At 37.0% G+C, this 144,179-nt stretch overlaps 2 protein-coding genes and 1 pseudogene across 2 annotated transcripts; all 3 read left to right on the plus strand.

The window, feature by feature from the left end:
- The first annotated feature begins 3,633 nt into the window (after nucleotides 1-3,633).
- Nucleotides 3,634-106,777, plus strand: PSMD14 (proteasome 26S subunit, non-ATPase 14). Its single transcript, XM_047772738.1, has 12 exons — nucleotides 3,634-3,761; nucleotides 10,800-10,925; nucleotides 13,502-13,554; nucleotides 60,653-60,724; nucleotides 60,944-61,063; nucleotides 63,736-63,806; nucleotides 64,788-64,938; nucleotides 79,721-79,828; nucleotides 86,037-86,111; nucleotides 92,013-92,138; nucleotides 103,836-103,898; nucleotides 106,361-106,777. Exons 3-12 carry the CDS (start codon nucleotides 13,507-13,509, stop codon nucleotides 106,457-106,459), a joined length of 933 nt encoding a protein of 310 aa, XP_047628694.1. The 5' UTR covers nucleotides 3,634-3,761; nucleotides 10,800-10,925; nucleotides 13,502-13,506; the 3' UTR covers nucleotides 106,460-106,777.
- Nucleotides 59,179-59,635, plus strand: LOC125123230 (60S ribosomal protein L26-like; annotated as a pseudogene).
- A 4,653-nt stretch (nucleotides 106,778-111,430) lies between the features above and the next one.
- TBR1 (T-box brain transcription factor 1) lies at nucleotides 111,431-120,909 on the plus strand. The gene is made up of 6 exons (XM_047770435.1): nucleotides 111,431-112,295; nucleotides 112,884-113,038; nucleotides 113,389-113,510; nucleotides 114,102-114,260; nucleotides 115,220-115,281; nucleotides 118,368-120,909. The coding sequence occupies exons 1-6, from the start codon at nucleotides 111,604-111,606 to the stop codon at nucleotides 119,224-119,226; spliced, it is 2,049 nt and encodes a 682-aa protein (XP_047626391.1). The 5' UTR covers nucleotides 111,431-111,603; the 3' UTR covers nucleotides 119,227-120,909.
- Nucleotides 120,910-144,179: the final 23,270 nt, after the last annotated feature.

Below are 144,179 nucleotides of genomic sequence, written 5' to 3' on the forward strand. Positions count from 1 at the left end.
TCAACCTAAAAGACTCCCTTTAGAATTTCTTATATGGCAAGTTTCCTGATGTTAAATTCTATTCTTTTTTGTTTTTACATACATTTCAGGAATGTATTAATTTCTCCTTCATTTTAAAAGGATAGTTTTCCTGGCTATAGAATTCTTGGTTGACAGTCTTTTTCTTTCAGCATTTTGAATATATCATTCCACTGCTTTTTTTGCTCCATAGTTTTTGTGGTAAATCTTACTGAGGATTATGTAATGATACATAATACACTTATGGATTATGTAGTGATACATAATATACCTTCAGGATTCTCTCCTTTACTTTGGCTTTCAATAGATTAATTACAATGTGTCTGGGCCTGGGTTTCTTTGAGTTTATACCCCTTAGAGTTTATTAAGCTTCTTGGATGTGTAGATTAATGTTTTTCATCAAATTTGAAAGTTCTTGACCATTATCCCTTCAAATATCATTTCTTCCCTTTTTAATTTCTCACTTCCTAGGGCTACAATTACATATGGTACACCTGATTGTGTCCAATAGCCCTCTGAGGCTCTGTTCATATACCTTCATTCTCTTTTCTATTTGTTACCCAGAATAGATAATCTCAGCTGGGCTATATTCCAATTTGCTGAGTCTTTCTTCCATTAGCTCAAATCCGCTGTTGAGACCTTCTAGTTTTCTACTTCAGTTTTTATACTTTTCAACTCTAGAATTTTTAAAAACAATTTTGTTACTATTATTTATTTTTATGAAACATATTTCTCATTCTTTCTTTTAGTTTTTTTTTTTTTTTTTTTGGCTGCAGCTGAGGCAGAAGCTCCCAGGCCAGGGATGGAACTCATGCCACAGCTGTAATCAGAGCCACAGCAGTGACAATGCTGGATCCCTAACCTGCTGAGCCACAAGATAACTCCTCTTCTAGTTCTTTTTTTTTCTCTTCTAGTTCTTTAGACATGGTTTCCTTTAGCTTTGTGAACATATTTAAAATATCTTAAAGTCTATGTAATAAGTCCAACATATGGGCTTCCTCAGAAATACTTTCTGTTGACTGCTTTTTCCTCCATATATGGGCCATAGATTCTTTGGCATGTGTAAGTTCTTGGGTCAGGATGGAACCCATGCCACAGCAGCAACCCAAGCCACTCCAGTGACAGCACTGGATCCTTAACCTGCTGTGCCATAAAGGAACTTTGAGCCATATATTCTTATTTCTTTGCATATATCATCCAAGTTTTTTATTTTGAAAAAGAGACATTTTGAATACTATAATATGACTCCTCTGGAAACTGGGTTCAACACCATCCCCAGGGTTTATGCTCTTTTTGTTTATTGTAGTAGTTGTTGTTTTTGTGACTTTTCGGAATTCTTTTTTTTTTTTTCAGGGCCACACCTGAGGCATATGGAAACTCCCAAGCTATGTGTCAAATCAGAGCTGCAGTTGCCAGCCACCGCCACAGCCACATGGGATCTGAGCTGAGTCTGCCACCTACACCACAGCTCATGGCAATGCCAGATCCTTAACCCACTGAGCAAGGCCAGGACTGAACCCACATCCTTATGGATACTTAGTCAGGTTCATAACCTGCTGAGCCACAACAGGAATTCCCTAAATTCATTCTTCAGAGGGTTTTGTATGTGTGTTGGGGCATGACCTTGACAGTCATCCAGGGAGTTTGCAACTCTTTCTTTATATTCACTTATTTCTAGTTTAGAGCTTCAAGGTTAGCTAGAGGTAAGAGCTTAGTGCTTTCTCAGGTCTTTGCTGAGCATTCACACAGCCCTAGCACTCACACAATCCTAAGCCTGTATGTTATCTTCTGGGTTTCCAGAAATATGTCAGAGTTTTTCAAAGACCTTATGGACATCTCCCTTTAGTATGGCTGGAGCAAGGGTGCTTCAAAATTGAGGGATTTTTGAATTTTGAATTGGGTGTGGTGGGGAGCCACTGATGAAATTTTAAACATAGAAGGGGCATGACTTTTTTTTTTTTGTCTTTTTGTCTTTTTGCCTTTTCTTGAGCTGCTTCTGAGGCATATGGAGGTTCCCAGGCTAGGGGTCCAATCGGAGCTGTAGCCACCGGCCTACGCCAGAGCCACAGCAACATGGGATCCGAGCCTCATCTGCAACCTACACCACAGCTCACGGCAATGCTGGATCTTTAACCCACTGAGCAAGGGCAGGGATCGAACCCGCAACCACATGGTTCCTGGTCGGATTCGTTAACCACTGCACCACGACAGGAACTCCAGAAGGGGCATGACTTTATTTGTATAGCAGAAAGGACATTTGCCAGTGAAGTAGAGAGTGGATTAAGACAGAATGGAGGCAAGGAGATCAAGGAGATTACTGCAGTATTCTAGGAAAAGAATAATGCAGGCTTGAGTTAAGGAGTAGAGAGTTGGAGTAGAGAGAATGGAGAAAGGGGAGTGGTGGATTGAAAAACTATTTTATAGATTAGACCCTTCGTCATTTCCAGAGTTTTTAATTGGGAAGCCAGTGGGAATAGGTGAATAAGAGGTGTCTACTCTTGGGTCTGATTAGGGAAACTACATGGAGGACATCTGCAAAAAAAAAAAAAAAAGGCACGGGTTTGAGGGAAAAGATAAAGACATGGATCCATATATAATTAGTATTACCTATGATTAAAACAATGTATATACATTTTTAGGTGGAATTCTTTGAGGGGGAAATTGGGTGTTAATATGCCACACAAACCGCTTTGGTTTCATATGGTATAATCTTCTTTTCCCTCCATCCAGTAAATTCTTGATATAGGAATGCCTCAAAGATGTTAGTTATTTGTAATATATCTGACAAAGTGAGAGGGACTTGGTAAATGTGCTGCCCTAAAGAGAGCCTGTAGGGAAGTGAGATATAAACCTGTCAATAGTTATTTCTTGGGCAGTTTTGCTCTCTGAAAACCTAGCACAGAGCACATAATGGGCAAAACGTTACTGTTGATGGTAGTTTAGTTACCCGGAGACACGTGAGGAAATGATTTCTTAAACTTGTAAATTGCATTAAGCTTAAAATAGATGGTTTTACTATTTAGGAAATTTTAGTTTTCCTTGAAATTCAATCTCTGCAAAGCGGTAAAGACAAGAAGGTGGGTAGAATGTCGTATGGAAAAAAGTATTCCACTGTTTCCCACTCTTCACACCCCTCCCTTTTCAATTTTGCTTCTCAGGTGACCAAGTTAAGTTTAGTTCAAGGGAACCTTTTCGTCTTTAAGGGCCGCGGGTGGACACCAAAACGTAAAGAGTACTGGTCTTCGCATACCTGCAGTTCCATTTCCTAACCAGTCACCTCCCAGGCTGTGTAGGCCTGCGTCCCGGATCTCGGAGTTCGCAGAACGCGCAGAAGTGGGAAGGGAGAGGCGGGAGCAGAAAAGGGAGGATGTCGGAGGTGCAGGAGCGGTCTCGGCGCTAACTTCCGCTCCGCCCTCCCAGCTGGGACCGAGGAAGCGGGCGGCAGGCGTTGTGAGTCCGGGCAGCTCCTCCTGGGACGCTCTCCCGTCTCCAGAGTCGTCTCCAATTGGTCGTCGGGGGAACGGAAGCCGGAGCAGAGCAGTGAACCCGGAAGTGCTTCGCGGCGGAGGCCCGGGCGACTCTTTTGAATGGAATCGGGCTGATTCATCGCCGGTTCGCGGAGCCAGAACCCGGTTGAGCCTGAGCTGCTGCTGCCGCCGCTGTCACGGCCGCCGCCGCGGCTGTCACCGCCACCGCCGCGTCACAAGGGTCCAGACTTCGGCCTCTTCGCCAGCCCGCCAAAGGTGAGACGGGAAAGGCCGCCCCAGGAGGTCCGCGGAGGCATCCGTGTTAGGCCGCTGCCAGCCGGGTGCTTTCCTGAGTCACGTTGCCCAGCCGAGTTGCCACTGGGGGCCCAGGAAGTGAGGGTGGGTCCAGGTTCCTTCGTCCTCCTCGCCGGCTACTGTTGGTCTTGATTTGGATCTCCTTCCTCCAGGCAATTCTGCTCCGCTGAATTCAGCACATTTTGGACCTTCACCTTATACAGGGTAGAACCCTTGGTTTTTGCCTCTATTTGTATGTGCTCTATTGAAAGTTACCCCTGTGTTGAAAAACTTCCCGCCAGACAGAAAATAAGAGCGAGGGGATAAAATTAACTTTCCCGTTGAATGCATGTGTACTTTATCACTTGTCCTGAGCATAGGCCATGACCCTTTTTCTCTTGGTGTGAGGTTCTCAACTCCCTTCAAAAATAAACAAGAACCCCAGAGGTGCACTGGTTTTTAACCTTGAAACTCTTTAAAGTGTGGTTATTCCTGCTATGCCTTTTAACTTACTTTCAATTTGTCCAGTTGAGTAGTTGTTGATTGTAATGTATTGATTACATTTCCAGCTTTCAATAAAGTAGAAATCTGCTTCTGTGTTACCTCTTGGAACTTAATTTTCCTGTTGACGTTACTTTGTTAGTCAAAAGAAGAAAAATGTAGACATCGAAAGAATTTGAATATAAATCTAGTGACTGAAGAGAAAATTACAGAAATTTAAAAAAAAAAATAGTAACCAGAAGTTGGTAAAAAGATTTAATGGGAAATGCAGGGAGGCTTTGAAAATTAGCATAGAAATGCAGTTACTAGAGTGAAAATTACTTTCTTCATTGCTCATATAAGTATGTTTTTAGTGCTGCTGACTTAATATTTATGAGTAAACAATAAGACAAGTCACTGATAATGTTGAAATAAAAAAGAACTGAATACAGTTTTAGTGGGGATGATTAACATAAAGTGGCCCTCTTGTATTGTCATATAAAGCTAGCACTTGGCTCATTTAAAGTTTAAATTATGTATGTTTTAAACATATAAATTGAGCATTTGACCAGATTAAGATATGTAGTGCCTCAGAATTAACTACAGGATGCATTTAGTGAAGTAGTATTTAGTGAAAAGCCTGAATATTGTCTTAAATTTGTCCCGGAACAAAATTACACCTAGCCAACAGAGCAAAGTTTTGAAGTCATGGTCTTTCAATGAAGCCTCACCTGTTGAATTTGGAAACCTCCCCTCCCCACCCCATAAATACTATATTGCTGTTCTTATTGAAAAGCTGGGTTTTAATCTTTCTGGCATGGATTTATTTTGTTCTTGTTTGTAAACCTGTGTTTAGTTACACAATCCATGTTTGAAAATCAGTGAAAAGAAGCAATTGTGCTTTTATGAAATTGTTTTTAATTTTATAGCAGTGTTTGTTTCATAAGTCAGTATCCACTTGTGAAAGCCTGACCTGAATACTGGCGATTTATTACTCATGAACTTGCCCTATACCCAATTTGTTGCACTCATCTGACATTCATATTCTATTTTATGATGTTTTGGTGTCCCATCTGTAAAGTGAGAATTGGATTAAATAATCTTTTTTGCCTTTAAGATAGTAACAATAACAACAGCAGTTGGAAGTACCTGTGAATATTTCAGGCACTATGTTTTATTAGGTGCTCATTTTTTTTCTTTTCTTACAACAAACTTGCGAAGAAGATATTCTCCTCATTTTATAAATGAAGTCTAGACTATAGAAGATAACTTATATACAGCATAGCCAGGGTAGGTGATGAAGCCAGAATTCAAATCTAAATCTGATTGCCTCCAGTGACTTTCTAGCTCAATACTGCTGTCCTTTCATTTTATGTTTTTTTCCCATGGATTTATTTCATGCCTCCCCAGGTGGATTGTAAATTCTTTCAGTTAAATTCACTAAATTCCTTAATGACTCTATTTCTGTATTACGTTAAATACAGGGTGGTATTTAATAAATGCTTGAATGCTGTAATTAGGAGGTAAGACAAGAGCATATTTATGGTAATTCCATCCTCGCCATTCTAAACAGGGAGAAATCTTGTTTTCAAAATCTTATTTATATAATTAAGTTTAATGTTGACTCTGAACATTAAACTTAGTTTTTCCACCGAAGAAAGCCCTTAAGAAAAGTGAGAGAAATAAGTTCTTAATTACTTTCCACAAATCAGACAGTAGAGGAATTAGAAATACAGTGAGATCACAAATATGGAGTAGTTTAAAAAGGATTTATTGGAGTTCCTGTCGTGGCGCAGTGGTTAACGAATCCGACTAGGAACCATGAGGTTGCAGGTTCGGTCCCTGCCCTTGCTCAGTGGGTTAACGATCTGGCGTTGCCGTGAGCTGTGGTGTAGGTTGCAGACGAGGCTCGGATCCCGCGTTGCTGTGGCTCTGGCGTTAGGCCGGTGGCTACAGCTCCGATTCAACCCCTAGCCTGGGAACCTCCATATGCCGCGGGAGCGGCCCAAGAAATAGCAACAACAACAACAAAAAGACAAAAGACAAAAAAAATAATAAATAAATAAATAAAAAGGATTTATTGGAGTTCCCCTTGTGGTGCAGCAGAAACAAATCCTACTAGGAACCATGAGGTTGTGGGTTGGATCCCTGGGGCCGCTCAGTGGGTTAAGGATCTGGCATCGCCGTGAGCTGTGGTGTAGGTTTCAGATGTGGCTCGGATCTGGCGTTGCTGTGGCTCTGGCATAGGCCGGCAGCTGTGGCTCTGATTCGACCCCTAGCCTGGAAACCTCCATATGCTATGGGTGTGGCCCTAAAAAGACAAAAAAAAAAAAGGATTTATCATCCATCTGAGAAGTAATAGTATATAACTGCAGCATGGATTGAGGAGTAAAAACTGAAAAGTGAATTAGGAAACAGAGAATAAACCTAAACAGCTAAGGGCTTCCAGATTTTGTTAACTCAGTTGGGGGATGAAAAAGTGGAAAATTGTCAACCTTTTCAAACAGTTATTTTATGGACTTTTTTTTTTGTCTTTTTGCCATTTCTTGGGTCGCACCCGCACCATATGGAGATTCCCAGGCTAGGGGTCTAATCAGAGCTGTAGCCACCGGCCTACACCAGAGCCACAGCAACGCAGGATCCTACACCACAGCTCACGGCAACGCCAGATCGTTAACCCACTGAGCAAGGGCAGGGATCGAACCCACAACCTCATGGTTCCTAGTCAGATTCGTTAACCACTGTGCCACGACGGGAACTCCTGGACTTTTTTTTTTTTTTCCTGGCCATGCCTATGGCATGTTGAAAGTGCCCAGGCCAGAGATGGAACCCACACCACAGTTGTGACTTGCACCACAGCTGTTGGCAACACCAATCCTTAACCCACTGAGCCATAAAAGAATATCCCTGATACTTAATTTTATGCTATTTTTACCAATTAGGATTCTAAACATTATGTATGACTGTTAGGCAGAGTTAAACACTTTATTCATGTTATCTGATAATGTGTTTTAGTTAATCATACCGTCAATGAGCTTTTGAGTCCTCTGCTTTTTGGTAGATGTAAAAACTTGGTTTCAATCTATAGACCTTTTGCTTTCCTTATATTTCTAAGAAATGGAAGTATTTTATGTTCTACTATAACACCTTAAATTTATGAATGCCTTTGCTAAATGCAAGTCCTTTCTCCTCAGTGTAATTCATTTAGTGCCATGAAATATGCCCAGTGTTTTGAAGTTCACTAGATGGCAAATTATATGGAAAGAAGAATCTGTGTTAGGTGAATTGTAGCTATGCTCATAGGATGCTGGTGCTGATGACAGCAGCTAACATGCCTTGTGTACTTACAATATACTAAACATTATGTTGCATGTTTATGTTCATTGTCTTCTTTAATTTTCTAAAGAACTCTGAGGTGGATGCTACCAGTTCCCATTTTGCAGATGAAGAAACTGAGGTTAAGAGAGCTAACTGACCTGAGGACACAGAGCTAAAAAGTGTTAGAACTGGAATTCTAATCCTGGCACTTAGATTGTAGACTCATAGCTTTTAATCTCATATACGAAGAAGAACGATCCTCACCATCTACCATCAGGTCCAAGGAACCTTTAAAAATTTTTTACACCTTTAAGTCATTTTATGAATAATTTACAGAAGTAAAAATAAAGGAATAGTAAAAAAAAAACCAAACCTATATTAGAAATTTTAATAGAGTTTAAACTTAGCATATACACATTTTTATTCTGTATTTTCCTGGTTTTGAAGGTATATGTACCTGATGGACATCATTTGAATGTAATTAACTGCTCATCATCCATCATTTATGAATCTGGAACATACCCATATTATAAAGATGAGTACCACATTTTTTTTTTTGTCTTTTCTAGGGCCGATCCCATGGCATATGGAGGTTCCCAGGCTAGGAGTCCAATCGGAGCTGCAGCTGCTAGCCTACACCAGAGCCACAGCAACTCAGGATCCGAGTCACGTCTGTGACCTACACCACAGCTCACGGCAACGACAGATCCTCAACCCACTGAGCAAGGCCAGGGATCGAACTTGCAACCTCATGGTTCCTAGTTGGATTCGTTAACCACTGAGCCATGACGGGAACTCCCGAGTTCCACATTTTAAATATGTTTCTGTTTTATTCTCCCCTAGTCCCTAGCAACTACCAATCTACATTTTGTCTCTATGGATTTATATATTTTGGATATTTCATGTAAGTGGAATCATGCAATATGTGACTTTTCTGCATAGCTTCTTTCACATAGCATAATGTTTTCAGCTTCAACCATGTTATAACATGTATCAATGCATCATTCCTTTTTGTAGCTAAATAATATTCCATATGTTCCATTGTATGTGTATATAGAATTTCTTTATCCATTGATGGACATTTTGGCTGTTTGCACCTTTTGGCTGTTATCAGTAGTGATGCTATAAACATGCATGTATACATACTTGTTTTGAATACCTGTTTTCAGTTCTTTTGGACATATACCTAGGAGTGGAAATTTCTGGGTCATGTGGTAATTCTCTGTTGAACTTTTTGAAGAGCTCCCAAACTTTCCAACACTTTTTGATTTTTAAGTTCAAGAAAATTGATTGAGGATATTGTCAATGGTCTGAAATTTTGTTTATATCAGTGCTTCTGAACTGGGATGATTTTGCCCTTCCAGGGGACATTTGGCAATGTCTGGAGACATTTTTTTAAAATTTAAGTATAGTTGATTTACAGTATTGTGTTAGTTTCAGGTATACAGCAAAGTGATTCAGTTTGTGAATATATATATACACACACATATGTATACATATATATAATATATATATATATATATATATATATCTCCTGAATATATATATTCTGGTTATTTTCCATTATAGGTTATCATAAGATATCGAACATTGTTTCCTGTGTTAAACAGCAAATCCTTTTATCTATTTAATGTATAGTAGTTTGTACTGTTAATCCCATACTCCTAATTTATCTCTCCCCCACTCTCTTTCCTCTTTGGTAACTATGTTTGTTTTCTATGCCTTTGAGTCATTTTGTATATGAATTCATTTGTATTATTTTTTAGATTCTACCTATAAGTGATGTCAAGTAACTTTTGTCTTTGACCTACTTCCCTTATTGTGATAATCTCTAGGTCCACATATGTTACTATGAATGGCAATATTTCCTTCTTTTTATGGCTGAGTAATATTCTTTTTTATATATGTACACACACAAATACACACACATACATACCACATCTTCTTAAACCAGTTGTCTGTTGATAGGCACTTGGGTTGCTTTCATGTCTTGGCTATTGTTAATCGTGCTGCTCTGAACATTAGGTTGCATGTATCTTTTCAAATTAGAGTTTTCATCTTTTCCAGATATGTGCCCAGGAGTGGGATTGCTGGATCATATGTAGCTCTTTTTTTTAGTTTTTTAAGACACCTCCATACTGTTTTCTAAGGTGGCTGTACCAGTTCACATTCCCAGCAACAGTGTAGGAGGGTCTCCCTTCCTTTTTGGAGACATTTTTAATTATCACGACTTACTTAAATGGTAGGTCCTACTGGCATCTAGTGGGTAGAGGCCAGGGATGCTGCTAAACATCATATACATCCTACAGTGCACAAGACGGGCCCCTACCACAGAAGATTACTTGGTTCTGAATGTCAGTAGTGCCAAAGAAAACCTGGCTTATATCAATTTTATTATCATCATTAGAGAGTAGAGTGCTGTTACTTGTTTGTTTACGTTCTCCTTGTGATTCTCTAATAATTGTGAAACTTTTTTTCCTCAATTAGTTCTCTCTTTGCCGTTATGGGAAGAAAATGAAAAATTCTAATTTCTCAACTGTGTTCAATGAAAGCTAAAAAAAAGACTACAAAGATGATGTCATTAGTCTTTTATATCTTTTTGAAAGATGAAGTAATGCTTTGGGCAGCACAGTAAAACTGAAGGATGATGCAATGGCTATAATATATTTCACTGTTGTATCATTTGGGATGATTCTTACCATTCTTCCATTTTCTTATTATTTTAGTCTTTTTTGGCATAGCTGGGAATAATTAAGACATGACAAAGTAATTCCTAGGATAATGAAATAACAAACTTTCAAGATACAGAAAAAGTAAACTATGATTCCATGATATATTATAGATTTGTAATAATGTGCAGTGAACCTATATGGTAATTGCACAATAGGATGAGTTATTCAATTTTAAAATATTTTGTTCTGTTTAAAAATGAACATGTTTTCTTTGTTCCTTGAAACTCCTCTAGAAAGAGTAAGTCATGAAATGTCAATCCACACATATAATTAGAACTGCTCAAAAAAGAAACTTTAGAAACAAAATTTGGATACAGGGTTAATCACTGTGCTTTATCGCTCTCTGGAATGGTATTCATTCTTTACTCTCTGGAAATGGTGATTAAAAATTGATTTTGATTTTTTTTTTTTAGGAATTTTACTTCTTTTAAAGCTCTTGCATGTTTCCACCCTTAGTTCTCAAAATAACATTTTATTTACCTTTTTTTAGGAGAGAGAGGAAAAAAAAAGACTTGGGAAAAATTATACCTGCCAGTATTAGCAATCTCTTAAGAAGAAATTGGTCAAATTCAACAAATTGAAGCTTAACACTGCAAGAGTTATAGTTACTGACCAGGTGAGAATTAAGAATGTATTTTACCTATTCTTTCAGGATATGTTATAAAGATGTTAAGAAAATATATCATTTTTAACACACATCAGAAGCTCAAATTTAAGGACTCTTAAAAGTCATTTAGATAACTAGCATTTTTGTTTGCTTTCCATAAACTTTTTTTTTTTTTTTTGCTATTTCTTGGGCCGCTCCTGCAGCATATGGAGGTTCCCAGGCTAGGGATCCAATCGGAGCTGTAGCTACCGGCCTACGCCAGAGCCACAGCGAACGCGGGATCCGAGCCGCCCGAGCCGCGTCTGCAACCTACACCACAGCTCACGGCAATGCCGGATCGTTAACCCACTGAGCAAGGGCAGGGACTGAACCCGCAACCTCATGGTTCCTAGTTGGATTCATTAACCACTGCGCCACAACGGGAACTCCCATAAACTTTTTTTTAAGTAATGTGATTTAGAATATTTATTGATGTATTTCATTTCCAAATGTTAGTATTTTTATTAAACCTGATTATCTTATCTTAAATATTTTAGTTAAGTAATTTTTTTCCTGTTTGCTGAGACATCTAATTTTGCTAAAAACACAAGTTTGACCTGCCAGATTTTCTTTCCCTCTGCTCCCCACATTGCTCATGTATATTCACAGCATCTGGAGACTGTGTAAAGTCATCAGAAACAACACAGAGGGAATAGGTAAACTGAACACAGCTGGGAATTGACTTTGGGCTGGAATATGTATAATATCTAAATTTTTTTTTCATTTAATCTTTACATTTGTAAGCTCGGACTGTTCCAAAAGCTTTTTTTTTTTTTTTTTTTTTGAGAAGAGGACTTTTAAGGCATAGTAACAATTTTTAATATATTGTAGAGAAGTAAATGTCTTATGTATTTTAAAATACACAGGGTTTTGTTTTGTTTTCAGTCTGCAGCCTTTAAAAAGGGCTATGTATTGAATGCTGTATTTGAGTTGAGGAATTTTAATGAGAATTTGATGGAGATTTTATTTTGTAAATGTTGCTATTAGGGTGAGTTAAGGTTGTAAAATGGAAATTTTGTCTGGACTATCAGTTTTCTTTTTTGCCTTTTCATTTTTTAAAATGATTTTATCTGTGTCAGTTACACAAATTCGTGAAGTGAAACAAGCCAGACAGAAAAAGTAACTTTGTTTATATAAGATTCAAAAACAGCAGACATAGTTAAAAGTTGGAATTCTGCTTTTGTAGGGTAGTAGAGACTGGGAAGGGGGCATTAGAGGTTCTCAGATACTGATAGTTTTTTTCTTTCATGTAGGTGGTGGTTGTGGTGTGTGTTCACTTTGCGCAGATTCCATAGCTGTATCATTTCTACTTGTGGACCTAAAGTTTGCAACATTAACTAAATATGGACCTAAAGTCTGCAACATTAACGGTGTTAAATAGTCACAGGATTAAATTGTTAGCAGAATTCAACAAACATGATTAGGCAGTAATATAATGATCATAAGTATATTATTGTGTTTTTGTGTAGCAGTTCTAACTAGTAAAACAATATGGACAAATGACTAAACTGATCTGTTAGTATTTAATTTAGAATGTAATGTGTAGTAATATTATTTTCTAAAGCAAACACTTAGGAAGAAGAGGACTTTTAAGGCATAGTAGCAATTTTTAAGTAGAAAAAAATGCTTCCTTGTCTTAAGTGTTTAGTTGTACTAATATTCATCTTTATAATTTGATTACTCCTTTTTGTGTGTTTGAGGCCATATTAATACCCTTCGTATTTTTTCCTTTTGATTTCAGCTGAATTTTTCAAGCTTGTACGAATGTCTTCTATAGTTATTCCAGACATGAAAAACAAATTAGATCAATATTTCAGAATTCTCTTTGTATTGATTAACTCTAAAATTATAATTAAGAACAACCGCTGATTTTCCTTAGTGACAAAGGGGGTATATCTTCACAGTATCTGAAATAACCCAGAATATCTGTGTGGGTTCTAGAACACTATCTTAATGCATTTAATGTTTACTTTATAATATTTATTTTAGTATAATAAGTTCTTTTTTAAAAAGCCTTTGATGGTAATTCAGAGATCTATAATCTGCTCACAGTGTCTTTCACATGTACTTTTGATGATAACTGACAAGCTGTAAGTTAATTAGCACAGAACTTACTAATGAGGATGTTAAAATTTAATTTAAAAGTGAGGATTTTTATTTGTACACTCTGGACAAATTGAAGGAAATTCAATCATACATATGATAAGCATTTCAGGCACTTTTTCCTCATTCAGGTATTTTATTAGATAACAATAAGAAAATATAATTAACTTAATGATAGCAAAGTTTTGAAAGTATGCTAAGATTGCTTGTCTTTAAAACTGGGGATAACCCAAAACCAAAGCAGTAAAATAAGGTCTGTTAATTAGCATGGAAGACAGCTTCTTGAATTAATATGTGGTGTTAATTAACAGGAAGTCTGATGTTGTGTTGTAATTACCACCAATATTTTTGACATACTGAGTGACTGAAGGTGAATTATATAGATAGCAATTGAGTAAACACTTTTGTGCTTAGGAACATTTTCCTTTGTTTCTGTTTTCTAGAAAAAATGGACAGACTTCTTAGACTTGGAGGAGGTATGCCTGGACTGGGCCAGGTTAGTATATAGACTCTTAAGTATTTCTTTGTGTATAAACTACAAACCTTTCACTAGTTATTCAAAGAGAAAGAAATCACTCCCAAGAAAATCACCTCACAGATAACCTTATGGTAAGAAACTTCCCTTATTGCTGATTGCTGTATTCCAACGCTAAATAACTTGTGGAGAATATTTTCTATTAATCTTCATTTTCTCCTAGGAATAAGAATTATTTGTTTGCTTTGATTTAAACTTTTGGGATATATGAAATTATCAAACTTACCTTTTGGTTAAAAAAAAGACTCAAAATATCTTATTTCTGGGTTTACAATGTAGACTTTAAAAGTGACACATGAGAAAGTAAACATGGCACATTCTTGGCAAGATCCAGAAAACTAGCCCATAGGATGTTTGTATGTACAATCTTAACACTGATAAATTCCTTCTGGTACTTGTGGTATGTGGGATGAATTAGGAAGTAATACCTCTTTGTTCTTCAAATTGGTGTATATGGTTTCTTTTTATTTTTTTTAAATGATTTTTATTTTTTCCATTATAGTTGGTTTACAGTGTCAAATTTGATGTATATGGTTTCTTTTACATTCTTATTAAAATTAAATGAGTTTTCAGTTATTTTAATATCATTTTTCTAGTTCCATACTGTTGGGCAAATGGCCTCCAGATAGATTTCTATCTCAGGGTATTCTGTCTGCTTTCAGCTAAAGAAGAAATTTCTACCTCTTTTGAGTTCCATACTCAATTATCTTTCCAGTCTACCATTCACAAAAGAGTGTGACTCTGTGAGACTTTTTGTAGTATATTGTTTTATGTACAACTTTTGGGAATATTTTTGTTTGTTTGTTTTTGCTTTTTAGGACCGCCCCCATGGCAGATGGAAGTTCCCAGGCTAGGGGTCCAATTGGAGCTGTAGATGCTGGCCTACACCACAGCCACAGCAATGCGGGATCCAAGCTGTGTCTGTGACCTATACCACAGCTGAAGGCAGCACTGGATCCTTAACCCATTGAGTAAAGCCAGGAATCGAACCCACATCCTCGTGGATACTAGTCAGATTCATTTCCACTGAGTCACGATGGGAACTTCTAGGAATATTTTTATAACCCTTTTAATTGCCAGCTTTGCTCTATTTCCATATCACTATCAATGACTTTGTCTTCCTTTATTCATAGTCGTCTAATATTTTGTGTAAGAAATAGTTTTGTTTGAGATTTCATGACATTTTCAGTGATTTGTAGGCACTTTTATAAGAATTCTTTGATTAGGTCTACCATGGCTCATGACTAATAAACCTTTCCTTTTAGAAAGTTGGAATCATATGACTCTATATTGCATCCTTGCATAGATTTCAGTTATTTTTACTTTTGTTAGTTTTGAATATTTCTCATGTTCCATTACTGTAAGCATGTTTCTTCATGATTCTACATTTTTATAAGATCTATGTAATACATTCTCTTAAGAGGCCTAAGCCTCTCTAAACTTGACCCTTTTAAGGCTGCTTCCATATTTTTGTAAACATTCTAGATCACTTCCAGAATTTCCCTCATTTATTATGAAATTAGCAATAGCAATGTTTAAGCATATAAAAGTGTCAAAAGTAATGGAGGTGATATGTAGATACTACATATTTAACCTGAATATTATAGGTAAAGATGTTCCCTTAGTGGAATTCTTAAGGGAAGTTGTATCAAATTTAAATACCAAAATAACTTTCCTTAAGTATTAGATGCAATAAATTACATATCCATGCTTGTAAATCATTGGACGTAAAGTAATGGTTTGATTGACTGCACACTGAGTTATATCGTATCTCAATGACCACTGCAAACCTTTGCATTTAATGGAAAACTAAGTGTTGGTTCAATAACCTGTTAATTCTGATAAGTTAATCAGCTAATGTGTCCTCAGTTTGCATTCTTATTTGAACTTAAAAACATTGTGTGTTTCATCTTTCCGATTAGATTACAAACTTTCAAGAGATTAATTTAGGGGATTCTGTGATACCTCCTTTATCATTTAGTAGGTGCTCAGTAATTACATTTTTTTCTTAAAATTTCATTTTATTCTTGTTCTAGACTAGTTCGTCAAACATATACAGTGTTACTTCTATAATACGAAATGTTAAATGCACGAATTCTTAATAAACAGGAAGAAAATGTGTCTTTTTTATAAGTTAAATGTCTTTGAATTGAAGTAAATGTCTTTGAATTGGTAATAGCTACTCTTTCCACTAAATTCATACAGCTAGTAAAAATAGAAAAGGGGACATTAGTTGTTTATCCCTCCAAAAATCAGTGAGAAATGTTTCTTTCTTACTGTTTAATGGAAAAGACATAATTTCCTCATAAATAGGAGCAGATATCTTGCTCTTAAGTTGTTAAGTCTGCAGATGGCCCTTTTAAAACATGGAAATAGTAGTACAAAGGATTTTCCATCCATTCTAACACTCTTTCTTTGACTAGAAATAACTAATCCTACTTATTCTCCAATCGATCCCGTCCTCTCTTGAAACCTTATTCATCCACTGACCCCTTTCTCTACCTACAAAGATGTTTAAGTGTCCTATATCCAAAAAGCAAAAAAACAACACTGCATCCTGCCATTAAAGCTTTTCTTCCATTTATTTCCAGAAATGAAATAATAGCTTATACTCACATATTCTACTTCCATAGCTCCATTGACATTTATGAGGTTATGTTGTGGCCTTCTACTCCTTTACTTTACTGGAATTGCTCAACTTGCCAAGTCTGCTGGCCAACTTTTAGTTCTCATTTTACTAAACTTGAATATATCACACTGTTCATAATGTCTTTCTTAAATCTTTCACTTCCATTACCTCTGTCATGGTACTGTTCCATAGTTCATTATGGTATGCACATCAGTAAAATAACTTAAAGTTTTATTTTTTTAATATTACATTTTTAAATGCTAATACTTGAATAGTAGTAGGCTAAAATCATTAAATCTGTCCGCACTTCCCTACTTCAATATAACTTATCAGTAGTGAAGCAGAAACAGATGCTTTATTTGAACTATTTAAAAAACTTTGTAAACTAGCAGCTTTTACTTCAGATTTTTAAAATTTACTTTGCTAAAGGGCTTATTAACTTGAAATTACTGAAAAATGTGAGATGATTGTATTAAAAGCGTTTGCTACTATAGTTTGACTACTTAAATAAGACAGTCCCAACTTAGGTCTTGTTGATTAAACTATTTCCAAAAGCAGTCAAGACTAGACATAAGAGATGCACATAGCCAAAGCATAGTCTCTAGTCTCTAAAAGTTGTAGCTTAAGTCTCTAGGTCTATTTTGGTTTTAGAAAGAGTCAAGGTAAGCTTAAAAGTAAATGAAACTTGGAGTTCTCTGTGGCTCAGTGGGTTAAGGATCTGGCATTGTCACTGCTGTGGCTCAGGTCGCTGCTGTCATTCAGGTTTGATCCCTGGTCCTGGAATTTCTGCATGCTGCAGGTGTGGCCAAAAAAAAAAAAAAACTTAAATGAAGCTTAAGTAAAATGTCAGTGGTGTTTATTATCTCGTCTTGTATTTGAATTTCTTAGGCCAATATTTTGCATTTCTGTGTGTTGGCTGTTATGCTCTAGGGAATACCAAGGTAAAAAAGAAAATTATTGCTTAACTTAGGGGCCTTAACATTCTAGTAAACACACAGCAATTATGTTTTAAGTGCCTGGCACATATTAACTGCTTTGAATGAGTGAATACTAGTGCTTATTATAAATAATATGATTTGTAAGTATAGTGGATGTGAGTTTTCATTTTTTCCACAACAAAGTGAGACTGAATTGAGGAAACAATGTTGTAGCTAAATTTTGGGATATAGCCAAGACACATTTGGAAAGGCCAAAGAATAAGTGCTATGAGAGGAAATAACTGGGAAAGAAGCTGGTAAAGAAGTTTGGAGTAGATTATAAAAGGTGTTGAATGCCATTCTTAGTGATTTTTACTTTTTTTCCCTCGTATGTGTTGTACTTTCATGAAGGTCTGTCCACGTCATCCCTCCTCCCCGCCATAGATCTGTGAGATAATTCAGTCAGCGTTTTTGTGAAGTAATTTTAGTGGTAGTTTGGAGATTAGGTAGTAGGAAGGTGTTTGAAGGCAAAGTTATCAATTATGTGAAATATTTCTGATTTTAACCTTCTGAGCATATAGTAGGATTATACTTTTCCATCATTTTTGAAGTTAACCTGCTCATGATTTTGCTTTGTTCAATGAAATGTGAGTTGGAAATTAACAGGTCACTTTTGTGTGGAAACGTTAAGTATCAGTGTGTGATTTGCCTGCCCTGGTAATCAAGGAAGCATAGAAATGGCATCTCTCTTAACTGGGTGCCTGAAAGAGAGTGACATATAACCTGCAAGTCAGAAATCCTGTGATTTTTGTATGAAGTTTCGTAATTATTTTTGGTCTCTGGTTTTTAAGAGACATGATATAGGTCAAACTAAGCACAAACTAAAAACATACTTGTTGCCCTAAGTTCTCAGTTTGTATCTTTCTAACGCAGACCTTAATAATTTCCAGATGTAGAAATAAGGGAAAGTACCTTTGGTGAGTGAATCAGAGAAGGCTTTAGTGGTGAGATGTAAGGTACATCTTGAAGGATTATTTCAGGTAGCTAGACTTAAAAAATAAATAAATAAAAAAAACTTGATGAATTGGATATGATCAATTTCACTTGTTGTAATTCCTAAATTCACATAGTATATGGATTTTGTTTATGTAGTAACTATTTTTTTTGATTTCTGTTATGAGTCTTGGAGAAGAATGTTCTTTCAGTTATTTTTCAGGTTTCGGTCTTACGTTTTATAGAAAGGATTAATTTAACATAGTAATGGGGAAAAATGACTGGAATAAATGAAGAAATAATACCATTTTTATGCATGATGAATCTCAATATCATATGCCAATTCTTTCCAATTAATCATAAATTCAGTGCAGTTCCAATAAAAATACCAACCAGAATTTTCACAGAATTAGAAAACTGATTCTAAAATTCATATTGGAGAAAAAAATCCAAGAATAGCAAAGAAATTCTTAGAAAGGAAAAAGAAACTTTCCTTGCTCTACCAAATATCAAAATATATTTTAATGCTGTATGACTCAATGTCATATTGGTATCAAGAGAGTCAGATAGATCAGTATAATCAAATAGAATTCCTAGACATAGGCTCATGCATATTTTTGGAACTGATTTATAATAGAGATGAAATTAAAAATTAATGGGAAAGGAGAGGCCTGTTCATTAAATGATTCTGAAGCAAATGGCTTTCTATATGGGGGAAACCAATATTAGATTGCTACCTTATCCTGTAAACAACAATGTATACCAGATGGATTGAAGACCTAACTGTGAAAATTAAACTTTATAATTTTGGAAGACACACCTATCAGGATGTCTGTTATACCAAAAAAAAAACATAGGCAATAACAGCTAATGGTGAGGATGTAGAGAAACCTGGATACATTTCTGATAGGGATGTAAAATGTGTGACCTCTGTAGAAAATGATATAGTGGCCCCTTAAAAATTACCATGTAATCCAGCAGTTCCATATCTGGGTATATATACCAAAGGATTGAAAGTAGGGACTCAAGTAGATATTTATACATCATTTTCATGGCAGCATTATTTGAGATAGTCAAAAGGTAGGAGCAACTTATATTTATTGGTGGATGAATGGATAAACAAAATGTGGTGTGTTAATACTATGGAATATTATTTAGCCTTAGGAAATTCTGACGCATGCTACAATATGGATAAATCTTTTTTTTTTTTACTCAATGAATTTATTACATTTATAGTTGTACAATGATCATCACAATCTAATTTTATAGGATTTCCATCCCACACCCCCAGCGCATCCCCCCCATCCCCCAAACTGTCTCCTTTGGAAACCATAAGTTTTTCAAAGTCTGTGAGTCAGTATCTGTTCTGCAAAGAAGTTCATTGTGTCCTTTTTTCAGATTCCGCATGTCAGTGATAGCATTTGATGTTTGTGTCTAATGTCTGACTGATTTCACTTAGCATGATAATTTCTAGGTCCAACAACATGGATAAATCTTGAAGACATTATGCTAAGTGAAATGAGGAATCATAAAATTCCACTTAAATGAATTACTAAAGTAATTCATAGAGTAAGATTCATAGAGACAAAAAGTAGAATGGTGGTTGCCAAGAGTTGGGTGTTGTAATGGAATGGGGAGTTAGTGTTTAATGGTATAAGTTTCAGTTTGGGAAAATGAAAGTTCTGAAGATACATAGTGGTGATGATTGTATGACAGTGTGAATGTACTTAATGCTATAGAACTGTGCTTTTTTTGTTTTTGTTTTTGAGGATCTCACCTGAGGCAAGTGGAAGTTCCCAGGCCAGGGGTTGAATTGGAGCTACAGCTGCCAGCCTACACCACAGCAATGTGGGATCTGAGCTGTGTCTTCGACCTACACCACAGCTCAGGGCAATGCTGGATCCTTAACCCACTGAGTGAGGCCAGGGATCGAACCTGCATTCTCATGGATACTAGTCGTATTTGTTTTCACTGCATCACAATGGGAACTCCCAGAACTGTGCATTTAAACTGTGCATTTAAAAATGGTTAAAATTGGAGTTCTTGTTGTAGCTCAACGGGATCAGCAGTGTCTCTGAAGTGCAGGGATGTGGGTTGGATCCCCAGCCTGGCACAGTGGGTTAAGGATCCAGCATTACTGCTGCTGCAGTGTAGGTTGCACCTGCAGGTTGGAGCTGATCAACCATATGCTGTGGATGACCAAAAAAGAAAAAGTTAAAATGGTAAAATTTATATTATGTATATTTTACCACAATAAAGAATTCAACTACCATATCTTTAAAATGAGAGTAGGAGTTCCTGTCGTGGCGCAGTGGTTAACGAATCCAACTAGGAACCATGAGGTTGCAGGTTCCACCCCTGGCCTTGCTCAGTGGGTTAAGGATCGGGCGTTGCCATGAGCTGTGGTGTAGATTGCAGACGTGGCTCGGATCTCGCGTTGCTGTTGCTGTGGCTCTGGCGTAGGCCAGCGGCTATGGCCCCAATTCAACCCCTAGCGTGGGAACCTCCATATGCCGCGGGAGTGGCCCAAGAAATGGCAAAAAGACAAAAACAAAACAAAACAAAAAGTAAAAAAAATAAAATGAGAGTAATAATATTAACTTCACATGGTTCTTATAAGGATTAAATAAGTTAACACCTGACCATGTCAGATACACAGTAGATAGCTCCAACTTTTTTTTTCCCTTTTTTGGCCGCACCTATGACATTTGGATGTTCCTGGGCCAGGGATGGAATCTGAGTCACAGCTGCGACCTATTCTGCAGCTGCAGCAACACCAGATTGCTAACATCCTTGCCAAGCCACAGATAAAAAAACCTGCTGTGCCACAGAGGGAACCCCCCCTTTTTTTTTTCCTTTTTGCTTTTTAGGGCTACAGGTGTGGCATATGGAAGTTCCCACACTAGGGGTCGAATCGGAGCTGCAGCTGCTGGTTTACATCAGAGCCACAGCAACACGAGGTCCAAGCTGCATCTGTGACCTACACCATAGCTCATGGCAGTGCTCTATCCTTAACCCACAGAGCAAGGTCAGGGATTGAACCTGCATCCTCATGGATGCTAGTTGGGTTTGTTACTACTGAGCCATGACGGGAACTGCCCCCCCCCCCCTCCCGCCACCCAGTTTTTTTGGATGCTAGTTGGGTTTGTTACTACTGAGCCATGACGGGAACCCCCCCCCCCCCCGCCACCCAGTTTTTTTGGAGAAAAATTTAAACTTTGTGACCTCAAAATAGGAAGACATAACTCAAAAGAAAAGATTGGTAATTTGACTTCCACAATTTTTACCAACTCATGTCCCAAAAAAGAGGATACAAACAAATTTTTAAGTTTGTTTTTAAGACAAGCAGTAGAGTGAGAGGAGATATTTGCAGCACATTTATTCACAACACATTTAGCAGAACCATATATCAGTAAGACAAAAAAGACCTGATAGAAAAAAGATCATGGAAGTGATTATCTGTAGATCAAGAATTGCCACCAAGCATATGAAAAGATACTCATCCTCACTGTATATCAGGGAAGTGAAAGTTATCTATTACATTGGTTTTTTAAACAAAGTTTGCCATATTAAGTATTAATGAAGATTTAGGGAAGTAAAAATTATCATGTAAGCTTTTTTCCATAGAGTTGGTGTGGGTGTGGCAGTTTGATTATTGAAAAATTGCAAAGTCTCTATGTTCCAAAATGTGTTATGATGGAATATCATGCAGCAGTTAAAATGAACTAGATTCTATATCTCAATATGCATAGTAGACCTTACAAACATATTAAGAGCAAATTTCAGGTTGTAGATACATACATATAATATGAGAGCATTGATGCTAATTTTAAAAACATAGGATAAGAATTTTTTAAGGGTATATAATTTGACTAAAAGTATTACAAGTTCTGTAGCAGTACTGTCCAATAGAACTTTCTGAAGGAAATATTCTATATCTGTGCTAATACAATAGCTACTAACATGGGGCTGTTAAGCCTTTGAAGCGTGACTGAAGCAACTGAAGAACTGAATTTTAAATTTTATTTGATTTTAATCTTATAGCCACATGTAGATATTGAGTTCACGAGATATGCCTAATGTGACTAAAGAGCTGAATTAATTTTATTTAAAATTAAATAGTCACATGTAGCTAGAGGCTACTGTATTATATGACAGGCTGCATAACCCACACCAACTTCATGAAAAGGGAGGGAGACAAAAGGAACTTCCACTTTATATACATTGTTCTATTTTTAAAATGAACAAATTCACCACCAGATCTTCTGGGCAGAGTTTCTGTGCCTGCCCGCTTGCAGCTCTCACAAGCGTCCTATCTTAATAAATCTATTTCTTGACTAAAAAAAAATTAAATTAAAAAAATAAAATAAATTCAGAAAATAAAGCAAAAGAACAAGTCAACGAATGACATATTACATTTTGCCTTGGTAAAACTTTTTTTAAAAGCCACCAAATAAAGCAATCAGAAATTTGTTTTATTTTTCAGTACTTTCTTTCATGCCTCAGGCATTTTGTATTCTCCCCTAGTTTTGGAGTTGTAGAGGATAACATTATAGAGGTTGCCAGAGACTGGATCATGTGGGGCCTTGTAGAAAATTCTCTTCCAAGTGAGTTGGGAAGTTGTTAGAGATTTTTGAGCAAAGGAGAACTTGCTATTCAGACTCCCATTTTTAAAGAACCTGGTGATGTAACTTAAGGCAAGAGTGGAAGGAGAGATAAACTAATGCAATATTCTTTTAAGATAAATTACAGATTGTGATGTTTTGTTTTTATTGTGGTGTATGTATCTACTAGAGAGATTCTGGCGTGGCTTCAGCTAACATATATTAATGTGTACAATTAATCTTATACCTGTCATATTGAAATAAAACCTTTATTTACAGCTGGTACAGTAGCATGAAAATGAGCAGGTGTTTACAAAAGGCTTTTTTTGAGTTCTGTTTGTGTTCCTTAAGCTCTTTAACCTGTCTGTATTGACAGTTTTTACATACCGATGGATGCTTCTGGTTTCCTTTTCCTGCCTTTGATTCTTTGAGTATCTATCCTGGTGTGAGCCTCTGAACATTTACAAAGAGCCTTTCTAAACATTGGTAGATTAATTTGGCCATTTTTGTTCCTATTAGGAAGTAGGGAATGGTCAAGAAATTTTAATTGTTTTATTTCTTTGCTTAACTACAAATAGTGATTTTGCTTTTGAAACAAAGCAAAAATACAAAATGCTTTTAATTTTTTTCCATTGGCTGCTCTTGTCATGTAATAATTTTATTATTTATTATAATATTATTATAATAAATTATTCTATTTCATGTACTGGAGCTGATGGTTCCACTGTAGAAAATTAAGAAAGAGGTCAGGTCAAAAGCAAGCTAATTAGAGCACAGTGTAATTCTTTTGAATAGATATTAAACCCCATGAAAAATGTGGTGCTCCTGAGAAGTCTCAAATCTCTTCTTGAGAGTTCTCAAGTAAAAGGAAACATTACTGGCGGATGCATTATAGTTAATCTGTGTCATTTTGTTTGAACATCCTAGTTGTGACTGGTCTTTCAGGGGAAAGGTCTTCGACACTTGTGAATGTTAAATTTCTATTTTGATGTGAAATTACTATAACTGACTTTGCTTGAATTCTTTAGAACATAAGGGGAGCAGTGACATGTTTTCAGTTACAGTGAAATTATCTCCCCAAATTAATCACATGCTGATGAAACTGAAAATCAAAGTTATGAGGAAAAATGAAATGTTAAGATTTTAAAGTCAAGGATATGATGGATCCTGGACAGTTGCTACTGCTTTGGTAGATAGGGTATATGGGATAAGAAACAAGAAAAGATACTTCTGTTTAATCTAGGAAATTAAGATATTACAGTATAATTTTAGTATTCCAAATGTTTCGGATGTGCTGATCATAAAAATTCAATGTATAGCTTTTCCTTCCCTAACCTCAACATTGTTTTACAGTTTTGATTTACTGGTAACCTTGCTTATTTGGTACACTAATCTTTGGGTTTCTTATTTTTCGACTTGTATAACATAATTTTTAATTTTTCAGTTCTTATTATCATTTGGACAGTTCTCTAGGTATCATACTCACTTAAAATCTGGGCAGATATGGCCAGTGTTCTCACCCACAATACACATGCAAGGTGGTTTTTGTTGGATGTTATCTGGTTTGAGTGCCCTGGAAACATGACACCAGAGCAGAGCAGTGGTTTCTCCCAGGCAGCCTCCCATTGCTGCTTTTCAAAGTGTTGCCAGTGATTTCACAGGCTCTTCTCTCCAGGAGACTGAATGCCTGTGTTGGGCACAATGGGTGGGCTTAGGGACAGTAAAAGCGTAAAGTACTAACTGTGATAGTTACACTTTTCTCTTATTCATTATATGTGCATTTCCTCTCTGCTTGATTACATTCGTACCTGCTTATGGTATCTCTCTGTTAATTATTAATTCTTTATTACCCAGTGTTAAAAGAGCCTGAGTAATTGAAAGCAAAGTGTTTATCAAAAGTAAATAATAGAATGGCAAAAGCTAGTTTCGAAAAAGTTTCCCTTTCTATTTTATTGCAAAAGTGTTCTTTTACTTCATAGGAAACTACTTGCTTTATTACCTAGTAAAATATGTTTTTGTTACTATTATGTAGCTCTGGTGCTATTAGGAGATAATTTTGACCTTCCTCCCTTCTTCCTTTCCTCCCTCCCTTCCTTCTTTTCTTTCTCCCTTTCCTTCCTTCCTTCCTTCACCCCTTCTCTTCCCTTCCCTCTCCTTCTCTCCTTTTCCTCCCTTTCTTCCCTCCTTTCTTACTTTCCCCATGCCCATGGCATAGGGAAGTTCCTAGCCTAGGGGTCAAATCAGAGCTGCAGTTGCTGGCTTACATCACAGCCACGGCAACACCACGTTTGAGTCCCATCTGTGACCTACAGCAAAGCTTGTGGCAATGCCAGATCCTTAACCCCACTGAGCAAGGCCAGGTATTGAAAACATGTTCTCATGGACACTAGTTGGGTTCTTAACCTGCTAAGCCACAATGGGAACTCCCGATTTTAGTTTTTAGAAAATTTTTTGACCAGGATTCCTGGGCCAGGGATCAGATCTAAGTTGCAGTTGCAACCTACACCACAGCTGAGACAACGCCAGATCCTTTATCCCACTGTGCTGGGCCAGGGATTGTACCCATATGCTAGCACTGTAGACACACCTCTGATCCTGTTGCACCCTAGCAGGAACTCCTTGATTTTACTTTAGTTTACAGCTAGTTCCACTATTTCCTTTCCACTTGCAGTTCTGGTTACTATATATATTTCCCAATTTCTATTTTAGTTTACTTTTGCTTTTTAGGGCAGCACCTGTAGCATATGGAAGTTCCCAGGCTAGGGGTTGAATCACAGCTACAGCTGCTGGCCTACCTCATAGTCACAGCAACACGGGATCTGAGCCATGTCTTTGACCTGTACCACAGCTCCTGGCAATACTGGACCCTTAACCCACTGAGAGAGACCAAGGATTGAGCCTGTGTCCTCATGGATGGTAGTCGAGTTCGTTTCCACTGTGTCAAGTGGGAACTCCCCCAATTTCTATTTTATAGACTGTGATCTCACAATATTTTATAGCTCAGTCTTTTTATAAGGCTCTTCCTTGGGGGCTATGAAAATTGTACCAATATAGGGAGATAGCTAGGTACTCTAAATAGGGAATGTAAGTTTCAGGGGAATCTGGAGCAAATGTATGGTTTGGAGCAAATCTGGTTCTGTGTAGAGAACCCACATATTTTGATAATTATATCAGGATTCCCCCTAGAACTTATAAAAGTGGGGTGGAGAAAGGAATGAGAGCCAAATGGATGGCTGAGGGCTCTCATGTTTTAATTTGAGATGTTCTTGTCTTTAATCTCCATGTTTAATCCTCACAACAATCTTATATGGGTAGGGATAATTATTTCCATATTATAGGGTCCAGTCACAGAACTAACAAGAAGTGGAGTTAGAGTTGGAACACAGGTCTTTCTGATGCCAAAGCCTATTCTCCATCAACAGCATGTCCTCAGGTAGATAATATCTATAATGTTGTCACTGGCTACTTGCTTCATAAGTTAAAGAACCTTCAATAGTCTGGAGATTTTTATTGGAGAAATATAGGTGAAGAGAAGAGACTTACTGTAAAGTTTTTTAGGAAACCTAAAATGTTTGAGAGGATTTTCCTTTATTCTGACATGTAATACTTGGTCAGTGTTTTAAATATATTTAAGGAATGAGTAAATATTCATTTTATTCCTTATGATAATGTATATCTTGACATATTGATACAGAAGAAAGAAATAGTACAACTTTTTAAAGGTTTACATTTCTTACTCCTTTTAGTTTATAAAAATTTTCCTTGCTATTCAGAAACTGATTAGTGCATTAAACTAATTGCCAAAATATGTGGTTTCATTAAAAAATTTACTTTGGGAAGAGAGGCTTCTATTATTAAGCTAATTTGAATGACCAGTCTTGTTATACCTTGACTTGTAATAATGAAAGAAGAGGTACAGGGAGCTGTTTTATTTGAATAATAGTCTTGCCAATTAGCCATCAAGTGCTTCCATCTGTGAAATTGTTGATCAGATGGGTTAGCTGGGATGTTTCCAGACTAGGGCATCATAAATGGCACTTGAAAACTGTCACTTTGATGATGAGGTTTCAAGTATTACACTGCTTGATGCTGTAGAACCTTTTTTTCCTTTTGCAGTACCATGTTTTTTTAGAACACACTGATCCCACTTATGAATTCTGTGGCATCAAGAGAACTTGGGAGACCTGCCACTGATGTAAAGTTCTGCTTAATCTGCTGCTCTGGCCTGTGCTGAGATTAAAACAGAGTATTAACAGCTTTTATGGCCTTCACAGTAATGTTGGTTAGTGATCTGACTGGCACAGGCGGGCAGTGCTCATTGCCCATGGGCCATGGAGCTGGCACAAATTCACAAGTTTCTTTGCACTTTCCCATTAGTATAAACTCGTTTTCAAATGTCTCACTCCCTTAAATAAATGTATAGTAGTCTAAGGCTAGGTAAATGTTGAGGTTTCTACATAGCAGTTGTATGAAGTGAATTTAATATCTGTCCTATGTATTTTTTTTAAGGATTTGAGTTGCATATTGGTGATTATTACATTTAAAGATTTGTTTAACAATAACTTGGAAATATAGATTTCTGGAAATAATTGTCATATGTCCTTCACTATGCTGTATCTTCTTTGCTTGGTCTTATATTTCATAGGATGTTTTCTTTAGGAAGTTGACTTCCTTGAATGGTTGTGGGTATGATTAGCTATTGGAGTCTCTGAATGACATTCCTGTCTTTTAGGACCATATTATGCTTTTCTTCCCCCATAAAGCCAGATTCATGAAATTTGGACAGGCTTTTTGGTCACTGATCTATGTGGGGACAAATTCATGCCCTTGTTACTTTGTGGATACCACCTTGGTCGTCTCTCTGCCCTGACACAGATCTCTGACCTGCCTAAACTCACTGTGGAAGGCAGTATGTTTGGGGCAATGATAAAAGGCCACACTCTGGAGCTAGACTAGTTCTAAGCAGTCGGTGAGCTCCATGGAAGAGGAAGAAAATGAGTGTGCAGGAAAGTAGTTTGGAATCTTGTTCCTACTCATTTTCTTACAGGATAGACTTTCATATCTTAAAATCGTCCCCAGGTCCTTTAGCCTCCCTGAACTAACCAACTATTTCTCAATGAGAAAAAAAAGTTGTCAGTTCAAATGTTTTATTATTTGTTATTTGGGAGGATCTGACCACTGTGCCTTTTTTGTTCTCAAAGGTTTGTTGTTCCTTCACCCAGGCAAAAATATCTAATAGATAGTGAATGACATTGATTAGACAACAGGTTTCTGTTTTACAGGTGAGGAAATTGAGGCATGTATCAATTTACTCTTTCAGTGTACTATTTCTTTTGAAGAAATATGACATTGGGGAAAAAAAGTGACTTCAAAGCAAAACTGAAAAACTGTTGCTTTTAAGTGCTCCTCTGTAGAATATTAAATGGAGGTATGAGAGATGTTGACAGTGTGACCTGTGCCTTCCTATCCAAAAGAATAGAACTTTCCCCTATGCCTTTTGACATGGTTACTTTTTCATACTCTGTTCGCATTTTTCTTCTAATGTTTTTTTCTATCTCCTCAGCAGTAGCAATTCTAATCTTTTTCATGGTATCCAGAAGAGTGTGAATAGACAAATGCTTAATGAAGTTAGGGTAGTGATAAGGAGTATTTTTAGGAGGTTGTAGAGAGGTGATTTCTGTCCTCTAACCTCTAGCTGTTATGCTTTAGAACTCTGAGCCTTTTAATGCTTCTAAATAGTATAAATCAAGGAAGGTTTTTTTTGAGAACCAAACAAGGTATTTAAAAATAGGCAAATAGTTATTTTAAAATAGGTAATATATGACATGCTGCAGAGGTCAGAGGCTAGCTGTGCATATATTCAGTGTGTCCCTGATGTTTCTGTTCGCTTTCCTAGAAACAACCACTGTTACCAGTATCTTTCTGTTCTTCCACAGCAGTTTTCTCTCAGTGCTATCCAATAGAACATTCCTTGAGGGTAGAAATGTATTATATCTAGCTGTCTACTGTGGTAGCAGCTACTGAGCCCTTGAAGTGTGGGACTGAAGAACTTTAAATAATTTAAGTAGCTGCCTGTGGCCAATGGCTATTGTATTAGTGCAGTTTATGTCCTTAATAGTATATTCTGGAGATTGTCCCATCACATAGCTGTACATATAAAGCTGCCTCATTTTCTTTAAATGATTGTTTGCTTTTCCATTTTATGGATGAACCATGGTTTATTTAACAGGTCCTCTGTCAATAATATGCTTAGGTTATTTCCTCTCTTAATATTTTCAAAAGGATATTTTCTGCAGCCTTGGCAACTTTAAATTTAGGCTTCACTGCTTGCTTATCTTGGACACATTCATTGACTTTGAGCCTCAGCTTCTTCATTTATACACTAGGTGCAGTAATATTTACTTTGCAGGATTATGTGATTATTAGAAGTAATTAATGTAAAAGACTCAAGAATGGTGCTTGAAGCTCAAATTAGGTATAGTAGATAATAGCCTTACCGTTACTTATTATTTTAATACTGAGACCAAAACAACCTAGAGGGTGGTGTTTAATGTTCACAATTGTGGCATAACATTCAGAACACTTTGCTTAAGCCCATTTTAGGTCTGTAAGTATAGACAGTCTCACCTTTTATCACTTGACTTCCCTGAATTGTACATAGCCATCTGTAGATTACTTTTCATATGCTAATTTAGAACTTTTGTATATCAGCTGGCAAAATTGTACATTTCAAGCTCTTACATGATGCCTTGCCCATTAGCCATTGGTTAAATTTAAGCAAGATCACTGTCTCAACATTGCTTGTGTTTGACTGTTTTATGGTATATTGGAATATTGGTGGAAAACAGGAAAGTGAAAATGCTGATACTATTTAGAAGCAGCCATAGGCCCTAAAATTATATGGATTATGGAAGCATATTATGAATTTGGTCACAATTTTTTTCTTTAGTATTTTCAATGATATTGCTTATAAATAAAGCCTTTAGAATTATATTGAAAAAGCAAACTTTTTTGCAATGCAATTCCTTGACTACAGGTGATTTTTACATTCTTAGTGCAGTGGCAACTATTAATAAGCTCACTTCAGTTTTCCTTAACTTCAGTTTTCATAAATATTAAGGTCTTTGCACTGCCGTATGAGTGGTTTTCTTACTCAGAGTTATCTAAAGAACAATTATTTTTTAAAAAACACAGTAACCAAAATTTTCCTGAGTATACAGATTAAGGACCAATTTCAAGCATGTTCCATGAAATGTGTATGCTGTGAAGGAAATGTGCTGGTTTGTTGTTTATAATCTGTACCTAAACAGCATGTTTATGAGTGAAACTCAGTTAAAGGAAAAACAGAGTATTAGTCTTTTTTTTTTTTTTTTTGGCTGTGCCTGTAGCATGCATAAGTTTCTAGGCCAGGGATTGAACCCAAGCAACAGCTGTGACTGTGCCAAATGCTTAACCCACTAGGCCACCAGGGCACTCCATTATTGGCCTTTTTATATCTAAATTTATTTATGTATGTATGTATTTTTTAAGGCCTGCATGCCAGGTCCTTAACCCACTAAGCGGGGCCAGAGATCAAACCTGCATCCTCATGGATACTAGTCGGATTGTTACCACTGAGTCACAATGGGAACTCCCTTTATCGTCTTCCTCATGTACTGACATTATAGGAATTACCCAGTGCAAATAGTTACTCTTTGTTCATGGTGATGGTCTCAGAGCTGCCTCTGCAGGTGACTTTGAGCAGTAAGTAATAATATTTTTTAGGAGTTCCCGTCGTGGCGCAGTGGTTAACGAATCCGACTAGGAACCGTGAGGTTGCGGGTTCGGTCCCTGCCCTTGCTCAGTGGGTTAACGATCCGGCGTTGCCGTGAGCTGTGGTGTAGCGTGCAGACGCGGCTCGGATCCCGAGTTGCTGTGGCTCTGGCGTAGGCCGGTGGCTACAGCTCCGATTCAACCCCTAGCCTGGGAACCTCCATATGCCGCGGGAGCGGCCCAAGAAATAGCAACAACAACAACAAAGACAAAAAAATAAAAAATAAAAAAAATATTTTTTAGTGTGTAAATAGTAAAGTATTCTTGTAAGAATTGATATTATGTATTGTATCAAAGAGATTGGACTGTGGTTCAGGAGATTTGGTTCTCAGTTTAACTCTTGACAAGTAAATTGCACATTTATTTAAATTATCTATTTTTTATTTTTTATTACTCAATGAATTTATTACATTTATAGTTGTAAAATTATCTATTTTTCTATCTATATGTTCTTAGCTGTATGTTCAATAAAAATGTGATTATACCTCTCTGACTGCTTCATTGTTTTAAGGATCAGTAAAAAACAATGAGAAGATGTAAAAATGTTTTGTCAAATCATACAGCACTCAACAAGCACTTTAAAATTTTGCTTGTCTACAAGTACATAATGGTGTGATGATTTGTCAAGGCCTGATGAAGCATCCCTGAACTAGATTTGTCTTCTTAGGCCATAATTTCTTTTAGAACCATCTTTGGAACTACAAATTATGAGATGAGGTTTAGAAACTACAGTGTGAGTGTGTGTGTGTGTGTGTGCATGTGTGTGTGCGCGCGTGTGTAAGTAAACACAGGTGCCGTAATGCAGTTACATTGTAGGTAGAATTCAGATGATTTTTTTTTAGACATAGGGAAACTGCTCGTAAAAAGTTTTAATTGACCATATCTGAATCAATGCTGTTTTTTTTTTTTACCATGATGCCTGAATTTGCTGAGCTGCTGTAACAAATCATATTGCCTACCCTGTTTGTAAACCTTTTTTCAATTTTATGCTTACAGAAGAGTTTTATTTTGTAGTCACTATATTTGAGAATGCTCACAAAAAAGAGCATTAAAAAGCTTTCTTTAAATAGGAATATTAGTCTTTTATTTTTGTTTTGTTTTTAATAGCTTTATTGAGATATGATTGGCATACAATAAACTATACATATTTAAAGTATATAATTTTGGTTAAGTTTTGACAGGTATGCATACATTTGTGAAACCATCACTACAATCATGATGGTGACCACCCCCTCACTCCCAAATTTATTTATGCTGCTTCATGATCCTTCTCCTTTCACTCTTCCCCATACATTACTTTTCATTTTCTAGAATGTTAAATAAATGGATTAAATAGTACATATTCTTTTTTGCCTGGCTTTCATTACCATAAGTATTTTGAGTTTCTTCTCTGAATTGTTTATCAGTAGCTCATTCTCGTTTATTACTGGATGGTATTTCATTGGATGGATATACCACATTTTGTCAATCCACTCATCTGTTCATAAATATTTTGGTGTTTTATGGCTTTGAACTATTACAAATACTGCTGCTATGAACATTGTATACATGTTTCATTTCTCTTGGGTAAGTACCTAGGAGTGGAATGGCTGAATTTTATGGTAGGTGTGTGTTTAATTTATTAAAAAACTGGGAGTTCCCATCGTGGCACAGAGGAAATGAATCCGACTAGGAACCATGAGGTTGTGGGTTTGATCACTGGCTTCGCTCAGTGGGTTAAGGATCTGGCATTGCCATGAGCTGTGGCGTAGGTTGCAGATGCAGCTTGGATCTGGCGTTGCTGTGGCTGTGGCATAGGCTGGCAGCTGCAGCTCTGATTAGACCCCTAGCCTGGGAGCCTCCATATGCCATGGGTGCGGCCCTCAAAACACCAAAAAAAAAAAAAAAAACCTGCTAAACTTTTCCTAAGTAGTTTTTACTGTTTTACATTCCCACCAGCAGTGTGAGAGTTATAGTTCCTTTCTAACATCCTTGCTAATGCTTGGTACTTATCAGATATGGTTAATCTTTTTAATTTTAGCCATTCTAATAGGTAATATCTGATTATAGTTTTAGTTTGCATTTTTTTAATGACCAATGATCTTGAGCATCTTTTGATGTGCTTATTTACCATTTATATATCTTTTCAGTGAGGTCCTTATTCAGGTCTGTTGCCCAGTTTTTTCTAGGTGGTTTTACTAATGAGTTTCATGTATTCTTTATATATTCTATATATAAATCCTTTATCAAATGTGTGATTTGCAGATATTGTCTCCCTGTCTATGGCTTATTTCTTTTTGCTTTGTTAATGTTTTTCAAATTTTGAAGTCTAATTGATAAAGATTTTTTGTTACAAATTACACTTTGGTGTGATATCTAAATAAGAGACTCAATGCCACTCCAAGGTCACAAAGATACTTATAGAAGTTTTATAAAGTTTTACATTAGTTTTGTGATCTATTTTGAAATTTTTTTCTGTATGATGAAAAGTATTAATCATGTTCAGTTTTTAAAGCATTGTTTGCATGTGAATATCCAGTTGTTGTAGTACTACCTGTTGATTATTTTTTTCTCTTTGCGTTTGTACCTTTGTTGGAAAACAGTCGTCCCTGTATGTATGGCTCTGTTTATGGAATCTCTATTCTATTCCTTTATCTATTTGTTTATCTTTTGAAGCCAGTACTTCACTGTCTTGAATATGGTAGCTCTATAACATGTGTTGAAAATCAGGTTGTGTAATTTCTCAGGTTGTGTTATGTTGTTTTTTGGTCTGTGCCTTTGGCATGTGCAAGTTCGCAGGCCAGGGATTGAACTACCGCAGCAGCGACCCAAGGTGCTGCAGTGACAACATCAGATCCTTAACTTGCTGTGCCACAGAGAACTCCTCCAGTTTTTTTTTAACAGTATTTTTAGCCATTCTTGTATGTTCATATGTATTTTAAAATTAAGTGTGTAAATTTCAATAAATAAAAATGTATTGGAGTTTTGACTGATGGTGTATCAGGTTTACACACTGACATCTTAATCATATTGAGTCTTTCAACCCATGAACACAGTGTGTATCTCCATTTTTTAGATCTTTAATTTTTCTCAGTTTTAATGCTCAGTGTATAGAGTTTTTACTTCCTGTCATATTTATGCCCAAGTATTTCATATTTTTGATGCTATCATAACCAGTATTTTTATTTCATTGCTTTTGTTGTCTGAAAAAAGACAGTTTTACTTTTTCCTTTCCAATCTCTGTGCCTTTTATTTCTTGCCTTACTGAACTGACTGTATATGTCAGTAAAATGTTGAGTAGAGGTGGTTCAAGTGGACATTCCTGTCTTGTTCCTGATCGTAGGGGGAAAAGCATTTATTCTTATACCATTAAGTATGATATTAGCTGTAAGTTTTTTAACAGATATTCTTCCTCAGGTTACAGAAGTTCCTTACTATTTCTACTTTGTTCAGAGTGTTTGTCAGGAATGGATATTGGATTTTATCAAATTCTTTTTCTGCATCTTTGGAGGTGATCATATTGATCTTTTATCATTATAATGACCTTCTTTAGCCCTTGTAATATTCTTTGCTCTCAAATTGTTTGATATTAACATATGCATTCCAGCTTTTGTGTGTGTATATATTTTTAAATTTTATTTTATTGAAGTATAGTTGATTTACACTGTTTTGTTAATTTCTGCTGCGCAATAAAGTGATTCAGCCATACATACACACATATCCATTCTCATATAGGTTATCACAGCACATTGAGTAGGTTTCCCTGTACTATACAATAGGTCCCTGTTCACCATCTATTCAATATACAGTAGTGTGCATTTGCCAACCCCAAACCCCAGTCCATCCCTCCCCAACTCCAGCTTTCTTTTGATTACTGTTAAACCTGAATCCTCATAGATATTAGTCAGATTTTTAACCTGCTGAGCCACATTGGGAACTCCCCTGGCTGTATTTATTCTTATAAAATATTCATGATATTTGTTATGGGATGCAGTTAAATTGCTTGTTAAATTACTTGGAACCCATTTGATTCTTTCTTATTTTGCTTTAACATTTGTTAGGTGAGACTGGAGCAATGCTTAGTCAAGAGCTCATTATTTTCCACTGTTGAGGCAAGACCCTTTTATCTAATCAATGCTTTGTGCATTTTGAAGTTTTTCATTTTGGCTGATGGTAATAAGCACTATTTCCAGTGCTATGTGTGAGGTAGGTACTCGTCCCTCTAATCCTTTTGTATAGTCCTTTCTACAGCCTCAGGTAGTTTGCTCATACACATGTACTGATTAGTACTCAGATGAAAACTCAAAGGAGGATCCTCAGAAGGTCCCAAGGGTTTTCTCTCTTTGCAGCTATTTTCTCTCTGATACTCTGTCCCAATAACTCTGTACTTTGGTCTCCTAGTAATCGCTTTTTATATTTTTAATTCAGAGAGTTCAGTAGACTGCTTGGTTTCTTTCCCTGCTGCCCTGCAGCATGGAAGCTGTCTCAAGGCAATAAGCTACGCAAGCAGTAGTGTTCAATTTCTTTGTTTCCCACTTCTCAGACATTACTGGTTCAACAGTGCCTTACCAGCTGCGGTTTTATATAGTTTTATCTGTTTTTAGTTTCAGGTGGGAATATAAACTTAGTCTCTGTTATTCTCATCTTGGACATAGGCAGATATCTCTCTTTTTTTTTTTGTCTTTTTGCCATTTCTTGGGCTGCTCCCGCGGCATATGGAAGTTCCCGGGCTAGGGGTCCAATCGGAGCTGTGGGCACCGGCCTATGCCAGAACCACAGCAACATGGGATCTGAGCCGAGTCTGAGATCTACACAACAGCTCACAGAAACGCCGGATCCTTAACCCACTGAGGAAGGCCAGGGATCGAACCTGCAACCTCATGGTTCCTAGTTGGATTCATTAACCACTGCACCAGGATGGGAACTCCGCAGATATCTCTTTTATTTCCTTTTTAATAGGATTTGTGTTGTACTAGCTATTCTAGATGGAATTTTCTTTTCTACTGGAACTTTAGAGAGAACTGTATTAAAATTGTACTTAGATTTCAAGAAAATATGCTGAAGTGGAAGTTAATTGAAGCCAAATTAATAGAAAATCCTATTCTTTCTTAGCATTCAGAGGTAATAAATAGACAAGATAGTTGAGATCTGTATTGTTTTATGGACACATAAAATTGAATGTGTAGGGCAGGATTTCTTTCTTTGGTGGGGGGTGGGATGAGGCACCCTTGCTACGTGCAAAACTTCCCAGGCCAGGGAGTGAACCTGTGCCACAGCTACAACCCAAGCCACAGCACTGACAGTGCATAATCCTTAACCCACTGAGCCACTGGGGAATTCCAAGGGAGGATTTTTTTCTTTTATTTTTTTTTTGCTGCACCATTGGCTATGGAGTTCCATGGCCAGAGATCAGATCTGAGCTGCAGTTGCAATCTAAGCCACAGCTGTGGCAACACCAGATCCTTAACCTACTGTGCTGGCCTAGGGATTGAACCTGTGTCCCAGCTCTCCCAATATGCCACTGATCCCATTGTGCCACAGTGGGAACCCCCAAGGGCAAGATTTCTTAAACAAGGTAGATAGCACAAATACTAGAGGAACAGATTGATAAATTTACATTGAAATTTTAAATTTTGTTTTCCTTTTAAAAAAATCCATTGTGGGAGTTACTATCATGGCTCAGTGGTTAACGAATCTGACTAGGAACCCTGAGGTTGCGGGTTCGATCCCTGGCCTTGCTCAGTGGGTTAAGGATCTGACATTGCCATGAGCTGTGGTGTAGGTCGCAGACCTGGCTTGGATCTGGTGTTGCTGTGGCTCTGGTGTAGGCCGGCAGCTACAGCTCCGGTTAGACCCCTCACCTGGGACCCTCCATATGCCGCTGGAGCTGCTCCAGAAAAGACAAAAAAATAAAATAAAATAAAAAATAAAACAACCGCTATAAAATAAATAGTTAATATTTGCAGAGCATTTACATGTGCCAAGCACTGTTTGAAGAACCTAAAATATATTAATTTATGTAATCTTTTCAAAAACTTTATGAAGTTGGATTATTAACATCCTCATTTTTTTTTTTCAAATAAAACCAAGGCATGAAGAAATGTAAAAAGCAAAGTAGTGAGCCCCAGATTGGGGAAGATATATCTCAGACATATTATGGACAAAGCACTAGTCATCAATATATATATTTAGCTTCTACAAATCAGTGAGAAAAAGACATTCATTTTTAAATAGGTGAAAGATGGGAACATTAGAAGAAGAAATATAAATGGTTTATAAACCTATATAAACTAGTGGTAGTGTACAACAACCACCTTGTACGTTTTGGTAAAATCTAGTAATGATAAAGATTTTCTTACCTTACATCTTAGGAGATCTTTTCCTAATTATATTCCCTAGGGAAGGTCTCCCACATGGATACAGCAACATTTGTAACAGCATTGTTTATAATGCATTGGTACTCCTTTTTTAAAGGGCTGGATGGTAAATATTTTAGACTCATGGACCAAATGGCCTCTGTTGCAATCACTCAATTTCCCTCTGCCATTGTAGTGTTAAAACAGCCATACATAATACAGAATGAATGGGCCTGGCCCTGTTCCAGTAAAACTTCATTTTCAAAAACAGTCAGCTGGCTCTCCCACAGGCCCTAGTTTGCTGATCTCTAGTTTATAATATCAAAAAAATGAAAACAACCTAATCGTCCATTAGTAGGAGAATGTGTACATAACTTTGCTTCACAGTGGACTTTTGTAAAGTCGATGATCGTCACGTCAGCATGATTAATCCATTAACGTACTGGAGGAAAAAAGCCAGTGTAGGAATAATACATTCTAAGTTTTTATACATAATTTAAAAACATGCAAGTACTATAAAGTTATATATTACCTATAAAGAAATGCATGATACCACCAAAATAGGAATAGTAGCTACAACTGGGGGTATGGAGAGGAAGGATGCAGTCAGGCAGGGAGGATGACATAGAAGCTAAAGCCCAGTTGTTTGGTGAAGTTTTATTTCATAAGCTGTTTAGTGAGTGTATTGTATTATTTATTAGCTCTTTTAGTGTCTTTTAAATATTTTGTAATAAGTTTCAATGTTTAAAAGAAACTAACAGTGGTTAGAAAAATTAATTTTGACTCTGTGAATAGATGTTACTTTGCTTTCTTTTCTTAGTTGCTCACATACTTGCCTTATTGGCCTCTCTCACACCCAGGAAGGCAGCTTTCTCTTAGGCCTGAGACAAATCACTTCCCTAAATAATAACCCTCGTGTCCAGTCTGCTGCCTAAGTGGTTTACTATCTCAATCTCTTATTCCCTTTCTGAATATGCCTCAAGCATATTAGTTTCCTTTTCTCTAACCTCTCATTTATTCTTTTGTCTTTTTGCTATTTCTTGGGCCGCTCCTGCGGCATATGGAGGTTCCCAGGCTAGGGGTTGAATCGGAGCTGCAGCCCCCGGCCTACGCCAGAGCCACAGCAACGCGGGATCCGAGACGCGTCTGCGACTTACACTACACCTCACGGCAACGCTGGATCATTAACCCACTGAGCAAGGGCAGGGACCGAACCTGCAACCTCATGGTTCCTAGTCAGATTCATAAACCACTGCGCCACGACGGGAACTCCGTCATTTATTCTTATTTTTGGATATGCTTATCCTTCTGGGAGAATGGATCTAAAATTCTTAATGGAGACAACAGGAGCATAGGATTGCCTTTGGCATTTTCACGTATGCTTGGCTCACAGAGGTATCAGAATGCCTTGCTTGGCATGTTTGTGCATGAGATAGTGATCAAAAATAAAAGCTGAAACTGCATTTATTTATAAAGAGATCGAAGAGTTATTTATTGAACATCTGTTTTTGTATGAATTGGATAATCTTTCTCTAGTGTGGGATCCTTTCAATTATGTTAGTGTCCTTTTCTATTAAGATATTCCATCAGGAAGCAATAGTAGTATGCGGAGCTCTGACCCAGATGCCCCATGAAATTACAAAGAAGTGAATGCCAAGCCCGTACATAGTATTTTACTTACTGGGGACTTCATATCATGAAGAGAATAATGTGTAGCAGAGAAAATCTAGTGCAGCTGGAGAGCGCTGCTCAGGATATGCACAGCCAGTTCCCTGTCTGCTAGACTAGGGGCAGAGACCACCATGGCTATAGGTACAACGTGCTCTGAACTATGACTGTTTTCTTAGCCTGAAGTAAAAGACATTTTGCAGGTAATGAGTGATTTTTTTTTTAGCTTTTAGAGAGAGAAGGTATTTCAAAGTAGATGCTGATTTCTAACAAGAATAAAATATGATTTGTATATCATTAAGATGTAAATTTCCTTTGTGCTTTTTTTTAATACGAAGGAACTAAGTGACCATTTGGCAAGTGCACATTAGTCTTAAAATTATTACTTATAAAGACAAGGGAGTTCCCGTTGTGGTGCAGCAGAAATGAATCCGACTAGTATCCATGAGGATGTGGGTTCAATCCCTGGCTTTGCTCAGTGGGTCAGGGATCCGGCATTCCCAAGAGCTGTGGTGTAGGTTGTAGGTCGCAGCCTTGGCTTGGATTCCAAGTTGCTGTGGCTGTAGTGTAGGCCGCAGCTGTAGCTCTGATTTGACCCCTAGCCTGGGAACTTCCGTATGCCACAGGAGCAACCCCAAAAAGCAAAAAAAAAAAAAAAAAAAGAAGAAGAAGACAAAGAAGTAACAGGTTTTGAAAAGGCTATTGGTATGTGTAGTAATATAAAATTGCCTCTAGCTTAAGCTAGGCAGAACAAATAAAACGAGAACGAGACTTAGAATATGGACTTAGAATAGAAGGTACTTGTTATTTGGGAATAGCGTTGCCATATTTAGCAAATAAAAACACTAGATGCCCAGTTAAATTTGAATTTCAGATAAACAATGAATATTTTAAAAATATAAGTTTGTCCCCAGAATTGCATGGGATATACATGTTAAAAAAATACTCATTTATCTGAAATTCAAATTTAACTGAGTATCATTTATTTTCATCTTGCAACCCTACTTGGGGATGAAGAACTTCAGTGGTTTATATTGAGAAGGAAGAAATCTAGTCCTACTGAGATTAGATGTTGGTATATTTAATTTTTGGTGAATAACTGATTACTGTAATGGTTTTTGGTAGTCTTCCATTGTTACTCTTAGGACAGGGTGTAATCCTCCATTTAAACAGACTAGATATAATGTTATTACAGCTGTATTGGCTTAAATCTGAACTTTGTAATGTCAGGTCTTGATTAAACAAGGTAATAGGAAGGAAAGGAATCTCAGACCATTTCCACTAAGAGTTAAAAATAAAGTAAGTTAAAGTTAGAAATGGATTTCTTGACCATGTAATGTTTATAATTATTACCAGAATGCTATAATGTGGGTTAAAGTAAGATGCAGTCAGATTCTGGAGATTTGGAATATGGTCTGAAGTTATTTCCTATCTCGATTAATGATAATGACATTTGCCCAGCTGCACCAGGCAAAACATGCAACCATTTTATTCTTCTCCATTTCCTGCAATTATTAGTACCCAAGTATTATACTGTAGAGTCTGTTTCCTGAAAGTTTCTCAGATTTATTTCTTCTTTCCTGTCATTTCCTCTGCTTAATTCAGGCCTTCACCATAATCTTTATCTGTACCCCCGTTGTCACCAGTGTCTCATAGTAAATCTTCCTGCCACCACAAATGCCAGAGTTCTTTTTAATATTTGGAACTGATTTTTTTTATTCATTTGTTTAATCATCCTTCATAAGGCTTCAATCATCTTCACTGTAGAATACAAATTATAGTCCTGAGGCCAGAGTGTAGTGATTCTTGAGGGAATAGTGAACAGAGTACCATCTCCTAAAAGAACACAATCAGCATGAACTGGCAGCTTTCTACAAAGGTATCTGGAGTGGTTTACTATTATTATTGGTGAGAGTGGGTCTTATCACTTAGGTATACTAGGACAGAAAGAAGATTGAGGACCAGTATGTGAACCAGTCATGAAATGGTCCTTTTGGATCACAGGGGTCACAGGCCCTTCGATGAGTTGGTCTCCTGTCTAGATATTTTGTTTTTCATGGTTTGCCTCTTTCTAGCTTCATTTCCTACTCCAACCATCTCATATCCTAAACTAGCCATATTATATACTATTTTGTAATTCCTCAAGGGTCCCAGAGTATTCTGCTTATTCATTCATGACTTTGTTCAGGGAGTTCTTGCTAAATGAATGCCATTTGCCTCCATTGTTTTGCTGATGAATTACTACTTACTCTCCTTGCACACTGCTTAATCACTCCCCTTCCCCCAGAAGTTTTCTGTGGTGTGTCAGTCAAGAAGACTGTGTTTCGCTTTTGCAACAACCCTGAAACCTCAATGGCTTAAAAACCAAAGCTTTCTTTTTTGCTTATGCTGGATCAGCTGGGTACTCTTCTGTGGTGTCATCCTTACTCTGGGTAAGCTGACAGAACATCATCGTTGAGCACTGGCTTGTAAAAAGCTTTTGGCTGGAAATCACCTCTCCTTATATTTCATGGACTAAAGCAAGTCACATGTTCACATCTAAATTCAAGAAATCAAGAAAATGCAGTCTTTTTTATGTGCCAGAAAGAAGGGCTTTAAATATTTGGTGGATATCAGTACACATGATATCTCCAAACCTGACTAATCTCTCTTTATTTCATATTTCTATAACACTGTAAAACCTCTGTTTCACCTAGGTTGAAATTATAATAAAAGCCCATGGTAATATTGAATGTGATATGTTTGGCAATTGGCTCTAGACTTCTAAAATTCCTAGCCAGGTAGCTGGGCAAACTCACTGTAGTCATTTCATTAACCTTGCAATAATGAAATCTTCACTTTCTGAGTTTACATCAGTGGTCTCAACCTTGGCTGTACTTTAGAATCACTCATCCCAGAGCAATTTAAATCAGAATCTCAGAGGGTGGGCCTAGGCATCAGAATTTTTTAAGCTTGCCAGATGATTTTCAGGAATAAACAAGGTTAAGAACCACTGGCTTCCATGTTCATTGCTTGTTTGCTTGGGGGGGCAGGGGAGGGCGGAGCTCTTTGGAAGTAAGTCTTTGTTTTTATTATATTCTCAAGGCTTATTCTCTTTTTTTGGTACCAAAGCTGCATTACAGTTATATATTCATTTTTATGTTTATCTGTATAATTATCTGTCTCCTACATACACTTTGAGGACGAGCACCCACGTAATTGGTTTTTCATATACCTAGTACATGTCGTAGTGTGTAGCACACAGAGCTTTCCCAGGTCCTTTTTTTTCTTTTTCTCTCCTAGCCATGCCTGCATGTTTTTGTTTTTGTTTTTGTTTTTTTGGATTCCCTCTCCTCTATATGGTGCTTTTTCTTATATTTTGTTCCTTGGCTTTATTCTTCTTTCACAGGCGAGATAAGTAACATACTTGAAAAATACAAAGCAAGATACACCCAAACAGGCAAGGTTATTAGTATTCTGTGTTAATACCTTCAGGGCCTGGCTTTTATGGCTGCTTAGTGGCTCTAACAGCTGATCACAGTAGCATCCATTTAACCTTCAGCACCTCTGATCTGTGATCCAGCTAATCCCAGCCTTGAACTCTGTCTTCTCTTCCAGTGGTACCCATTGCTTAGATGTCAGATATAATATTTGTTGAAAAAATATTTTATTCTGACAGCTGCTTATTAAAGAGAAATAGCTCTTGGTCTCAAGACTGAGTCAGATGTAATATTTGTACAAATTCTATAAACCAAAGAGGAACTACATATAAGAGAGCATTTTGCATGGAAAGTATCTTGTCTGTTGTCCTAGAACTGTGTATTTATTTTAATTAAGCATGTCAGAGAACTCCACACTGTTTGATTTATATTCTGAAGTGCTGAGAATATACTCAAGTACCCACTGAAATAACCATTGAAATGGAAGCAGTATTAACTTCTGTTTGGCTTCTTAAGAATCCATGCTTCAGGAGTTCCCTTCGTGGCTCAGCAGTTAATGAATCCGACTAGACACCATGAGGTTTTGGTTTGATCCCTGGCTGGCCTTGCTCAGTGGGTTAAGGATCCGGCATTGCCATGAGCTGTGGTGTAGGTTGCAGATGTGGCTCGGATCTGGCATTGCCATGGCTCTGCTTTAGGCCAGTGGCTACAGCTCCGATTAGACCCCCTAGCCTGAGAACCTCCATATGCCACAGGAGAGGCCCTAGAAAAGGCAAAAAAAAAAAAAGAAAAAAAAAAGAATCCATGCTTCAGTTAGCACACTATTTTTTAAAAAGCTTCGAACATACAGGATGATTGCTACTTCATGTCTCTTGTGCCTTTAAATGTGTCATTTTCTTTTCCTGGGATGCCTTTCTTTGCTACTGTCCTCTCTCTCTCTGCCTTGAAAAGTTCTACATATTTTTCAATTCTTAGCATAAGGGACAATTATATCAAATACATTACTCTGACTTCTGTGCCTCCTGTACATGATTTTGTGGTGTTTTTATGGTTTTTCTTGTCTCCCTTCTAGTTTGTAAACATTTTAAGGTCAGGGGCCTGTGAACCTTTGTATAGCTAGTACCTGGCAAGTGGCCTCTTGAAGTCTGTGATTACTGAGTTAATAAAAACATGCATTCCATGTATGTGTGTGTGTGTGTAACATTTCATATATGACATTGCATACTGTAATTTAGAAGATGAGCTTAATGAATTATGAATGCTTCCCAAAATAACCAGTTCATTTGTGACTGACTATACTTTACATATTTTGTAAATTAAATAAACAAATAGTACAGTGTAAAAGGAAAAAGGGAGGTCCTATAGAAACTTAAAAGTCAAAGCCAGTTGTAGCGTTTATTGTAGAACAGTTCTGATACCTTAAGGTTCTGTTGTATAACTTTCAAGATTCTGCTTGATTCTAGGACTCTGTTTCCAACTATAAAAGTTAGGGAGTTTTTGGATTTCCCGTTGTGACACAGCAGAAATGAATCCGACTAGAATCCATGAAGATGGTGGTTCAGTCCCTGCTCAGTAGGTTAAGGATCCAGCATTGATGTGAGCTGTGGTGTAGATCGCAGATGGGGCTCGGATCCCATGTTGCTGTGGCTGTGGTGTAGGCCAGCAGCTGTAGCTCCGATTCAACCCCTAGCCTGGTAACTTCCATATGCTGCTAGTGCGGCCCTAAAATGCAAAAAAAAAAAAAAAAAATGGTTAGCACGTTTTAGCCACTACTAAACATTTATAGTATTCTTATATTTTGAAATCTGACTAGTTGATCCTCTGTGAATGTTGTTTCTTTATAACAGTGGTAGTTAAGCATTGTACTTGCTCCTTCCTCATAGCTGTGGGGCAGAATGAAAGTCACCCAAAGTGCGAGATGTCAGTCCCTGTTCTCATAAGACAGGTTTTGTAAATGTCTAAAGTGGTTGGTGCTTATGGCATATTTTACACACACACAAACACACATTTTTAAGTAGGTGAAAATTGTTTCAAAGTAAATATCAAGGATGGTCTTAAAGAGAGAGAAATGTCACAGTTGGGCTTAGCTCACTAGGCCACCAGCCTCTGTGTTACTTTGATCACATGTCTTTATAAGTAAGTAATGGTGTCACCTACCGTTCTCCCCCACTATTACTTTGCTTCACCCCACTGCCTCTTCCCCATGAAATTTTTATATTCTCAAAATATTGGCTCCAGGGTAGCCTCTTAGGTTTGCTGTATGGAGGAGCTCAGTTAGGCCTAGGGAGAAAAAAGTCACTTTTCAGAGAGGCAGGAACTGAGTTTGTCAAAAATATCAGAGGACTTAAAAGAAGGAGATGAGTGAAAGAAGGAGGGAAGGAGTATAGCACGTATAATTCCCATTTTTTGACATCCTTAAACCATTATATTGCCCATTATTATCGAAGCCCTTACTGATCAAATTTTTAATATGCATATTGTTGGTTACAGTTACTTGAAAGCCCATCTATATTATAACAGTGGAAGAAATTATGTCTCAATGCTGGTAATTTTTTATTGATTTTATCACAAGGCATAGTTTTAGGCATACATTTTCTGATGTTTTTACTCTGATAATGTTTTTATTAAAAAAATTTTTTATTAAAAATATTTTCAAGATTACTCAAAGATGAAAGATGTGTGTTAATTTTTTAATTGTAATATTTAGAATATATAATTGAGTTTTAAATGTCTATAGTGCTTATGTATGGGAATATTAGTATTGTAAATATGGCATTTCAAAAGCAGTGCATCATTATTTTAACATTTCTATTCTTTCCCTCTTTTTGTCTTTTTTTTTTTTTTTTTTTTTTAAGAATTAATGTGCCATCTGGAAACCTCTGAGATCATGCCATAAAAGGAATTTTGGCTTTTTGGCAACCAGTCATCAGGATATGCTGTGACTGTGCACCTTATCAGAATAATGAAACTTAATTAGAAAGGTGTTTAACTCATATATGTTTCAAAACATTTTCATAATGGGGATTCTTGTATGGACATTGTGGAAATAAAAAAAATTAATATACTTCTATCCCAAGGTTAAGGTGATTAAGTTATCATCATGAGATAGTCCTTGCATTCTTAAATAGAAATGTAAATAAAAACCCTATGTGACTAAATGGTTCTGGGCTATTTTTAAATGCTGTATCCTGTATCTTTTTTCAGTGTTAAAATAAGCAAATACAGTTAGTTTATATGTTTTTCAGAGGGGAGAGTTGCAATATTACAATGCAATTAACTTGCTCTGTTCTCTTCTGAATAATGTAGTCATTGGAACTGTCAGCCAAAGAATCTTTTTTTTTTTTTTTGGAACATTTTTTTTTAACTCTAAAAAGTAACAAGTTTTTAAAATTAATTGAGAGAAAACAGCTGAAAGCATGCATTGAAAGGGTTAAGTCGACATGAAAGAATTCATTTCCACTTTAATGACCTAGCCTTGCTGGGTTAGGACGATGGGGAACATGCTTCTGACTTGTACTCCTATTGCCAATTAACACCTCCTATAACAGGTTGCCTCAGCTAGTCATTGAAGCTCAGGCAATAGAAATAGTTTACATGCAGCTTGTTTTTCACACTAGTTGTTTAATACTCACAAAATTAAAGTATTAAAAGGTTGTTTCTTACCTTGCTGGGTAAGAGATAAACAATACAGTGGTAGTTATTTGTATATGTTTGAATTTGCTTATTTTCTGTTTTTTTTTTTAAGGGGTTATTAATTGGGGAAACTGAAGGTGATAGTTTCGTCAAATTTTTAGATTTTTTTGACAAAATTTGTCAATGGTTATATTGCATACCATAAATTAAAAAATATGTACTGTCAGTGATTCAGTATATTACATGTTTAGGTTTTATTTTGTTGTCAAAAATGTCACCTTCATTTGTTAATAGTTTGTTTTCTCTTTGTTAAAAAATATTTTAACAAACCTATAAAAATAATTCTGTAATGCAGGACCAAATGTACACCTTAAAACAGCTGTTACAAAAATAAATAAGTCCATGTAATATTTTAATTCTAGAAAAACTTTTTTATGAATTTTGAAATGGCTTGTTTCCCAAGATAACTTCAGATATTTTTGGAGTATTGTAGTTCAGTTATACTACTTATTTTACATTTCTTTTAAGTGACACTTGGTTCATGTTTAATCAGCAGGTATTTTAATAGCATTATAAAATTGGCTAAATAATTGATACCAGTTCACACTAAGAAGAAGGTGGAGTAATATAACTAATAGTGTTAACAAATTTGTTAAAAGGCCTGAGTAGGTAACACTTTGAGGTGTTAGTTTTTATCCTGTTATAACGGCAAATGTCTTTTTTTTTTTTTTTAACACTTAGTCAACAAGGGCTACCCAAGTAAAAGTCACAGCTTTTTATGCTGGATCAGATTTTAACCTTCTAAATAGGCGGGGAGGGGGGGAAATCCCACAAAACACACACACAAAAATCCCATGTCTCATTTAATTTAACCGCATTTAAAATTTGTGGACCCGAATGATTATTTCTGTTTTGCGACAGATCAAAACTCATTGTACAGAGGTAAGTTTGATGCCCTAGTGGGGTTCATAATAGATATTATATCACTGGTTGGGTATATTTTCACATATGTATAAAGGTCAGTCACACCACTTGTGCCTATGGCTCGTCTCTTTCACCCTCCAGTTCTGTTAGCTGACTGATACTCTTAGTCAATTTAAAGGTATGGATTTCCCCCCACCCCACCCCTGCCTAACTCCTTTTAAACAGACTTAAAGAGTCAGACTTAACTTTAATTGATTTCACAGTTGCCTGTAGAATTTGCGTATTGAGAATTTGTAGCAAAATTATTTCAATTTCTTGTTTGTATGAGAGGTATGTGTGTTTAGTTCCATGTTTTTTTACAGCTATATTTAAATTGTATTCTAATTTTCAAATTGTAACATTCATTTAAGTTAGTAGGCTATAAAGTTGTAGAACATTCAGGTGTTATGTGTTGTCAGTGGTCTGTGTGTTTCGTGTGTGAAATACAGACCAATTTTCTTTAGTTTTTCATTTTCTTTTTCTTTTGCTTAATACCACTTTAGTTATAACACTACCTTCAATTATTTCAATAGTTGTTTATAAAGAACCTTGGAGCTTAAGTTCCATGATGACTTTTTGTGTTCCATGATGACTTTTTGTTTGTTTATTATAGTGGTAAAGTAGTTGTTATAAGGTCAAAAGAGTTATTAACTTGAATAATTTATATACCATGTAAGTTGGTAATTTTAGAGCTAGGCTGTTGATTAAACACTAGAAAGAAACATTTTCTTCATTATTTATTTTTTATAATAATAGCCTAAGCCAGTGTTTAAAATTCAAAAAATATTTGGGCCAGGCTTTCATTTGATTTATATCATTGTGTAGTTTTTTAGTTTACTCAGCATTCAGCTTAGTTTCTTAAATGTAATAAATTCTCAATAAATGAAAAATAATTAAAGTATTTCAAATTCTGTATATTTATTCAGATTTTTTAATCCTATGAATGGAACATGTATAATTTGTCATTATATGTGATCACCATATATCCATTTTAGTTTAATATAAACATAGCCTCACAATAGTTGATTTAAATCTAAAGTTTGTGTTAGTTTCTACTTGTGAATTTTTTTTTTCTCATTGAAGTCATAGGATTGTAAATAAGAGACATGAGGGCAAGGGTAATTGAAGGAATTTTGGAGTTTTCTATGAGTGAGGAATGAAAACCCATCCTGTCTGTTTTCCTGGTAGCACCTCCTAACCCTGGGAATCCCTCCCTGGGCCCACTACTGATTCATTATCCTGACTGCTCTTACTCTGTGCATTTTTCCTCCTTGAATTCTGATCCACACTTTTTTCCCCCTTGAGTTATAGAGCTATATACCTCAGTATCTTTATTTGCCTAGGATATAGCCATCTAACACCTCAAGTATTGAAGCTTCTTACTTGATGGCTCTGCTTCTGTAATGAATTAGTGGTCCTCCTTTTGTTGTTGTGTGTGTTTATTTACTCACGTTTTTTAATTTTTATTTTATGGCTGCACCTGTGGTTCGTAGAAGTTCCCAGGCCACAGATGCAACCTATGCCACATCTGCAGCAATGCCAGATCCTTTAACTCACTGCACTGAGCCAGGGATGGAACTTGTACCTCTGCAGCAACCAGAGCCACTTCAGTTGGATTACTCAGTACTTTAAAATACATTAAAGAATACTCAAATAACTTTGTGTGCTTATGTATATACAACCACAATTTGAATAAGGTGGTATATTTGTGAACTGTACTTGCCTAATTATTTTTCTATCATTTTTATGTTGTGACTTTTTACAAAGCTGCAGCAGTTCCCACTGTGGCTCAGTGGAAATGAATCTGACTAGTATCCATGAAGATGCAGGTTCGATCCCTGGCCTTGCTCCGTGGGTTAAGGATCAGACATTGCTGTAAGCTGTGGTGTAGGTTGAAGATGCAGCTCGAATCCAGCGTTGCTGTGGCTGTGGTGTAGGCTGCCAGCTGTAGCTCTGATTGGACCGCTAGCCTGGGAACCTCCATATGCTGTGGGTACAGCCATAAAAAGACAAAATAAATAAATAAAAAGTTAATTTGAAAAGCCGTAAATGTTATGTGTGACTTAAATGTCCTACATTTTATTTTATTTTTTATGTTTATTTTTAAAATTTTTTATCTTTATTTTTCTTTCATTTTTATGGCTGCACCCACAGCTGGAAGTTCCTGGAAAAAGAGATGGAACCTGCACTTCTGTAGCAACCCGAGCTGCTGTAGTCAGATTCTTAACCCACTGTACCACAGTGGGAACTTCTCCTATGGTGTATTTTAATAAAAAGGCATATTTTTGTTTTCACAGTAGTGTACATACTATAAGTAAATTCAGTAGTGCCTTTCCTCTGCAAAGCCCCTGTGCCCATCTAGATTTCAGAAAATAAAGGGAGGTGCAGACATGTTCCCTGTTCTCAGTGGGCATACTAACTGCTTTGGGGTAGAAAGAACATCTCAAGTCATATTTCCATTTTCTTTAACAGGAAATGGCTTCAGGTGGCAGATGATGCTAAAATTATAAACAATGGAAAGGAACTAAGCTTTCTGAATAAAAGTAGATTTGGGCATTTGAAAATGGGATGCTATGCTGTAGTGGAAAGAGCACATTTCTAGAAGTCAGAAATTGTGTTTTGGTCCTGATGATCTATGCCAGTATATGTTTCATCTGTCTTTCTAACTACATTTTAAGCTTCTTGAAGCCTTCATTTAACCATATAGCTATAGTGCTGGGCACATGGTAGGTACTTAAGTATTATTTGGAGTGTGGGCTTGATCTTTGCCTTTATGTTTGAAAAAATGATAAATTTTTTCAGAGCCTGTAAAAGAAACTCCAGATTTTTCTCTGAGAAGACCATGTGGACCATGGAATGATTCGGAAAACTTCAGGTTAAACAAAAATAAACAGTTTTTTTTCTACTCCAGGATTTTTCCTAGAGCCTTTAATATTCTATCATGCAACAAATTTGGGAGGTAGAAAGAATATTCCGAAGTTCCTGTCATGGCTCAGTGGTTAACGAATCCAACTAGGAACCATGGGGTTGCGGGTTCGATCCCTGGACTTTGCTCAGTGGGTTAAGGATCTGGCATTGCCATGAGCTGTGGTGTAGGTCTCAGACGCAGCTCAGATCCCGCGTTGCTGGCTCAGATCCTTTGTTGCTCTGGCTCTGGCGTAGGCCAGCGGCTACAGCTCTGATTGGACCCCTAGCCTGGGAACCTCCATATGCTGTGGGAGCGGCCCTAGAAAAAAGGCAAAAAGACAAAAAAAAAAAAATACAGTATATGCAAACCTCCTTAAGTAGAAGTGAACTCTATAGATGGTATTTTCTTGAAATTTTTTCCCCCAAAATGAATACTTAAAAAAAAAATCTTTGTCCTAATGCAGAAAAAGAAGTAATTGATAAAACTTGCTGATGTATTAAATACAAAGACTGAAGGAGAGTCAACAAAAATTTTGCCTAGGTTTCTAGTTTGAGACCCAAGATAATTATAAGTTATTAAGTTTAGTTTGTAGAGAAACGTGAGTTTGATTTTCGAAGATACTGAATTTGAGATGTCTTCCTTGGGAAACAATATGATGATTGGTAATATTACTAAGTTTGTAGGAAACCCCAAAATACCACCTGATCTATATCAGTTATTAAATGTTTGAGCTCCTTCTGTAACATTTTTACCAATTTGAACCACTTTTACATTTGAATAACTCAAATTATAGGGAACTCATTAACTTAAACTCTTCTTTAGATAGCTTTGACCAATAAAAGGTTTTTCTTATATTGAACCCAAATTCAGTCTTCCCATAGCTTCATTCCATTAGTCCATAGTTCTGCAAACTATGTAGTCTAAATCAGTGGCTCACAGATTTTAGCAAGCATCAGAATTACCTGGAAGACTTTCTAAAAACCCAGATTTCTGGGCTCTTCCCCCAGAATTTCTGACTCAGTAGGACTGTGCATTTATAACAGATTCCCAGGTGATGCCGATGTGTCTGGTTTCAGGATTGCACTTTGAGAGCTATTAGCCTGAACTTTGTCTGACAGCTTTTCATGTATATGAAGATAGCTGTTTTGTACCTTAAGTCTTTTCCAAGCTTCATCAAGGTCTTTCGAACATTTCCTATATGTCATTTTAAGCAACTTTCCTGTACTGGTAGCTCAGATTCTGAGTGTGAAGAACTCTGAAGTGAAATCTGTTACATATAGTCAAGAGCCAACCAATAAAAGACTTTCAGTGTTCTGAAACACTTGCATTGGTAAATATTGAAGTTTATGTGGTTGTTTTAGAGGTTAGTTCCTAATTTACCTCTGTTTGTTAGCATAGCCTCCAGGAAAGGGGAGAAATCTACCTCCACGTGAGTGTACATGGCAACCAAACTCCTTTCTGTTAGCTTTTTTTTTAAATTAGGAGAGAGTTCCTTCAGTATTCAGTATAGCAGCTGGCTAGGGTACTTTTAAGGTAATATTGCTGATTAAGATGGCTAGAGCCATTGGAGATCTCTGAGACAGAAGCTTTCAATAGTATTTTTAAATTATTAGTTGTTCTTTTGTTTTTAGGTTTATCTGCATTATTAAAAGAACTATCATGAATGTTCTGGTTCATGCAAACATCTCTGTTTATTTACTTAATTTATAGGAGTGCAAAAGCAGGTTAAAAAGTTTGTGCAATTGTAAGGCTCTTGATATACATTTCTCAGTTGCTTTTCTGATAAATTATACTAATTCACATTTCCACCAACAGTGCTGAGAGTGTCTCTTTTATCATACCTACTCCAAAATTGGGCATTGTAAAGCTCGTTTGATAGGAAAACAACAACAACAACGTCTTAATGTGTTAATTGGCATTTCTTAATTAAAAGGGGTCAGCTAGTGAGGATGAACATTTTTCATATGTTATTTCATTATTTCTTACGTAATTAGTTGCATTATGTTCTTTGTCCATGTTTCCATTAAGACTTTAGTATCTGCTAACTTGTGTATTGACTTTTTGTCATTGATCAGGCAACAATTTTTTCAGGTTTTTAAAAACTTTTTTAGTACAGGTATACCTCGCTTTATTGAACTTCACTTTATTGTGCTTTGCAGATAATTGTGTTGTTGGTTTTGGGGTTTTTTTTTGTTTTTTTGTTTTTTTGGTCTTTTTTAGGGCTGCACCTGAGGCATATGGAGGCTCCCAGGCTAGGGGTTGAATTGGAGCTGTAGCCACTGGCCTATGCCACAGCCACAGCATTGCTGGATCCAAGTTGCGTCTGTGACCTACACCACAGCTCACAGCAGCGCCTGATCCTTAACCCACTGAATGAGGCTAGGGATCGAACCTGCGTCCTCATAAATGCAAGTCAAATTCATTTCCACTGAGCCACGACCGGGAACTCCATGTTTTGTTTTGTTTTTTTTAATTGAAGATTTGTGGCAACACTGCATTGAACAAGTCTATTGGTGCCCTTTTTCTAATAGCATCAGCTCAATGTCTCTGTCATGCTTTCGTAATTCTCAGTATTTCATACCCTCTACCAGCAAAAAGAATATTATTCACTGAAGGCTCAGATGATGGTTAGCTTTTTTTTTTTTTTTTTTTTGGCATAAACAAACTGTTTGTTTTTGTCCTTCAGGGCTGCACCGCAGCCTATGAAAGTTCCCAGGCTAGGGGTCGAATCAGAGCTGCAGCTGCAGGCCTTAACCACAGCCACAGCAACATGGAATCTAAGCCATGTCTGTGATCTATGCTGCAGCTCATGGCAATGCCAGATCCTTAACCCACTGAGTGAGGCCAGGGATCAAACCCGCATCCTCATGGATACTAGTCAGGTTCATTATCCCTGAGCCATGACCAGAACTCCAGCAATAAGTATTTTTTAATTAAGGTGTGTACATTTTTTTAGACATAATACTATTGCACACTTAATAGATTGTAGTGTACACGTATATGCACTAGGAAACCAAAAATTTCATATGACTTGCTATGTTGCAATATTCACTTTATTGCAGTGGTCTAGAATTGAACTCATGATATCTCCAAGGTATGCCTATATTCAGAAATTTTAGGTTATAATGTCAATTATATATATATATATATATATATTTTTCGTCCAGTTGGATTTGTGCCTTGAATGTTGCCTCACCCAGATCTGATTGATTGATTAATAAAAGGGTTGATTAGTTTTATTTTGCTTATTTTTTATTTTTTGTTTTTATCTCTCAGCATATGGAGATTCCCAGGCAAGGGGCTGAATTGGAAATGTAGCTGCTGGCCTACACCACACCCCCAGCAATGCCAGAACCGAGCCTCATCTTCAACTGACACCACAGCTCACAGCAACCCCTGATCCTTAGCCCACTGAGCAAGGCCAGGGATGGAACCTGCATCCTAATGTCCTAATGGATTCATTTCTGCTGAGCCACTGAGCCACGAGGGGAACTCCCATTTATTTATTTATATTTAAACTGAAGTATTATCCATCAACAAATAGTAGCTTTCTGTAATCCCCTTCTTGCAGTCCCTGGCAGTTATCATTATATTTTCTTCTTATGATTTTGACTGCTCTATGTGCCTCATCATATAAATGGAATCATACAGTATTTTTCTTTTTTGATTGACTTATTTCACATAGTATAATGTCTTCAAGGTTTATCCATGTTGTAGCATACTGCAGAATTCCCTTTCTTTTTAAGACTGAATAATAGTCCATATTTCTTTATGCCTTCTTTAATTTCTTGCAGCAATATTTTGTGGTGTTCTTTGTACAAATCTTTCGTCTCCTTGGTCAGTTTAATTCCTAAGTATTTTATTCCTTTTGATACTATTATAAATGAAATTGTTTTTGTAATTTTTTTTCAGGTCATTCATTATTTTTATATAGAAATGCATTGTTTTTTTGAGTTGACTTTGTATCATTCTACTTTACTAGATTCACTTATTAGATCTAATTTTTTTTTTTTTTTGGTGGAGTCTTTAGGATTTTCTATGTATAAGATCATGTCATCTGCAAATGGAGATAATTTTACTTTTTCCTTTCTAGTTGGGTGCCTTTTATTTCTTTTTGTTGCCTAATTTCTCTGGATAGAACTTCCAGTACTGTGTTGAATAGAAGTGGTGAAAGCAGGCATCCTTGCCTTGTTCCTCCTCTTAGAGGAAGTGCTTAGTCTTTCACCAATGGGGACATTATATTCACTGTGGGCTTTTCATATACGGCTTTTATGATATTGAAATATTGTCTTCTATACCTAGTTTATTGAGTACTTATCATGAAAGGGTGTTGAATTTTTTTAGAAGTTTTTTCTGCATCAGTTGAGATGCATCAGGGAGATGATTTTTCCTTTCATTTTGTTAATGTAGTGTATTACATTGGTCAGTTTTTGACAAGCTTTTTGGAGGTGGGGGCAGGGAGGCAGTGCCCACAGCATATAAACTTTCTCAGACCAGGAATCAAACCCATGCCACAGCAGTGACCCAAGCCGCTTCAGTGATATTTCAAGGTCGTTAACTTGCTGTGCCACAAGGTAACTCCCATGTTGGTCAGTTTTGTATGTTGAACCATCCCTGAATTGCAGGTTTTTATCCCACTTGGTCTTATGTATAGATAGCCTGTTGAATATGCTGCTGAGTTCTGTTTGATAATGTTTTGTAGAGGATATTTGTACCAATATTTATAGGAGATACTGGTCTGTAATTTTTTTCATTTTTAGTGTCTTTGGTTTGGGTATCAGGGTAATGCTGGCCTTATAGAATGAATTAGGAAGTGTTCCCTTCACCAGTATTTTTATCATGCTTTTGGTTATGGTTTGATTTTTTAAATTTTTTTTGTTTTAATTTTTTTTCTTTTTGTCTTTTTTTGCCTTTTCTAGGGCTGCTCCTGCAGCACATGGAAGTTCCCAGGCTAGGGGTCTAATCAGAGCTGTAGCCACCGGCCTATGCCAGAGCCGCAGCAATGCAGGATCCGAGCCACATCTCAACCTACACCACAGCTCACAGCAACGCCAGATCCTTAACCCACTGAGCAAGGCCAGGGATTGAACCTGCACCCTCACGGTTCCTAGTCTGATTCGTTAACCACTGAGCCACAACGGAAATTCCTGATTTTTTTAAAATGTAAATCATTAATCTGTCCAGGTAGTGATAATGTGATATGGAGAAATTTAGTTTTAAATGTTTTCTGTATTTAACAGTTAGAAAAGTTAAAATAGAATATGTTCAATTCTGTAGTGGTAACTAAAATAGAATATGTTTGATTCTATGTCTTCTATTCTACTGATTCCAAATAGTTTTCTAGAATTTTATTATTATGATACCTATTTTTAAATGACTTTCCTCTCTTTGAATGACCAGAATGTGTGCCAAAATGCAATGTACCTAAATTGTCCATGGCTCCACGTTTTTCTCAACTTGGGTCATCCTTGATTATAGCTATATAGGCTCTTACATAACTATCCTACCTCAGTTTCCAGGGCCTTTGTTGGGGTTTTCTTCACCTTCATTGCCTGGTTGTGTGCTGTTCTGAACAGATAAGCATGATGATAGAAAAATGATAACGTATTCACTGCTACCAGAGGTCATTAATATCTGTCCCATAGACAGTGTTTTACACGGATTACCTTTTCTCCCCCATCTTTGTGATGTAGTTCACTGCTATAAACCATTCTCTACTTCTTGCCAAGTTGTTTTTCTGGGGAATTTGTTCTGATTAGATCAAGAAACAGTAATGGAGTGAGTGGGACAACACGAAATATCACTGACTGCTGTCTCAAAAAACACCCATAGAGAAACCCATAGAGAAACCAGCTTCTTGGTTTTCTTTAGTATGTTTCTGAACCAAAACATAGTGAAAGAGGAGCTAAGGATCTTTATATATCCTTGTTCTCTCTCCCAGCTAACTAGTGGGTATTTTTTTGTTCTGTTCCTTTGCCCTGTACTACCTCAACTTGTTCATTCTTTTTTTTTTTTTCAACCAATACGTAATGAGTTCTTACTATGTGCCAGCATTTTGACAAGTACAAGATATCTGTATATCTATCTATCTATATATATATGTTTCTTCTTCTTCTTCTTTTCCTTCCTTCCTTCCTTCCTCCCTCCCTCCCTCCCTCCCGTCCTTCCTTTCCCTCCTCCCCTTCCTTCCTTCCTTGTCTCACAGGAGGCATATAGATGTTCCCAGGCCAAGAATTGAATCCAAGCCACAGATGTGGCAATGTGAGACCTTTAACCCACTGTCCCAGCCTGGGGATTGAACTGGCGCCACCACAAAGATAACCAGATTCTCAACCTACTGTGCCATGGCAGAAACTCCAGTATAGGATATATATAATGTTGAGTAAAATGGAATATTTCTTCTTTTATTGATGGCAGAAATAGTTTTTGAACTTTGTCAGCAATGTATTTTGGTGATGGTATACTGTTTTATTTCCCTATTTTTTTTCTTTCTTAATAATTATTTTCTGGAAAGTCGACAAAGCCTATATTAAAAACGATAGCCTCCAGTTTTAAATTCTTTGTCATAGGCATTTTTAATTTTTTTATAACTCAATGAATTTTTTTACATTTATAGTTACACAATGATCATCACAACCCAGTTTTACAGCATTTCCATCCCAAACCCTCAGTGCATCCTCTTACCCCTCAACCTGTCTCATTTGGAAACCATAAGTTTTTCAAAGTCTGTGAGTCAGTATCTGTTCTGCAAAGAAGTTCATTGTGTCCTTTTTTCAGATTCCACATGTCAGTGAAAGCATTGGATGTTGGTGTCTCATTGTATGGCTGACTTCACTTAGCACGATAATCTCTAAGTCCATTCATGTTGCTAAAAATGCCGTTATTTCTTTCCTTTTAATGGCTGAGTAATATTCTATTGTGTATATGTACAACATCTTCTTGATCCATTCCTCTGTCGATGGACATTTAGGTTGTTTCCATGTCTTGGCTATTGAAAAGAGTGCTGCAGTGAACATTGGAGTACATGTATCTTTTTGAGTCATGGTTTTCTCTGGGTAGATGCCCAGGAGTGGGATTGCTGGATCAAATGGTAGTTCTATTTTTAGTTTTCTGAGGAACCTCCATACTGTTTTCCATAGTGGTTGCACCCAATTACATTCCCACCAACAGTATAATAGGGTTCCCTTTTGTTCACACCGTCTCCAACACTTACTGTTTGTAGACTTTTTGATGGTGGCTATTCTGGCTGTTGTAAGGTGGTACCTCATAGTGGTTTTGATTTACATTTCTCTAACAACGAGTGATGTTGAACATCTTTTCATGTGTTTTTTTGGCCATCTTATGCCTTTGTTGGAGAATCATCTGTTTATATCCTCTGCCCTTTTTTTGATGGGGTTGTTTGTTTTTTTGGTATTGAGCAGTAGGAGGTGTTTATAAATTTTGCAGATGAATCCCTTGTCAGTTGCTTCATTTGCAAATATTTTCTCCCATTCTGTGGCTTGTCTTTTTGTTTTGTTTAGGGTTTCCTTTGTTGTGCAGAAACTTTTAAGTTTAATTAAGTCCCATTTGTTTAATTTTGTTTTTATTGTCATTACTCTAGGAGAAGGGTCTGAGAAGATGTTGCTGTCATTTATGTTGGAGAGTGTTTGGCCTAGGTTTTCCTTTAAGAGTTTTAGAGTATCTGGTCTTTAATTCATTTTGAATTTATTTTTGTGTATGGTGTTAGGAAGTGTGCTAATTTCATTCTTTTCCATGCGGCTATCCAGTTTTCCCAGCACCACTTATTGAAGGGGCTGTCTTTTCTCCATTGTATATCCTTACCTCCTTTGTCATAGATTAGTTGGCTATAGGTGTGTGGGTTTAATTCTGGGCTTTCTATCCTGTTCCACTGATCTATATTTCTGCCTTTGTGACAGTACCATGTGGTTTTGATGATTGTTGCTTTGTAGTATAATCTGAAGTCAGGGAGCCTGATTCTTCTAGCTTCATTTTTCTTTTTCAGGATGTCTTTGGCTATTCTGGGTCTTTTGTGCTTCCAGACAAACTTTAAAATATTTTGTTCAAGTTCCATGAAAAATGTCCTTGGTAATTTGATAGGGATTGCATTGAATCTGTAGATTGCCTTGGGTAGTATAGTCATTTTGATAATATTGACTCTTCCAATCCAAGAGCATGGTATGCTTTTCCAGCTGTTTGTGTCATCTTTGATTTCTTTCATCAGTGTCTTATAATTTTCAGAGTACAAACCTTTTGTATATTTAGGTAGGTTTATTTTTAAGTATTTTATTCTTTTTGATGCAATGGTAAATGGGATTGTTTCCCTAATTTCTCTTTCTGATCTTTCATTGTTAGTATATAGAAATGCAGTTGATTTCTGTGTATTTTGTACCCTGCAACTTTGCCAAATTCATTGATGAGCTCTAACAGTTTTCTGATAAAGTCTTTAGGGATTCTCTTAGTATAGTATCATGTCATCTGCAAATAGTGATCATTTTACTTCTTCCTTCCCGATTTGTATTCCTTTTATTTCTTTTACTTCTCTTATTGTCATGGCTAGGACTTCTAAAACTATGTTGAATAGTAGTGGCAAGAGCAGACATCCTTGTCTTGTTCCTGATCTCCGTGGGAATTCTTTCAGCTTTTCACCACTGAGAATGACGTTAGCTCTGGGTTTGTTATATATTGCCTGTATTATGTTGAGGTAGGTTCCCTCTATTGTCATAGGCATTTTTTAAGTTGCAATTACTCAGGAAATAATTTTTATGGATACAGTGTTCCTTATCCTGACCAGAAAGTATTATTTCCTCCCAAACCTCTCACGACAATTAATTTACAAGTGTCCCCTCTTTTTTCTTAAACTTTCTTTGATGAATAAAATTAGTATTATTAACAAATTTATCATGTTTTACATGACAACCTCAATAAATGTTTTGTCATGATAGCACTTAGCTTACTTTGGAATTTTCACATAGTTTTGAAAGGTAAGCGGTAAATCTGCATTAGGTGATAATGGATGAAGAATTTAGTTATTTTAAAAATTTATTATCTGGCATTTATTATTAAAAATATAATTTGAGGGATTTTCTTTTTCTCACCACTCTGTATATAAGGAAATGGAGATAATGTTTGTATGTGATTCTTTTTTTTTTAATTTATTTTTTATTGTTATTTCCCCCAACGCACTTTTTTTTTTTCCCACTGTACAGCATGGGGACCCAGTTACACATACATGTATACATAATTTTTTCTCCCATTGTCATGCTGTGTTGTAAATATCTAGACATAGTTCTCAGTGCTACACAGCAGGATCTCATTGTAAATCCTTTCCATGAGCAATAGTTTGCATCTGTTGACCCCAAGCTCCCACTCCCTCCCTCTCCCCCTGGGCAAGCACAAGTCTATTCTCCAAGTCCCTGATGTACGTGATTCTTATATTTAGAGAAAATTTTTTTCTAGAACTTTTTATACTTAATACTTTCAGTAAATATTATGAGCTTTTAAATAAAAAAAGAATTACAAATTTAGTATCTAAGAAGACAAGAGTACATACAGACCTATACATGTGAAAGGTAATAAGTAAAGCGTTGTTTAATTTTAGAAGTAAGCATATTGATAAAAATGAGATAGAGTATTGACTTACAATTTAAATAACTAACATGTTCATTATGTAATTTGTAATACTGTTATGTTAAGGAAAGGGAATTTTAGCGCTTCCCTTTTAAGGTCATTGCCGAAGTGCCAGCAGCCAGAATGAAGTTCAGTCTCTTTGGGACTCCTGATCGAAGCAAGAACCTTAGAAGGCATTTCAGCGCACATTCACAGGAAGATTATGTCTTCTCTTTCTAAAGAGCTGAGACAGATGTGCAATGTTCCATCCATTCCCACCTGAAAGGATAATGAACTTTAGGTTGCACAAGGGCACTACAAAGGGGCAGCAAATTGGCAAAGTAGTCCAGGTTTACAGGAAGAAATATTTCACCTACATTGAACAAGTATAGTGGGAGAAGGCTAATGGTACAACCATCCATGTGGGCATTCACCCCAGCAAGGTGGTTTTCACTAGACTAAAACTGGACAAAGAATGCAAAAAGATCCTCCAACATAAAGCCAAGTCACACCAATTGGAAAGTAAAAGGGCAAATATAAGGAAGAAATGATTGAGAAGGTGCAGAAATAAAATAATCTTTTGTAAAACTTTCATTAAAAACTGTTAAAATGAGAAAAAAAAAAAAGGAAAGGGAACTTTAAGCAAAACAGGACTTGGCAGTTATAAGTCATATCTCATTTTAGTTTCCCAGACTGTCCAGTATTATAAAACAAGAAATTTTCTGTAGGCACTGACTGGGGAAGCATTACAAGATCATAGTCTTCTTGAGGGTAAGCACTATATGTAGGTTTCTTTGTGCAACGCATGTTAACAGTCAAAAGAGGTTTGGTGCTTTTGATGAAGAAGGTAGAATCCTTAGGGAAAAACATGGTAAGGAAAAACATGGTATCTTCTTAAGATATAATAAGACTGATAGAAATATTTGTTTTAAAGATAGCTATCAGGATTTGGAAGCATTTTATGTTACATACACCATTCTCAACCAGTTTGTTCACATCTGGGGCAGTTGGATAAATTTGATGTTGTGTAGGAGAGGGGAACAACTTCATCAGGTGAAGTGCAGAATATGTTGTTCACAGCTCTTTCACCTAGGGATTAAAAGTCTTCTCTCCCCACCACTCCTCCCCTTCACCCTCCCATACCCTCCTTTCTACAGAGATCCCTCAGCCCTAATCTACATACGTGCTGGCCTTAGCTGAAAATCAAGCTCAGAGAATTTACTGTTTGTGTTGGACGTTCAGTTAATCATACTAGTCCAACAGCAGTTTACATTCACACTGAGATAAAAAACATGGCTAATTGGCGCATTGTAGCTGTTTTGTAGTGGAGGTAAATTAGCATTGCTGCAAGATTCAAGCATTATATCCACTGGACACTTGCCTAAGTTTGATGTTTTCTGCAGGTTTGATATTTTCTAGCTTGGTTTGATTATTCGTGTTGTAAGTGAATTAAAGGATACTTAACATATTTTCCCTAAAGGCTTTTAAGATGATCGTGTTTAAATAAATGTAACTTTTAATTTTAAATTCATAAATTCCGTGTATTTATATATGATTTATACTTATTTCTAGGGGCCACCTACAGATGCTCCTGCTGTGGACACAGCAGAACAAGTCTATATCTCTTCCCTGGCACTGTTGAAAGTAAGTATTGAATGTAAATACTTGTTTTAGAGAGCTCTGCTGCTTGCACTGTATCTTTTAGTTTGTAATAGTTTTCACGTTAATCCTCTCATACATAAGCTGTTGTTTTAGGTACATCTATAGAGTATGTTTCCAGTGAAACGCAATTGGGTTATGAATTTTATTTTAAAAAGGGTCCAAAGATCTCAAAGCTTTGTGTCTCTGTCTTCCTCTTTACAGATGTTAAAACATGGTCGCGCTGGAGTTCCAATGGAAGTTATGGGTCTGATGCTTGGAGAATTTGTTGATGATTACACCGTCAGAGTGATTGATGTGTTTGCTATGCCACAGTCGGGAACAGTGAGTACTTTCATGGTTGCCTTCTGCAAGTAAATTTGTTTCTTTTCTTTTCCTATGCAGAATAACTCATCATATTGTAATTTTCTCTTCATGATAGGAAAAATTCATCATAAGACTAATGATAGGAAATTTTATATTGTAGTGAATTAAATCATTGATCTTTTAAATGCATCATGAATTCCCTATAGGTCCACAAACTGAGTGATGCTAACAGTCTCTTTCCTTGTACCTTCAGCTTTAACTAGCAACACATTCTGGGTTTATAAATTAGTTACGTTAAGATAGTAGAATATTAGTTTGATTAGTTTGAACACTAGGTTCAAATGATTTTAGAGACTCTCTTAATTAGATTTTTAATTCACATGCATTATCCAATCCTCATGTTTTGTTCTGATTGTTTTGAAATATGGCTCTTAACGATATTCTATATATGGTGATAGATGACTCTTAAGCTTTTCCGATGCAAAATGTTAAGTTTCAAAAACCCAAAAAACCATGACAAACTTTAGTTCTTTTTGCCTAGGTATGGTAATTTGCTTATAGAAGAAGTGTATTGAATGTTGATTTTGAAAGTCCTCTACTCTGCTCTTTTAGAGCTCATTGTTCTTTCTGGGAGTTTTTTGTTTTGTTTTGTTGTTTTGTTTAATTCGTTGGACTTGTAGATAGGTGTATATTCAGATTTTTTTTTTTAAATGGCCAAAAAACAACTGTTCTACTTCCCTTCTCATCTATTTGCCTGGGAATATATATTTACTTGATGAATTTTTTTCTCTAATATGCAACACTGTTCTTATTGAGCCTTGAAAAATATCTGGATTAAAGAAATTGTCATAAAACTGTTTGCTCTGCTTGAGGCTCTTTACTGTGAGTATACTTTGATAAAGTGGATTCTAGAGAAAAACAAATCCTATTTTAAAATAATGAAGTGTATATGTGTATATATACATATACATACCTATATATAATAAACATTTTTGTTCTTGTTCTGTTTTGTTTGCTACTTCAGCAGTATGTGGAAGGTCCCAGGCCAGGGATCAGACCCACTCCAGAGCAGTGACATTGCCAGATCTTTAACCCACAGGGCCACCAGGGAACTCTATGATAAGCACTTTAAATAGAGTAGTTGCTGCAGAATGCAGTGTATTTATAAATAATGCAAAATACAGAAAAAGACACAAATTTTTTCTCCAAATAGATCAGTTTGTTGAGGTAAAGTAATTTAGACCTGCAGATTTTGTCCACCTGGGTTTATATCCATTGTATTTATTTTGTGTATTTGGGCATAGAGAAATACACTACATATTACCTAAGGATATAGGTTTAAATCTTAGACTATTTTTACTTGTATCTATTTTTTTTATGTCAGAATATATGAAGCATACTAAAATAAAAGCATTTTGTTATTTCTGTTATATATCGTCCTTAGTCGATGTTCATTATAAAAAGGGTTGTTAAGCTTTAATATCATGTATTTATTTGTAAATGCTTACTTGACAACATAAAATAGAGTTAGGGTTAGGGTTAGGGTTAGGGAATATTAGAATATTATATTTGATCCCTAGGTTCACTCTGTGTATTAGAATTGGAAAGTTTTTCTTCTAGCCTAAGAGTTAGCAAACTTTTTCTGTAAAGACATATGTCTCTGTCTCCTATTCCTGGTTTATTATTTTTTTTAAACCACCCTTTAAAATGTAAAAAAAAAATCTTAGCCTGTAGGCAGCAGATTGCATACCCCTTGTTCTTGAGGATGCACTCTCAATTAGAATTCAAAATACTGTTTGTTTTGGTGGGAAGAAGTACTTATGTTAACTGGTTTGTTTGAATAGATTAGACTTAAATTCCTGATGTTAAAGGAAAGCCTGGAGGGAACTATAATGGCAGTGATCTCTCCCTGGAGAGATGATATGAATGCCTTTAATTCTTCATATCCTAAAATTTTCTTTTGGTTGAACTAGTGAAATAATGCAACATTTAAAAGACTTGATTACAGATTGTCTCTTGTGGGGAATTTTTTGTGAATGCTTTCATATTTGAGGTAATATTCAAAAGTATATGTTTCCCTCCAATTGTCTAATCTACCAAGTAGTCCTAACTAAAGCACAGAACTTCCTCCCCACCCCCCAGAAAATGAATGCAACTCTGGGAAAACTAATAAATTACTTTCCTTCCTCAGTGTGTTTACTGGGGGGTGGGGGGGAAGAGAGAGAGACTTGAGGCTGTTGCTTATTATAGTAGAATAGTTGTAGAACTTTGGATGAGATGTACTGAGACCTAGTGCTTATCAGTTATCAGAGGATGACAGGAAGTATGCTTGCCTAGATAGGGCTAACCAAAAAATAGTTGGTTCACCTATCAGGGTTATTTCTTTGTGTGTGTGTGTGTGTGTGTGTGTGCATGCGCGCGCATGCGTGTGCACACACACACATTAGTCAAGATCTTAAACTCTTTTAAAGGGTCTTGTAAATTATCCTAACTCATTAGCATTAGCAGTTTGGTACTTGGCAAATTTAGAAGTTTTATTGCTGTATGGTTTATAATCAGATGACTTGAGTGGGTATCAAATAGGTTACCAAAACCTGCATAGGTTTTTAGCTTTTTCTTCATTACATTGTAATATAAAATTTTTTTTCATTCTTATAGAAGCTCATCATTTTTCTTTCTCTCTAAACCAGGGTGTCAGTGTAGAAGCAGTTGATCCAGTGTTCCAAGCCAAAATGTTAGATATGTTGAAGCAGACAGGAAGGTAAGTATTTCCAATGATTATATAATGGAATAAGAGGAAATATTTTCAGAACCGTATCTCGAGATTTTAGATGTTTATGAATATCACTCCTAGAAAAAAAAAGCATATGGTTAAAGTATCACCATCAGTGCTCTGCACCACCTATCTAGTATCTCTTTCCTCTAGGATCACAGAAGTTTGCCAGTCAGAAAACTATCTCATGTTAAAATTCTCAGCAGTTATATAGCAAACTGTAGCTTCCCTCTGTTTAGCATATAGAGTTACTCTCTAGTCACTTATAAATGAAAGAGCTTTTATGTTCCATGTATTTGAGAGCTGCAGTGAAATAAAATTCTAATAGTTAATTATATTTGTAGTCATAATGAGTTTTAAAGACAGGGGAAGTAGAATCCACATAGTCTTCAAATTTTTCCCCCCAGATTAAATCTCTCAATAGTTGTCATTCTCTTGCTCAAATTCTTCTACTGTGGAAAAAACTTCAAAATTAATGTTAGCGGAGGGCTCAGCAGCTGAGCAGAACAGTGCAAATTGGTTTTTGACTGAGTTCCTAGTTCTACTGCTGGTTTAATTGATATTTAATCCTTTCACAACAGTGGATCCTGGTGTCCATTGTTAAAAATGTACTCTGCCTGTAAAATCCAACTCCCAGAGCTAAGGAGTTAAAGAGTAGATATTTACTTGAATACTGAAAGGGTAAAAACTGGCTCTGAGAAAGTGTGGTAACAAGGTGAAAAACTGGAAGCCTTATCTACCACTGCTAATGTGCATCTCTTAATGATAGCACTCTTTTGTCACACTTATTCATTTCCATGTTTTCTGGATAATATGGTCTATGATTTCAGTGTTTCTAATGGTGCTTTTTCACACCTGTGTGTTTTTCATCTCTTCTTAATTTATACCCTGTTAGTGTGTTGTTTCTTTTCATATCATAAATGCATTACTTGTTGTGTTCTGAACAGCTGAATGCCCTCTTTGTTTCAGGCCTGAGATGGTTGTTGGTTGGTATCACAGTCACCCTGGCTTTGGTTGTTGGCTTTCTGGTGTGGATATCAACACTCAGCAGAGCTTTGAAGCCTTGTCAGAGAGAGCTGTGGCAGTGGTTGTGGATCCCATTCAGAGTGTAAAAGGAAAGGTAGAGTGGATTCTATCTTTATCAGCATCTCCTGCCACATTCTTTTTACAGATACAGTGAATAAAAGTCTGTTTGGTTTAAAGTAAGATTCTTAATTACACCAAAAAACCCCTGTCTACTTTAAAAAACCAGCTAAACAAAAACTGTACAAGTCAAGAAATGTCTTGGTATTATTATTAGCAGTTTAACTATTTAGAGATTTGTTTCTACTTTAATCAGTCTGATCAGAAATGTTTATCTTTAAATTTTTTTTATTTCATGGTTTTAGGAATATTAATTATACTAAAAGCCTACAATACCCATTTTATTAATATTTTAATAAATGTTGTTCTACCTTTTATGTTAAAATGGTGAATTCGGGATTGGCAAAACATTTAAAGAATTTAGTTAAAGAGCTCTGTTTTGCAGACATTGTGCAAGACGTGTTCTGCAGTTGTGTGTTCCAAATATTTTAGACAATGAAAACTTGCCCCAAACACTTGGTATCAACCGTTTACATTTTTGGAGTGAGGACACAGTTGAATGATTAGATATGCTAAATGACTCTGAAAAGAGATTAACTTGCAAAGCATATTGGGTTATAGTTGTTCTTTGTTGAAATCTTTTGTTCTTGTTTAGTTCTTTTTTCTTTCTTTTTTTTTCCTTTCTTCCTTTTTTTTTTTTTTTGTTCATTCGTTCTTTCTTTTTCTTTTTTTTCTTCTTTTTTTTTTCTTTCTAGCCCCATATGCCATTTTCCTATTTCCTGCCTCATGACAGCAGGGAGCAGCTCTATTATCACCTTCACAGAGCTGTCTGCAAATGTGAGAGGCAATTCGATTTTGCTCAACCACAGGGAGAGTGGATTAGAAAAACTACAGAACATACAGAAATTGGCTAGGTGGTTACTGCTTTAAAATACTGCTGAGGTGTCTTGTTTGAGCATGTACTTCCATTGTAGTATAGAATAATTGTTAAAATAAAATCACAATACATTTATGGAATCCTTTTTTATGCAGCTTTTACAAATAATTTTTACAGCACTTAAAATAAATATTAGCTTGCTATCTATCAGACCTGGAGTTTGATAGTATTGAAGATTACATTTACATCTGCTCACCAGCTCAAACAAACTAAATATGGCTGTTAAAACATGGAGTTTTTATCTGTCATGAATTTGAAGTTGAAAAGTTTTTGACATTGTATTATTATGATGAATAAAAATTGAGGTCTTCTCTAAATCATGATCCTATTAGATATGGTTTAGCTTTTCAGAGGCAGAAACTAGCCATAAAACAATAATAATAGAAACTGATATACTAGGCAATTCCAAACTGGTAACTTCTGAAGCTTGCTGTGTATATCTGTATTTCAATTTATTCACTTTAATTTTTATTGTGTATCATTATTTAACTGATAGAGATAAAAAGGAGTTGAAAATTCTTGACTTTTGCTAGTTGTATGAATTAAAGTACTGTAAATAACTCATTTAAATAATAATTTTAGAACTATAACAATTATCTGATTAAATTCCCCCACCACCGTATTTACCAATAATAATTGAAGCCTAATTTTAAATTTAATTAGAATTATTTTAAATTAATTAGAATTATTTTAAATTTAATTAGAATTCTGTCTTGGAGTATGACTTTTTATGGTACTTAACTCGTGTGATAGTGGCTACTTTGAAAAGGAAAATATGAACTTAAATACAATGAAAGAAAGCATTTTCAAAATAAAATGTAAATAAATGAATATGTATTTTGGCTAGCTATCTTGTTTGTAGTATTTTAAATGGCAGTTTTAGTTTACACACTTAGTTCAGGTATTATATAATATTGGAGTTTGCGTTGTTTATTCCTCATTAATCATAATTGATACTAAAAGAATGCATTTTGTTAAAAAAGTATACTTGTAGCATGACTTTGTTGTCATGTGGTAAAATTGTACCTTTAAAAAATATATCAAAAATTACTTTATGAAATCACATTTCACTCTAGTTTTATGTATTGTGAAAAAAATTTTTTTTTAATTTAGTATAAACATCTGTCATTGATGAGTCTCATTTGTCGTACCTAACATACTGATTCATACAATTATATCACCTGAAATAAGGATCCAGTTCTTACTTCATCTATAAGGTGTATGAGTTTGGTTATAATATAGTTTTCTTAGTGCCTCAAACTGTGAATTAAATTAAATGCTAGTAAATCCATGGCCAGAATGTTCTACTTAAATAATTACACTTAAAAATATAAACTTAAAAAAAATGAAGAACAACATAGGTCTTTCCCTCCCTCTCCCTTCTCCGCACATGATTTACCAAAGCTGTCAAAATATTTATTAAGATGATAGTTAGATCAAGAGTTAAACAATGACAATCTATATGCCAGTGATTGAAGTTGGGTCCCTGTTTTTTTTAATACCTCTTTCCTGTATATTATTATATTTCCATTTTTGTAAGTCTCAATATTATCTCTCTTGTATTTGAATGACTAGATAAACATGGATTCTTTCTTTGTAATCTCAATTAATTCATAATGTTTGATTTCCTTTTATAGTGACTTGACTGTATCTTTATGAAATTACGGCTCTATGCCTGGTATTGTGGTGATAACCAATTCAGCTTGCCTCATTTATTCTCTTCTCTAATTCTGGAAATAGGCTCTAATATTCCATTTATTAAAGAGTACAAAAAATTAGGATCAAAGGGATTACCCCAAATCATACTTTGTGTTAAGCAGCAGAACAAGGAGGTAAATCAAGGGCTATAAAGTTTCAGAGCTCAAACTTTTACTGACTTTAATATTAGACAGTTAAGAACAATATAATTAAAATAACTCAGGAATGGAAAATGAGTACCAAAAGTCATTGCAAGATCTTTGCTGAATTTATATAGATAGATGTCATTTGCTTCAGCAAAAGTCAAGGGAAAGAGATACAGGTTTTCTGAAGAGTTTTCAATGGTTCATGTGTACTATTTTTAGTATGTTAAAATACACTGTGAAATAAAGAATCTGTATCACTCTGTGTATTACATAATCCTGTAAATGTTTTAAAATGATGTAGGTGAAAAATCAATGATAATATTTGTAATTTAAATGGAGTATAAGCTCATAGATATTAACAGTGAGCTCCAGTCTAAACTTACCAGTGAAATAGTTTTTAAGATTCTGCTTTAGGTTAAAAAAATATATATTAAATTATTAAAATTCAGTTCTCTAGTGGCAGCCTCTTGCTTAATGTTTTGTTATCCTACATATTCAGCCTAAAACTGGACTTGATCCAGCAACAAATTAAGTTAATTCAACTTGTAATATAACTATCCTTCCTTAGGGCAAAATGAACAATCACTTTGTGGAAAGTCATAAAACTAGCATACAATTCTTGCTGCTTTTGAGAACTAATTTTCTTGTCAGGATTCCTGTTGGTAAAATGTTTAAATGTTACCTGCTAACTCCAAATAATTTTTGTGTCCTCTATTTTGAAAACATTAAAAAAAATCTTTAAACACCCTTTAGCTCAAGTAAAATTTCATACTAGTTGAAGATTTTTTTATTTACTTTGATCAGAAATATTCAGTTGGCTTCTAAAAATGTAATGTTTAATTTAGTTTCAGATCAGCCATCATCAGGCATTTTCTTAAGGATATCTGATATGCCTGTATATTAATGATTTGAGACACAAAATAAATAAAAAGTAGTGTTGGTCTTTTTGAGAAGATAAGTCATACACATTTAGTGTCACTAGTGAACCGGATAACATTCTGCCAATTATTTACTGATAATCCTACATTGCATACTAATATAATATGTGTTATACTGATCCTGCTTTGTTTCTGTAACTAACTGTTAAACTGCGTGCTAGCTACAAATAATTCAACTGATATTTATTTAGAACTTCTTATTTGTCATTACACAGTAAAATAGTACTTATATAGCAAACATAGTAAATGAAATGAAATTAGAAGAAGGCAGACTCATTATAGGCTACATAAAGTAGATGAAGCTTGGACTGAACTTTCAGTGGGAAAGATATCACTCAGAAAAAAGAAGCTTGTATCTTGGAGGAAGAGGTAGAAACAGTACCACTCCTGGTGATACTCACCTCTTTTTTCATTCTTATTTCATAGATATATTAGAATGTAAAATGAATAGTTTTTGTTGTTATTATTGTTTATTTTAATCAGCTTTTTACCAAAAAGATGGGGCTATGAAAGGTACATACAAATATAGGAGGAAGTAATTAGGGAATTAGTATTATAAGAGCTTATATAGAAAGTTATGTCTTTTTGTTTTTGAATATATAGAAAGTTACATCTTTTTCAGGGTGAGAAGGAAAATATTTTACTTGACTGGGAAATTTTTAGAAGGTTTTAAGATGGTGGAGATTTTAAACTACTCTAGTAATAGTTTTGTTTTAGCATTTTCTTATTGTTATTAAAGATAGATCATAAAGGCAGGGCATAGAGTAATGAAGACTGAAGGCTTTGGGATCAGGCCTGCATTAGCATCCAACTTTCATCTCTACTTTAGAGCATGACCTTGAGGAAGTTACCTAATCTTGAGCATCAGTTTTCCTATTCGTAAAACAGGGATGTTAGTAATTATCTCATTGTAATAAGAATATTATGAAGTCATGTATATAATCATTACAGGGCATATGCCATATAGGAGGCTGTGATAAATGTTACTTCATTATTCTAAAGATTAAAATAATTGATGCTTGGGAGTTCTGTCATGGCGCAGTGGTTAACGAATCCGACTAGAAACCATGAGGTTGCGGGTTCGGTCCCTGGCCTTGCTCAGTGGGTTAAGGATCCGGCGTTGCCGTGAGCTGTGGTGTAGGTTGCAGACGTGGCTCGGATTCAGCGTTGCTGTGGCCCTGGTGTAGGCCAGCGGCTTCAGCTCCGATTAGACCCCTAGCCTGGGAACTTCCATATGCTGCAGGAGTGGCCCAAGAAATGGCAAAAAGACAAAAATAATAATAATAATAATAATAATTGATGCTTAAATGAAAAGCAACTAGCATATTTTTAAAAGTAAAATGTAAATATTTCTGAAAATTTTGTTAAGAACAAATCTATAATTAATTTTGAACTTGCTCACTTTAGGAAGATGAAGGTAATAACTACAAGAGAAATGAAAACTTTCCCTTTTTATATTCTTGCAGTCATACTAATTTAGGAATACTTTTCTGATTCAGCTGATTTTTTTTTTTTTTAAGCACTTACTATTTTCCAACGTATTTCTATGGGGCATGCTGATGAAAATGAATACATTACCTTAAAATTCTGGGCTTTGAAGTGATTAATGTATCTCATGTAAAACCATTTTGTGTTTTATTCATCAATGTGTTGTCTCCCCCACCGGGCTGGAGCTTTTATAGGAGAAAGGTTTCCATATCTTGGAATTGATGTTGTGGATGTAAAAAGGAGTTTTTTCCAAAAATGTTTATAAAATAAAATCAAAGCGTGAATGTGTCAGTGGTCAGTTACTACCAGTTCTGACTTTTAGCATACAGGAAAACTACAGTTACTTTTTGGGGCTTAGTAAGTAATTTGTGTATGTTAGCAGTCGTAGAGTCCTTTATTAAATGAGTAAAATGTGGGAGTGACAAAGTCATTGAGCCAGTTTGTTCATAGACCTTAGCCGTAATGAATCTGAACTTTGTATAATCAGAGCTAGTGCTCAAGTTTATCATTTGTCTTCTAAAGATAGTGGAAGATATTTAGAATAGCTGTTATTTATAAGATTGTCTTTTGATCGGTATTCATAAAGGTCAGTTAGGGCTGAATAGTTCTAATCTCAAACTGTATATACACACACCTTGCCTTTGCCTGGTTTTCCAGACTGAAAGAGAAAAATAGAAAATAGGACACATAAAAATTCTATTTCCATTCCTAATATAGCTCTGTGAGCATACTCATCCAAATCTTGGAACAAGTTTAGTTACTATATTATCTTTGTTTGCATCCTGTTTTTCACTCTTATTATCAATTTGAACTTTTATAATATGCTTAGATTTAATCTGCGAGGATGTCTAAGAAATCCTAGGTGCTAATGTTCCTACCCTATTCCTGATAGACTCCATAGTTTAATTTAGCTGCTATAATCAGGAATTTGTCACTAGGAATGTTAAAGCAATTTTATGTTTAAAAACCTAGGAAGCATAAATCACGTGTAAAACTAAAAGTTCTTGGTGTAGTTCTTTTAGAGTTTCTGTATTAAAATATAATTTCTGAACTAATATTATTGTTTAATAATTGCTGTGTATTTGAGTAATAAGATGTCTGCTTCAAATTAGTTTGAATCCAACTGTAAAGATACGGGAAAACCTTTAAAACAGTGTTCCATTATCTATAAAAATATTATTTATTGACTCTTTTGCTTCCTTGAATGCTTTTCTTTCCCAGTCTAATGATCCCTGGTTATTCATTCAACAGACATTTATTGATCACTACTGAGTGCCGGGCATACATTGGAGACGTAGAGGAGAATAACTCCCTGTCCTTAAGGCCATTGTTGTACCAGAAAATGGAAACTATGACTTTGTATAAGGGGCCTTTTCATAGATCATATATATTAATTGTTTAAGATTATATTCAAATGATTTGACATTAGCCCTTGTTAATTGAGAGGATGTTTCTGGGCCTCAGACTTAGTTTTGGTGGGTTTAGTGTGTTCTTATCACTGTAATTTCCTGAAGAGAGTAGAGTTGATTATGGTGGTAAGTTTTCTTCTAAGTCATTATTAGTCTAATAATCAGTGGTTCTTCTTAAACTGCTAGTAAGCTTTTCAATAGATGCTCACTGCCACTTTTATATTCCAAGTAGCTGTTAAAAACTGTATGCAGTTTTTATTTTATTTATTTAGGTATTTATTTATTTTGTCTTTCCACCTTTTCTAGGGCCGTTCCCCACGGCATATGGAGGTTCTCAGGCTAGGGGTCTAATCGGATCTGTAGCCACCGGCCTACACCAGAGCCAAGGCAACACCAGATCTGAGCCGCGTCTGTGACCTACACCACAGCTCACGGCAAAGGCGGATCCTTAACCCACTGAGCAAGGCCAAGGATTGAACCCGCAACCTCATGGTGCCTAGTTGGATTCATTAACCACTGAGCTATGACGGGAACTCCCAGTTTTTATTTTTAGTTAAACACAAGTCACTGCTTGAAGCTCAAGATGCCTGGGAGAGTGTTCCATCAATTCAAAACTGAGCAGTGATGAGTAAATGGGAAGTATATATTTTGTAAAGCTAATGATTAGATTTTTTATAAATAGTGAATGGGGCGGGGGAATAAACATGAATGGTAACTTAAACAGTAACCAAAAATGCTTTCTTGGAGCTTTTCGTTTCAGTAGATTTTTATTCTGCCCCATATAGGTGTCCCAGGTACTCTGCTCAGGGATTGAATAGTCATTGGTGAATAAGACAGACACAAACCTTGCTGTGAAGTTACTGAATCTTAAGTAGTCTTTTCTTGCTTTTGTGTCAGGATAACTGTTATGTCAAATAGCTTGGTGATGAAGAGTGCTAGCTTTGGCATGCTTTGTGTGTACAAAGCATAGTGGTGTCACTTATTGGTTGTCATCTCATTTAATTTATTCAAGTCCTCTGAGCCCCTCATTTTCCTTTCCATAAATTGAGAATCTTAATACCTCCTCTCCTCTTTGTTGTTGATATTTCTATATAATATGATTTTATATAATATTTAATTAGTAAGCCTAATGAAAATGTCAAAGTGTTACATGGCACTGTAATTGACCTTTACATATTTGTCCTACAAAAATGACCTTGCCAATGTATTTCCCTTATCCCCTTTCTACTGCCTTTCTGACATAGGTGAGCCCTAGCCTTTGGTCTCTAGAAACTTTTATTTATTTACTTTATGTGGAACTGTCAATAAACACATCAATTGTGTTGCTTTCATTTGTTTGTCTATGAGAAAGGAGTCGCTTGTTCATTTTATATAGGTTGACGGAATAGCTACCAGGTAGAATTGGTCCTCTGAGTTGGTATCAGACCAAAGAGCCAGAGATGATAGTCTCTCTATTGTTAATAGTCCCTGAGGAGTTCAGTTAAGTTCATTGTTTATACTCATCATCTATAATTCTAGAAATACCTATCATATATGAATATCAAGATACTAGGCATATTGTCATTTTTTTAAAAAGATGATAATATTCAGTGTAACTTATGTTTTTTGTTCTTTTTTTTTTTTTTTTTTGTCTTTTTAGGGCTGCGCATGTGGCATTATGGAAGTTCCCAAGCTAGGGGTCAAATTGGAGCTGCAGATGTAGGCCTATGCCACAGCCACAGCAGTGCCGGATCTGAGCCATATCTGTGACCTACGCCACAGTTTGCAGCAACACTAGATCCTTAACCTGCTTAGCGAGGCCAGGGGTCGAACCTGCATCCTTATGGATCCTAGTCAGGTTCTTAACCTGCTGAGCCATAATGGGAACTCCCATTTTTTGTTCTTTATTTAGGAATTTTCCTAAGGAAATATGTCTTTAAAGGTCCCTCCATAATTTCCTGTTGATGTTTTCATTTACCAAATGTCTGTGTATATACATTGGCATATAGATAATGTTTATGGTTTGATTTGGGGGGTAGCTGTTTCCTAACTTTAACACTGTATTGCAATAGCAGTACTCTGCCTGGTTTACTGTGTCAGTTTGAGTGCTTCAAGAAGCAAATGTAAAAAAGGGATTAGATTTACAAGAGGTTTATTTGGGGGAACACCTGTAACAAATAAAGGGTAGACTCTTCAGATAGCAGTACAGCTCTGGCCACACAGGAGAAAGAGAAGGTGGGATTGGTTAGAAAGAGCTTCAGACCGCAGTATATTTCTGAGGAGGAAGTTTCAGCCAGTTTGTTGGAGAGTCCTTGAGACAGTTGTCCTTTAGAGGAGTCCCTTTTTGGCAGGAATGGCTAGGTTGTAGTACTGCTGCTGTGCTCAGTCTTTGGCTGGGAGTAGCCTAAGGGAAGTGTGACCCTGGGTGAACCCCTAGAGGATCCAGAAGTGTAGCATCTGGGGTTTGGTGAGTCAGCTATGCATTTTACAGTAGGTTCTACTGAAAGGAGATCTGAGCTGGGCAACTCAATGATCACACTAGTAACTATAGTAGCAGGTTCACACATATTATTTTTTATTTAATCTATCGCTAACTCTGTGAGATGTCATTCAAGGGCAGATGGAGACATTGGGAAGTTAAATAACAGTTGTCTTAGGTCACTTAACTAGCAGGTGATAGAACCAGAATTCTAACTTAGGCAAAATTCTGACTCTAGAGTATCTTTTTTTTTTTTTTGTCTTTTTGCTATTTCTTTGGGCCGCTCCCGCGGCATATGGAGGTTCCCAGGCTAGGGGTCGAATCGGAGCTGTAGCCACTGGCCTACGCCAGAGCCACAGCAACGCGGGATCCGAGCTGCATCTGCAACCTACACCACAGCTCACGGCAACGCCGGATCGTTAACCCACTGAGCAAGGGCAGGGACCGAACCCGCAACCTCATGGTTCCTAGTCGGATTCGTTAACCACTGCGCCACGACGGGAACTCCTAGAGTATCTTAAGCATTTAAACACCCGTACCATACAGAGTATACGCATACACTGTAAAAACTCTTGCCAAACTGACTTCACTGTGTTCTTTTTACAAAGTTTCATGAATCTAAAACTGTCTAATTAACCTTTTGCCATACTGGTTTCTAGAGATCAGTTTATTTTCATTAAAGCATATATGTTCAAAACTGTGGTTTTACTGTTTGAATTTTGGTGCATGTCTTCACTTGTCAAAAAAAAGTACATTATGCTAGTTATACCCTATCCTCCTTTTCTCCCAATATATTGAAGTTCTACTACAGATCTCTAGCTACAATAAGCAATTCTCCAAGGATGAAGAAAGAAAATGTACATACACATAGGAATTTCTTTTCCAGAGCTAAAATTGACATTTTATAAATAATTTCCATGTTGCAAAGTTGAGACTAAGAAATCACAGCAATTCAGTGATATGCATTTGGCATGAGTCAGTTTTAGTTCTTAGTGCTTTTCATTGGAAATGGCATAAAAAGTAAGATTTCTTTGAATTTTTTATGCTGTGGGCTTACAAGAGACATAAGATGTTTTTCTCTTATAGATGTCTGGCAGTGCATGGCAGCAGAAGTAACAAAGTGGTCACAAACCCCCCCAGCAGTACTTCCCAGGTCACATGCACCCTTAATTTTTAAAGAATCTAGAAACAACCTAAGCAGTTGATAACAGGTCATTTCTAGGTGATAAAGGGTATTCGATATGGGGTGTTGCTTTTCCTTCCACACCTAACATTTTTACAGTCATTTAGAGACTTACTTTATATGATGATGAATTTATATATGTTTAAATACGTAACCTAACTGGTAACTCAGTTGTAACTCTTTTCTGTTCTTAGTGTTTGACACTGATTTTGAGGGCCTAAATTTTTTTTCAAGCCCTTTTTTCCCCCAGCTTATTTTATATATAAACAATTCCCATGGTCATTGACTTCAATATAAGGGCAGTTATGAATGCTCAAAGGCAGCTACTGTTTAAGGGGGAGGGGGAGTGGAATTCTGAATTTTAGCATTTACTGCCAGAAGTGCTTGTGTATTTTTCTTTCAAATACCTTTTTATTAAATTAATTTTTCAAGCTTAACTTAAAAAATAACTTCCTTTGAATGTAAAAGTTGGGAACTATAGATTGGTGTGTTAGAAATTGAGTCTATGATAGTTTAGTCAGTTGATATGAAAACACGATTTAAAAATAAATAGCATATTGGATAAACTGTACTATACTAATGAAAGAAGCCAAAAAATTATAGATTAAACTGAACTTGAAAATATTACGGTTTTGAGCCCTAAACCAGATTCATTATTAAAATGAAATGATAGGTCCTTGACCCTTGGGTGTGCTTGGAATAAATATGGAACACAGTATTGTTTTTAAAACTATTTTGCTTTTATAAGCTAAGACAGATGTACAAAAAAGATGCAGTTTTTATTTTGTATTGGCAGCTTCCAAATATTTAGTATCTATTTCCAAGAGTTGCAATTAGTAAAGCAACCATGGTACTGAAATCTGCACATCCCACAAGCTAATTATATTTGCAAGGTCAGAGTGAATACATATTTTCAGAAAAATAAAGGGTTATATAAATATGTGTCTTCTACTTGGCTGTTATATCACAGTTTGTTGATCTGGAGTATAATGTGTACAATTCACAAATTTGTCTGATAACAGAAAGTGGTGTGTGATTGTGTTTATTTTACTAACCAGTATATTCACAGCAATCACTTCCAAATATCTCTCCAGTAAAGATGTGTTAATTACAAAACAGACAAGGTCTTCTATTATATTAAAGCTACTAACAAGAAGACAGCAGGAATCACACATGTAAATAGCATCATCAACCCCTATTTTAGTCCTCTGTTTTGATCTGTGAGTTGCGCATAGACCAAAGGTGCTATTAAAGACTGAGTGTATGAAATAGGCAGCATTATATGAACAAAATTTATTCAACAAGAAAACAGACCTTTAACATGAATTTAACAAGCCTGAGAAATTATAAACTATCATATGCTGCAGATTCATGCAGTGATAATAAACAAAAAAGGAAAGTAAGAGGTTTCCCTAAGCTAGCCAAACTGCTAATGGTTTTGTTATAAGCTGTCTACTGTTGCAGTGACCTCTGAAAAGTCTCAAGGCACTTGTACCAGAAAAAATTAAATGGTCAGGCTGGTGAATAGAGATTCAGTGTGGTGTGTAGGACTGCAACATAGGAAAAGAATTATAAAAGTCTAGCTTCATATGCCTGAAAATATTTTTCATACTTTGGCTTTAAGTTTTTGTTATTAAATATTAAGGAGGTAGTTTTTGTGCATTTGTTTTGTTTTGGGGGGGAGGGTTTTGTTTTGTTTTTTGTTTTTTCTAAATTGTTTTTTTTTGGATTTATAAGCCAAAAGACAAGGTGGTTTAATGTATATATACACTTTAAAATAAACTTTAGAAATTTCATATAGCTGAAAAAAAAAAAGATTTTCCCCTTGCCCCCTTTCCATACCTTAATTAATCCTTGGGGGGTTCTTTGTTCAGTATATTGTATCTAAGATTTCCATTTTTATCCATGGAGTGACCACTTTGCTGTCATTCTATTGCATCATGCTGTAAATACATAAACATGGAGAAACGCCTTCAGCTTATACACACCTCCAAGTGCTCACTAGGGCTTTTTCTTGAATCTTACTGTGGCATAATTAACACCTTCTTCACCCATTGCTCATTAGTGAACTGGACATTAATGAGTCTATTTTGATAGGTTGCTCTGAAGGAGAAACCCACTTAATCTCACAGCGCAAAAAGCAATTATAAAATTGTGCAGAAATTAAAATGTAGACTATATTGCCATATTTATGTTTTTATTGCATACTAAATCTAATTTTGGTCTGCAGGTTGTTGAACATGTTAGTTTCCTTAAGACAGTTGCTATAGTGATGGCAGCAAATTCCTTTAATCTTGGTGTAAAGTATTCATTTTCTATTGGCTATCATATTGCTACTCAGAAGTTGTCAATCTAAGCATGTCATTTCACATAGGCTATCATTTATTGATCAGTGTATTAAATTCCTGAGTTTATCTTTATTTTTAAATAGAATTTAAAATTTTACATTTCTGTTTTTAACTGATTGTGCTGTTTAGCTGGTATTTTCATTTTCTCTTTATGAAGTTTCACACCTGTTTATAATTTCCCAGAGAAATATTATAGAGTTTTTTTTCATGTAAAATAGCTGATCTGTTCTAGTTTGAAAGCATTCAGTATAAAAAAGACATCTTGTGATATATAATGGAATTTTTATAGTTTTGTAGAAGTGTTTTTTTTTTTTTTTCCTACAAATGGTACTGGAATCTTTAGGTGGAATCAAAGTGTTCTGAAAACAATTGGACCAAAATGATGCTTTGCTTTTAAAAAATTATTGCTATGGGTAAGGGAGGCAGTTCTTAATTTTGTATTTATTTAAGTTATACATCTGTCAAAATGGTCTCTTTTCCCTTTCTTAGCCTACATTTTATCTTATTTTTATGTGCTTTTTGGTAGATAATGTTAGAAAATTTTACTAGGTTTTTAAACAATTATTTGAAATTATTTATGTTAATATCTGATTAAAGCACATTTGATATTAGTACCTACTATTATTGCTTTATAAAAAATGTGATTAGAAAAAATATCAAATATAAGCAAGAGGTATAAACCTAGGCCATATTTCTCTGTACATAAATGTGAAAGTTAAGTGTGGATTAGTTATTGTATAAAAAGAAAAAAGTTTTCACAAACTATTAAATCATGCATGTTCTGGGGATACTTGGTTTTATTTTAAGACAAGAGGAATCTTTGGGGAAATTCAAACTGTTAGAAATAAAAGCAAAATTCAAATTTGATTTTTGTGGGGGGGTGCCTTCTGGAGTAGGTAGAGGCCTTAGATTGGGTCACTTGTACTTTGGTCTAAGTTTATATGTACTCTTTGGTACTGTTGACCCTTTGTGGCAGCTTTTTAGAAAGGGTGGGTTTTTTTCTTTGTCTCTTTAAATCTTGTTCTTTAGCATACAATATGTAATAATGCTTACTACAGATTTTTTGAATTTGATTAGATTCCAGTTGGCTTAATTTGAAAATAAATTTTTTTAATCCCTTAGTATCCTCAAACAGTAATTATTGTACAAATGAGAAATAGTCTTAGTTGACAATAGCTTTTAAGAAATCGATGAATTTCACTTGTTTAGCACTTTTAAAGGAAAATCTAGAAATACTATATTGTACTGCTTTAAGGTATTTTTATGTGAAGAATGTCTTAGGTTTATTTTCTAGGTAATTGATTTACATTACCTAAAAAAGGCGTCTGTCTTAAGATCCCCAGTTCTTTACATAAAACTTAACATCTGAAACTTTGAGTTATTTCAAATCCATAATAATGAACCGAAAAAAGCATTCAGATATTATGTGATTTTTGTTAAATCTCTTAATATATAAGAACTAATAGAGGATTTGTATCATGTAAGAATTTGAAGTTTTTATGTACTGGAATATTGAATACACCTAGCAAAAAGGATAACTATTGTTACTTTACTGTGGATTTAGGGCTGTTTCATTCTACAGCATGTTCTTGGCTTAAAGCATAGGTGACCTTGGTTTTCTTGTATTGTGCCTCCTATTCTTGACAGTGGCTTGGACATTTAAGGCCATCCGACAAGGTATAAAGTCTTTTATAGTCACAAGAAGTAAAAGGTATCTGACTAGAAGAGAATACGTGGAGCAAGTGCCTTGGTGGTTGTAATTTTGTTGTCATTTCAAGTACTGTGGTAGTATAATTGATGTGACAGGGCTGGGCTTTAGATGTGGTCCCTTAGCTTGTGCTCACTTTCAGTTTTAGTTTCTCTGTCATTCGTTTTGATTAGGTAAAATTTAGGTGACAGACACATGCACACCAATGAAGGCTGTTTGGTATAAGTTTAGTAATGATGTATTTCAATAATAAAGATACAAAGTTAGTATTTTCCTTTACTGCTTCATGAAAATTGCAATAATTGGTGTCACCTTACATTACAAGATAGAGGGTGGTGTGCCGATGGCACCGTCAGCAGGAGGTTCTTTTTTATTAATATTATAATTAAATGATTTTCTGGAAATAGGCCAGAAACAGATGCAAGTTGATCATGCCTTGTCCACTGTTGCTTGACATCATCACTTGCTTTTTAAAAAAGAATTGACCTGACACCTTGTTTTTACAGGTTGTTATTGATGCCTTCAGATTGATCAATGCTAATATGATGGTCTTAGGACATGAACCAAGACAAACAACCTCAAATCTGGGTCACCTAAACAAGCCATCTATCCAGGTAATGCCTGTATTTGATAACGTGTTAAAAACTGTTTCACATTTTAAAAGCCTGTTATAAATGGCCATTTTAAGATCCAATACTTAGCATTTTAATTTGTTTTGCAATTAATTTTTCTTGTGCTTTAAAAGGAGATTATGGAAGTGTCGCAAAAGTTAAATTTGCTCATGTACGAGTCAGCTTGTAGTGATATCTTTAAACTTTTCCTAATGCAGTTTTGGACACCCTGTTTGGGAGCATGGTAAAGTCTTTATCTTGAGAACACTTTGCATGGTTAACACTGTGGTAAAGGAATGATAAGGGTTTCAGGGGAGTGCATTAGGTGTCACTGAATAGACATTTCTTATAGCAATAAATAAAGGTAAATTGTTATATGATTTAAGAGGTCCCCAAAAGCAGTGCCTAAATACTACTTAAATTTTTCTACGTTTTTATGCTTAATCCCTACCTTTAAAACAAATCATACAAAACATGACAACATACTGCTTTTGATTGGAGGTTACATCTTGTTCTTTCTAGTGATGTCAACCACCATTATCATGGTTATCCAGACACTTAATATTCTCCTGAGTGATGAATGTTTTCTTTGTATCATTCACATGCCTCATTGTTTTTACACATATCCTTATTGTCTGCAAAAATTATTTTAAATGTGTTTTTAAATGTACCACAACCTGTGTCTATATAGGTAATTGCTTCTCTGAAGATTAATTAAAAGCAGAGAAATACCATGTTTGGTTAAATAGAACACATAGGACAGAGACATTATAGTAGCTATTGGTACCCTCCTTCTGAAAACTTGCTCTGTCATATGATTGTCTTTGGGGAGTTGTGGCTTTGACAGTTAACCATGGTTGGGCCTGGTTGCACTTTGATAATTTTATACTTTTAGATGCTTTTACTTTTTCAGCAGCTACTCATCTGAAATTTTCATCAGAGTGAATTTTTTTTCAAAAGATTGAGGTGTGTTGCTTTCGAAAATTTTTTTTACCAGGGAGAAAACTGTGGAGTATTAATGAGTATGAAATAAGCTACCTGGGTTTTTGATTGGGTACAGACAAGCCCATGCTTGCATGTTCCAAGAGAATATATTATTGGACCTGTTTAGCCTGTGATAATGACCTTTCTTATAAAACCCCATAGCATCATACTGCTTCATTATTTTTTTTTTTTTGCAAGAGGTTAAGTATCATCTCGCAGTCTAAGATCATTGTGATTACTACATGATATGTTTCTGCCAGAAGTTTTTACTAATTGCAAGTACAGCCACCTGTTGCAGATTTCATTTTTTAAATGTAAACACTGCTTTTTGACCTTAAAAATTGAGTGTAATTAAATAATTAAAATCTATTTCTTTCTACATAAGTTCAGTTTGTATTTTTTATGTTATAGGCTATAATTTAATATGGACCTTATAAAGCAGGTTCCAAACCCAAGTTAAAAGGACCTATGTATATATAACAGCTACAGCATAATTGTTTTTCATTTCATTTTGGTTTGTTTTGCCTTCCAATTAAAATTTGTAAATATATTTATTTCACAGTTTATATAACCCTCATCAGGAAGACACCTATCAGAGTGCTTTACAGTTTTAAGACAATTCCAGTATTAAAACACTCAAATGGGATCAAGGCAAAAAGTGACAGAACAAAGCTGTACCTTAAAACACTTTCTTCGTTTTCTAAGACAAGCTAGACAGGAAGCAACCCAGAAGAACTTGAAGTGAATGATGGTATTCATAATGGAATTTTAAGATGTATTAGCAGAATCTTTACCTCAAGGATCAGAAGCCTTTCAGAAAGGCCATACCATTTATTTTGGAGGAAAATTAATTTGTGTTAAGAGGGACCTGGTTCCTAAACTGACTTACAAGTAGTGGAATTGGAACCTGACGGGTACCATCAGCATTCATGCTGGTGGTTACTAATGCTTTTTTAACACTGATTTTTATTATTATTATTATACTAAAGTAGTGGGAAAATATTAGGACTATACTGTAGACTCCTATTTCATATATTGAGGAAAATTCAGATATGTTAAGAAAGAGATTACAAAATGGGATATGTAAGTTCTCTTCTTTGAAAATATATATTTTATAAATTGCGCCTACATGTTTATACCAAGATAGTAGCATTGGTTACCTTTGGGTAGTAGGATTATGGAATTAAATAAGAGAAACCATTAATAATCCTGGTAGAAAGGGAAAAGTTTAATGCCTATACTGTAGATTTTTCTATTAATATGTGATACTTTGTATTATTTTATACTTAGAGCATTTGACTATTATTGACTATTATTGTGAATGAGCAAGTATTAGTAACGAAAAATGTTAAGCTATTCCACTGAAAACCTGTTCAACAATATTTCAGATCCTTGAGGGTCACAGTGTATATGAAGATTGGTTGTCAGCTGCATGGAAATTTAGTAAATAATGATGCATAAATGCATTGTACTAGAGTTGCGAGCCTCTAAGTGTAGCCCTGAGTACAGCTGTATTGTCTATCAGTTAAAGTAATTGAAAAACATTTTTTTCAGTAGTCGTTAAACAGTTATAAAACCGTTGTTTTGGAAGGAACCATTGTGGTCATTTTGTAGGTGAGGAAACCAAGGCCCAGAAAGTTTGTGATTTGCCTAGGTTATACAGTGAGTTAATGTAGGGACTAGTACATAACCAGAGTGCCTCATTCTTTTGTACCATATTTGGAAGTTGAATTAATTAATTCATTTTGTCATAGATAGTATGTGTATACAACTCAAAATTCAAAAGGTACGAAAAAGTATTTAGCAAAAATTCTCTCTTACTTTGGCTGTCTGCTACCCACTTTTCCACCCTAGAGGGAACAAAGCCCATGTTTTGTTTCTTTTCAGAGTTATTATATTTATATAAAGAAGGCTTCATTTTAAAGTATGATTTAATGGATGATATTTAGCACCACATTTTCAGTTTATCTGTATAAAATAATTTAAAGCAAACAGATTTATCTTTAGATCTAAGTAAATCAAACCCATGCCACAATTGGGTCCTGCACCACAGCTGTGGCAACACTGGATCCTTAACCTGCTGTGCCACAAGGAAACTTCCTAAATATGCCTTTTTTTAAGAGCATGAAACATTTTTAACCTATCGAGAACCTATAAATAGGTTAATACATAGTTCATGAGCAATGTGTTTTATAAAACGCCTGCTTTTCTACAGCAGTGAGCAAATGGTGTTATAACTTCTAACCTTTTCTCTGTAGTCTGGGCAATGCCAATGAAGTATGATTAGGGTGGGTATTAGTGGCTTTTAGTTATGTTTTAAGTATTTGTTTAGTCATTTAAGTGGTAGGAAGTTGTTTAAGTTAGAGAATATTATTTTAGAAACCATCGTCAGCAGTCTCTACAGAAAATATGGTTCTATGCAATTCCATCCAACCTGGTAGCTGAGTGCCTCTCATGAAGTGCCTCTGTTTTTATTTCCATAGTTTCTGCCACCTTTGCTCATACATCGCTGCAGTTCAGTTTATTATTTTTTCTTATCACTATTATTTATGCTTTAGTGGTTTAACCAATCTTGAACATTCGTTGGGATTAGGCACCTATTCTCCCAAGACATTTCTAATACTAAGCTTAACAATTCACAAGAATAAATGGGGAGTTCCTCTCGTGGCATAGAGGACGAATCTGACTAGTATCCATGAGGATGCATGTTTGAACCCTGGGCTCACTCAGTGGGTTGGGGATCTGGCGTTGCCATGAGTGTGGTGTAGGTCACAGTTGCGGGTCAGATCCCACATTGCTTTGGCTGTGGTGTAGGCCTGCAGCTGTAGCTCTGATTCGACCCCTAGCTTGGGAACTTCCATACGCCATGGGTGCAGCCCTAAAAAAGCAAAAAAAAAAAAAATAGAAGAAGAAGAAGAATGGGGAATATATATAAATAATACAAATGGTGATTGATTTTGAAGTTTTTTCCTTGTAATGATTTGTGTACTTTTTTTGAATTTGTCATGCCAACATAATTATAAAGCTCTACTCTAAAAATTACCTTAAAGGACATGTACATAACTCGAGAGTTATAATCAGCATGTTCTCAAAACTTTGTCTGGTTCCTTCTCCAAAGCATTCTTTGTCTAGAACAAATAGCAATCTTAGACTGATACTGAGTACCAATTTAGGCAAAACATCCTTCTTTGAAAAGTTGGCAGCCTTTAAGCCAAGAAAATAAGGATCAAGATATCTAAGCAGCAAATAAGCTAAGTCCTGTTAGGAAATCCAAAATGTATTATCCTAGAAACAGTGCTTTAAAAGGTGGCTAGCTTCCCAGGTCAGCCACTGAAAACTGACTTATCCCACAATATATAACATTATAGAATAGAACTATGCTTCTTAACAGGGCTTTTATGAGAAAATGGTTGCAGATTTCAAATAATTAATGAATGAGCATCAGGAAAATATCCTGCTTTAATGAAGAACTGCCCAAAACTTCCTAAATTGATCGTATATGTTTGTTAAATGTAAATTTAAAAGTTAAGTATTGATGTTTTAAAAAATTTCCTGGCTATATAACTTCTTTATCTGCCTGTTAAACCATGGCATTTGCTAGTATGTTATATTTAATTTGTAATTTGACCCTTTCAAAATGCTAGTGTCCCCCTTGGTAAGGGGAATCTTGTATTTGATATATGCTGCCACAGCTTGCAATTCATGTCAACTGGATTGGTGAATTTGAGAGAATTATTTTTCACCAAGCTAAATGAAAAGATTCTGTCTATGCCTTTTGGGCTCCTATGGAAGGAGGACTGCACATGGCCATTTACTTATGATTTGAGATGAAAGTATTAAGGGTACAAAGCAAGTGAGTAAGTGAAATTGGAAGATGGTTGGAGGATATCATTTGATCTAAATTTGTATTTGTTTTGTTATTGTTCCTGCTAATCTTTCATGCTGCCTATGTTTTACTGCTTTTATCTAAATAATGTAGTTGAAAATCAGATAAATAGTGCCTTCAAATTCCAAACTGTATATTTGAGCAGTAGAACCAGAGCCACTGCACAGATGACACCAAGTAGTTATGATGTGAGCCACAGGGGAAGTCTTAGTTAGCTTTATCTTTAGATTCCTGAGAGTTAACCCCAAAGCCCTGTTTGGTTTTGTACTTGAAAATATGCACTGTGTGTATTTATGTACTTTATGTCTTAGAAATCTGAGAGAGGGGTCCCCAGAAACTAGTCTTAATCTCATCTGAACCTTCATTACTAAAGTTAGATATTTGAGCAGTTGTGAATGGATTCCAACACAAGCTGGGTTATTGTTTCTTTATGAAGCCATGCCAGTAGTTTAAATTTTTGTTATGATTTGACTGTCTTGGTGAACAAATGCATTGGAAAAAATTCTTAGTGAGATTGCTTGTCACTAGATAAGAACATGAGCTAAAAAGACCCAGGGAAGAACAACTCCATTTTGTTCATTTGGAAACCTGTGCAGGTACATTTATTTGTAATATATTAGAACTGAATTGAGAAAAGGGGAAACTTGAGATTAATGTCATGGGTGAAAGGGAGTTCCCGTTGTGGCACAGCCAAAACGAATCCTACTAGGAACCATGAGGTTGCAGGTTTGATCCCTAGCCTTGCTCAGTAGGTTGAGGAACTGGTGTTGCCGTGAGCTGTGGTGTAGGTCACAGACATGGCTCGGATCTGGCATTGCTGTGGCTGTGGTGTAGGCCGGCAGCTATGGCTCCAATTGGACCCCTAGCCTGGGAACCTCCATATGCCATGGGCATGACCCTAAAAAGACAAAAGACCAAAAAAAAAAAAAAAAAAAAGTTGTGGGTGAAGGAGTAAGTATATTATGACTTTTAGGCTGTGGTTTGTGATAACAAAGAGTACCCTAGATATCCTAAAGTCAGATTTAATAAATTATGTGTTATTTATAATTAATTTGTAAGTTATATTATGATAAGGTTAAACCCTATTTTGACTCTGAGCAAGGTTACTAAAATTTGTGAATTTATGCTGCTCTATATCATGCTTTAAAGAATGTTTGCCCCATACCTCTAAACTTGTATCTGAGAGAAAAAAAAATTAATGTTTATTTAGGATAAAAAGCCATTTTTTAGAAGATGGTAAAGGTGTTATCTATAGGATATGTCATCAGTTTCAAACAGTTGTATTTATTTTATTAGATAAAAAATATTAATGTGTCCTTTTCTAATTATTTATCTATCTAGGCATTAATTCATGGACTAAACAGACATTATTACTCCATTACAATTAACTATCGGAAAAACGAACTGGAACAGAAGGTAAGCTTAAATTTCTATCTTAATAGAGAGGAGAAAAAAATCTATTTCAAACAGTTTAAGCTATTACCTGGTGTGTTGGAATTTAAATTGTTGACCTCTTTCATTGATGTATTCAAAAATTTTTTTATCCCCAATGAATTGCAGCATGAAATAAAGGAATATTTTATTGGACGTATTAAAAGACATTTTGCCTTACTGGTAGATGCTAGAGCTGGATAGGAAATAGGAAACAAATATTCCAGTTGGTTTAATGACAAATTATAAAAATCTTTCTTCTAGTTCTTTGATTTTTATGATTAATATCTCTTCTCCAATAAAATGGCCCTTTGTTACTAAATTTCTAAATAAATAGCCTTCCACATTTGGAAGGAATAAATCAGATTGTAATTTGGAGCTGGAGGAATCAGGCTTCTGGACTTCAGACTATACTACAAAGCAACAATCATCAAAAGCACATGGTACTGGCACAAAGACAGAAATATCAATCAGTGGAACAGGATAGAAAGCCCAGAATTAAACCCACGTACCTACAGCAAACTCACCTATGACAAAGGAGGTAAGAATATACAATGGAGAAAGGACAGTTTGTTCAATAAGTGGTGCTGGGAAAACTGGACAGCCACATGGAAAAGAATGAAATTAGAACACTCCCTAACACCATACACAAAAATAAACTCAAAATGGATTAAAGACCTATATATAAGACCAGACACTATAAAACTCGTAGAGGAAAACATAGGCCAAACACTCTCCGACATAAATGATAGCAACATCTTCTCAGATCCACCTATCAGATATTGACAATAAAAACAAAAATAAACAAATGGGGCCTAATCAAACTTAAATGTTTCTGCACAGCAAAGGAAACCCTAAACAAAATGAAAAGACAACCCTGGGAGGAAATCTTTGCAAGTGAATCAACTGACAAGGGATTCATCTGCAAAATTTATAAACACTTTTTGCAACTCCATACCAGAAAAACAAACAACCCCATCAAAAAATGGGCAGAAGATATAAACAGACGATTCTCCAAAGAAGACATACAGATGACCAAAAAACACATGAAAAGATGTTCAACATCACTAATTACTAGAAAAATGCAAATCAAAACCACTATGAGGTACCACCTTACACCAGCCGGAATGGCCATCATCAAAAAGTCTACAAACAATAAGTGCTGGAGAGGGTGTGAAGAAAAGGGAACCCTATTATACTGTTGGTGGGAATGTAAATCCACTGTGGAAAGCAGTATGGAGATTCCTCAGAAAACTAAACAGAGAACTACCATTTGATCCAGCAATCCCACTCCTGGGCATCTACCCAGAGAAAACCATGACTCGAAAAGACACATGTACTCCAACGTTCATTGCAGCACTATTTGCAATAGCCAAGACATGGAAACAACCTAAATGTCCATCGACAGAGGAGTGATCAAGAAGATGTAGTACATATGCACAATGGAGTATTACTCAGTCATTAAAAGGAACGAAATACCAGCATTTTTAGCAACGTGGATGGACCTAGAAATTACCATGCTAAGTGAAGTCAGCCATACAATGAGACACCAACATCAAATGCTTTCACTGACATGTGGAGTCTGAAAAAAAGGACAGACTGAACTTCTCTGCAGAACAGATGCTGACTCACAGATACTGAAAAACTTACGGTCTCCGGAGGAGACAGTTTGGGGAGTGGGGGGATGTGCTTGGGTTATGGGATGGAAATCCTGTGAAATTCAGTTGTTATGATCATCATACAGCTACAGATGTGATAAATTCATTTGAGTAATAAAAAAAATAGATTGTAATTGTACAATGTTCTAAAGAAAATACCATGGTTACTTAGGGTAAAACTAAATGTGAGTCAGCATGGACATAGAAAACAAACTTATGGTTATCCAAGGGAAAGGAGGGGAAGGACAGGGTTTAATAATAATAATAATAGTAATAATAATAATAAATTAGGAGTTTAGAATTAGCAGGTGCAAAATACTATATATAGAACAGATAAGCAACAAGGTCCTACTGTATTGCACAGAGAATTATATATTCAGTATCCTGTAGTAAACCATATTGGAAAAGAATCTGAGAAAGAATAGATATATGTATAACTGGATCACTTTGCTGTATACCAGAAACTAGCACAACACTGTAAATCAACTATACCTCAATAAAAATAATGCTTTAAAAATAAATAAGTAAACTACAGGTGAGTCAAATGGGGAATGCATTTTAGGGGTTTTCAGATATATTTTTAAATTTTCTTTTCACGGCCACACCTGCAGCATATGGAAGTTCCCATGCTAGGATTTGAATTGGAGTTGCAGCCCCCAGCCTGCACCACAGCCATAGCAACATGGGATCCCAGCTGCATCTGCAATCTACACCACAGCTTGTTGTGAATGCTGGATCCTTAACCCTGAGCAAGGCCAGGGATTGAACTCACATTCTCAGGGACACTGTGTCTGGTTCTTAATCCACTGAGCTACAACAGGAATTCCCCAGGCAATTTTTAATTTGATTACTTTGAAAATTGCCGAGCATCTTGGTGGATTAGCATTCTTTTGTTTCTACTGATTTAGGATTATCTCAAGTGCAGTTTTCCCTTAACTAACTTAAAATATTTAAGGCTACCTATTGCTTTTTGAAATTACAGTCTGAACTGTTTTTTTTTTTTTTCTTTACTGCTGCAGTTAGTCATTCTCCAAATAAGCGTCTGTGTTTCTGAGAAAGACTTGAAAAAATTTTAAGAACACTAAGTACTATTGACTGTCACTAAGTTTTGATTTCTTCATGCACCCTGAAGTCCAAACATGATAAGTGATCAGTAATAAATAAGATCTTTCTTACTAGTTGAAACTGTACCATACTAAGTTACCATATGATTTGTGGGAGGTGGAATAAAGGGACTCTCCATACTACTCCCTTTCAACCAAATCACCTCCATTTTCAGTCTCATTTATATATTATGGAGAGGATGTGCTGTATAAGATTTTCTAAAGGTTGATAAACCATTATTTGAAAAGTTCAAAGCCGCTAGTAAACTCACCCCAAAGTCCTATACGCTTGAGCGAATGGTGAGTGAGTGAATGGCAACAGTTCTTTCTTGGCCTGAGGGGAGACACAGAGCCTTAAAGCTCTCTTCTAGCTGCTTGCTTTTGTCCCAAAGTTTATATCTGCTCTGATAGATTTAGTTTATAGCTTGAAGTAAATTGTCACACTTATTTTAATTTTATGTGGGGTAGGTACAGGCTGCGAAAAAGGGCACACAAACTGAAAAATTCATTCAGATACATAAATATTTTATGTCTTGATATCTGTTTGGAAATATCCATCTAATTACAACAACTTTTTCTTTTTCTCCTTTTTTCTTTCATAGTATACCCCGTAAGCTTTTGGATAAAAGACACCCATAAATTCTTACTTTTTTTTTGTCTTTCGAGGGCTGCACCCGTGGCATATGGAGGTCCCCCGGCTAAGGGTCTAATTGGAGCTGTTGCTGCCAGCCTACGCCAGAGCCACAGCAACACCAGATCCAAGCCATGTCTGCGACCTACACCACAGCTCATGGCAAGGCCGGATCCTTAACCCACTGAGCAAGGCCAGAGGTCGAACCTGAAACCTCATGGTTCCTAGTCGGATTTTTCTTTCTGCTGCGCCATGATGGGAACGCCTCCTATAAATTCTTACATAAATTAATTAATGTTGTATTTTTGTTCCTCAGCTCAACTCAGGTGGTTTCTTGATACTAAAATCTCTGCCTTTACTTTTATCCCACCAACCTATATTTTTAACCCCAAGTACCTGAGAGTCCCAGTGGAATCCTTCTTTAAAAAGCATGGTAGAATTATCCTGCTGCTCTATAGGAACTTTTTTGCTTGCTTTTGAAGTGTAGGAAAAAATCCAATTCTCAACAATTATAGGTAGCTTTAGGTAGTTGCTGCTGCACCAAAATTTTCTGAGGATGTATTTTCTAAAACACAATCAGTGGAAAAGATGGGAAACAATCAAAGAAATTACATGTACAGGATTTTTCCTTTTTTTTTTTTCCACAAGCCCTAGGAAGAAAAGAGGGTAGTTTGGAGCTTTTGTGTCTTGGAAAACCTCATAGGTGATTTTGACATGCAGCTTATTGTCCAGCATAAGAAAAACTTTGTGTTGCTTTCAGCTGCAAACCTCTAAACAAGTAAATTTTCCAGACTAAACTCATATGCTTCCAACTATGTCTTCAGGTCCTCATGGCTTATGGATCTCATTTAAAGTATACTGGTTCTAATAGCAAAACAATGATAGTCATTCCGAAGCCACCATTTTTTTTCACATTGCATACTTTTATCAATCATTTAGAAAACTCTTCTTATTCTGTGATAGTCCTTAACTGAAGAACATTATTTATATAGCAGGACTTTAAGAAAAACTATTTTATGATTCTAAACTTGAAAACTTACGAACTTCTAGGAATATGTACTCAGAACTAGGAGTCCAGTTTGAGAAACAATGAACTAAGGTGTTTAGTTCCATTATCGCTAATAGGATTCAATTCCAATTTGCCGATATGATTGCAAACTGGGAGAAAAAATGATTTCATTCCTAGTTTCATGATTTTTTATTCTAATATAAAGAAGTTTTAATTTTTTAAATATAGATGGAATATTAGAATTTGAAGGAAACTTAAAGGTTATCTAATAAAAATTGGTATTTTTTTAATTCAGTGAATTTTTTTATATTTATAGTTGTTCAACCATCATCTCAACTGAATTTTAGAATATTTCTATCCCAAGCCCCTAGTCCATCCCTTCCCTTCAACCTCTCCCCTTTGATAAATAATCATGAGTTGTTCAAAGGCTATGAATCTGTTTCTGTTCTTTAAATAACTTTGTTTATGTCTTTAAGATTCCTCCTATAAGTCATTAATACAAGTCTTTAATTCTTAGATATGTAAACAGGGGCTCAGAAAGATTGACACAGAAATGAGGGCATTTACTTTCTTAACATTTGAAAGCTGGGCTATTTGAGCTATTGGAAATCCTGTGTGTAACATAGTAGTTTCATTCATTCATTCATCATTCAGCGGGTATTTATTGAGTACTTGCTATGAATATATTATGATCTAGATTTTAGAATTTAGGCTTTGGTGATCTTGAAATAAACAGAACACAGTTTTTGCCATGTTAATTTCTCTTTAGTGAGAGAGAAATGCACTAAACAAGAAAACAAAAATTTCAAGTGTTCTAAAAATTATAAAGCAGGGTAAAGAAAGAAAGATGTTTAGATAGTGTGGGATGATTTTTTATATAGTGTGGTGCAGAGTGGCACCTTTCTCTAAGGAAGTGAAAAAGGTAAACTTTAGGGAGTTCCCGTCGTGGCGCAGTGGTTAACGAATCCGACTAGGAACCATGAGGTTGCGGGTTCGGTCCCTGCCCTTGCTCAGTGGGTTAACGATCCGGCGTTGCCGTGAGCTGTGGTGTAGGTCGCAGACGCGGCTCGGATCCCGCGTTGCTGTGGCTCTGGCATAGGCCGGTGGCTACAGCTCCGATTCAACCCCTAGCCTGGGAACCTCCATATGCCGCGGGAGCGGCCCAAGAAATAGCAGCAACAACAACAACAACAATAACAACAACAACAACAACAACAAATAAAAAAATAAAAAAAAGAAAAGGTAAACTTTACATAGCTAAGGAAAATAACCATAAAGGCAGAGGAACAGCACATGGAGTAGCCATAGGGTTGGAGTATACCTTAGATTTTATTAATATAAATTTAGGAGGATTCCTATTAGAATTTAAGTTAATAAAATTCAATTTGAATTCATTAATTCCAACAGTTTTTTGTGAAGCTGTTTTTCAAGACAAAGGAAATTTCTTCTACAGGAAAATAATTGATTTTTCTTTATATTTTTTAGATGTTGCTAAATTTGCATAAAAAAAGTTGGATGGAAGGTTTGACACTTCAGGACTACAGTGAACACTGTAAACACAATGAATCAGTGGTGAAAGAAATGTTGGAATTAGCCAAGAATTACAATAAGGTAAAAACTTACTTTCAACATTTATTTCTTATAATCTTTGAAATACGTTTATGATTAGATGTCAGGCATTGTGTAAATATAAATAGTTCAAAATAGATTAGCCTATTTTATAGATCAGATAGTAAATATTTTAGGCTTTATAGGCCATCTGGTCCATCACAGCTTCTCAGCTCTGCCATTACAATGCAAAAGTAGCCACAGGTGATACATAAAGGAATGAGTGAGGCTGTGTACTAGGAAATATTATTTACTAAAACAGGCAGCTGGCTAGATGTGGCCCATGACCTATACTTTGCCAGCCCCTGTTGAAGACCTTGTAAAATAGTTATATATCTGAAATTTCTTCATTATTCAGAGGACTTTTCTTGGAAGGGGAGGGGAACAAGGAGATATAAACAATAACAACAGCATTTAATACCTGAAACATATACCTTAAGAATTTTCTGTTTTTTATTTAATAAATATTTATTGAAAGCCTGTTATGTGCCAGGCACTGGAGGTATGATAAGAAAGAAGACGTCCTTACAGAATTTATTTTTTGGTAGGGGAAATAGAAAGTAAACAAACACTATGTAATACATCGTGATTAATATTGCAAAGAAAAGGAACAGGATCATGTAAGGAAGAGTAACTAGGGCAGACCACTTATATAGGATGTTTAAAAAGTTATATTTTTCAGAATCTCTTGAAAGTATTTACTGTATGCTAAAGTATATGTGGCTATGATAATATTTTGTTTATACATTCTTTTACAATTTGGAAATTAAGAGAATAATTGAGCTATGACTAAAATATATCTTCTGTATTATATCAGTTTCCTAGGGCCATCATCACAAACTACCATAAAATATATGTCTTAAAACAACAAATTTATTACCTCACAATTCTGAAGCTAGAAATCCAAAATCAAGTTCTTGGGAAGGCTGTGCTCCCTGTGAAACCTCTAGGGGAGGGTTCTTCTTTTCCTTGCTTTGTGGCAGCATAACTCTAATCTCTAACCAGGGTTAGGATTTCAGTGTATCTTTTGAGAGGGAACATGATTCAACTCATAACATTTTTTAACTTTTTTAACAAAATTCACATAAAGAGTAGATTTTACATTTTGACCCAGTGCATGCTAATGTATATGTTTGCGTGTGTGGGTGGTGGTGGTGGTGTAGTGCAACAAAAGTTTTATGAAACAATATTTACCTTTGTTATAAATATATCCCTTGTAATAAGAAAATATTCTATTTTCTTTCCTATTTGACTGAATTTCATTCTGTTTCAGCTAGGTATACATGCATATTATACACATAGACGTATAGCTTGCAACTCATTACTTGTTGAAAACCTGCAGTTTGTAAAACATATGTACTATACAATATTATGCTTACTTATCGAATATCTACTGTACAATTTGCAATGGAAAACAAGGATCCATCCTTCATTTATAGGAAAACAGGGGCAGTAAGAAAAGTTCATAACCAGAGTACTAGACCAAAATTGGTTTTGTCCTGTGATACCTTAGTATTCAAATTGTCCACAGACCAGCTGCATCATTATCACCTGGGGTCTTATTAGAAATGTAGGCTCTTGGACCTGCTAAATTAGAATCTCCATTTTAACAAGATTTCCGAGAGATTTATATACTCATTCAAATTAGAAGTTATAGAGACCACTGCCATAGAGAAGTCCATGTGAAGTCCTGTAGAAGTTCAAAGGCTTTTGATTTCAACTGGGAGAAACCCAGGATGCTGTCTTAGAGAATAAAAACATTTGAACTAGGCTTTAAAGCATGAATAAGATTTGAACATACAGAGAAATGTTACCCTAGGCCAACTAAATACCATGAGCTAAGACTAGGAGACAGAAAAGGCAAGATATCTTTAGGAAAGTGTTTGGCTAGAGTACATAAAAGCGTGAATAGTGGGGAATAAATTTTTTTAAATTACTAAAGTAATAACGTTTGGAAAATCAGGATGGAGTTATTTTTGATCAGGGGCATGATATACTCAGAACCGGACTTGAGGTTACTTAATTTGACAATGGTATAGAAGAAAGGTTGTTATAAGAGGAGATTTGAAATGGAGATTCTATTTTAGAAATAGTTTGCTATTACTTGAACAAAGGTACTGTCTGTCTTTCTGAATTACTTTAGAGGGGGGATGTCAGTAGACAAATAAAATGTTGGATAGATGAAGTGAAAGAAGGCAAATCAAAGATGAATTAAAAGTTTCCTGCCTAGGTGCCTAAAAGTATGTTGGTAGTATTAACATTTCCAATTTAAGTAGAAGTAGAAAAATTGAGAAAGGACATAAGAAGTTCCATCTTAAATAAGAACTTTTCTATAAGGGGCTAAAAATTAACGGTTAGAGCTTTTAGAGATAGTTACAACTGATATTGTTTGTCACACCAAAAAAGTAATATTTTTCTTTTAAAATTAAATACATCTTACAGAATAAGCGTTAGCCAAGAGACAGTGTATAAATTTTTCCAAGTGTAACAGTAAGTCTTTTGAGAGAATTGAGCTTTGAAAAAATGTTGATGGACCCATACACACTAAATTACAGCAGAATTAGATTTGGCTTTGAAGAGCATGCCCTGATTTATATGTAGTGTTCCATCTGGAAATCAGCACTGGTTGTAAGGAAAATATATTTTTTTAATCTTTCTAGTATATGTTTTCATACCCTTAAGATTAAAGAGAAATAAATAGTCTATCAAATTTAAAGGTTTACCTTTTATAAATTAAAATGTTAGGACTTATTATTCAGCAGAGTAAAGGAATGGTTTTCATTTCTCTGTAACATTACAAGTTTAAGTAAATTCTTATTGGTACCACTGCCAGGAGATAACCTATTTATGGTTACTGCTGCCCATCCACAGAAGTTTTTCCTATTTTACAGTTTTAAAAAATCTCTGTAGTACTCAAAAACTTGTAAGGTTTGGTTATAAAATGAAAACAATGTGTAAGCTGTGATATGAAGGAGTCCAAATTTGGGACTGTAATTCCCTCTGATTGAAAGAGAATGCAGTGAAGTTTTTAGTAACACTTAAAATATAAAAAGACAGGCCCATACTACCAGTTCTTCATAGTATTCTTTTTAATTGGTTGGTGTTTTAAACTAAGGTAATTACTGTTAGGTGCCAGTTAGCTCCTAAAAATGAAAGAAGGTTAGAAAATAATTAAATTCCTTTGTCCCAGCTTTTTGATTTCAAATCTGAAATCCAAGCAGAGATTCTGCTTGATTATTAGTCATTGATTTCTCTAATTACTGAACTTCAACACTCACAGCTCTTTTATACCAAATCTCCTAATTTATTCATGTCAAGATGCATCATTTTTTAAAATATTGGTAATATTCAATTGGATTTTTTTTGTCTTTTTTTTTTTTTTTTTTTTTTTTTTGCTATTTCTTTGGGCCGCTCCCGCGGCATATGGAGGTTCCCAGGCTAGGGGTCGAAATCGGAGCTGTAGCCACTGGCCTACGCCAGAGCCACAGCAACGCGGGATCCGAGCCGCGTCTGCAACCTACACCACAGCTCACAGCAACGCCGGATCGTTAACCCACTGAGCAAGGGCAGGGACCGAACCCGCAACCTCATGGTTCCTAGTCGGATTCGTTAACCTCTGCGCCACGACGGGAACTCCTCAATTGGATATTTATAAGTGAATATGCCAGTGGGAAAATGGGTTATAAAAGATTTTGTTTTTTGTGGGGTTTTTTTTGTCTTTTTGCCATTTCTCGGGCCCCTCCCGTGGCATATGGAGGTTCCCAGGCTAGGGGTCGAATCGGAGCCATAGCTGAGGGCCTACACCAGAGCCACAACAACTCGGGATCCAAGTCGCGTCTGTGACCCACACCATAGCTCACAATAACGCTGTATCCTTAACCCACTGAACAAGGCCAGGAATCGAACCCGCAACCTCATGGTTCCTAGTCAGATTCATTAACCACTGCGCCACGACGGGAACTCCTAAAAGATGTTTTTAAGAATAGCATAGAAACATAAAAATTTGCTTTATTTTCAAACACATAGCCTTATAAATTCAGAGATCTGACAGTTTACTTTTCAGGTAGAAATACTGCCTACTTAGTAACCTGAAAGAAAGTTTGGATACCTCTTTTATGTAATTACATATAACAGATTACATATTACTTTTGGTTTACTACAGTAGCTATAATAAATAAGAAAGTCCTGTTTTGTGCTAGTGCAATAAGATAGGAAAAACAAAATAAGGTAAAATATTGGGAAACCAGGTGGCTTATCATTATTTAAGTATGATAGGATATGTTTACAGTCAAACATAGAAATACATGAGCCCAAACTAGAATACTGTTATAACTATTATGATTTAGAATTATGTAGGTTACAGTAACCATGCAGATACTGAAACTTGCTGAAACTAGTTGAAAAATAGAAAATGCAAATCAGTCCACAGTAACATCCAAAATTATAAAATACTTAGGAATAACTACTATAATATAATTGTTTAAATATATACATGATTTTTGAAAAATACTAAAAACATTTGTGAATCAATTTCCTTGTTTCCAAAAGGGAAGTGTCAAAACTTGTAAAGCTGTGGTCAGGCTTCCCAAAGATTAGTTTGGTGCTAATAAGAATATCATTGAGCTTTTAAAATTTTGATAACTTGACAGTAAAATTTATCTGCAATAAAAATAACATTTATTGAATGCTTGTTAGGAGTCAGACTGGCAGAAAGTATTTGTACCTCTACCACAGAAAGGGTTAGGATCCAAAAGGTACATAATAAGCAAAGAACTCCTGTAAAGTAATTTTAAGAAACAATAATAGAATTGTGGCGTTCCTCTCATGACTCAGCAGTAACAAACCTGACTAGTATCCATGAGGACCAGTTTGATCCCTGGTCTCACTCAGTGGGTTAAGGATTTGGTGTTTCTGTGAGCTGTGGTGTAGGTCACAGGTGTGTCTCGGATCTGGCGTGGATGTGGCTGTGGCATAGGCCAGCAGCTACACTCCAGTTCAACCCCTAGCCTGGGAACTTCCATATGCCATGGTTGCGGCCCTAAACAGACAATAAAATAAAATAAAATGATAAATTGTACAACAGAGTGGAAAACTCACTAAAGGCAAATATCATATAAACATGAAGAGTTCAACCTTATTAAGTAATCAAAGAAAAAAGTTAAAAGTATAAATAGAATTTAAAAAAAAAATGGTTTGGGAGAATGCACCAATAGTGGGAAAATAATGTGACACGTGACATTTTTGAAGGCCATCTCCCAATTTTATCTCTCAGTTTTAAGTGCATCTAACTCTTTAAGCCTACATGTTCTCTTTTAAGGGTTTATTATGAAGAATAAAATTCTTTAAGTACCAATTTAGAGAAATATTTACAACTTGCTATTACGTGTAAAACCTAAATTATGTAACAACAGGAAAATCCCTACTGTGTTACCTTCCCTCTCTTTTTTCTGTGATAACCTATCTCATGTATATCTCAATGTATTATACTATCAACAGTTGTCACCTTTAAGATGGAAAGCAAAGGGCTCTTTTTTTTATATACTTAATGTAAATCCTGGATTATTCTCAGTTTTTGTACTAATAAGCAAGTGTTACTTATATCTAAGATTGTTATAGCTTGAAATAACAATGGCTTAAACAAGATAGAAACGTCTGTCTCTTGCACTTAAAGGCCAGTATGAAACACTGAAGTCATTGCAAATCCAGGTATCTCCCTCCATCTTTTGATCCATTTTCCTTGTACTACCTTCCATCCTTTATCTCTCTTCATGATTCAGGATGAGTGATAAAACTTTAGCCATCCCATCTGAGTTCCAAGCAACAGGAAAAAATGAAAGGGCAAAAGAGGGATACTTCCTGGCTAAATCAGTTCACTTTTAAGAGCTAGCTGAATCAGTTCTTTTTTAGGAGATTTTCTGTAATTCCCACCTAGCACTTCTGATTATATCTCATTAGCAGAACTTAGTCAGGTGGACATACTTTGCTTTGAGAAAGGCTAAGTAATGTTGTCTTTTACCTGGGAGCATTACTGCCTTTAATAAAATCAGGGTTATATTGCAAAAGAGGGAAGAGAAGATGTATGTTGGGTAGGTAGCTAGTAGTAGACTCTGCCATAGAAATTTTTTTCAATGAGCTGGACTGCAATTTCTATTATACACACACATACTTGTATGAGTGTGCACATGTGCGTGCACACGCACACACACAATCTTTATGTCTATTTTATGTTTTAAAATTAGATTCCTTATAATATTTTTAAAAAGAATTTATGCCATTAAGGTCACTTAGTAAATTGGGTTTGGCTTTATTCAGGATATGTCATAAAAAAGTAATGATCTCCCAGAGTTCCTCTCGTGGCACAGCGGAAACAAATCCGACTAGGAACCATGAGGTTGCGGGTTCGATCCCTGGCCTTGCTCAGTGGGTTAAGGATCTGGCCTTGCCATGAGCTGTGGCGTAGGTCCAAGACGCAGCTCAGATCCTTTGTTGCTGTGGCTGTGGTGTAGACCGGCGGCCACAGCTCCGATTCAACCCCTAGCCTGGGAACCTCCATATGCCGCGGGTGCTGCTCAAAAAAAAAAAAAAAAGTAATGATTTCCCAAATTGCTGTGAGTGTTGCTTCGAGATCTTTGGAGATAGATGGGACTAAGTTTAAATCACAGTTTCATTGTGCATTGGCTGTATGACTGTTTGTGTCCCCATCATTTGTTGTGTACACTTCTTTTTTATGTATTTTATATTGTGTTATAATTTGAGATTCGCAGGTAAAGTAAAGCCCAAATGTGAGCTTCTTGAGGAGCAAGAACTGTCTTAATGTTAGTACCTAATAGTTATTTATTGAATATAGAAGTATTTCTGGAATTAACCTATAGGAGAGAGTATCTAATTTCTTTATGTGAAATGTAGACTAGCTCCTTCACTACGATGTTTTAAGAATTCAGTAAATTAGTATGTATATGTTAATGTTTAATTACTGATGGTCACAGGAAAACCAGTTCCATATTTTCCATATTCACACCTGTATATGTTCTCAGATAGTTTTCTAATTGTTTCACATTTGTTAATTTTGCTTTCCCAAGGTTTTTTTGTGTTATTTGTTTGTTTGTTTGTTTGATTGTTTTTATGGCCGCACCCATGGCATATGGAAATTCCCGGGCCAGGGATTGGATCTGAGCCATAGCTGCCACCTACACCACAGCTGCAACAGCACTGGATCCTTTAACCTGCTGCACAATGCTGGGGATCAAACCTATACCTATGCAGTTACCCCCGCCACTTCAGTCAGATTGTTAACCCACTGCACAACAGCAGAAAATCCACCCAAGTGTTTTGTTTTGTTTGGGGATTTTTTGTTTTTTGCTTTGTAGGGCCTCAGCACTCGCTGCATATGGAGCTTCCCAGGCTAGGGGTCCAGTCGGAGCTACAGCTGCCAGCCACAGCCACAGCAACGCAGGATCCAAGTCGAGTCTGCAACCTACACAACAGCTCACGGCAACACCAGATCCTTAACTCACTGAGCAAGGTCAGGGATCGAACCCACAACCTCATGGCTCCTAGTCGGATTTGTTTCCCCTGCACCATGACAGGAACTTCACCCAAGTATTTTTTTTCTTTTTTTGTATTTTTTGTCTTTTTTTTTTTTTGCCACTTCTTGGGCTGCTCTCATGGCATATGGAGGTTCCCAGGCTAGGGGTCAAATCTGAGCTGTAGCCACCAGCCTACGCCAGAGCCACAGCAACTTGGGATCCGAGCCGAGTCTGCAACCTACACCACAGCTCACAGCAACGCTGGATCATTAACCCACTGAGCAAGGGCAGGGATGGAACCTGCAACCTCATGGTTCCTAGTCGGATTCGTTAACCACTGCACCACGACGGGAACTCCTTCACCCAAGGTTTGTTTTTTTTGTTTTGTTTTTGTCTTTCTTTTTTTGTGTGTGTGTGTGTGTGTGTGTGTGTGTGTGTGTGTGTGTGTGTGTTTGCTGCTTTTTGGGCTGCTCCCGTGGCATATGGAGGTTCCCAGACTAGGGGTCTAATCGGAGCTGTGACCGCCCGCCTACGCCAGAGCCACAGCAGTGCGGGATCCAAGCCACTCTGTAGCCTACAACACAGCTCACGGCAACGCTGGATCCTTAACCCACTGAGCAAGGGCAGGGATCAAACCTGCAACCTCATGGTTCCTAGTTGGATTCGTTAACCACTGCGCCACGATGGGAACTCGTTTAAAGCCATTTCTTTAAACTTACTCTAAAAAAAAATAAAAAATAAAAAAATAAACTTACTCTCTATCCCCATGACCCATAATGTGATTTTCAGTTATATAGTCAATGCATTAACTTTTTATAAAAATAAAAAAAGAAGTAAAATGCCTTATATTGTATTTAATAGCAGTTATGCAGAGATTAACAGTGAAAAAAATGATCACATAGGTGCTTTTAGAAAGCATGTGCTTAAATGGGACCATGTTATAGAGTGAACATAGCTAACATGGCAAAGGGAAAAAAAGAGGCCCAAGGAATGGAATGTGTGAAGCACAAGGTGAAATAAGAGACATGGTGTCATAAAAGCAGAGATTAAAGGATCAGATGGGAAAGGGGGTACTGGAAAAGGTGTTCCAAAAGTTCAGTTAAACCAAGTCCATTGGGATTTACCTAGTGCAGATCCTTAAAGGAGTATTAATAAAGTGCCAAGGATCCATTCCATGTTTGTTAAAGGGTAAATAAAGTGATAAAATTTGAAACACGGGTTTCCCATTTGAGAAATTTCACCATTACCAAAAGAAAGATAATGAGGTTAATGGGTTTAGTAAAAACCTCTTTAAGATAGGGGGTACATCTGAGGGGATTATGATAACATAACAGACCAAATTCTAGGAATTTCTTAGAGCTGTGCAGACCGTACATGATGGGATAGCCATCTGGGGGTCTTTGTTGATAAACTGTTAAAAACGTTTCTAGTGTGAATAGCCACAAACATTTTCAGTGCTTTTTTGTTGGTTGAGTAAACCTAAGAGCACGAATGCAAAAGCAAAATTTGATGCCAAATCACAGAAGTTGCCATAAACACAGAAGTTCCCCTAGTGAGGACACTGCCTGTGCCTGAATTTCATTTGTTTCTGCTGCTACCATTTCTTAATTTTTCCTGGTGACTAGCCAGATTAGAACTATGAATGAAGACAAACTGGTCTTGCCCAGATGGTAGATGAGATAAAGGTAATAACTTAGGTAGAAGAGAAAATATTTGGGGGTTTAATGTGATGATTTCAGAATATAAGAGATGTGCTTAACTCTTTTGTCATGGGGGTTTGCAACCTTAGTATATGCCTAAATCTACAGCTGCTCCTCATTTTCCAGATGGCATCTATGGCTGGGAGTACTTTTTACCATCTGCACTTCTCAAAGAGTTTGTGAACTCTCTCTTTTAATTATTGGAAATGGAAAAACTAATTGGTAAAATGGTTAAATGATATAAAAGATTTTAAAAATTGAATTAGAGCTTTTTATTTTCAATTTAACCTTTCAATAAGATCAGTGCTTTAATTTTTTTTTTACTTTCATCTTTGCATATCTGCCATTTTTGATATTTGTGATAGTCCAGAACACTCCATAATAACTATTTTGTGCATGGATTGGTATTTTGAGCCAGATTCTCAAACTCTTACCTCCTTCTAATACTGTAAAGTACTATTGTTGGCATGTGCATGGAAAAAGTAACACTGAATGGATATAGAGTACTAACTTATGTGAATTGTTTCATTCATCTAATATGTTTTCAAGTCAGAAAGATATAGTGTCATGATTTGTAGAAGTAATTTAGAAAGATAAACTTTTTATGTATTGCCATTGTTTCCATATATGTAAAACATACAGGTAGTAGAAGAAGCAATTTCCCAGTTAGGAGACACTTCTTTAACTAGCTCAGAATAATAGGAGTGGCATCTGACTCTGAAAATGAACATACTCTCTGTCTAGGGAATTCTAGATTTGGAGTGTTATTTTCCCTTCTTTCAGTTTTATGAATTATAAATGTACTTCCTAATGATGTGTTGTAAATAAGTATCCTATAATAAACAGTAGATACAATACTTATTCACTATCTTTTTCTCTTTAGGCAGGTTCTGCTGGGGAAAATTCTCTAGATAGTTTGTCCATTTATAAAATTAGATACTTGCCATCTTTGCTCATTTTCAATTTCTCTGTTTACAAAACTATTAAGAAGGTGTGAAATGAAGCCAAACTTCCCAGTCTATGGGAAATGTCTGATGATTGCATTTCCTACATGTTCATTGTTTACACATGAAGAAATTTGGCAGCTGAGAGATTAAGTTTAGAGTATCCAAATCTAACCTTCACTGGGATTTTGGTTTCCTACTTTCTGCCCCTATCATTTTATCGCCTTTTATAATCATATTTTTGGTAAGTGCTAAGATATTATTTCTTAAGATTGGTTATACTTAGGTCTTCTTAATTTTCCATTTATCAAATGCTATGAATAAATCATAGACCAGAAGTTCATCTGGTGCAGAATCCTAGCTTCAAGCGGTAACATACCCAAAAATGTTGCAGCGGTTCCATAAACTTAGAATTCTCAATAAAGCAGTTTTGGAGGGGAGTTCCCATCATGGCTTAGTGAAAACGAATCTGATTAGCATCCATGAGGATGCAGGTTTGATCCCTGGTCTCGCTCAATGGGTTAAGGATCTGGCGTTTCTGTGGCTGTGGTGTAGGCCAGCGGCTATAACTCCAATTCGACCCATAGCGTAGGAACCTCTGCATATACCATGGGTGTGGACCCCCCCCCCCAAAGAAAGGCAGTTTTTTAGTGGTGCCATGATTAGAAGAGAGGACAATAGTGGTAGGCAATCTAAATCTAAATGCTGTCATTATTTTAAAATTATTCTGCTAGAAAATTTATGATAATGCACGTAAAATTTTGTTGCTAACTCTGGAAAAGATAGAAAGTGGTTTGAGTATATGGTTTGGTTGATTTAATTTTTATTTGAATTGGCATTTCAAATAATTTTTTTTAATGTTGAAAACTTCAGATTATGCTATTTCTTCATGATTATTAAGGAACATTCATGTGGAGAAGTGAGATTGTTTTATGAATATATGTATTACTTTTAGAGATTTAAATATGTGAGGACCTTAAGGGAGAAAACTATATGATTCGATAAAGGGACCAAAAGTCAGCAGGTACTTTACTCCTAAGTGTTACTTATAGTTAAATAGATACTGGGTATGCATGGGTTCTGTTGACAAGAAAAAGGAAACAAAGATATAGGAAGTTGGGGGAGAGCCATAGTGAAAAGAAAAGAAAAAGAAGACTGAGTAAGACCAGTTAGTACCACAGTGCCACAAGCAGCTGCCTTAAGTTCTTATATCTTCCAGTTCAGCCATCCCTCAGAGAATTCTATGACAGTTACCAAATAGTTAACACTTCCATTTGGTGGTCCAGTTTGATATTTTTCAGTGTCTTTTACAAATTTCTGAAAGTCTGATTTCAAAATGATGGTGGTAATAGTTTTTATTACTCTGATGGCTATTCTAAGATTAGCAGAATTGCTTTTTTGTTTAATAAATTACTTGAGTAAAAGATTGTGTGAATGAAAATTATGATCAACATTATCTTTAGTGATTATTCTGCAGTAGAAAAAGTAAATTTAGAATTTGAAACTCTGTCCTTTGTGTTTCATTCACAGGCTGTAGAAGAAGAAGATAAAATGACACCTGAACAGCTGGCAATAAAGAATGTTGGCAAGCAGGTGAGGTGTACTATAATAGGTTATGCAGTCTCATAATAACATGCTCTTATAGAGTGTAAACTATTTTGGAGCCTGTATGATTTTTCCCCCCCTGTCGGTTCACTCTGCATTTTTCTTCTGTCATGTAAATGTGATGCTAATTTTAAAGGTCACTGAATTATTTGATGTCAGATTCTCTTTGCCATCTAAAGACAAGTAAATCACAAATATACCTGTGATGTACTATCTTTAGTGAAAATAATTGAGTAGAAGTGAATTAGGAAACTTGTGTCCTGAGTTAATATGTCAAGTATTATTTTTGCTTGAAATGTTATCCATGAAGTTAATAGAATGGTAGAGGTTTTTAAAAATATGTAACAGTTTTAAAGATAATATAGTTTATCAACATGTAGATTTCAATACATAGGTTATGTTCCTGAGAAAGCTTAGAGACCTATTGGGTTATACTGAGTGAAGAGAAAGGGCTTTATGTATTTGCTCTTTCACTTTTCCCAAATGAAATATATATTTTAGTTCCTATTTCCTGAAGGTTAGGGGGAACACACCAACCAATTAAAAGAATCTACAGATTAATTAGACTGTTTTTTAAAGAATCTTGATTACATTTTTTCATTTCATGGAACATGGTTATCATATTGCTGATGTTGGCAGAATCTTGATATTTCAGATGCAAGACACTAAGCTGTCTTTGCTTTCAGCCATCCTACCATATGCTCTGATCCCATCACATCTCACAAGCTATGTAGGTTTGGGCCAGGACCATTCTTGGATGGGAAATCTCTAAGAATCACCCAGCTGCCACATGAAGTAATGTAGATAACTGAGGGAAGTGTGTTACCAATTCACTGCATAACCAGTTATTCCAACAGAGCAGTAGGGGCAAAGGTCTGACTTAAATATCATAATTGGTAAAATCAAATCTCATTACATTCTGAGTGTTATAACTTACATAACAACAGGAACCCTCCAAAACCAGAATGAAACAGCTCCTCTTATTCTCTCATCCTGTGTGATATAGTCACCCTTGTTGTCTTTTCCCACCACTTTAGTCTAATATGTAATATTAGATCACCACCTTGGAACTAGCACTTTATAGCATTCAGCAACTATTTTTTGAATACGTGACTCTGACGCTATAGTTTTTAGATATAGATTCTGCTTAACAGCAGCAAATAAAAGGAGTAAATTAAAATAAAAGTGAAACTGAAAAATATATAATTGGCAAAGTTTAATAATCATCAGAATCTTTTTTTTTAAATATAGTACCTCACTAGTTTGGCCTACTGCGTGGCAAAAGCAAAACTGTCTATGATGGAAACAGACCAATATCTTTTTCTCCTGCCAGTCTTTCTTAGTCTCTTTCACCTAAAATACCCTAAGGCTTATTTCTGAAATGAAGAAAATTTAATATTGTGGTCCAGTTATTTGAAATTATTTGTAGCATGTTGTATCTCTGGGTGTTTTAAGGAAATCAAGCATATTGAAATTGTAATTTAGGAAAGAACAGCCAAGAAATAATTTTAGTGGTAAACATTTGTTTAAAGTTAGGAGTCTTGGTAATACATATAAGAAAATAATGTTTTAATTGAAAGTTTTTTGTTGTGCAGTTTATATTCTTTATGTCAATGCTTTCAACTTTAGCTGAAATATTTTAGTCAGCTCAGCCTTAAACATAAATGTATATTAAGCATTTTAATTTAACTTCCTTTATTATAGCACAATTTTAAGCCTCGTTTTTAACTCAGATATTTCAGATATAGAGTTGATCAGGTTTAAGTTAATGGATTGTATCTGTTATACTTTTCTGTGTTGTATTTTTTCAAAATAGCTACAGGAGATATTTATTCTTAATGCTTTAGAATTGATGCAAATTCTATTTAAGTTTTTAAACTACCAACAGTGACTTTTGATCTAAGAATATTTCCTGAATCATTTAAAACACTATTCCTGAAATATTAAAATTATATAGTAATTAACTTAAAATTATAGAGGAAATGATGAGAATTCACATTGAACTCTTACCTATTGGTATGTCTGCTTTGAGTAAAGCATCCCCTTCAACATTCAATATATATGAATGGCAGAAAATATGTTCACATAACCAGGCTTATACACACAAAAATGCTTATACTTAAAAAAACAAAGCAGATGATTTCTAACTGTATAGAATTCCTTATTACTCTTTATAATTTCTGCTAGTCATAACATGGATTGTATAAATCAGTCTTTCATTGTTTAATCTTATTTATCACTACTTAACATTTTAACAAATTTAGAAATTCTGAAAATATAGTGATATATTAGCAAAGTTAAATTGTAAAAAATATATAAATTTAGGTTAGCTTTCTTTACCAGTTTCATCAGGTACTGAAAAAAATCTGTAATCAGTCTACCAGTAACATGGTTCTTTTTTTTTTTTCTTTTTCTTTTTCTTTTTCTTTCTTATTCTTTTTTTCTTTTAGGACCCCAAACGTCACTTGGAGGAACATGTGGATGTACTTATGACTTCAAATATTGTCCAGTGTTTAGCAGCTATGTTGGATACTGTTGTATTTAAATAAAGCAATGCAAAAAGCTATTAGTGATACTTTCAGTGTATATTCCTCTATTGTTCCTACTGCTCAAAATCAAGGGACTTCTGAAGGTGTATATAGTTAAATATAAGACATCTGGCATCATTTGCAGCACTGTAACACCTTCAGTCTCCATTGTGCAATTACTTCTGTTTCTTTAGTCAGGGTCTTTGCAGATTCCAAAGTTGTATAAGAATACATCAAAGTGGACAAATTTTGTTAAGATCCCATTTAATATTTGAAGAAATCAGTAACACAAATATATTTTGATTGTTGGCTTACACAATAAAATACATTTCCAATCTATGTCTCCTGAGGTCTTTTTGGCACTGGGTGGGATTGACAGAATAACATTTGACAGTGCTTTAGAATCTCATATAAAGATATATTTCCCTTTGCAATTTAAGATAACACAGAAAATATCAGTGTGGTAACAAAACTTTGCAAATGTAAAATGATTGCCATTAATGAGTGGCTACCTCATTAGTGAGTAATCCAGAAAAAATGCTGACATATTCTATTAAAAGTATTTGTTGCAAGTTAATATTGTATACTCATATCTTGTTAACATAATATACTTTCAGTATTTCAGAGGAGTGAATTTAAGAAGAAAAGGGAGGCAATTTAAATTTAGGCTTTTAGCATTTTTTAAGAGTACATTCCACCATTAGTGTTGAGATTGGGATTGCCTCCTGCAAGACTTCACTAGACTTTCAGCTCAGATAGCCATAGAAGGTGTATAATGTCTTCAAAGCAAAATGAGAAAAGTAGCTATACTGTGAGTTTACTATCATGAGCACATAAGCAGTAATTTTATTGTGTCCTCTCATCTACCTTAACTTAGAAGTACCCAGTGTTCTGATAACGACAAAAGTTTGACTAATGGCAATTTTTATAGATGACCTTGTCCCTCAATCTGTTTCTAACCTGATGGACATAAGTAACTATTAATACTCACTCATGGTACAGCACCATACTGGGTACACTAAGGAATGTGCAAAACACATGGAGATGACCATTTAATTCTTGTCTCTACTCTTTGTGAAAATATGGTAAGAATGTTTATAAGGCTTCATTAAAGGAGGAATTTATTTGGGGGCTTAGAATTTAGACAGCCTCTGCTAGAGGTGGTATAATGTGGTAAACCAAATCACTGTCCTATTTCAACAGTTCTAGGCTCTTGGTTGCCTGATGAAAAGTTACTAGAAACTACAAGTGGAAATTGCTTAAATTCCCTGTGTGTTTCAGTCTCTTTTCTGGCGGGATAAGAGGTATTTGGAGTGTTTCTTGACTGTCTTATGTTTTCTTCTTTTAAATATAGTGAAGGTATATTTTATGTAGGACTTGTAGCATGTGTTAATTTAATTGTTGGGATTATAACAGCTAATCATTTACAATTAAAATATAAGGATTGAAGTTAGTTTTTCTTTTGCCTGATTTAAACATGTGTGCAAGCTTTTTTTGTTTTTGTTTTTTGTTGTTGTTGTTGTTGTTAATACCTGATTTTTCCCTTTGCATAAATAAGATTCTGTGACTTCTCTCATAGATACTATTTATAAGAGATAGTTAAGATTTTTTTTTTTGTGCAGAAGAAGGCCTCAGTAATTCAAGGGCTATTCTTAATATTCCAGTTGAAACTACTACTTTTTTTCTTCACCGTAGTACTCTGAAAAATAGCTCTTGAGTAAGTTCAGTGACTGAGAAGGCTTATACAATGCTTGCCTTTTGCTTTTCTTATTTGATCACCTCATCTTCCTGGACTCTCCACAGTCACATACCACATTCTCCCACTTGGTTCATGTTAGAGACATCCCCAATTTCAAAACCTTAACTAAAATCCCTCCTAGTAAAAACCTACTTTTTTGTAAATTTGGAGCCGATCAAAATGAGGATGCCCTAAGAAAAGGCTCAGTGAACACCTTTGTCTTGGAATGTACAGCTATTTTAGCAGCAATCTGATAGCCCAGGCCCAGGTAGCCTTTGAAACAATTTATTTAATTACAAGCTCAATAAGCCATTTGAGGTGTGTGTGTGATGTGAGCATCTTTACCCTTTTGTGTAGTAGTAGAGCAGCACTAGAACCAAAACTCTTGCTTCCATCTAATAGAGAGTTCCCTGCTTTCCTCTTAGACTAGTATGAGGACATTGAAAGCTCCAGCCTCACTTTTGAGTGACTTGCTTGGACCAGGAGTGCTTGCTACATATATACAGACCTACTAAATCAGAATTAAAGAATCCTAGTGTGGTTCATATGCACTTTAAAGTTTGAGAAGCCCTGCTCTGCAGAAGTATGATTCATATGCTGATCCTGAGGAAAGCCTTAGTTTTCTTTCTCGTGCATATGTAAGTTAAAGTCATATCCTATATGTGAGAAATCACTGAATTCAGTACTGATAATTGAGAGTGTACATTTATCTCCTAATCCAATTTCTTAAAAACTGTAAGACAAACTTTATCCCTTTTCTATATTTTTAACATGTCATTTTAGCATTTTTCATTTTCAAAAAAACCAATACAGGGTACCTGGAATGACAAAACCTGAAAAAGATCCCAGGTGGAATCCCCTTTTTGCTACACACTTAGGGCTCTGGAGGTAGGATGGGGTGGGGGGATTGGGTAACCTTGGATGGAAGCAATGGAGATAAAGGCATTCAGGGACAAATAAATTAAAGATCAAAGAAAGGAGAAAGCAGAAGTAGCCAAAATAGGGCAGAAGGCTCTCAGGAGAAATGGCGGTGGAAGGTAAAGGGCAAAAAAGTACAAGTGTCGAAGAGTGTCATTGCTATGTCCCCTCCCCCACACCCGAACTCGACAGCTAAGGCCTTGCGTTTATGAAGCTCCCCGGCCGGTAGCTGAGATTCGCTTTCCAAAGGAAAATGGGGTCTAGCTGTATTTTTCTCCCAGAAAACTTGTCTCGGCTTGAGTCTGGGACATCTGGTCATCAGCCATTCCAGCGCTGGGCCACCTGCTCCAGGCCTTGCTCTCTGCGCCCTGCTGGAGGCCAAAGTTGGGGCCCACTGTGCCGAGGCGCGCAGCCCGCCGAGGGAGCCCAGACTGGGCTCAACGCTGACCGATCGGCCCATCGAGGCAGCGCTCCCAAAATGCACCCGCCTGCTTTTAGGGCGAGTCTCTGTAAAGCTCAGGACTACTTGATGTCCTCAGCGCCGCTCTTCCTCAGGGAGCTGCTGGGGGCCGGGGAGGCAGATCCACTCTCGAAGGAAGGCACGCGCTTCACAGGGCGGAGGTGCCGGGGCCGAGCCTCCAGCGGGGAAAGAGTATGTGACCCTGGGGTCTGCGCCAGACGTTTCTCGTCCCGCGCTCCCCAGGCCTCCGGGATCGCCAGGGTGCTCTCTCCCGCCGCTTGGGGATCTTAGACAATGGAGCCATAGCCCGGCGGGTGGCCTGGGGCCGAGCGCTGCACGCTGGGGTGGGTGGCCTCTCCCTCCGCAGACCCCCGCAGTGCCCCGCGTGGAGCCGGCCCTCGCGTCAGCCAGCAAGCGGGGCCGAGCTGCGCTTCTCTTAGTTCCCGCGCCGCTCGGCATCCCGGGAATGCCACAGGAGGGCAGGTTGGCGGATGCCGGCCAAGGGAAACAGCTTCGGGTGGTGCAAGCCTCTGCTGCTCTCAACCCTTTGGTCCGAGCAGAGTGCAGAGTGCTGGGCTCCTCTGTAGAGCCAGTACCGGGAGATTTCTTCCTACACCTCGGGGTCGTTTTGGGCCTCATGCTATTTATTTGTGCCAATATCCTTTTAAATTGGTTCTTTTCTCTATTCCTCTTTAGATTTTCTCATTTTAAAATTACTGGCATGGATTCTTTTTTCTCCCCTCCAGATTACATAAACATTAAACACACACACACGCACACACGCACACGCACACACACGAGTCTTCCGTAACGATCACTGCGTTGACACCACTTTCACTCTGTCTCCCCAGATCAGAGCTTCTAGCGAACCCATTTGCGCGAGGACTCGGCCCCTCTCTTTTCCTGGCGAGGTTTTTGAACCTGTCGCCAAGGCCATACCTCAGAGAGAAGGAAGTGCAGTGGGACACGAGGGATGCATGGCGCCTGCCCCCAGTCAGATGCTCTTCAGATAATCTGCAACCAAGCTCGCTGATAAAATATTTAGTAAAGACCTCGTAAACATCACTGCAAATACATTAAGGCACTTCAGTCCGACAGCTTATGATTATTTCAAAACTTAAAAAGGAGATCATTGATTGTCACTGTTTCTGTGCTCAACCAAGAAACCGAACCTTCCCGAGGTGGGTGGATGGGTGGGTGAGTTGCTTGCTTTTCGCTCCCTCTCCTCCCCCTTCCCGCTCACTTTCATGGCTGTGGCTCTCAGCAGCAGTGATTTATTTATTTATGTATGTAGTTTAAAAGGTGTGCGTTGGTGGGGTGTTCGCGGAGGACACGCAGGACCTGCTCACAAAGGACTGGCTCAGGTGTCTTGTGCTTCTGCATTAACTGGAAAAGACAGACTCTGGAACTTTTACAGGGCGAGAAGAGGCCACCGGCTCGCGCTTTGTATACTTTGCACTTGAAATCGTTACATTCAACTGAATATTTGGCTCATTCAGATCCGAAAAGTCTCCTAGCATCGTCGAATTCCCTCCTCCGCCCCTCAGCTCCGAAGAAGGGAGGTGGGGGGAAGGTAGGAAAATGTTTAGTAAATTGCACATCTTTGAATCTTCCTAAAGCAGTGGTCACAAAGCTTAAAGGTGACACAACAGTGTTCACGTAAAACCAACACACATTCCCCACCCCACCCCCAAGCCAACAATAAAATCATCCCCTTCAATTTGCCATGATCGTCGCGACCAGGAGCCAGGTGATTATCCTAATTAATGTCTATCTAATTAAATTACTGTCAGCAGTTAACCAATGGCAGGAGCCGTTTCATCGGCTGCACAAGCAGCAAGATCAAAAGTGAGCCTTTTCTGATTGCTGCATAGTGTCAATTGGCCAATCTCTTCTCCCAGGGAAAAAAAAAAGTAAATCAAACCTTTGAGAAGCATTTGCTGGTTGAAGTGCTTTCTGTCTAGTGAGGGGGTCTGTGGATTTCTAGTTTATGATAAATAGGACTTTAAAAACCAAGGACAGGAGGGCGAGTGTTCAGGTTCTAGAGCTATGCAGCTGGAGCACTGCCTTTCTCCTTCTATCATGCTCTCCAAGAAATTTCTCAATGTGAGCAGCAGCTACCCACATTCAGGCGGATCTGAGCTTGTCTTGCACGATCATCCCATTATCTCGACCACTGACAACCTGGAGAGAAGTTCACCTTTGAAAAAAATTTCCAGGGGGATGACGAATCAGTCAGATACAGACAATTTTCCTGACTCCAAGGACTCACCAGGGGACGTCCAGAGAAGTAAACTCTCTCCTGTCTTGGACGGGGTCTCTGAGCTTCGTCACAGTTTCGATGGCTCTGCTGCAGATCGCTACCTCCTCTCTCAGTCCAGCCAGCCACAGTCTGCGGCCAGTGCTCCCAGTGCCATGTTCCCGTACCCCGGCCAGCACGGACCGGCGCACCCCGCCTTCTCCATCGGCAGCCCCAGCCGCTACATGGCCCACCACCCGGTCATCACCAACGGAGCCTACAACAGCCTCCTGTCCAACTCCTCACCGCAGGGCTACCCTACCGCCGGCTACCCCTACCCACAGCAGTACGGCCACTCCTACCAAGGAGCCCCGTTCTACCAGTTCTCCTCCACACAGCCCGGGCTGGTGCCCGGCAAAGCGCAGGTGTATCTGTGCAACAGGCCCCTTTGGCTGAAATTTCATCGGCACCAAACGGAGATGATCATCACCAAACAGGGAAGGTAATACTACATTCTTGGCTGCGGCTGCTCCAGGCGCGGCCCGGGGGCAAGTGCACCCGGGTTGTGACAGCCTCGGCAGCGACGATTTGGGGTAGGGAACGGAGTGGAAGGCGCTCTGGAGCGCCCTAGAGATGGCTATTGTTGGAAAAAACGGGAAGTGGAAGGTAAAACCGCCGCGGTGGTGTTGGGGAGGGGGTAGTCCCGCTCTAGAAAGGTGGTCGGCGATCCAGTCAGTGGCCGGAGAAAGGAGGGAGAGAGGGAGAGCCCTGGCCGGCGGCCGGGAGATGGGAGGGACGCATCAACGCCCGATTCACCGACAGGTGGAGATTCGGGTCGTCAACCTCTCTTTCCACCTGGGCAGTAGTACCTGCCCACTCCCCACTCCAGCTCACCCGCCGATGTCCCCGACTTCAGCCCCACTTCTTTTCTTCCCCCACCTCCCTGGTTTCCAACCCAGCAAACATTCGTTCATCCACGCTGAGAGAACAAGTTTTGCTTTGCTTTCTGGCGCCGCGCTTCTTGCTTTTAATCTTTAACATTTATGTTTTTTTCCCCCTTGTTTTCTCCCCCCTCCCTTAATTTAAATAGGCGCATGTTTCCTTTTTTAAGTTTTAACATTTCTGGTCTCGATCCCACGGCTCATTACAATATTTTTGTGGATGTGATTTTGGCGGATCCCAATCACTGGAGGTTTCAAGGAGGCAAATGGGTTCCTTGCGGCAAAGCGGACACCAATGTGCAAGGCAAGTCCTTCCAATTAACACGTTTTCCTGACACTTATTTAGGTGAGAATGATTAATTAAAGCCTTTGTGGACTGGCTCGAGCGACTTTTAAAACGATCGGCCAATGACTTCTAAAAGGAAACGAGGGGGATAGGGGGACAGACTGAGCGGCAAGAAGGGGGAGGATTATGCAAAAGCTATTTTAATCATCTTCAGTTAATAGGAAGAAAGTGAGGCCTAAAAAAGCTCCAGATAATGGGCCTCACAGTGGAATAGGGGGTGTGTGTATGTGTGTGTGTGCCCTATGTGGCGAGGAGATGGGACTGGGCAGCGACCGGGGCATATGCAAAAAACTTATTTCTTTCTCTAGGAAATCGGGTCTATATGCATCCGGATTCCCCCAACACCGGGGCTCATTGGATGCGTCAAGAAATCTCTTTTGGAAAATTAAAACTTACAAACAACAAAGGAGCTTCAAACAACAATGGGCAGGTCAGTGGCGCAAGCGCTCATTTCTGTCTCTCTCTCTCTTTCTCTCACACACATGCATACACACTCACTCCTGCACACTTGTCCCTCCTTAAGATCCAATTCATCACTTTAAAACAGCATGAGAAACTGGACACATGTTTCTTTGCTTCATTAAAAAGACTTTCTAAAAAATTCTATTTCCGTCCTCCAAGATTACATTAAATAATCTATAAAGTTGTTCTCCAACACCCCCCCTCCCGCTCAATTCGCGAGATTCCGACCTTCCCAAGTACCAATACTTGGTAGATTTTGGGAGGGAAATGATCTGCAGGTTTTGAAAATCTTTGTTTCTCCTTAAAGGAGGACTGGGAGAGGGGCCCTAAACATCGGGCGGTCGGGTTCGGTTTTCCTTTGGTGCTCGGCGATCGGTGCTCCTGAAGGGCTAGGGCTAGTCTGTCCCAGCCAGCCTGTCACCAGCCGGGCGAGTCCCGCGGTCACTTAGCCCCTGTGGCGGGCTCTAGACAGCCTCCGCGCGGTTCGCGGCGCACAGCTCTGCGCACCGCGACCATTTTAACCCGCAGTCCGCCGCTCCCCTTTCTCTCTGCCGGACAGATGGTGGTTTTGCAGTCCTTGCACAAGTACCAGCCCCGCCTGCATGTGGTGGAAGTGAACGAGGACGGCACCGAGGACACCAGCCAGCCCGGCCGCGTGCAGACATTCACTTTCCCTGAGACTCAGTTCATCGCCGTCACCGCCTACCAGAACACCGATGTAAGAAGGCCTTGGGACTGAGCGCGCGGCGGGCGACATCGGCTTCTGCCGGCGAGCGCCGGTACCCCGGGACCTCTACGGCCGGGGCACTAACATCAGCAACAGCTGGCTCTGCTGTGCCTTTTAAGCTAGGGGCCTGCTGGGCATCTTACCTAAATACCTAGCTGGTGGGAAAACGCTTCCTATTCTTCTCTATTGAGGGTCACCTGGGCCACCTCTGAGATGACCAGGATTTTGGGGACCTCTTCTCCTGGGAATTCTAATTTAGTTCTCAAACATCACTTTTGGGGTGAGCAAAAGAAGCACACATTTCATATATGTAAAAACTACAATAAATCAAATTGCTGGGGGCTACGGAAAGAGTTTTCTAGTACTTGGAACTTTGAGCATTTGCAAGTTTGCACAGACTTATTTTACTAGTGTTGTTTTGACTACTAGAAGTGATTTTTTTTAAAACGTAAATGAAAATATCGGAACTAAAACGTATGCACTTATTGTAAATCAAAACTGATTTTAAGATGCAACTTGTGGGTTCTTCAGGTTGTGTATCATAAATGACCAAATTTTTAAAAATAAGCTGAAACATTTAAAATGGGCAACATTTTTTGGGTCATGAATTCACGTGCCCCTTAAAGATTTTTGTCTGAGTAAGTGCATTATGTGACAAGTATTTTAAAAATGTGCATTCGAACCAGTTTAGAACATAGGAGAACTAATCAAAAGCAGTCTTTTAGTTTTGGGCAGCATTAATTTAAACATGTTCATCATAACTTTCACCATACTTTGTCTTTTTTCCTTTACATCCATTCCCTCAAATTCTTCAGTTATGAAAACCTTGCTATTTAATGAAATTGTAGGCCTTAAGCCCCTGTAAAAAGTGGCAGATGATATATTCTCAAGCACTCAGTCTTCTTATAGAAGGCAAAAATCATGTTAATCTTTTTTTTTCTCTTTTCCAGATTACACAACTGAAAATAGATCACAACCCCTTTGCAAAAGGATTTCGGGATAATTATGACACGTAAGTAGTTTTGCACCTTTCTTATTAAATTTGTAGAGTTGGGCTTTAGGTCAAAGGTGGATTGTTTTGTACAATGCTTTTGGAAGCTACAAAGTGTGAAGATAGGGTTGTTTTCCAGGTTTTCCCTTTCCTTTTTGTTGGCTCCCCTTCTCGCTGGTAACCTTCTGGATTGGTACTTCTGTGTTTTTGGTCAAAGGTTTCCTCTACCTCTTTTTAGCTTTCATATGAATTACAAAGTTGTTGGCGGGGCTCTGGGGCTGGCTGGCTGGCTGGCTGGTGGAGCTGCCCTGGTTCCTGGGTGAGGGAGTTGTATGTGTCGCTGCAGATGCTCAGCTCAGATTGTCTGTGTCTGAAACCGCCCGATTCTGCCTGAAAGTGCATGTGGCTCTGGCAGTTGTTACAGTCTCCTTGGCATATGTGACTTTTATTTACCCATTTCCAAGTTTTGTGTAATAGCTTTTCCCCTGCAAGTTTACTATGGACTGAATCAAAATGTGCACCCACTACAGTCAAGTTCATGAGCCCAGCCGACATTGCAGTCATTTCAGGCTTTGGGAGAGACCCAGGTGCTGTTGTATATTATTTATGCTTCAAAAGAAAAATATTTCCTCTTATCATTTGTACCTAGGTATGTTTTCATTAAATGTGTTGGTTCCCTTTTCTCCAGGCCTCCCCTACCTATTCCCATTTCTTTTTTTTAATCAAAATGCTGTCCTCTGGGGGCAACAGTAGGTGTAAACTGAATACTTTCTGTGCCTGTTCTAGCACTCTTGTTCAGAGTCCAGGTATAGTGCCTAGGAGTTCAGGTAGGGTTATATAGCAAAAGCTCAATCATGATTGTGAGGATCCCTTCACTTTTTTCTAAGCATAAATGGGAAGGATAGATAAATTTTAACTTCAGGGCTTGCATTAAGTGCTTGGGATAGAGCTACAGAGGTGAAGCTGTCTTTGACTAGGAATAGATGACATTTGTGGAGAAAGAAAGTGGCTGCCCTCCTGGTAGATACCAACCCTCCCCCCTAATATTCTTATAACAAACTGAAAAGAAAGTCCTTAATGCTACTGCCTATAACTGTCATGTGCATTCCTCAAAACTGGTCCAAAGGAAGCAAGCTTCATCAGTATGATTCTCCAGAAAACAAAAACAAAAACAAACTTGGCTATGCTAGTCCTTCCTCACAATCTAAAAAGGTGGGCTCAGCACAGTGGAAAGCGTGTGGCCCAGGAGACCAAAGATATTGGTGTCTGTACTAGGGGGTCTTGTAGATTTTGAGCTTTTAATTCTGTTGTGAACATCTGTTCCAAAGCATTTTATTTTACACAAATCAATCTGGTAATCCCAAGTGGGTTGGGACCTGGATGGGCATATAGATTGTATCTTTTGCAGAATGTTTTTTTTTTTTCTTTTTAAAATATTGTGGGTGGTAAACAGAGAAGATATTTGGACCTTTTTAGTTATGTTCCCTTCCTGCCTCCTTCAACTTGTTCTTATGTGAAACTGGAATTAAATTTGGGGAGGGAAATTTTGTACAGTAAGCAAACTGGACTTGAGTGGCCACAGCATAACCCTCACCTATCTGTTTTCTGGCTGACTTCTGTTGTAAAAGCCACTTCTGCTTGATTCTTAAATCACTATATATTCATCATGAAAATCTTCTTTACCTATATAAATGGATACCTTAGAGACGTAAAGGTTAGAGACGAGTAGAATGGTTTATGACACTTCTTTCCCTTTCCACTTTTATATTGGTTATTTGGGCCTGGCTCACTTTTGGAGAAACAGGAAGAGCAGTGAAGAGTTCATGGAGACCGGGGGTTTGCTTGGCCACTCACCAGGGAATCTCCTCCCCAAAGAATTGAGGTCTGACAAGACTGAGGCTCTCTTTCAAAACAGTCTGTTGATTAAAGATTAAAACATTTATGTGTGAGTTAAATAAAAAAAAGGGAAGCATGTGTGTGTGTATGAGAAAATACTTTTACCAATCTTGTTCCAATCTCTGGTTCCTTCTCAATTCTAATGGGATTTTCTAGGCCTAAGGCCTAGAGTTAATCTTTGATTATTTCGTCTATGGTAATTCCCAGCAGCACAATTACTGTCTGTGATTGGGCAAGTTATTTAACTTCCCTTGGCCTCAGTTTCTTCATCTGTAAAGTGGGATAATAATGGTGACTGACTTGGAAAATTGTTGTGATGGTTAAATAAATTACTATTTGTATAGTCCTAGACAAGAATGCCTGGTACATAATCAAGTTGTGTAAGGATTAGCTATTATTATTGGGAGAATGCTTGGAGGAGGTTATTAACTGTGCTGTAAGAGTTTGCCCCCAAGTTGTTTTTGTTTATTTTTTTATTTTTAATTTTCAAACCAGTAACAGATCAAAAGCTGGGGAGAGAAGGTCAGAGTAAAGAATACTTTTTCTTTGTAAAAGAATTTTACTGATTGATGACTTTGCTTCCAAGTAGTTAATTCTTGTATTGGTGGTGGGGGAAGTAAAAGGACCACACAGGGGAAAACAATAGACAATAATTGCTGTGGAGGCTCCCAGCGGGCAACCCTCGGGTCTCAAAAGACTGGCGAGGGCCAGTCTGATGATTTGTACCCCGAGGGCCCGTCTCAGAGTGTGTGTCAAAAGGGAGAAAGCGGTTTTAAAAGGGTGGAGAGGATAAACTGGAAATTTCGCTGAGAAAATCTCACTGCAGAAGAAAGGCCCACTGGGCAAATATTAGACCCTCGGTAAAACTGCCTCAGTGCGTATACATATATTGGAGAAGTGGGATGAGAATCCTGTGATGTGCTCCTTTCTCCGGCCCCCTGTGCACTTGGCGAGAGGGCGCCAGAGAAGAGGGAAATCTTCCTCTTGATCTGTATCATTTTCAAGTCCTTGAATAGTCAAATCGGTTCCTTTATAATTTCACGATTTATTTGGGGGAGGATGCAGGTCTGTGACCTTTCATCTGTCTCTATCTTGAACGGCAGGTTACACGTGGAGAGTTGGGGGGGGGCGAAAAGGGGTGGCCTTCCCTTTTGCCCCCCGAAGGGACCTCTGCGCCACCCTTCGGTTCTCTCTCTCTCCCCCCCTCGCAGGATCTACACTGGCTGTGACATGGACCGCCTGACCCCCTCGCCCAACGACTCCCCGCGCTCGCAGATCGTGCCCGGGGCCCGCTACGCCATGGCCGGCTCTTTCCTGCAGGACCAGTTCGTGAGCAACTACGCCAAGGCCCGCTTCCATCCGGGCGCGGGCGCGGGCCCCGGGCCGGGCACGGACCGCAGCGTGCCTCACACCAATGGGCTGCTGTCGCCGCAGCAGGCCGAAGACCCGGGCGCGCCGTCGCCACAGCGCTGGTTTGTGACGCCGGCCAACAACAGGCTGGACTTCGCCGCCTCGGCCTACGACACGGCCACGGACTTCGCGGGCAACGCGGCCACGCTGCTCTCCTATGCGGCGGCGGGGGTGAAGGCGCTGCCGTTGCAGGCGGCCGGCTGCACGGGCCGCCCGCTGGGCTACTACGCCGACCCGTCGGGCTGGGGCGCGCGCAGTCCCCCGCAGTACTGCGGCGCCAAGTCGGGCTCGGTGCTGCCTTGCTGGCCCAACAGCGCCGCGGCCGCCGCGCGCATGGCCGGCGCCAACCCCTACCTGGGCGAGGAGGCCGAGGGCCTGGCCGCCGAGCGCTCGCCACTGCCGCCCGGCGCCGCCGAGGACGCCAAGCCCAAGGACCTGTCCGACTCCAGCTGGATTGAGACGCCCTCCTCCATCAAGTCCATCGACTCAAGCGACTCGGGGATTTACGAGCAGGCCAAACGGAGGCGGATCTCGCCTGCCGACACGCCCGTGTCCGAGAGCTCGTCCCCACTCAAGAGCGAGGTGCTGGCCCAGCGGGACTGCGAGAAGAACTGCGCCAAGGACATAGGCGGCTACTACGGCTTCTACTCGCACAGCTAGGCCGCCCCTGCCTGCCCCGGTCCTGGCCCTGGCCCTGCCGCGGCCCGGCCCCAGCCTGCCCCTCGCGCCTCGCTCCCGGCTCCTCCTCCCCAAGCCCCACTTCGCGCACCCCCTCACTTTATTTGACCCTTGAACACCGTCTGCAGCGAATTAGGACAGGTCTCCGAGTGTGATTTTAACCTCTTTTTTTGCACAGCAGTTCCTGCAGTTAGCGCACCGACCTTCAACTTGGCTGTAAACCTCTTTGGTTTCTCCTACTTTCCTTCTGTGAAGTTATCCTCCTAACAGTCCTCGTCCCCCTCGTCTTTTCCTCACTCTCCCCTTCTCTTTCTCGTAATGAAACTCTTCACCTTTAGGAGACCTGGGCAGTCCTGTCAGGCAGCAGCGATTCCGACCCGCCAAGTCTCGGCCTCCCCATTAACCATAGGATGTTGACTCTAGAGCCTGGACCCACCCAGCGCGTCCTTTCATATCCCCGAGTGGATGGATGGATGGATGGTAGGGATGTTAATAATTTTAGTGGAACAAAGCCTGTGAAATGATTGTATATAGTGTTAATTTACTGTAACGAATGGCTAGTTTTTATTCTCATTGTCAAGGCACAAAACCAGTTCATGCTTAACCTTCTCATTCATTTCTTTTCCTTTCTTTGCCTTTTTCTCCACTCCCCCCTGTCTCCCCTTTAAAAAATTTTCTTGTGAGATAATTAACAATATTCTAAGAGGCTCTGGAAACTTGAAATACTTGATAAGTAATGATGGGTTTATTACTTCTCCTCAATCCATTGCATGACAATTACTCTGTGCCCTACTGCACACAAATAGCTAAGGAAAATCTGACCAAACACCTGTAAAGGATAGGTGTCTGTTCATAGGCAAGTCGATTAAGTGGCATGATGCCTGCAAAGCAAAGTTAACTGGAGTTATATGTTCTCCACCCCCCTCCTTCTAAATAGAATAGCTCAACATCAGCAATATTATTTTGCCTTATTTGTTTTTCCCCAAAGTGCCAAATCCATTACTGGTCTGTGCAGGTGCCAAATATGCTGACAAACTGTTTCTGAATATCTTTTCAGTTCCCCCCCTCCACCTTTATATGCTGTAAATCTTTGTAATGAATATTCTACTAATGATATAGATGACTGAATTGTTGGTAACTATAGTGTAGTCTAGTGAAGATGAATTGTGTGAGTTGTATATTTTACTGCATTTTTAGTTTTGAAAATGATTTCCCCGCCACCTAGAAACAGCTGAAATTTGACTTCTTTGGGAAAACACTAGCATTAATGCAAGTAAGACTATGTTTTTCCCCCCTCTAAGTCTTGTTATATTTGATAAGGAGCACCAATCCCCCTGAAAATAGATTCGTAGGATTTCTAATGTTGTGTAGCAAACCTATACTTTTTTTTTGTATTTTAAAATTAATGTGAAATATGCATCATACACAATATTCAATCTAGATTCCAGTCCATTGGGGGGATTTTTTCCTAATAGGAATTCTGAGTCTAACCGTGTGTATATTTTGGCTCTTCTGTAAATCTAATGTTGTGATTTTTATATTTGTTTCGTTTTGTCTGTGAACTGAATAATTTATACAAGTACACACTCCATTGAGAAACGTTTTGTTTTTTGCTCGTTTGTATTGTCTGTGTATAACAAGTAAAATAAATCTGGTAAAACGCTATGGTGTTTGAAAGCAGTTTACAGTTTGAAAATAATTATTACAGATGATTATTTTTAAGGGTTAAGGAAGAATTGCCTGTCCTTACTCCAAAATGGGGCAGTCTGTTTAGTGGGAACCACCTCCCATTTTCCTCTTAAGTTTGTTTTATAGCACTACCAGTAATTACTTTTTTCTTCTTATTTACAACTATTTAGTTCCCTGTGAGTTAAGTTTCATTTTGTTGCACTCATTTTTTTTTCAGGAAAATGTACCCACTTCCTCATCATATCTATCTGATTTTCTCTGAAGTACGAAAAGGAAGGTCTTTAATAAGGAATTAAGAATTTATTTAAATTTCACAAAGTCAGACGAGAGGCTTTGGGTAAGAGTAGGGTGTATTTTAAACGCTTGTCAAGGTAGGCTGTTGACCGCAGTTTTAGGCCGATGTCGAAAATTTCAGTCTTTAAATACGAGGCCTTGGAGATGAGTGGCGAATCCATAAATCAAAACACAGAATGGCTTACATTTCTTGAGTGGATTGTTTTGGGATGGGGGGATTGGGAGGGTTTGGGTTGGGGTTGGAGTGGGGAAGAACAAACTCGTGAAAGGTCAGGATTTAACCACTGAGCTTAAAACTTGCTTTAGGAGGTATGGAGGTGGGGTACACTACTTCAACTCTTCTACAGTGGAATTCCTGTGCCAGTCCTACCCAAGCCAGATCCCCATCTTTTGAGAACAAATGCTGAAATGTGGATGTTCCAGCTCGGAGGGGTGGTCTCTGCGTCCTAGTCAAGGAGTTCTAAGAGCTCTTCCTTTACCTCGTGGGGAAGCGATTGTTGTACTTTTGTCTCCCAAGAAAGGAGATCCAGGAAAGAGGTGGAAAATAGCTCAACGTTCTTGCTTAGTCTGGGCCAGTCTTAGATTGTGGCACTGAATTTACCACCATCCGGAGATTGTCCTGTATCCCCTTTGCAATTTGCCGGATGCAAAGAGGCTTCAAAGTTGCGATTAAAATGAGAATGGGGGGCGGGGAACAAAACTGATTTGCCTTCCCTGGACATTTTCACCACTAGACGGCGTTCCGCGGAGTTCTGTCTGTCACATAGAAAAGCGATGACTGATTTTCCTTTGTGTTTCTTTCTCCCTTCCCACACCTAAGAACTAAACAAGAGGACAAAAAGTAGCAAACACAGTGCCTGCGTGGCGAGTGAAGTGGAGTAGTATATTCTTGTAATCAATCACTGGCTCTGCACTCCTGCGACCTCACCGCGGGTTCCGCGGAGCCGGAGGCGCACGTGCGGCCGGGAGCGCGGGGGGCGCGCAGGCGGAGGGCAGGGGGCTGCGGGGGCCCCGTGGGTCTCCCGGGCGGGAGGCCTGGCTGTCTGAGTGCGGCGTCCGGCCAGGCCCGCCCCCCTTGGGCCAGAGTCACCGAGAGCAAAGGAGTCGGTGTCATGTGCGGAAACGAAGCTCTTAGAAGCCGAGGATAGATTTCACAGGAACGTAGTGCCTTGTACAGAAAGACGCACTTAGCTGCTATTAGGAAGTACTTAAAAAAATTGGGGAGGTCGTTTCCCTTGCAGCTCTGCACCATCTGCTGTGTGGACTGAGTCAGCGTGAGGTAAATTTGCAGCTACGCGCTTTTCTCGGAGGCAGTGTGCTTTCCTGTCCCTTTCAAACATGATCATTTCAACTCGCTTCCAAGGAGCCTTGGATGTTTAGTGAAGTGACACTGTCATTGTGTCTGAGAGGCTGCTGTTGTTCCTAGGAAATCAGTTTGGATTTGGGAGGGCCTGCGGGAACTGAAGTTCGCGTCCTGGTTTAGACCTGAAGGGGCCTTTTTATTTCCACGAGGATAGGAATCAAAGTTGGGACAGAGCAGGATGGCGAAACCTCCTCCTCATAAACTGTAGATATCCTCAGCTTTCTAAAGAGAAAGGGAGGGGGATAAAGGCGAGCGTGCGGTTAGCACTTTATTCTGGCTCAAGCCTTCCCGCCACTCGCAACCTGCGCCATCTTAACTCCTTTCCCACCACCCGCCAGGGGCTGAGTGCGGCGGGCAGGGCGCCTCTCGAGCCCAGAGACGCTGCGCCCTCGGTTCTTCACTTTACAGGCTGGCGCAGCGGGTCAGGGCAGCCGGTAGGCGGGCACTAGAGCGCTACGGTCGAAGGATGCGGCCGCGGGCGCCAGGGCCGTCCTGTTCTTGCCGACGAGGTTGAAGCTGGGCCTGGGCCTATCGTCCGGGCGTGCGGGAGGCCAGGCCGGTCGGGACCGACGTCCGCACTGGCCCGGCCAGCACGGGGGCTGCTCTGGAGAGCTGCCTCCGCCGCTCCGCCTGGGCCCAGGCTCTGCTTTCGCCGTTGGGTGGGTGGGTGGCTGCGCCCTGCCTGTCCTGACCGCAGGTCCAGGCCGGGGGTACAGGTTAGGGGTCCAGGTAAGGGATCCAGGCTGCGAATCTAAACTGGGGCCCCAGTTCAGGTGCCCCGGAGGCCAGGCGGGTCTCTTTGTCTTTTCAAGAGTCAGGTGGAGTGTGGCTTGAGGCCATGACTCTGGCCTTCGGTGCAGCACTCCCACAGGCGACTCCACCAGAACCACGCTGTGCACCTGACTAGGATTTAGGTCGGAAGAGCCTTTTTAGGCCTAGCAGAAACTTCCTGAACAGTTTCTTTCAAAAATCAGGTGGTTTCTGCCTCGTTAGAACTGACATACCCTGAGCTCTTAAAATGTAGTAATTTAAGGTCTATGGAGAACTTTATGAACCTTGTTCCCTCTTGCAGTTACATTGATGCAAAACTCACAGTGACTCGCGTGCGTGCGTGTGTGTGTGTGTGTGATAAGTATTTATCTTTAACCCTGAAGCTTTCAAAGATGTACTTTATGTTTAGGGTGCCGGTTAGGAACTAAAGCCTTGATGAATAGAGACCATTTACCTTCTCTGAGAATTTTAAATACACTAGCAGTATTTGGGCAACGTGTTTGTGTATATAAGTGATTTTATAAAATATTTTGCTAGTCTTCTGGTACAACACCTTTTCTGTGTGTATAAGTCTTATTTTATCATGTATGCATTTTACTATGGAGGTAGGAAAAATCATAGACCTTATGATCCTGTAGGCAAACAAACCAGTCTAGATCTCCCAAAGGAAAACAGCAACAAATATTCTTATTTTTAGACAAACTTACTTTGAAGAAGTCAGCAACTTTAAAAACCAGTGATAAGCATTCAATTTTTAAAATATTTAATTTACTCTGGTAGGTGGGCAATTGCTTGGCTAATTTTAATATTTGAAAGAGTAAATTTTCAGCACAATATCAGTAGACTCAATCTTTTAGAAGGCGGCTGATAATTTTTAAATAAGTTGAACCCTTATGATTTATTGAAGTTACAATTTGAATGCAAGATTTACTTTTGGACAATCAGATTTTCTTTTGCCAGAACAAGATGACTCAAGGAAGACAGAGACATGGCATTATGCTTGGTTTTATTCAGTTGCTTTGAGATTTGTATGTCTTCCTGGCTCTGGTCTTCAGCTTGTAAGTTAGACTGCAACATACTTAAAAATATATTCATTTGAAAGAAAACCCTACTGCTTTCACAATAAAGTAAACTTGATGGTGTACAAGTCACTGGTCTCATCTGAGCTGATTATATCTGCCTTGCATGTATTTTACACCCACAGTATGGTTTGCAGCGGTGTTCAAGGCATGGCGTGAAAAATTTGATTTGAATAGTTCCATTAAAGCAATGAAAAAAAAAAAAACATGGCTTAATAGACCTTCCAGTGATAGCTCCCCCTCTTACCATGCTAACTCTGAAATAAATATGTGATCTAGTATTAGGAACGTGGCATTTAGAAGACCCTTGCTGGTAATATTTAATTTAATAAACATACTAACTGTGACATTATTAATGCAATGAAGCTTGTACCACAAGCTGATTCTTTCAGGTTGTTTGACCTATTACTTATCACTAGATTCCTTATAAACATATCCTGTGATTTATAACTTGAGTTTTATATTAAAATTATTTGGGGTTTCAACTCTTTAAAAATATCTGCATGACATGGCACTCATTTTATGTACAGAGCACTTATACTTGTGTATCCTGGCAAACCTTTCAAGAAGAGGAAGAGAGAATTTAGGAAGGAGAGCGTCTCTAGGGATATGCTTCTGGTTATTTTAGCTAATATAGTTATGTTCTAATACTGGTAGGAAAAAAGAATATAAGGTTAACTTTAAGTTTGGGGGCAAGAGTTATACTTAGTATATATATATGTATTACATATACATTATAATATATATACATACTAAGTTTCAGGAAATGGCAAATTAATTGATCTTTCTGGTTGAAAGTATCTTCCTAGCTCACATTTCATCTTTTAAGATGTATTTGTCATCCCTAGTATGAAGGGGAAGGCGTTTTTCAATCTTAGGATAATTCAGAAGCAATTTTTTGGTTCTCAGTTAATTCAGTCTCATCTTAAAAGTTCAAATTTAGCAAAGCACATGTTCCCTTGTTCATGCCAAGTGTGATAAAAACTAGTCGAAAAATAAAACTATTGCAAACAAGTAGAGCACTGCACTTCACTGCATACTATACAGGCCACATCATTTCTAGGTCTGATGTCACTGTCTATTGGGCTGCCATTTGTGGGCACAAGTAAGGCTTCCTTTGAAAGTTGATAGAAAGCACTGTGTGGTTGAATTGTGTGTTTTAAATATCCTTTTTGAATAGTGACATGCACACTTGTGAGCATTCAAACATTTGCTGTCTTCTGTCAACAAAAGGTTATTTTTTTTAGGCTCCAGGATGTGTTTTTCTTCCTCTGTACTGGGAGCTCTTTTCTTTGTATCTAAAACATGAATTAGCAAAATCATCTCACTCCCTTTGTAATACAGTGAAATTATAGGCTATTTTATGTAATCATAACTTTCTTATAGTTTAATCTTTCCATTAACAATATTAACCTATCACATATATATTTTAAGTTTAACATCCTTGGGCTTCAGTGAATAAAATACACATAGATGTTATATAGTTTTAGCTTAGGCCATCTGCAATCATCAATGACATTTTATGAAAACATCTCAATTTTCATATAGCTGTCTCTTATTTTGAATGGCTTTCTCAGTTGGGACTTTACAAAAGGCCAAACCATTATTTCTTTTTTTTTTTTTTTTGTTGTTGTTGTTGTTATTGTTGTTGTTGTTGTTGCTATTTCTTGGGCTGCTCCCTTGGCATATGGAGGTTCCCAGGCTAGGGGTTGAATCGGAGCTGTAGCCGCCGGCCTATGCCAGAGCCACAGCAACGCGGGATCCGAGCCTCGTCTGCAACCTACACCACAGCTCATGGCAACACCAGATCATTAACCCACTGAGCAAGGGCAGGGACCGAACCCGCAACCTCATGGTTCCTAGTCGGATTCGTTAACCACTGCGCCACGACGGGAACTCCCCAAACCATTATTTCTAATTAAAAATGTTTCAAAGGTGGTTAGTGCTCTTATAACCTGACCTGGTTTTTAGTTAAAAATTTATGGTTTTGGATATAATTTTACCAAACATTAACATTTACTGCTCAGCACCTTCCTTTGAGAAAAGAGAAGCTGTGATGAGGACTTACCCTTTCACAGTTCACCTGCCATCGAATGCTATCTATTTCGTTCAAATGAAAGCTTTTTTTCCTACTTATATATATTTTTAATGGCTGTGTTCTAAATAATCCTTAGAGCTCACTCACCTTTGGGATTCACTCTCTTAATTTATGCTCACATTCTGTTTTTTGTTCCTGTGGAGAAAGTCAAAGAAACATACTGACTTCCTCCTCAACAAATTTGTTCTTTCCTCCTCCAACTCTGCTGTCTCCCTGACACTCATTTTGCCCTTGTTGCCTCTCTTGCCAACAACTTTCTTATTTAACCTACTCTTCCTTCTTATGCTACCACCCTGAACCTGAATCTTTATAAACTCTATGCTTGATTCATCAGTTTGTTTATTTGAGATCAGAATTTTTATGCTTTCCCCAAAAGCAATTGTAAATTTTTCAAGACAAATATCAGATACAATATGTTTTTTCATTTAACTTCTCCCTCATTTGTTTTTTGTGTGTTTTTTCTATATACTACTATAATCCCTTCTCCCAGTATTTACTTCTGTTTCTTTTTTTTTTCTTTTTTGTGAAAGGACAGTATTTTTCTTGTATCATTATTTCTGTTCTCTTCTCTACGGCTAACATTCTTAGCTATGTGAGGTGCTCATTTATCCCTGGTCTCTTTTGTACTTGGGACCCATCTTTCAATGCTTTCTTTGATCCTTTTCAATTCAGCTTCCTCATTTGCACAGACAGACATTAAAATCTTTCTTACTACATTTACCAGTGTGCCCTTAACCAAATGTAATGGCCTTGTTACAGACTAATCTTTATTCTCTTAGCTATTTAAAAATCATAATTAGCCCTTTGGGTGATTCACAATTACAGATTCTGCAATTTCTTCACTTTCCCTTCCTCTAACTTTTCTTTCATGAGTCTCTCTGCTTTCATTTATTTATCCAGTTTCCAGGTTTCTATAGGACTGCTTTTCACAGGGTGTGTCCTCATATACCTCTTCTAAGAAAACTTTCCAGACGTGCTATGGAAGAATGGGGTGGGGAAAAAGATCTAGTACTAGTTTTCTTAATATTTACATTCCACTCACTGCCTAACAGCCTTCACCTACTTTTTGGTTTCTTATTTCTTGTAGCCTGATACATTTAAATTGACATTTTGGATTTTTCTATTTGTTCTTCCTTGAACTGTCTGATACCAACTCATGTTCTTCTTGTCTTAAGTTTAACATGATGAAGATTAAAATGAATTTTAAAAATTTGATTTTTCTTAGTCAATTTAACCCCTTAAGAAGATTGGAATGTGAAGTATATGTGCTAGCACCATTAAGGAGGAAGGTTTTTTTCTTTTCTTTCTTTTCTGTCTTTTCTTTCTTTCTTTTTTTTAAGGCCGCACATATAGCATGTGGAAGTTCCTCAACTAGGGGCTGAATCTTAGCTGAGGTGCTGGCCTATGCTACAGCCACAGCAACTTGGGATCCAAGTGGCATCTGCAACCTACACCATGGTTCCACAGCTCGGGGCAATGCCAGATCCTTAACCCACTGAGTGGGGCCAGGGATTGAACCTACATCCTCATGAATACTAGTTGGGTTTGTTTCCTTTGATCCATAATGGGAACTCCAGGGTTTTTTTCCTTTTTTTTTTTAAGGTTCTACAACTGTGTGTACAATATCTTATTAATGATATCACTACTAGCCCTTTCCTTTCCATAGCTATAAAAAATAAACTGCCTAACGTAAGAAATTCAGGACTCACAGATCAGGAGAAACTGTTTTACTTGCATCACCACTTTTTAGGAAACTCCTTACTCTGGAGTTTAAGTTACATGGTTTTTAAATTTCATTTTCAATTCTTTTTACAGATAAGTAACCTTTCAAAATATGTGTGTGCATGTGTGTGTGTGTGTGTGTGTGTGTGTGTGTGTGTGTGTGTGTGTGTGTGTCTGTGTATAACACCATAATGAAACTACAGAACAAGAACATAAAGTCAAGAATAGTGGAGTTCCCGTCGTGGCGCAGTGGTTAACGAATCCGACTAAGAACCATGAGGTTGCGGGTTCGGTCCCTGCCCTTGCTCAGTGGGTTAACGATCCGGCGTTGCCGTGAGCTGTGGTGTAGGTTGCAGACGCGGCTCGGATCCCGTGTTGCTGTGGCTCTGGCGTAGGCCGGTGGCTACAGTTCCGATTGGACCCCTAGCCTGGGAACCTCCATATGCCGCGGGAGCGGCCCAAGAAATATCAAAAAGACAAAAAAAAAAAAAAAAAAAGAATAGTGACTGGTGAATTCCTGACACTCCGGGTGTCTTGCAGTCCTAGGTACTGTCATAATTGTGTGTTTTTTGAGGACCTCTTATTGGAGCCTGAAGATATACCCTTTAAATAATTTCTTGGCATTCCCATGGTGGCGCAGCGGAAACGAATCGGACTAAGAACCATGAGGTTGCAGGTTCAATCCCTGACCTCGCTCAGTGGGTTAAGGATCTGATGTTGCTGTGAGCTGTGGTGTAGGTTGCAGATGTGGCTCGGATCCCAGTTGCTATGGCTGTGACGAAAGCCAGCAGCTGTAGCTCTGATTGGACCCCTAACCTGGGAACCTCCATATACTGCAGGTTCAGTCCTAAAAAGCAAAGAAACCCCAACCAATCAGCCAACCAAACAAAAAACCCCCAATAATTTCTTATCTATGAAAGGAATTCTATGCCTCTGAGCACTAGCATCAAGAACCTTTACATTTAGGAGTTCCTGTCGTGGCGCAGTGGTTAACGAATCCGACTAGGAACCATGGGGTTGCGGGTTCGGTCCCTGCCCTTGCTCAGTGGGTTAATGATCCGGCGTTGCCGTGAGCTGTGGTGTAGGTTGCAGACGCGGCTCGGATCCCGCGTTGCTGTGGCTCTGGCGTAGGCCAGTGGCTACAGCTCCGATTCGACTCCTAGCCTGGGAACCTCCATATGCCGTGGGAGCGGCCCAAGAAATAGCAACAACAACAAGACAAAAAAAAAAAAAGAACCTTTACATTTATTACTTAATTTGCACATAGTATAATTTCTATTTGAGTAGGAAGTTGGTGAAAATGCCACCATGACAAAGAAATTTTCACATAAAATGATTGCAAATCCGTAGTTGGTGCTAAGGCAATTTAGTATGTAAGATATTTGCCTTCAATTTGTTTTGTAAATATGGGTCTCAAAGGAAACTGACTCCTAAGATGTAGTGGAAAACACTGAACATGAGACATTTTCTATGATTTTCACTATCCTCATTTGCAAAGTGAAATAAGCAAAATATTTTAAGTGTCTTCCAGCTTTAAAGAACTTTTTTTTTTTTTTTTTGGTGGATCTCTGACTTTCTCTGTAGTTTGAGTTCAGATGTTCTGAGCCAGGGCAGAACACCTTCTAGAGCAGTGGCTTTCAAAGTTTTAACTCACAGGAATAAATAAATACACACGTTTCATAAAACATTTGCCTTTACCACACTCGATACCCTCTGATATTTTTTTCTTTTATGTTCAAATTCATTGAAAAGAAAATTATGGTTATGACCTCGTAAATTTGACAATGACTTGAAGTTTGAGAAACATTGCCATAGACATACTATTAATTTGACTAGCCTAGAAAGTCCTCAGTTTCCTCTTACATCTCTACATCTTAATATTTCTTTCCTAGAATGGCATAATATATGTATTAGCAAAACAGAATGAATCACTGTTACTGTTGTTTAGTAACCTACTTGAATGTATGGTATAAAGGATTTCTGATATAAAAATCCAGAGACTTTGTCGTTTACAATGTTCTTTCCATCATGATTTGCAATTAAAAATTTTAAGTTCTCCTTGAGATCACTAGATTTTATTCAAAACAACTTACATTTATCTCTCTCACTCATGAGCACACACATACTTACTCCAAGCATATATATATTTACATATTTTTGGCTGCACTAGCATCATATGGAAGTTCCCTGCCCAGGATCATATTTGAGCTGCAGCTGAGACCTACTCCACAACTGGGGAAACATCAGATCCCTAACCCACTGGGCCTGGCCATGCTGACGCAGAGACAACACCAGATCCTTAACCCAATGCACCACAGTGGGAACTTCTCCAAACATACTGATTTATTGAAATGGACGTTACTTCTAGTCTTTGGGATAAGCAGACCCATACTTGCTGGTGTGGTTCTTTGTATGGCTTTTTCCCTTTCTTGATGCTAATGCAGCTGGATGGAGGAAAGAGGCTATCAGCAACTTCTCCTATCCTTTAGGTCTTTGGCTTCACATTAGAATCATCAAGGGGGGAGATTTTAGTTTTTTTTTTTTTTTTTGTCTTTTCTAAGGATGCACCAGCAGCATATGGAGGTTCCCAGGCTAGGGGTCTAATCGGAGCTGTAGCCACCGGCCTACGCCAGAGCCACAGCAATGTGGGATCCGAGCCATGTCTGTGACCTACACCATAGCTCACGGCAATGCTGGATCCTTAACCCACTGGGCAAGGCCAGGGATCAAACCCGAAACCTCATGGATCCTAGTCGGATATTGTTAACCACTGCGCCATGACAGGAACTCCAGAATCATGAAGGGAGATTTTAAACATTCTGTTTTCTGGATTTGCACCCTATCTGAAATAAATCAGAATATGAATTTTTCGTGGTGAGAGCTAGGCATCAGTGCTTTGAAAAGATTGCTCAGTGACTGCAGTGTGCTGCAAAATCAGGAACCACTCCTTTAGGTTTTTTGGTTGGTTTGTTTGCCTTTTTTGAGTTTTTTTGTTTTTTGTTTTTTTTTTTTGGCTACACCCATGGCATGGAATCCAAGCTGTAGCAACCACCCAAGCCACCACAGAGAATGCCGAATCCTTAACCCACTGTGCCACAGTAGGAACTCCTGATTTTTTTTTTTTTTGTAATAAAAGAAAAGGCAGAGGTTTTTTTTGTTTGTTTGTTTTTAGTTTAGCAGCTATTAACCATGGCGGCAAACTATCTGTCCATTATAATTTCTTACCTAGAGTACTTTCTTAAGAATGGAAATAAGTTCATAGATTTAAAAATAGCTACTTTCAAATAACTTTTTTTTTTTAAACTTTGTAGCAGTATGGTCATGTTTTAGAACAGGCAGCCTATCCCCTTGACTGTAAAAGAAAAGCAAACTGAAGAACACTGTCTTCTTACTTTCTGTATAGAAGAAGCATTTGTACTCCTCCTCTGGCTTATCATGATTAAAACGTGGTGATTAGTGCTGTCTCTGGAAGCTCTACAGACATCCATAAGGTAGCCTTTATCTAGATACACTGAAATTGGAAGGTTGTCTGGAAGTATTGCATGTTTGACATTTGATGTCATTCTCAAAAGAATAAATGTCAGAGTATCCAGAATAGTTCTAATCCATTGGACAAATACAGATTTCTAGGGTAGGAAGTCAGTATAGCAGTGCCAGCAATATACCATATTTCAATTTGGTTATAGAGGAATTACCTCCAAAATCTGTTAGATGGAAAAATTTCTTACCCTTAATATAGGCCAGATACAAGCAGCTTACTTACTCAGATAGCTTCATAGTCCATGGCAACCTCCCAAGTCATTCATTTTTAAGTGGTTGCATCCATTTGAGTCATGATGTGAACATCACCCAGCAAACTGAGTCACAAATTAATTTGCATATTTGAGAAGTTGTTGTATTCAGTATATTATAACAGAAATATCACAGAAATTTTGCATTTCTGTTTCATTCAGATTCAGAACCCACTCAAGTATGGAAGGTTATTGTTTTCTATCATTATCTCTAGGAATAATAAGTTAGTTTGAATTGAGCTGTTTGTTTTATATAATATCTATGTGTTGAAGCATTATCTCATAACTAGAGGATAGGATGAAATGAAATTTGTTTATTTGCTGAGAAATATAGTTTAGAATATGCAAATTCATTGGCTATAGAACTCAAAACAGTTAAAATTCAAAAGGTTAATAGGAAAAAGCTTGGTTAAACATATTTTGGGATTTTCTAAGCTTAAGGTATTAGAAGAATTATAATGCTTTTGTTATATACAAACGATTCAGTTCGTTCACTCTTTAGAAGTCTTCAGGTTCTGGGATTTTAAAATAAAAGAGAACCAAGAAGGAGAAAAGTTAAAGTTATTGATTCCACTTATTTTTTACATTGCATACTATCCACCTCTCCAAATGCAATATTTCATCTGTGCTGGAATTATTTATTAATGTTCAAGAAATTAGGCAGTCATTTGACCATGGCTTATTATAGCTCACTCCTAAATTTAGAAGTGTTTCCAGATTGAAAAATGGTAAAGGGAATAGAGAACAAATGCACAGTTTTTAGTTTACTCCTTGTTTTGGATTTTTAAATATTTTTTGAACTTAGATTTTATTAATCATATTTTACTGAGCCTTTTAAGAGAGTAAAGTAAGAATGTATTAGAATTTTTTAGATATGCAATTTTTATTTGTATAAATTATATTTCTTTTGTTTGTCCAATTAGCATATTTTCTACAAATGATATATAGTCACTTTTTAAAAATTCAGACATTTCCTATTCTGAATTATCTGTGTATATTGCTTCTCACTTGTTTCCATCTGCCAATCTTTTGATTACTTTTACTCCTTATTTTTACTAGATAACAAAAAAGGGAAGTTTATGGTAGAAATGAAAACTGTTTATCAGTGAATGCAATTTGGCAAGAAAGAGGATACAAATATTTCTAAAATGAAATCTTTAAACTAATGGCTTTTATTTATTCTTGCTCTTTTTGCAGTGTTAAACTACAAGTAAATGAAAGGTTTTAGTTTATTTTTATTACAAACTGAAAGCAATGATGTAATGGTTCATTTCATAGAAATCCTAGTGAATATGTACTTCCATTGTGTACTCTCTAAGATAGGAATACCTGAACCAAAGCTCAGGATTTCTCCGTCATTATTTCGAAAGCCTCCCTGATCTCCAAACTTATTGTCTGACCACTCCTTTTTTTCCCTGTGGACTGCCAGTTGAAAGAAGAGTTATAATGGACAGTAGTACACCCCCATTTCATGTCTTTGTTTAGGATTATTATAGTTCAGAAAAATTTCATTTCTCTTCTTCTATCACTCTTTTGTGCTCATGACTTTTAGAAATCAAAAGTAGCTCCTCTTCACAGAAAGATTGGGGAATCTTTAAAATAAACTGATAACAACAAGAGCTTTTTTTTTAAAATGGTATTTTTAGGGCTGCACCCAGTGGTGTATAGAAGTTCCCAGGCTAGGAGTCGAATTCGAGCTGCAGCTGCTGGCCTTTGCCACAGCAACCAGCAACTGTGGATCCAAGCAGTGTCTGCAACCTACACCGCAGCTCACAGCAACACTGGATCCTTAACCTGCTGAGCAAGGCCAGGGATCAAACCCGCATCCTCATGGATACTAGTCAGGCTGGTTACTGCTGAGCCACAATGGGAACTCCAACAGCAAGAACGTTACTGATGTGATTATTTTACTATAGCAAGCCCTTGTTGATTGCTATGATAGAGGCTTAGATAAGGCACCATGAAAACTGTAGGATGAATTAAATATGGATTCTCTGTGATTTGTGAAAGACTGTATTGCATGATGAAATCTGGAGGAGGAGCACAGGTAGAATTCTTTGGAACCCTAGGAGAAGGTGTGATTAGCTGAGGCAATCATGGAAGGCTTTATGAATGTGTTATTTATCGAGCCAGGATTTGCAGAAGTCAGAGGTTGGAAATGTATTCTGGACAGGAAAAAAAAAAGTTTTAAGCTAAGTGTAGGAGGTAGAGAAGGAGAGGCCTATCTGAGAAATAGGTAATAGTTTTGATGCTTGTGAAATAGCATGTGTAGAGGAAGTAATAAAATGGTAGGTTTGGCAAGGCTGGATGCCATAACGTGGAACATCTTGATAGAACACCTTAGAGTGTTAGGTTAAGACAAACTGGGCTTCTGATTAAATGGAAATAACCCAATCTGAGTAAATTTAACTGACTTTTACTATGATTCCTTTAGAAGAAACCATGTGTACTGTTGTGCAACTTGTATTTTTCACTTAATTGTACATTAAATCTGTATTTCTAAATCAGTACATATTGACTGCATTCTTTTAACATTTTAACTATTAGTATTGTATGGGTAAATTATACCTAACTTAACTAACTTAATTAGTCCTTCCTGATGTGCATGTAGTTGTTACTAGGTTTTTGCTATTGTAAAAAATGCTAAGTTATACATTTATCCCTGTATACTTGTGTTAGATATCTATTGGGTAAGTTCCTAAAAGTGGAATTTCTGGGCTAAAGGCTGTATCGATTTACAGTTACTCCATAAGTATATGAGAATTTATTTCCTCACCCACTTATCAGTTCCAACTGTGTCAGTCTTGACATAATTAAAATTTTGATTATATTGATGAAATTAGAAATTGGCATCTAAAATAGAAAGGTATCCACTAGCTAGAGAACATATAATTTTGGAGGATGCATAATCTTGGGGTATGGGATGTGTGATAGTATAAGAGAAAACTTACAGGAATAGTTTTATATGCCTTTCTAGGTTGTTCGTTTTACTTAAAAGATTTAGGAGTGTGTGTGTGGTGGGGGGAGTTCCACGAACGCCTAGCTGTTAAAGATTCAGTGTTGTCACTGCTGTGGCTTGGGTTCGATCCTCGCCTGGGAACTTCTACACGCCGGGGGCATAGCCAAAAAAAAAAAAGAAACATTTGGGAGGAAAACATGTTATTTTCATTTTAAAACAAGCTGAAAATTTTGAAGGTAGAATGTGGTATTTATATGATTTTTATTAACAAAATGAATATTTATACCGTTTCATTATTAAATAATGTTTATGATTGCACTTTGCATATTGGAGTGCTCTGCAGATTTTATTATTTTGTTAGTCGACAACCTATTGCAGGACATAAAATCTCTTTTCATTGTTCAACCAAACCATCAATATATAAGGAAAAAGAAATAGCAAATTGTTTATTTGTTTAAATGTTTTGATAGAATTGTTGCATTCACAAATCAAAAAGTATCATCAAGTAGAATTTAGTTATAAATACCTGCTTCTCTGTTTCCTTTTCAGGTTGTGAGCAAACTATTACACTGCCTTATTGAATTTTAATTAGCTTATATCCTACACATTTTACTTTTAATAAAAAGAGCCACTTTTTAAACTTACAAATATCAAATATTTTTTAAATATTCCCCACATGATCTACATTACTCTCTTGACTGGTAGATGAACTATAAGGCACAGAAGCTAATTCGTATTTTAGATAACACATTCATTAGAACGAAGCGCTAACAAGATACTGATTTTTCAGTCTCTTTAAAGTCCTCAAGGAGGACGGTGGTCTTCATACTTAAAAAAGTTTTACCAACATAGTTCTTTTTCAAAGTGCAGAGTATAAATCATGTAAAGGTGGAGGTGTTCTGTTGAAGCAGGATGAGGTCTCTGGATTTCTGGTAACCAGACCTTTCTCTGTCAGTTCCTCGAGTGATTCCTGAGGAGAGCTCCAGTATCTAGGTTGTTGGGAACACAGTGCAGGAACAGTACTCTGTTCCGTGATTTTGGTGCCCCTGCTTTTTAGGAGCCACTCAGTGAAAGCCCCCAGACTTTGCAATGGATTATCGTATATTATTGGTATTATTATTACCCTATTCTTGGAAGATAAAAGTCCTGAATATGGTATGTGAAGCTCTGAAAGTCCATGGTTTTAGGTTCCAGGTTTCTAGGCTGAAGCAGACAGGTCTTTGAACTCCATTTTATCATATTGTTTATCTCCATGAACTGGGTAATCATAATAATAAATTAGGCTACTTCTGTGACCCTCAAAGAACTTTCCTGTTGTGATTCATTGATCCTTTCCTTATGGATTTCTTTTAAAACGTGGATCCTCAGGGAAATTTTATACTTGGACCGGATGCTTTGAGTTCTTCTCCTGACTTCTAGGATCTCCTAAATCAAAATAGTTGTTTTGGTGGAAACGTTAAAAAAGAGCTCCTTAAATTTTATAACAGTCTCCTTTAAATCATCATGTATTTCTGAGTTATGTTAATTAAGCTTTGATGATTGGCTTATTGATTCATTCTAAAGGTAGATTTACTGCAGAAATTCTGCCTTAAATATTGTATTATAATAATAATACCACCTCTTTAGCAACATGTTGAAGATAGATGTGGTCAATATAGCAGGGGAGCTAATACATGTGGCAGAAAACTAAAGCCACGAATGCCAGCACTGTGCATTAAAACTTGTGTTTAAACCCACTTGTGATTAAAGGAGACTGGAGGTGTTGTGAAGTGCTCCTACTGACATTCAAAAACTTTGTCCATGAAGTATGAACCCAGATTGAATTGAGAAGATTGACAGAGATTTAATTTTCTTTTACTATTTTTGTCAATGTCCTTTGATCAATACTTATTATTTATTATACACTAGTTAACAACAATGGGCAGAGGACTCTATATAACCTGGTGTGTTCTAGATAGTCCTCGATATAATAGTGTACATGGCCAACAAACTAGCTTTCTTATTTAATGCCATAGCTCGCAAAGGTATTAACTGTGTTAACTTATGGATTTAGTTGGAATTTTAAAAAATATTCTTTTTAACTTTGACTAATGAATGGTTAAAAGAAAATTGGTTATTGTCTAATTTTCTAATGAGGGTCATAGCTTTTTCAGTTCTGCTCAGCAGTATATGAATCCTCTGGCCATTTAAATAACATTTTTCTTAAAGAAAATATTTATGAAATGCTAATAAACTATTAAGTGAACAAGTAATACAATATGTGATAATTTTTACACCCTTCCTACAGTGCATAAAATTTTAATACAAACTTAGTGTATACTTGATAACAATTTACATGTTTATTTTACCATCTGGTAAATGTGTAAACGATATTTTGAGAAGCACATTTCATATTCACTTTAACAACTTATCCTTGACAATATGTGCCCTATCTTATGTATCGACTGGAAGGATCTTGGAAATTTTTGAAAAAGATGAATCCAGGAAAAAAAAATTCATGTCCTAGTTTGTTTGTTTTAAAAATATTATGGAGATTTAAGACTTAGTTTTTAGTACCAAACTGAGGGATTGTGTTGTTTGCTGACTTTTACCAGACATCCTGCTAATTAGGGTAGAATAATCAGAGCAGCTTCCAAACATTATATCGTGTACATCAAATCAGTTTTCCTACGAACACTGTAGGCCACATAGGTAGCAATAATAAAGTGAATATGGTTCTGTGTGTTGTTGTATAACAGTATCACATCTTTTTCAGAGTGTTTGGCTTGCTATCGCTTGTGTCTAAATACGGGAAGATCATTTTTTCCACTGTGTTGCAATGAACCTCAAGTGGATAGCTTTTATCGAATACTTTAACAGCATTTATGACACTTTGGCCTTCTGCCTTTTTTATTTCATTCTTTCTGCTTATTGGTCTCACTGGAATAAATCTCAGGGACTTAACACAAAACAAGCAAATAGATAATTCCCTATTTAGTTGCATTTTAATGCACTCTTTCCTGGCTGGTAATAATCTAAAAACCTTTGTAAAATTTCATGGACTACCTCTACATACTAATTACCATCTGCCCATCTATAATGAAGGGGTTTGATAAGCAAATTGCAAATGTTCCCTTTAGCAAATGTATTCCTCATCACAAAATCTTTAATTTGAAATAAAAATAAAATTCAAAACCACATTTTTATCTACTATATTTAGAAATTCAATGAATAGGTGGATCTTAAGTCTATTTTTATAAATGAATCATATCACCAATTTTTAATTTATTCTAAATAGCACTTGAAACTCAAATTAGTTGTCTTTATCATGTGTTTCCTCATAGAATGCATATCTCACTGTTATGATTATATAACAAAATTCTGAGAAATATTCTCATCTGTGTACATCTTTATTTACAGCTATGATATTATGTTACATTATTCCTGATTCTTTGTAAGCTTATAAACTACTCTTTTCAACAATCCTGCAAGATGGCCATTGGCTTCATTTTACAGATAAAGAGATTAAGGCACAAAAAGTTTGTTATGTTTCCCATGGTTATATAACTAGTAAATGTCAGAGCAAGGATTTAACCCCAGATTTGCCTTGCTTGAAACCAAATTCTCTCTAGTATATTATTGCCCACAATTTTTAATCAGGAGGACATGGAATTTACTTTTATCGAAGTATTTAGAATTCCAACATAGAATCATTTATTCTTGGAAGGATGAAGCTGCTTGATACAGGTGTGAGATGGTAGGGGCAGAGACTGGGAAGAGAGGGAGGAGATGCAAATAACCTTCTAGAATCGCCTCAGCCCTTTAATTTTAAACTTCTAAAATCTGCCTCTTTTCAAATTATTTTTATCATGCCTCTAACCCTTACCTCAAACCAATGCACTTGGTTTCAGTTTGTTATAAGATGGATTAGAAATTAAAATCAAGTATTTAAGAATCAACTAATATTAAGATTTAAAAAAAAAACAAAAATAGTATTTCAGACACCATGGCAACTCTGGAAGAAATATGACTTCAAAAAATACTAAAAATATTATAGTGATAATAATAATAACAACAAATACTTATTCAATGCTTACTTTATGGCATTGTTCTAAGGTGTTTCTGAAAGTATATTAACTAATTTGATTCTCATAACAATCCATGAGATAGATACTTATTGCCATTTTTACAATAAAGGATTAAGTCACGTACCTTAGGACATAGTAAACAGTAGTTGAGTCGGGATTTGAACTCAGGCAATCTTGCCTCAGTATAATGACTATTATCAGCAATATTATTAAAATAAAGCAGGTGGTAACTAATCTCCCTTTCAGGACTACTATTACAAAAGAAGTATGAAGAAAAAAATTGAATTAAATGAGAGTTAAAAATTCAAGAAAGAAAGTAAATCTTTGGTTGGTCCATTACAACTTTAGTTAAGGATGTTAATATGAGCAAACCCAAGAATTTCTATTTTTAGAAAAAGAATTAATATTTTATTTCAGGAATTTGGTAATCATTATTTATTCCAAATGAAATAATAGGAGAGTATGTTGTTTGTGAACCTGCCAAAATTTTCCTTTTTATTTATCTCTCGTGGTTCTTTATAATAGGTTTATAGGTTATATAGGTTATATAATAGGTTATAATAGGTTCTTTATAATAGGTATAATAGGTATAGTAGGTAGGAATGAAAACAATTTAAGCTATGTAAGCTTGTTTTATACATCATGAGCTGAAAAAGTTTCAGCTTTTCAAAATTATTAATGTCTTAGTGGTATTTTTGTTATATGACTTCTTTTCTACAACAGAAAAAAATATATCTGAAATAAAACAATATATCAAAAATAAAACAATAAAATATATAATTGTTTACCAGAAATATATTTAGTAAAATAAAGTTGTCATTTTTGAATTAGAAAAAAAGCATTTTAACCATTAAAATTGCACATTTTATTTTTTAATTTTTATTTATTTTTTTGCTTTTTAGGGCTGCACCTGAAGCATATGGAGGTTCCCAGGCTAGGGGTCAAATCATAGCTACAGCTGCTGGCCTATGCCACAGCCACAGCAATGCAGGATCCAAGCTGAGTCTGAGACCTACACCACAGGTCACAGCAATACCAGATCCTTAGCCCACTGAACCAGGCAACCTCATGGTTCCTAGTCGGATTTGTTTTGGCTGTGCCACGTTGGGAACTCCAAAATTGCACATTTTAAAAGAAAACACAGTATTGCAGAATTAATTAGAAGCTTTTTAAATTTATGCAGAATTATTTAGTCCCTCATTTGGCCAATAATAATGGTCAGAACCTTTGAATGAGAATGCTAAGATGAAAAATTTTAAGTTTTTTTGATGTTTTATTGAAATACAAGGTTTATTAAAATCCTTATATAGAACACATGGAAGGCCTAATCATTAGATATTTATGCTTAGAGATCAATTTGTTTTTGGTAAAAGTTTTATCATAATTATTTTTTGTTTTTTGATTTTCTTTGCTTTTTAGGGCCGCACCTGTGGCATATGGAAGTTCCCAGGCTAGGAGTCAAATCGGAGCTGTAGCTGCTAGCCTATGCCACAGCCACAGTAATGTGGGATTCAAGCCGTCTGCAACCTACACCACAGCTCATGGCAATGCCAGATCCTTAACCCACTGAGCAAGGCCAGGGATCGAACCTTTGTCCTCATGGGTACTAGGTGGCTTCATTACTTCTGAGCCATGATGGGAACTCCTTTTGTTTTATTCTAAATTTTGATGTCTTCTATTTTATATGCTTTATATTATTATTAATTTCAAAATTTAAATCTTTTTGACTTTTTCTTAAAATAGGAGCAATGTCTAAGGAAAGGACATGCAAAAGAAATAGTAATGATAGTATTTCTTTTTTACTTTTGTGGCTTATTTCTAGTTTCAGTTAAACATATCTATGTGCAAATTGAGAAATATTTCTTCCGCATACTTTAAAAATGTTTATTTGTATGTTTTTATAAATGGCCTTTTATTTTATGGTCTAAACTTTCAAATAATAAGGTTATAAAAGGGAGTTAATACTTCCTCATTAGAAATTGTTTTAAATAATTTAATTCATATCTTATTACTGAAAAACTCATTGAGCCTGTTAAGACAAACTCTACAAAACTCATTTCTATTTCTGGGGTGGTGAAATGATCCGAAACTAGATATACATATTTTCCCCCAGCAGCATTGCTTCTTTTCCTCCCACCCCAACAGTGTCCCTTTGAACAAGCCCTAGGTTTACATTGTTGGCCAAAGGCAAAAATGTAACCCTTGTTTTTGACTGCCCTCCCCAAACTGTGTGTTACATATTGCTCTTTACTTTCTCAGTTACCTCATATCCTCTTGCTTCCTCCTGTATCCACATTTGCTCAAATATCCTACTAGTGGTTCACAATCATAGCTACTCATTAGAATCACCTATCATTTTCCACCACTCCCTCTGCACCACCCACCCAAAAGCCCCAGATACCCAGGCTAAAATAAGAATCTCTGTCATTCTTACAAACAACAAAAAACAAATGCCCAGGGTATCAATGTTTTTAATCCATAATTCCAATGATTAGCCAGGCATATTCACGAAAACATACTATCCTATTATTGCATTTGGAATAAATAATTAATATTATATACCTGAAATAAAATCTTAATTCTTTTTTGAGAAATAAAAATTATTTGTTTTGCACAGGAATTAATCGTTATGTTAAATGATGAAATATTTGTTTCAGGAGTCAGCAATCAGGGTATAAAGAAGATATTTTGGGCCTGGGTGCCTTTCTGATATGCTTAAACTCACATTACATTGATAGTGCCTCATTGGCTTATTCATAGGACTAGCCATGGTGTTGCTGGTAACCCAGTGAGGAGAGGCTAAGTAGAAATGTGTATCTATTACAACCCTATAGAATTTGCTTCCTTTGTGTCTGTCATCCCCAAGAAGCTGGCATTGAGAAAACAAGAAGTAAAATTTAAAATTTCTCTATACCTTCAAAGAGCCTGCACTGCTAATTCTCTCAATTTGGCTTTTTTTTTGGGGGGGGGAGGGCTTTTTAGGACTGCACCTGCAGCATATGGAAGTTCCCAGGCCAGACTATGCCAGAGCTACAGCCATGCAGGATCCCAGCCATGTATGTGACGTACACAACAGCTCACGGCAACGCCAGGTCCTTACCCCAATGAACAAGGCCAGGGATCAAACCTGTGTCCTCATGGATACTAGTCAGGTTTGTTATGACTGAGCGACAACAGGAACTCCTTAATCTGGCATTTTGAATTTAAATTATTCTGCCTTAATCTATTCCTACCTAGAGTTCACAAAAAATTCAATACATTATATAATGAGAATTGATGCTAGTTTTGATAGCTTATCCATTATTCAAGTACTTTTGTAGAATAAAAATTAAAAACACACCTTTTTTTGGATAGGTCAGTAAATAATGTCCATAGCTTGATTAAATCTGGCCACAAGCTCTGGCATTTAGTCTAGGTGTTGTCTGAAACTTTCATGGATTAATCAATTTTTGTCTTTTAAAGATCTTACACTGAGATGCACCATAGTGGATCAAATACTTTTAATTAACTGAAATGAAAGCAGTATCCAGCAGTATCCAGCACCTACCTATGGTTTTGGAAATTGTTTTGCTGTTTGGTTGAACTAGTATGTTCAGACTATTTCATGGAATCTTTCAAACTTGTTCTTGAGGAATTAAACTCATTTGATGAAGCTTTAACATCTTTATTACTTTGAATTACATAAGATTTTTGTAGAAAAAATAGTTTCATATTGGGGAAGTAGGGTGTGGTACTGGAAGTTACTTCTGAGTTATGTTGTCATTTAATTTTGTTGAGCCATTATTTCTCCTATAGCAATTCAGATATAATAATGATTTCCCTGTACATACTTTAGAGGGATTTGGAGAAGAAAGATTTTGCTATAAATATATTAAAATTCAGTAGAGATTTGTTGAAATCTTTTAATAAAATCTGTTATATAGTGAATTAGAAAAATAAAAATTGCTGATATTATTAACATATCAACAGTCCCAAATGGTGTATTGTGCCCCCAACAACACTTTGTATTACCTTTTCTGTCTCATGTAGCAGACTGTATTTTAATGAGCTGCTTATGTCTATTTCTCCTATTAAGCTTAACTGATTTTGAGGGCAGGCACTGTATTTGTCTTAGTGTTGGGTCTAATATAGTTCTTGGCACGTAATAGATTCAACAAATGTTTGCTCAATGAGTATTTTATGTATCTAGGATAAAAATGTTAATTACTTTAAATTAAAATCATATTACTTTTTTTTCTTTTCTGGGGGGAATACTATTAGAAAACTTAATTTTACTATCTCTGTAAGTAGGCAGATAATTGCTTAAGAGGGATTCAGTGCTTTTGAAAATTCACATTGGATTGAGAGGTAAATTATATTAAGTCAGAATGACCTAGTAGAGTGGTAGTTACTATTTTATAGTAGGTGGGGAGTGAGGTGTCCAGGAAAGATCATGGGCTTTGAAGCTAGACAGACCTGGATCTGAATCTGCCACTTTCAAGATAGGTGATACTGGTAAAATTTCTTAAAGCCTCAGTTTCAGTTTCCTTTTCTGTGAAAAAGGGATAATGCTACATACTTCATAGACTATTTGTGATGAGTAAGGAGAATCCTTAGTAAAGCATGTGATACAATGTCTGGACCTAGTAGGGATTATGAACTGTTATTATTAAATAAGCTAGCAAAAGGATTCTTTTGGGGTAGAAAATGATAGAAAGAAGTGCTTTTCTTTTTCAGACTTTTCAATTTTGAATAGGAATTTCTGCCTTTTTACTATCTCTTTTACTTTAATTTGCTGGAAGTTCATTTCCAAATGTTTTCAAATTAAACATATGAAAGATTGCATAGAATATATTTTACTCCTTACTCATAAGGGATCTTGTACTATCAGAGGATTACAAGGTGAAGCTAAGCTGGTGGTTTTCATTCTAGCCTCTGTTAGTCCCTGTCACCAAACTACCACACAATTTGGAGCATTTGCCAGTGTTGGCTCAAGAGAGGCCAATCGAGACACTAATAGATGCATTTTCTCCATGAGTACACCCTTGGATCACACATAGAATTCCTATTAACAGCAATGAGAGTTAAACTTGTAAATCCCTTATGCACTGATGGGAGAATAG

This window comes from Phacochoerus africanus, chromosome 3 (genome assembly GCF_016906955.1).
Source record: "Phacochoerus africanus isolate WHEZ1 chromosome 3, ROS_Pafr_v1, whole genome shotgun sequence".
Classification (NCBI taxonomy): domain Eukaryota; kingdom Metazoa; phylum Chordata; class Mammalia; order Artiodactyla; family Suidae; genus Phacochoerus; species Phacochoerus africanus.

Coding starts and splice junctions, on each gene's coding strand:
- TBR1 (XM_047770435.1), top strand. CDS start 111,604: ATGCAGCTGGAGCACTGCCTTTCTCCTTCTATCATGCTCTCCAAGAAA. Junction 113,039..113,388: donor AGCGGACACCAATGTGCAAG/GCAAGTCCTTCC, acceptor TTCTTTCTCTAG/GAAATCGGGTCTATATGCAT. Junction 113,511..114,101: donor CTTCAAACAACAATGGGCAG/GTCAGTGGCGCA, acceptor TCTGCCGGACAG/ATGGTGGTTTTGCAGTCCTT.
- PSMD14 (XM_047772738.1), top strand. CDS start 13,507: ATGGACAGACTTCTTAGACTTGGAGGAGGTATGCCTGGACTGGGCCAG. Junction 79,829..86,036: donor TAAACAAGCCATCTATCCAG/GTAATGCCTGTA, acceptor TTATCTATCTAG/GCATTAATTCATGGACTAAA. Junction 103,899..106,360: donor TAAAGAATGTTGGCAAGCAG/GTGAGGTGTACT, acceptor TTTTTCTTTTAG/GACCCCAAACGTCACTTGGA.